The sequence below is a fragment of the Lates calcarifer genome, unplaced genomic scaffold (genome assembly GCF_001640805.2).
Source record: "Lates calcarifer isolate ASB-BC8 unplaced genomic scaffold, TLL_Latcal_v3 _unitig_5489_quiver_634, whole genome shotgun sequence".
In the NCBI taxonomy this organism is placed as follows: Eukaryota; Metazoa; Chordata; class Actinopteri; family Centropomidae; genus Lates; species Lates calcarifer.
The window spans coordinates 105,589-241,445 of NW_026117558.1; the positions used below are offsets into that span (position 1 = coordinate 105,589).

Genomic DNA, 135,857 nt, shown 5'->3' on the forward strand with positions numbered 1-135,857 from the left:
TCCATTGTCATTTCCATACCCTCTCCTGTAGTCGACATATCAGCAAAACCAGTTGCTTGGTAGTTTGGCAGTTTCCGGATGGATGGAATGTCAGACTAGCAAGCAAAGAATGCTAACTTCGTTAGCTAGTTACGGTGGGAGTCAACAGAAAAAGTGACGAAAAACAACGCAAAAATGGGTCAAAGTTTCAACTGCGTTTCCCCCAAGCGATACTCAAACGTGATAAGAACTATTTACGTTATTTCCGTTAAGGCGAGCAAATTCAAGCTTCAACAGCTTCAACAGCACAAAACAAAACGTCTTACAGTGGCGCCATCTTGCGCGCGACCCCTTGTCGATTATCTATCAAAGCTGCTTATTGTTCCGAGACTGGAAACATCAACAATAAAGAACAAATATTGACGTCAGAGGTGACACTGTAAAAAAAAAAAAAAAAAAAAAAAATCAATATTATAACACACAAACGTCAGTGAACAGAAACAAACTTTATTTGATCCAAAAATAGAAACATTTTCAGCAGAAATATATATTACACTTTAAAAATATTCACCATGACTCCACAGTAATACACTGTACTACAGAGTACTACAGAGTACTGCAGTGTCTGTGAAGTGAGTGTGTGTAAAAATAACAATACAAATACCTGTGACCTGTTAGGGGGCCATGCCCCCTAATAGGTCACATGACATCATCCACACTGTAAAAAAAAAGGTAAAATATTAAATATTCCAGAGAATTCACATTTTAAACAGCTTACACTGTAAAAAAAAAAAACTAAAAAAACTAAAAAACAAACATCAAATACACTGCAAAAAAAAGATAAAACCTGCTACATTAAACCACCTGACTGATGAGGTCACCATGGTAACGTGGTGGTTAGCAGGCATGCTAGCAGCTCATGTTTATTTGGCCTTTAGTCAGCTGACAGGAAGTGATGTCACACCTCACACGTCCAGGCCCTGTCGTGTCAGGAAGTCTTCAAGTGCGCTCAGTCTCTCCACCAGCATCACGTCCAGGTCTGCCTCATCATCACCGCTGCCATGGCAATGTCGCCGAGCTGCTGCCCGCTTCCTGGGAACCATGGCAACAGGAAGCCCCGCCCCTGCAACAAGATGAAAAAAAAAAATCAGTTCTTTAAAACTACAACACTACTCCCACCACTGACAAAGTTTCCAGCATACCTTGCGGCCTCTTCCTCTTCCTGGGCTGAGTGAAGTCAGGGAACAGCAGCAGCCTGCGCCTCCTCTGCTGGCCAATCAGAAGCAACGCCCCATCCTTCTCTCGTGGCTCCTCAAAGATCGTCTCCAGACTCCTGCAGGATGACCGCAAGGCATGCTGGGAGATGTAGTTTGGGATTTACACGGTTTCTGTCTGCGCTCTTACTGTGGGATTTGTAGTTCTTACCTGTTAGTAGTGGGGGATTTGTAGTTCTTGTTGGTGTAAATCTCCTCCAGACTGAAATCCTTCTTTTTTAACCTGAGAAATTGAACATATGATGTTTTCATTCTATTCTGATTTTCTATTTTAATAATAATGACTTTTTTATGTTTTATTTCATCGCCTTTATCCCTTGTGTCTTGACCTTTTGACCCTTGGCAGTCCCATCGGTGTGAGCGATGTTTCCCGTGGTGACGCCCGGCGGATTCGAATCTGTGACACTCGTTTACCGCGCTGAGCAGAAAAACATCAAAAACAAAGGAGAGAAAAAATAATAGAGTTCAAAAATTCTGTATTATTCAGACAAACATTTAAAGAAATGTCTGACAACAAATAAAGATAAAACAAACAGGTAAAAAAGTAAAAACTAACATTGAAAGTATTTTAAAAATGCATTAAAAATTTTACAATTTAAAAATGAAAAAATAAGAAGCTCCACCTCTCCCTTTGTGCTGAGAAACTCAGAGCTGTCTGCTGATTGGCTGGTAGGGAATGGAGCAGACAGTCCATTGGCCGAACATGGGGGGAGGGGCAGGGACCGTCGTCGGGGTAGGTTGAGGCTCCGAGCGCTGCGATTGGCTCGCTGCTTGTGCTGTCGCCGGGAGGAAAAAGTTGGGCTGCAACACAGTAAATATTTCATCACTTCCTGTTTTTACAACAGAGGACATTTAAAAAAAAAAACAACTTCAGATTCACAATTAAACTTAAGCATCTCTTCAAATTACCTTGGTGCAGGTGTTCGCACATAACTGCAAAAACAGAAATATGACTAATTTAATTAATGTACAAAAAAATTACATTAAACCAACTTTATTAAACCTTCTGCTTAATCATACCAAATTTATAATTTATTAAGAAGCAAATTTCAAAAATAAATGTTCCTCGTGAATAATAACGAGGGTTAATTTGAGACCAACCAGTGGTCGCTGCTCAGACTGGGCGGGGCCGTCCAGTCCTTCAGGAGCCTCAGAGGACTCACACATGCTCCGCCCCTCGATGACTCAGACAGTGTCTCCATGGCAACTGCCGACAGCCGTAGCATGGGCGCGGGGCTAAATGAAGATGAGGAGGAGGAGGAGTGGAGCCACAGATGGAAAACACTGTGATTGGAGGATAGGGAGAGGGGAGGGGTGAAGTTAGAGAAACGCCATTCGCTGGATGAGACACTAAGAGCCTCTGATTGGCTGCAGCTCTGAACTCCCTGAGCTGACTGGAGAAGGTGCAAGCCATCATGGGAAGAAGCACCGGAGACGCTGGGAGGATAAAAAGAAGAAAACTTTATTCAATTTATGATTTAAATAAAAATCTATTTCACAATTAAAATATAAATGAACCTCATTTACTGTGATAATTAATATTATTATACATTTAATCATTATTATTAATCCTCCTCTCTCTCTCTCTCTCTCTCTCTCTCTCTCTCTCTCTCTCTACCCCCTTCTCTCCTTCGCTTTATTGTCATGACGTTTGACATAAAACATGTTGCCAAAGCATAAAATGACATATGAACATTAGAACATCAGTAAACACAACGATAAGTATATACAATAAGATAATAATAAAGAATGAGATAAGAAATAACGAAACAAACAAAACAAAACAACAAAAAAAAACAAGAAAACAAAATAAAATTACCCATATACATGTGTATGTATATACATAAAGACATATAGAATCCCTACATTAAACTGTGTCTCTGTGTGACGTGCTGTGACAGACTCTCCTCTTCTATCACAGAGCTTTCTTCTCCTAGAAGGATTCAATCTGTTCATCTTTTGGGATGGAAGCAAAGTTTGGGATTTTTTGTCTAAATGTGGTGAATTCATTTTCTCTCATTTCTTTATATTTTGGGCAACTTGTGAGAAAATGAATTTCTGTTTCAGTTTCACCTGTTTTACAATGTGAACAAATTCTGTTTGATCTTTGGAACCATTGTCTTTTTTGGTGTCTGGTTTCAATTGTGAGTTTATGGTCACTAAGTCTGTATTTAGTTATTGTTTGTCTTTTTATAGGATGTTTTATTTGGCTTAAATATTGGGCTAATTGGAATTCTCTGTCTAGTAAATTATAGCATTCTAATTTATTAATTGATTGGATTTCTGTTTTCCACTGTTTGGAATATCGGAGTTTATTATCTTTATCTATTTTTACTTTCTAGTTTTACTTGTGAATTTGGAGTTCTTCTCATAGTGTCACCTTTATATAGAAATGTTATTTTCTCATTTGTTCCATTCCAGGTAATGTGATCTGGGTTCATACAGCTTCATTGTTCTAAGAATGATCTGTGATGATATGAATCTGTGTCTGATTCTATCAGATGGTTCCCTAAATGTGATTGTTCTTTTTTTAATTTTAATTAAGAGGGGGAACTGGCCCAGCTCTGCTCTGTAGCCGTGGTTAGGACAGTTTCTGTGGACTCTCAGTATGTTTCTACAGAACTCAAGATGAACCTTTTCAACTGGGTTTGAGTCCCATTGCTCCTGTTTGATCAGTGAGCCCCAAACTTCACTTCCATATAGAAGAATTGGCTCAATAACACTTTGGAAAATTCTCTCTCTCTCTGTCTCTGTCTCTCTCTCTTTCTCCCTCCCTCCCTCACCTGTGGAGCAGCAGGGGGCCTCTGTATCCATTCTGCCTGACGACGACACTGACGGCCTTCTCTGATTGGCTGGTTCCTCCCTCCTCTCTTCTCCTGTGTTTCCTCTGGTTGAAGTTGTGCAGAGTGAGCGGCGCCTCCTTTTCCTCTGCTCCTCCTCCTCCTCCTCTGAAGGAGACAGCCATCTGTCCAATAAACCTCCCTCCCTCCTCTTCTTCTTCATCTTCTCTGTTTTCTGCAACAATAAGAAACTCTTCTCCTTTGTTCTTCCTCCTCCTCTTCCTCCCTTTCACCTCCTCCTCCTCCTCACCCCTGCTCCTCCCCGTTTTCTGGTCTGATTGGCTGTAACAGTAGGGAGGAGGAGGTGCGGACGAGTCCTCACTGTCTGATGAAGATGATGAAGAGGAGTAAGCAACAGGTGGGATGTGGGCGGGGCTACAGGAGGAGGAGGAGGAGGAGGAGAAGGCAGCTGAAGCTAAAGAAGAAACAACACAGGAAGTAGAAAAGTTTGATCAGTGTTTTGGATCAATTATAACAAATAAATTTACATCTACTGTGATCAATAATAATAACTAATCCAGACTAACTAATATGAATGTTATGAGGATAAAATAATCCTGTTGATCTGTTGGATGAAATCTTTTCTCTCGTAAGTTTAGAAAAAAAGACAAAGATTGTTTACGATAAACTGTTTGATGTTTTATTGACTCACTTAATCAACAAAGAAATAACTTATCAGTCAATTATCTGATCAATATGAAATCAATCGTCAATCTGTTGTACAGTACTGTGCACAGGTTTCAGGCAGTAAAGGTAAAGTGAGGATGCGCCCCCCACCCACCCCCCCAGTGTCGCTCCTCCTGTCTGGTGGAGGTAACAGACACAACTCACCAGGAGAACAGGCTGCTCCTCCTTCTCCTCTCTGTCCACTCCCCATTTTCTTCCTCCTCTTCCTCCTGCTCCTCCTCTCCAGAGATGTCAGACGATGACCGAGAGAAGCCAGAGCTCCTCGAAGGAGGCGCCGCACCTCCAACCGGTGAGCTGAGAGGAGGCGAGGCAGGAGGGAGGAGCAGGGGCAACAGGGGGGGGGAGGAGGAGGAGGAGGAGGCGCAGAAAAAGGAACTGAGGCAAGAGGAGTTACAGAGGGAGGAGGAACAGGAGGAGGTTGAGGAATGAGTGATGGAGGGAGGTGAGCTGAGGAGGAGGAGAGAGGAGAAGTATGAGGAGGAGTAAAACAGGCTGGAGGAGGAAGAGATGAAGAGACACAAGATGCATGAGGAGGTGGAGAAGGAGAAATGAGACAACAGGAGTGATAATAGGGGAGAGGAGGAGGAGCAGGAGACGAGGAAGGAGGTGAAGGACGGAGGCATGGAGGGACAGGAGAAGAGGTGGAGAGAGAGAGAGGAGAACCAGAGGGAGGAGCAAGATGGGTGGCGGCAGGAGGAGCAGAGGAGGAAGAAGATGAGGGAGGAAGAGGAGGAGAAAGAAGAAAATGAGGTAGAGGAGGAGGTGGATGGATGGAGGGAACAGAGGAGAGAGGAGAAGAGAAAGGAAAGGAGGGGACGGACCTGGGATGAGGAGGGCAGAGAGGAGGAAGAGGAGGAGGGGACAACAAGGAAGGAGGCGAAGGATGGAGGGATGGAGAGACAAAGGGAGAGGTGTAAGGAGGAGAAACAGTGGGAAGGGTGGAGGTAAGAGGAGTAGAAGGAGAAGAAGATGAGGGAGGAGGAGGAGTAGAAGGAGCTACAGGAGGAGGAGGCGGTGAAATAAATGGAGCAGAGGAGCTAGATGGAGGAGACAAATATGACGGAGGAGAAGAAGAAGGGAGTGGCATGTGACGAGGAAGAGGAGGAGGAATTAATGGAGGAAAGGAGGAAGTGGAGACAGAGGGAGGAGGAGGTGAAGAAGAGGAGGAGCTCCAATGAGGCGGAGGAGGAGAGGAAACTCCTGCAGGAGGAGAAACAACAGTTAGTACTCTCTCTCTTTACCTCTACATGTAAACATAAGATCTCTCGCCCAAATATAAAAACAATATCTAAATATTTGAATTCTAAACTGATGAAACCTGTTTGTGTCTCCATGACGTCATCACCCTCATCGGCCAATGGGAGAACATGAGGCGAGAGCGGGCGAGAGAACATGGTGGTGACTGAGAGAGAGAGAGGCTATAAATTAAGAAATAAAATTTTATATACCGTCTGTATTAATGGTGTGTATATATATTTATATGTAAATACCATGGAACCAGGAAATAACAGAAGTTAAATAATAATACATTAATATTACAATCAAAATTAGATAAATAATTTATTATAATTTATTTTCCAAACTTCTTGTGTTCTCAGGAAACTTCTTAACTTCCTGAGTCAAATCATTTCCAATCACATCAACGACAACAAAATAATAAAAACATTTCTTCAGCTAAATGACGTCAGTATATTCAAAATAAAAGAATCTTAGGAGAAGTTGCAACTCTCACTACCTCTCGCGAGATTTCACTAACTCCGGCTGGAAAAATCCTAGGAATTTTCGTGTAAATCAGCGTATTTCAGTTCATTAGTCAGGTGATTAACTCGTGATTTTGACGGTTTTCTGTCGTCACAGTGGGCTTCTGTGTGACGTAACACGAAGGGAAACTTAGAGAAAGCGGGAATGTTGCGGGTCGATTTGAGGATAAAACGGGATTTGGGGGAAATAAAAGGAAAGTGATCGAGCTAGCTGCGGCTAGCTGCTGTTAGCAGGTCTTACTGGGGGTGAAACCTTTAAACCAGGACAAACCAGGACATTTTAACGGTTCATTTTACCTTTTTCAAGCCCAGTGGGTCCTTAGTCTCCGTTAAATCCTCTTGTCTCTCATTTTAGGTGGTTTACCGGCAGGAAAATACCGAATCTGGCCGGTATTTCCAGAGGAATCGGTGCCCGTTATCGCATCAAACCGGCGTCAAGCTAACGGAAGTCACATGAACTTCCAGTGGGAGTGTCAAAGCAAAAGCTCCTAAGCGGCAGGAATGAAACATTTCAAATTAAAACACAATAGAAATAAAGCTACATAGCTTCCGTAGAAATGGGTTTTTCAAAGTAAAAGCACAAAACTCAAATGAGGAAAGAAAAGTGACAAAGACTATTTCTGTCTGTTTTTTTGTCGGTCAATCAATCAATTAATCAATTGATCAATCAGAGTATTTATCAGTTTAATTCAGAGGTGCTTTATCAGCGTGAAAGAAAAAAATAATGTCAAAGCATCAATATACAGAGACCATGATTTATATCTGTGACTGGTCTGACTGGTGTTTGGAAAGTCGATCAATCAATCAATGAATCTCTCCTTCCTCAGGTGAAGCACTGACATGTGATCAGAGTGTTGATACAGCAAGGCATCGTCCAATCAGAGAGCAGCTCTTATCTGTACCTGACCTCTGATCAGTTTGGACTTTGGTTGAAGCTCAGTCACTGAACAGACTCGTCTCAGGATCTTTGATTTTCTTACTCGAGATGATTTTCCTGCGTCTTCTTCTCGCTGTTCTTGTGTCCCTCCTTGCACCCTTCGCTCCGGCCAACGGCGGCCATGTCCTGGTGTTTCCGGGTGAGTACAGCCATTGGTTGAACATGCGGAGCATCGTGGAGGAGCTGGTGAAGAGGAACCACTCCGTCACCATCTTAGTTTCCGACGCGTCGCCGTCTGTCAACTACAACGACAGCAGAGACGCCGCCAAGTTCAACTTCCTGGTTTTCAAGGTGACGTCAGGTGTTAACTGATGAAGGTTAATGAGTTTATCTCTGATATAACCTGATATAACCTCCAACAACAACAGATCAATAACGACTCCGTGTCACCAGCTCTCTGTAGATGGTCTCATGAGGAAGAAGCTCTGACCTCTACCTAATCAATATTTAAGGATCTAGACCTGATGAAGCCTTTTCAGATGAGAAACGTCATCAAGAATCTAAAACAAGTTGTTTCCTTCAGCTCTGAAGTCGACTCTGACCTGAACGACTGAGAACTTTCTGCTCTGTTTGTTTCAGGTTCCGTTCAGCAGGTCTGAGTTTCACGGACTCACTGAGGAGTTTATTCACTTCTCCATGTATGAGTCTCACGAGTCATCTCTGCTGCAGAAGTTCTTCAGGACCTGGGATTGGCTGCGGCGCTCCGCTGACTTTGGGATCAAACAGTGTGACGCCATGTTGAAGAACAAGCAGCTGATGGTGACACTGCGCGCCACTGCGTTTGACGCTGTCCTGCTCGACCCGATGGTGATGTGTGGCGATCTGGTGGCCGACGCGCTGCGCCTGCCGCTTGTCGTCTCTCTGCGCTTCTCGTTCGGTGGCGTCCTGGAGCGACACTGTGGCCACGCACCCGCGCCACCGTCATTCGTCCCCGCTGCTCCGCTGCCCTACAGCGACCGCATGACATTTGTGGAGAGGCTGATTAACGTGGTGACGTACGTCTCGGCGTCAGTGATGTCAGAGCTGTTCTGGAGGCTGACGCTGGATAAATACTACAGTGAGGTCAAAGGTCAGCAGGAGGGGGGTGTTGATTTGTGAATTAGTTGTGAATGAAAAAAAGAAAAACTTTTATTTTGATGTTCATTGGACCCTACTGACCTGTCCTTCAAATTAAAAGCCTCACTGTTCTGTTTCCTGTGTGGACAGGAAGTCCCAGCAGCGTTTGTGAGACTCTGGGAAATGCAGACATCTGGCTCATCAGAACTTTCTGGGACATTGAGACGCCCCGACCGACCCCGCCCAACTTCAGGTACGTGGGTGGTCTGCACTGCAAACCGGCCAATCAGCTGCCAGATGACATGGAGGCGTTTGTGCAGAGTTCAGGCGACGCAGGTGTCGTGGTGGTTTCCTTCGGCTCCATGGTAACCAACCTGATGCCAGAACGAGCTGATGTCATCGCTGCCGCCTTCGGACGAATCCCGCAGAAGGTCAGAGGCTCCACCCACTCAGAAAAACATGCGTTCAGGGACATCAGGAAATCTCAGTGTTCCACAGCTCTGATTGTCACCAGGTGTACGTTCGTTTTTAACGTAGAGTCTGATGAAGGCATGTGTTCTCGCCTGGTTGTACTTCCTGTTGAAAGAACTTCCTGTTTGTGGTCAGGTAATCTGGAGGTACCGCGGAGAAACTCCTAAGACGTTGGCGACAAACACGAAGCTTTACGATTGGATTCCTCAGAACGACCTGCTGGGTAAAAACTCACCTGTCTTTTAATAAAAGCCAGAGTGAAACACTGTTCCACCGATAGATCAGCTCAATTAGTATCTATGGATATTGATCTGTTGATGTTTACTGTAAAATATTTCAGAGTCAACAGACGTCTTCAGAAGTATTTGTTCATCTTCACATGAGATCCTTTCACAATAAAAGCCCTGTTTCCTTTCTGTGAGGTCACCTGAAGACCAGAGCGTTTGTGACTCACGGCGGCACGAACGGTTTGTACGAGGCCGTGTATCACGGTGTGCCGCTGGTCGGAGTTCCGCTGTTCGCCGATCAGCCTGATAACCTCGCCCGTCTGAGCCGCCGCGGCGCCGCCATCATCCCTGGACTTCAACCGTCTGACGGCAGACGAGCTGACAGAGGCGCTGCACGCCGTCATCAACGAGCCCAGGTGAGGGCGATGTCACAGGAAACTGAACTTTCAGTTTAAAATTTACCATTTTGTTTATCTGAATTAAAATTCTCCTGTTTCAGATGTTTTCTTTTATGAACACAATTTGTCTTTCCTTTTACAATAAAAGCCCCACACTTCCTGTTGAACCAACTTCTCGTACACTCAAACTTGGAATTGTTTGTAGTTTCTGTCTTTCACAATAAAAGCATTCTAACACGCAGCAGTTAGACACTAGTGTGACCTCTTGTTTTTTCCCATGATGCTCAGTTACAGGTCCAGCATTCAGCGTCTCTCTGCGCTGCACCGCGACCAGCCAGCGGCGCCGCTGAGCACCGCCGTCTTCTGGGTGGAGTTTGTGATGCGACACGGCGGAGCGCAACACCTGCGGCTGGCGTCACATGACCTAAACTGGTTCCAGTACCACAGCGTGGACTCTTCCGCCGCCCTGCTGGTCGTCATAACGACCGCCGCTGCCCTCTGCTGGGCGGGCGTCCGCCGTCTCCTGCGACGCTGCAGCCAAGGAGGAAGAGAAAAGAACGACTGAAGACTTTTAGTCAACAGAGTTAGAATGTCGCGTTTTAACGAAGGATTTTCTCTAATTTATCGAGTCAGCATTAAATCTGTTCTAAAGATTCAACAGAAACTATTTTTACAGTTTTATTCAGATAAGAGTTGTTAAAGTTGCTTTCATATGCACTGCAGTAATCAGATTACTTTCAAACTGTCACTGATAAAAATGTCAGGACAGGGGACGAGGTGAGCTCTGACATCAGCTTCAGCTGATTAAAATAAATCTGACTCACATTAGATTTTCTTTCGACTTTTTATTTTCTTTGTTTCCATCAGAAATAATAAAGTCTGAATTCTAAAACGTGTCGTGATGTTTTTAGACTCTTTATTAATGTTGTTTGAAGTGTCGTCCCCCCCGCACACAAACCTCTAATCTACACAGCTGTTTTATTCTTGGAAACTTTATTTGTACATAAATCCAAACATTAAAGAAAAAAAACAACAAATCAGATGAAAATCTGAACCGAAAAAACAGTCGATTTCAGGCTTTTGTACAAAAACGAGCACAGGTGCCGTTTCCTCTGTTCACAAACAGGAAACAAAGTTTTCTGTTAGACCGAACACAGATCAGTTCAACCTGCCACTGATCAATAAACAACGTCTGTGATCAGGGGAGGTTTGGTCATCACAGTAACAACCAATCAGAGAGAAGGAAAAACAAACAGGAAGTAGATTTATGTGGCGACTCCTCAGAGGGCCCCGACCCTCATGTTGAAACCTCCGCACTAAAACACTGAAAAACATCGAACACAGATGTTTCATTTAAATCACATGTTTAATGTGAGCAGCAGAAACAAACGGAGCCATGTGACCGGCGTGTGCCTGGAAGGAAATGATGTCACAGGATCATCAAAATAAGAGTTTTGACCAAAAATCACCAGATGTTTGGTTTTTTATTTTATTCACATAAAAGTTGATGATGTCATCACGGAGCTCATTTCGTATTCATAATTTTCAAGAAAAAACAGGAACCCATCAAAATAAAAGCCCCGCAGGCTGACAGGCTGTGACATCATCAGATCACCTGCGATACCGCCCCCTCTCTTTGTCCCTCTCTCTCTCTCTGTCTCTGTCCCTCGCTCGCTCTCTCTCTCTCTCGCGGCGGGGTCCGCCTCGTTCCCGCTCACGCTGCCGCTCGCGCTCACGGCGGCTGCTCACCACGGCCTGCGTCCGCCGCAGGAAGTCGTCCACACGCATGTCGTAGTCGTGCTGCATGATGGGAAAAAAAAAGACACGAGAGATGACATCAGACCGTCAATAGACCATCAACAGACCGTCAAGTCAATAAAATCTACCTGCAGTAGAAACAGCAGAGTGACAGTAGAAACAGCAGAGTGACAATAGAAGCAGTAGAAACAGTACAGACAGTAGAAACAGCAGTGACAGTAGAACTGACCGGGCTGGACGTGAAGGCACGGTGTTGCGGCGCTCTCTGCTTGTCTCTGAAGCGAGGGGGCGGAGCCTCATGTGGTGGAAGGGCCGGGTGGTGGTGGTGGTGGTAAGCCTGGTGGGGGGGTGGAGGGGGGTGGCTGTGGTGGTAATAGGGGGGGTGATGGGGGGGTGGCTGCTCCACACCGGGGTACGCCGCCTGATGACAAGTACATGACATCATTAGAGTCTGTCATCAATAAGCTGATTGATCAGGAAACAGGATCAATAACAGAGACGTACCAGAGTCTGCCAGGGAGCAGGAGGACCGACGCTGTGGTGGTAGTCCCTCATGTAGTCGTTATAGGACTGAGGCAGGAAACACAGGTAAACACAGATGAACACACCTGATGCTAACTGGCTAACACTGATTACAGGACTGAAACAGGCTCTGCTGGATAAACCAAAGCTAAGCTAACATGCTAACATGTCTGGGACTCACCCCGTTGAGAAACACGTCTCGTCTGACGCTGGAGAAACGTCTGAAAACAGAAAACACTGTTAAGACCACTTCGTCAATAAAGTTATTTAATGTTAAAACCACTTTGTTAATAAAGTTATTTTCTGTCGTTTTAACTTTTAACTTTAAATTTCTTCGGATTCATCTTCGAATCACTGATTTCTCTGAATCATGTTTTACTGATGAACGCTGCCGTAGCTCCACCCACTCTGGGTGACCTGTGTCAGGTGGGCGATGAGGTGTCTCACCTGTCCACTGGCTGGTTGCGGAGGTCCTGGATAAACCCTGAAAATAAAATAAATTCTACTGTTACATTTTAGTTGCTCTGAGCAGCAGACGACGAGTCTGAAGGAAAATGAGCAGAATCCAGTCGACACAAAAAATTACAACAAAAAACTCATCAGAAGAAAATAAAAGCTGAAAAACGAGACGTTAAAACCTTCAAACAAAAATGATTAAATTTTCCTCCTAACACAAACTGAGCTGATGAGTTTATACAAACGTTAAGAACAGACTGAGCTTTTATTTTGAAATAAACTGAAGACTGAACGACCTGCTCGCTGGTTGAAGTCAGGTGGACCGTCGGCTCGCGGCCGCTTCCTGCCGTGGAGATCGTACTCTTCAGGTCGACGCCTACGTAAACAAGTCGACAAGTAAGATACACACATGCACACAAATACATACATACATACATACATACACACACACACACACACACACACACACACTAATACACTGTAAAAAAAAAAAAAAAAAAACCTCACTCAGCTCAAACACAACCAGGAAAAAAGTTTTAAATCTCCAACAATAAAAAGAGTTCTGAGCCAGGGACGTCTACAGTACAGGTGAGGAGGTGTCTACAGGTGAAGGAGTCTACAGGTGAGGGACGTCTACAGGTGAAGGACGTCTACAGGTGAAGGGACGTCTACAGGTGAAGGACGTCTACAGGTGAAGGAGTCTACAGGTGAAGGAGTCTACAGGTGAGGAGTTGTCTACAGGTGAAGGAGTCTACAGGTGAAGGAGGTGTCTACAGGTGAAGGAGTCTACAGGTGAGGAGGTGTCTACAGGTGAAGGAGTCTACAGGTGAAGGACGTCTACAGGTGAAGGAGTCTACAGGTGAGGACGTCTACAGGTGAAGGAGTCTACAGGTGAAGGAGGTCTACAGGTGAAGGAGTCTACAGGTGAGGGACGTCTACAGGTGAAGGAGTCTACAGGTGAGGAGTGTCTACAGGTGAAGGAGTCTACAGGTGAGGAGTTGTCTACAGGTGAAGGAGTCTACAGGTGAAGGAGGTGTCTACAGGTGAAGGAGTCTACAGGTGAGGAGGTGTCTACAGGTGAAGGAGTCTACAGGTGAAGGAGGTGTCTACAGGTGAAGGAGGAGTCTACAGGTGAAGGAGTCTACAGGTGAAGGAGTCTACAGGTGAAGGGAGGAGTCTACAGGTGAAGGAGTCTACAGGTGAAGGAGGAGTCTACAGGTGAAGGAGGTGTCTACAGGTGAGAAGCAAAGTTTAAATTTAACATGAATTTTAACATCTGTTTTCATCTAAACCAGATTAATCTGTTACCGACTTCAATTAGTCCCGTTCGAGTCCTTCTGTTATCTACTAGTGTTAATGTTTCCAAACAAAGTATTTAAAAAATCTGAACACAGTCTCTGAAGGTCAGGGGTCAGAGGTCAGGGGACCAGAGGTCATATTCAGATCTAACTAACCACCGTCTGTTTGATGGACAGAAACACTTTGACAGATTGAGCTTCATTCACACAACAATAAAAAACAAAGAAGAAAAAGGCTGTGAAGTAAACAACATACCGCTTCTGTTGTTTATGTGGGAGGGGCTGATTGTTTGTCAACAACACTTTCATTATAAAAAACAGTTTTTCTCCTCATCAGTCCATCTTAAAGGCTTTTTTAAAAACCCTCTTATTTTGAAAGGGTGGAGGGGGGGTGATGATGATGATGATGATGGTGGTGCAGTCCTGTCAATCAAATCACAAAGCCCCGCCCACTTTCATCCCAGCCCCGCCCCCTCCAGCAACAGTCCTCAAACAGAAACGACAAAATTTTCTCTCGTCTTTCTGTCGCTCCGTCCGTTCTGGATTCTCTCTCTCTTTTATTTTCCTCCTCCTCCTCCTCCTCCTCCTGCTGCTGCTGCTGCTCTTCTCCTCACACACACCTTTATATTCAGTTCGTCAGAGCGACACACACACACCAACAAATATCAAGTTTGTCGTTAACAAACATCAGTCCTGATTCAGTGTGTGTGTGTGTGTGTGCAGGGGGAGGAGGGGAGGGGAAGGGGGGGTAATATAACTGTCCTTTCATGGGGGGGGGGGGGGGGGTCAGTCCAAAAGGATTTTATTTTTTAAGTCCATTTTTTCCTTTAACTTTACCTTATCTGAACCAGTGAAGAGGCCCCGCCCCCTCTGACATCATATCACACCCTCATTGGATACAGTCCAGAGGCCCCGCCCCCTCTGACATCACATCACACCCTCTCATTGGAACAGTCCAGAGGCCCCGCCCCCTCTGTAATTACATCACACCCTCTCATTGGATACAGTCCAGAGGCCCTGCCTCTGGCTCCACCCCTCACCCCCCCTTCCCAGACCAGAATCAGTCCACTGGCAGCTCAGTCCCTCACTCTCTCTCTTTCTCTCTCTGTTAGTCCTACCTCGCTCAACCCTCCCCCACCCCCCACCCCCCTCAGTCAGTCTGGCCAATGACGCTCGTCCTTTCTGCTTTTATTGTGAAAGGGCCAGCCACAGTCCAGCTAACGGCCAAATATTTAGACTTTAAACTTCCAAAGATACTCCTGCAAAGAAAAAGAGCTTCAACATTCAGCAACAACAGAATTTAGAGAATTTAACTTCAGCTAAGATTTAAATTAAATAGAAAGAACAAAATAAATTTAACTGAAATTATGTATTAAAAAGACAAAATAAGAAGTGAATCAAATTAAGATGTTGCTCAATTGAAACTAAAATTAAAAACAAGGCTTTAAAATAAACCGTTGAGTCCTGAACCGTTAACGAGCATCAACGCCGACGTTTTAACTTCCTGCCTGACTGAACAGCGACGCAGAGCAAGGTGTCGCTCCGCTGGAAACTCCAAACTGGAAAAACCATAACAACCACCACTGAACCAGCAACGCTATCATGGGATAGCTAGCCCCCGGCTAACGGCGGTGGCCGTCTCCGTCGTCCGGCGGCGGGTGGTGCTGTAGTCGCAGCAGGAGAAGAAGAACAGGAAGCGGGAGGAGGAGCTTGGTGATTGGCTAACCTTCCCGGTTCACGCTGCGGCGGTCGGCCTCTGGGCCGCGGCTCCGATGGCGTCCGACGCTTGTGACGAACGCGGCGAGCCACCTGGTGGACGTCCACGCTCTCATCCAAGGGGAACAGGGTGCAAAGCTGAGCACCAACGTCTGGCTGGATTTCCTGAAAGAGACAAGACGAGTTCACACCAAAACAAACTCCGAGATCGAACACAGGAGAGGAAACTGAGAGCTCACCTGTCCATCACGTCCGATCTTCACAGGCTTGTGTTCGTTCCAGGGGTTGGACAGGTGAGCCGTCTTCGTGAAGGGAAGCTCCCTCCTGAGGAAACAACAGCTACAGATCAGAGACACGCTCACCTCAGCTAACACAGTTCAACTTCTCTGAGTCTCTCCTGTTTTCCAGATTCTGCAGATCTGAGTCCAAAAACTATTCAGTCATTCTACTGCTTCACTGTGACGAGGGACAGAAGAGGAAATGCCTGCAGTATAAGTTAAAGAAAAGTAAAGTTTAACATCACTGAGTGCTAACGTTAGCCAACTAACTTAGCTAACATTAGCACCTGCTGGTAAAAGCAGGTCCCCGTGATATCAGCTCTGGGTTTTACAGGGTGTTTCTTGCTATGAGCCACATCTTCATGTTTCAGTTGTCAGTTGTTTTCTGTGCTGCTCAGAAACAGTGAAAATAGTTAGACAGCTTTATTCACCTTAGCTAGGCGAGGATAGTTAGCATAATGTTGGTTTCTAGCTACTAAAAAGTGCCAAGTTAAGGCAAATGTAGCTGGTCGTAGCTAACTATGTTTGCCCCGCTAGTGAGAAGTGAGAACAGACAGGACTTATATCAGGGAGACCTGCTTTTACCAGCAGGTGCTAATGTTTGCTAGGTTAGCTGGCTAACGTTAGCACTCAGTGATGTTAAACTTTATTTTTCTTTAACTTAAGCTGCAGTTGCTTCCTCTTCCTCATCACATGTGAAGCAAGAGATTGACTCGAGATTGATTTGCAGCATCTGGAAACAGGATTTTAGTCAGTAGTGGCACACCCCCCCACCCCCCCGGTGGTGTGGTGGTGTTTACCTGCAGAGCCAGTCGATCTTAAAGACTCCACCCAGCATCTTGGCATTCATGCCAGCAGGAAGAACCCAGTGGATGGGAGATCCTCCGTGATGAGACTCTGACGCCAGACGAGCGAAACCTGCAGACGGAGGACAAACTTTAAGACACAAGGAGAAAAAAATCTTTTGATCAATAATTGATCGATCGTTTCTGAACCTTGGAATTTGCCGCTCTCTCTGACGGAGAAGACGAGGACGACGCTCCGAGCCGATCTGAAAGCTGCGTTCAGCTTCTTCTCATTGACAGGTAGCGTCGACCACACACCCTGAAACATCACACCTCATCAGACATTCAAAAAAAACCACCTTCATCTCAGGTGTTTGAGTCAGAGTGTGGTGCTGACAGAGCAGCGGCAGGTGGAGCTCTGAGGTGTAAACAACAACAACAGATAACTCCATGTGAACCAACCTTGGCTTTAGCCAGAGAAACATTCTCATGGTTGTTGCTCTTGATGAGGAAGAAGCGAGCGTCTCGCAGGATGTACCGCAGCTTACTGGTAGGATCTGGCATTCAGACAGGAAGTAATCTGATTACTTTACAAGAACCTCAGTACTCATCGTCTCAGTTGATTTAAGGTGAATAAAGATGACCGCCTTACTCTCCATCCCTTTACGAACGGCTCGGACCGACGACGACAACTTTTCCTGCTTCTTCTCTGAACCTTTCAAAATAAAAGTAAAACAGGAAATGGTTTTAATGTGACTTATTCTGACAGGAACACAGGAAACAGTTTGAACTGTCGTTCAGTGTCGTTTTGTTGTTGTCATGGTTACCGGAGGCCTCGGAGCCGGAGCCCGAGCGAGCCGTCTCGCCGTCATCAGAGAAGCTGACGGAGGAGGCAGAGCGCGAGTCGCCGGCCTCGCTCCGAGTGTCATAGTCGTTCCCTTCGCCACCGCCGCGGCGCTCATACTCCTCATCCTCCTCATCCTCCTCCTCCTCGTCCTTCTCTCCTTCCTCCTCCTCCTCCTCCTCGTCCTCCTCCTCCATGCCCTCCTCCTCGTCCTCCTCGTCCTCCTCCTGATCCTCCTCTTCCTCCTCCTCTACATGGGAGGCAGCAGGGGAGGAGCTTCCCGACCCCTGCTCCGACCCGTACTCAGCCGCCTCTTCCTCTGATTGGTTGTCCTCCTCGTGGGGGGAGGGGCTTGCCCGCCGTTCATCACGCCGCAGCTTCTGAGGACAAACAGGAAATGACTGTGATTGGCTGTGTGCTGTGTGTGCTGTGTGTACTGTGTGTACTGTGTGTAGTAGTAGTAGTACAGGTACCTGGCTCAGACCGTCCAGGACTCTCTGGGAGTCTCGCCGCCGTGTGTCCTCTCCTCCACGGCTCCTGGTCGCCTCTCGGGCCCCTCGCCGCCCCTTTCGCTCCTCGTAGTATTCATGGCGGTACCCACCGGCGGCATGTCGGCCGCGGGGGCTCGACGCCGTCCTCTTAGAGGAGGAGGAAAGAGGCGGGCCCTGGGCTCTCTTATTGGCTGAGGACGACCTGGAGGGGGCGTGGCCTGATGAAGGGCGGAGCCTCTTCAGATCATGGCTGTCAGAGCGCTCGCACTTCCTCTTTGTTCCTGTCAGACACAGAGCAGGGGTCAGAGGTCACAGAGGACTACTCTCAGGTACTGGAGTAACTAGAGTACTGATGGGAGTATCTGTAGTAGTGGTAGTAATCGGCATCAGCCTTTTTTTTTTTTTTTAATCCAACAACCGATAAGAAATCGATTTAAAACTCTGATGCAGCCGTGCCTCTCTGTCTGCAGTCACTACGCTGTCTCCAGCATTGTCCCGCCCACAGCACCATCTGATTGGTTACACACAGAGCAACGGCAACAGCCAATCAGCAGTGAAAGCTGTGCATGCACAGTGCTCACACACATGGCGGAGAGGAGAAAAAGTTTTGCCGGGTGGAGAAGCTTCGAGCTAAGAGATGCTGCTGAGCCTGAGAGCTCCCTGCACTTTCTGTTAGAATTTTAAAACAAAGATGTTTATTGTCTAAGATAAAAAAACCTTTAACATGTTGCAAATCTGAAAAGCTCTTTAATAAACATATGCTTAAAAACATTTAAACAAAGTTAAGTGTTGGAGTTTGTATTATTCAAAATTTTGACACCAATATTTTCACTTTTACTGCAAATTAATATCAGCTCCAAATATCGGTATCGGCCCTGAAAAAACCATATCAGTCTATCTCTAGTAGTAATAGAGGTAGTAGAAGCAGTTTGAAGTTGAACGCCTCCTGAAGTCGGAGCAACACCACTAACCCTGACATCAGAATCCAAGATGGCTGCTCCTCACATCAACAGCAGTGAACTCTCTGCTAATGTTCCTGTTTATAGCAGCTCAGTCTCATTAGTTTACATGAAGTCAGTCAGACACAGAGAACTGTTCAGGTTTTATCTGTGGACATGTTGCTACGCTGTTTGTAGAGCGTTGTTAGCAACTGTTGCTAACAACAGCTAATCTGAGATACGATCTGAATCAGTTCACCTTCATGGTTTAATGTTCCAGGTTTAAAGTGTTAGTATTAAACTCGAACGTGAACAGCTGAGCTGTTCTTCAGGAGCAGATCTGTGAGCGTCAACTCAAATACATGAAACACAGCATTGGATGTGTTACAGTATCAGCAGTATTAGTAGTATCAGTAGTATTAGTAGCAGTAGTAGTATCAGCAGTAGTGGTGTAATAATAGTAGTAGTATCAGCAGTAGTAGCAGCAGTATTAGTAGTATCAGTAGCAGTAGTTGTAGTATCAGCAGCAGTATCAGCAGTATTAGTAGTATCAGTATCAGTAGCAGTAGCAGTAGTAGTAGCAGTAGTAGTACCCTTCTTGTCGGTCAGCTCTCTCTCGGTCTCGGGGTTGTACAGCTCGTCGTCCTGGTCTGGAGCTTCAGTCAACAGATCCTCCAACACGTTCAGTTCTCCATCTGAAACCATGACATCATCAACTGTAAAAACTTTATTTAAACTGAACCAGTGACACTAACAGCCAATCAGAGAAGACTTGGCATATACTGATGTTTTTAGTTCTTAATAAAAAACATAATCAGAGATTATTGATCATTTATCACCTGTTCAATCAGTAATTTTCTTTATAAAGCAGCTGGACAGACAGAGATGTTACAGCAGCTGGAAACAGTCAATATTAAAATAAATTATTGATTATTGGAGCAGCTGCTGATCAGCTGATTGATGATTATTAGAGGAGTTCATCTGCCACTGATTCTGTCCTGATCATTATTATTTCATCTATTATTACTATTGATAAACTAACTGATAAATGACCTCTGATTTTACCTAATCAATTGGCAAACAGATCAACAGACTGTGCTGAGTCTGATCTGAGAACCTGAACATTTCAAACATAAAACTATTAACTGAAGATAAAAGTGACGCATCATCATTTTAACCGAGGATGATCAATAAAACCGAATTCTCTGCTTCCTATTCCTATGTTAAGATGTGTTCATCAGCCAATCACAGCCCGGATTAATCAGACCACATCACGGATCGATAACAGTCGGCGTCTGGTCAGAGGTGATGAAACGTGTTTGTAAAAACCGAGTGAAGCCACAGAATCATCGGATTACTAAGCGGAGTCTGGTTCACAGAGCGGGGAGGGTTAGCATGCAGCAGCCATGATGACTGAGGCAGAGGACCCGTCAGCTGATCACTAACTAACCTGTTAACTAGTCTCCCGTCACTAACTGACGTCATCAGCCACAAGTCATTCATGGACTTATCGATTATTGATCCGCAGGTGAACGGACCCGAGAATCAACAGAACAAAGATAGCGCAAATGCTAACGCTAACGCTAACAGCATAACTGCGGCTAACAAAGCGACCTGCTCGCGCCCCACCTTTGTCTTCGCGTCGGTCGGCCGCCATCACCGCCGCTGTGACGTGCACCTGCCTCGCGCTCAGGTGACTTCAGGTGAACCGGGTTTTAGTTTAAATTTAAAGACGAAACAGGAAGAAAACCGAGTCGGAGCAGCAGAAGGAGCAAATGGCGGACACGGTGTGTTGTTGAAGCTGCTTCTTCTTCTTCTGCTCAAAAACAGCTTCTGGATGAAACAGCGCCACCTGCCGGAATCTTCCGGGTTTATTTACACCGTGACCTGTTATTTTCCGTTACCAGACATTAACCTGCAGGTGATAAAAATCTGTTTTTGTTTTTTCATCACATGGAAAGATTCAAATCTTCAGTTCTAATGTTTGAAACGTTAAAGTTTCTTCAGACTGAACAAAGACTCCAACAGTTTCTGATCTTTAATTAAAATCTTTAGTTAAAATCAACAAGAAGACTTTGTCGACAGGAAACAGATTCAAAAACTTTTCAAAACCTTTCAAGGTTCAGAGACGTTTTCTGTGTCAATAAAGTTACAGAGAAAAAAACAGAAACAGATGAAAATCAAACATCAACATTTATTAAAATACAAAACTCAGAGAGTGTGTGTGAGTGTGAGAGAGTGTGAGTGTGTGTGTGTGTGTGTGTGTGAGTGAATGAGAGAGTGTATGTGTGTGTGTGTGTGAGTGTGTGTGAGAGTGAGAGAGTGTGTGTGTGAGTGTGTGTGTGTGTCACAGCAGTGCGCTCTTTGTGTACGACAGCAGACACAGTGATTGGTTGAACGATGCTCGTAGCTCCGCCCACCCTGCCTCCAGCCGGGCAGAGAGGCGGAGCAACGCTGCCATGGCAACAGAGTCCTGCGACAGGGAGAAGAGGTGGAGCTGAAAAACAAAAAGAAGGCGCTGATGAACAGGAAGCTGAGCACAGACTTTCACAATAAAAGACTGGAACGTGTGAGTTGTGACTCGCTGCGCTCTGATTGGCTGACCTTCAGGAAGAGTGCCAGGTAGGCGTGAGCCAGGTCAAAGTCCCGCCCACTGGCCAGCATGCTGTCAATCATCTGAATGAAGGCGAGCAGGAGGCTGCTGGCTCCGCCCCCCTCTGATGTCAGACAGGTGAGCTCGACAGAGAGCGCAGACGGCCCACAATCCTTTAGGAGACGCAGCGGGCGATCGACTGCACGAAGAGAGAGAACCTGAAGCTGAAGGTCTGATCAATATTTACATTAATCAATAACAAATAATCACTGATTAAAGAGAAACTCAGACTCACATGATCCAGATTCTAGAGCTGATTCCAGAGCTAAACTGAACTCTGACCTCTGAGACAAGGAGCCCCACCTGAGGAGGTGAGACTGAGGAGGAGGAGGAGAGAGAGGGAGGAGGAGAGGAGAGGGAGGAGGAGAGAGAGGAGGAGGAGAGAGGAGGAGGAGGAGGAGGAGGAGAGAGAAGGAGGAGGAGGAGATTATTCAGTTAATATTTTTACAGATGAGATGTCGTTCTGTTGAAACAGGGTTAGAAATAAAACAAAAAGAAGAAGAAGAGGAGGAGGAGATCAGTCAGGTGAGGTCAGTCAGGTGTACCTGTGTTTCCTGTTCGGTTGCTGTGGGTGCAGTGAATCGCGGTGTGAGTCCAGGAACTGTTGGCAGGAAGAACGGAGCAGCAGCTGGAGCCACAGGGGGCGCTACAGGTTTATTCTTCCTCTACACACACAGAAACAACAGGTGTTACTGTCACACCTGAGCATACCCGAGGATCTGACTCATCAGAAATACATTGTCTGAACAAACAGGTAAACAAAGTAAAAACTGATTCTCTGTGAAAAGTTCTTTAAATTTAAACCTGCAGTCTTTATAAAGCAGGGCAGCTGCATTAGCATTAGCATCAGCATTAGCTGAGATAAGCCACAGGAAGTGGACAGAAATAAACAGTTTTATAATAAAGTAAATAATCATTGTCCTGGATCAGCTCATAATAACATAAAATGTAATTTATATTATATATATGTATTTTCTATTGTTCTGACCATAAATATAAAAAACAAACTTTGTAAACTAATAAATCAACAATGTAAACAGCAGGCAGACACACTGGTGTAAAGTGTGTCCTGAGTTTAAATAAAGTTTGATTTGTAGTTAAAGCTCAGTGACGCTCTGCCTGTAGAGGGCAGCACTGCTCCTCCTCCACAGGAAACACTCAGGTGAGTCATGTCACACCTTGATGTCGTCCAGGTGAAGCAGACTTTTCCATCGAGACTCTGGCAACAGCGACAGCGTCACAAGCTCCACCCCCAGCTGATCAGCTGACTGATACACGTCATCCACCTCCTCTGATGTCACTTCCTGTTCTGATTCATCCGCTGTGACCCCCGGCAGCGTCTCCACAGCTGGTTGGTAGTCAGCCGGGAGGGGGCGGAGCCCCACCGGCCCACACAGGCTCTTATTGGTCCTGAGGAAGGAGAGGTGCACTGTGATTGGCTGCTGCAGCAGGTCAGCTGATCAGTGATGTCACAATAACGTTAAAAAAAAATCTGAATTATTCTGAAAATTAGAAGGTCAAAGGTCAACACAGGACGATCTGATTGGCTAAATGTCAGACATGATAAACTCTGATAGGTTCAGACCAGAGATAAACGCCCAGACTGTCGACGTGAGCCGTCGCCAGGAAGTCTCCCGTCGGTGACATTGACACGCCCACTGGTGCCATGGCAACGAGGAAACAGTCAACAAGGCTGAGAAGAAGAAGAAGATTAAGATTGATGGATGATGTTCGTAAAACAAAGAGAGAAGATCAGGAACATTTACTTAAGTTTTCACAGTTGTGTAATTAACAGTGGACCGTTCCATTCTCACCATCCAGAGGGGAGATCCCAGGTACGTATGGTGCAGTCCATCGCTGCGGTAACCAGCCAGCGTCCATCAGGGCTGAATGTCTGAGGAAACATGGCATCATCATCGTCTCTGATTATAGTGCTAATATTATAACTGTAAACTGTTAGCAGAGGAATTAGCAGCAGTGAGGTGTCTGTTAGCATTGTTAGCAGGTTGTTGGTTGTGTCTTGAGCCCACCATGTCATTTATGTTGCCATGGTGACCTGCAAACTTCCTGACCACCCGTCTGGTTTCTATGTCGACCACCAGCAGTGTGAAGTCATCCAATGATAATGCTAGCATCCCGCTAACATTAAAGAAAGAGGAAACATGGTTAGCTAACGGTCTCTGTGTAGTATCACGATAGCTGCTAGCTATCTGTCTCTGTGTAGCATCATGCTAGCTGCTAGCTACCTGTCTCTGTGTAGCATCATGCTAGCTGGTGCAGCATTTAGCTTCAGTTGTTCTTCCTGTTTCCTGGTCTTGAAGCGCCAGAATCTGAGCAGCGAATCAGAGCCAGCAGTGAGGGTCAGCTGGTTCAGGGTATCCGTGGCGACGCCTCGCACCACCCCTCTGTGAGCTGGAGCAGAGGGGCGGAGTCAGTGACACAGACATACAGAATGGACCAATCACAGACTGACAGAAACAGGTGAGTGCACCTTTCTCATCATCGCCATAGCAACCGCGGTGCAGGCCTGACTGCAGGTTGTAGACATCGACCCGTCCACACGACGACCCAATCACTGCAAAGTTACCACAGGAAGTGATGTCGACGGCCTGGACACAGGAAGTGAGTAACCAATCAGAAATCAGACTCAAGACAATGACAAACCTCATTGATCTAAACACAGTGTAATGATGGCGTTACCGTGGCGATGGCATCCCTGTGAGGGGAGGGCGGCTGCAGGTGGTGAGCTCCCATGGTGCACCTCTGGTAGTTCCACGTTGTGGTTGCTAGGCGACCACGGTGACACGCAACAATGCTGTCCCAGTCTGACTGACGGGCGGCAGCTGTCAATCAACAGAGAGAGAACATGGCTGTTAGCCGCTCCTTAAATCACACGATTTCTCTATGGAGTTCTGAGTGGGTGACAGTGTGAGAGCACCCACTGGAGGAGAACGCAGTGATGGCAGGAAGACGCAGTGCCTCGTAGGACAGACCCTTCTTCTTCTTCTGCTCTTTCTTCTTGTTGATGGAGCCTGGACACAGAACAAATTCTCATTGGTCATCTCCATGGAAACCACAGTACTTTAAAATGGCAGTTTTTTGAACAGAGTTTGGTTGGAGGACTGAACCAACCGTGACCCAGGTTCTTGTTGAAACGTTCGTGGACGGTGGAGAAAGACTGTAATGTCCCATCCTGACCTGCAGGGAGCAGAACACACACCTGTTACTTCACTGAAGGAAAACATGAAAACAGACACCACAGCTGTTTGTTTACCTGCACTGAGGACGTTTTTCCCGTCGTTGCCATGGTGACGGATGGCGGTGGGTGGGGCGCTGTGACCCTGACGACACCGCAGCAGTCTGGCTCCACCCCCTTCCTGGTCAAATATCCACACCTGAAAAAAAAATTCCTGATTGTTGTTGTTGACGTTTCCCTCCATTAAAATAAACACACATAAATCACTGATGTTTGTTTGTTTGACCTTGATGGCGTTGTCGGCTCCGTTGGTGACTAATAGCGGCTCTCCGTGCAGGAAGGTTGCTGCGGCAACGGCCGTGTTGTGGGCGTGTCTCTGCTGAGCGGCCAGCTGACGGCGCTCCAGATCCCAGAATGCAATGTGGCCCCTGAGGACTGCCGGACGCCACGATGGGGGGTCCATCTGAGGGGGGATCAGATTGATTACTGATTAACTGATGATGAACTGAATGATTGATCAATGACTCAGATCAGATTCTGATCACAGAGAAAAGTAAAGATCCTGGTTCAGATCAGTCCAGACCAGCAGACCTGGGTCAGGTGTCAGGGGTCAAGGGTCACCGCAGAGACGACCACCTATACCTGTTCTGAAAGCGAGCGAGCTGATTGGTCCCCAGTCCTGCATGAAGCTCATCAGTGTCTCGTCCAATCGGATGTTGTGGATGATGATGCGGCCCATTGCCGTACCGATGCCGACCACGTCCACCGCGGGACTCTGGGAGATGAAGTTTATATTAATCAACAAACAATCAAAGAGTGTCAATAACTTATATTATAAATGGTTTTTCAAAATAAAAGCACTTCATAAATGAAATTATGCATCTCTGCCCCAGGGCATTATGGGACAGTGACTGACCTGCTGCAGAGCGGTGACTCCTGCCGACCAGCCGGGAAATGTGAACAACAACTTACTGAGGAGGAAAAACAACAACCACCTGTTTAAACAACACCTGTTCACACCTGTTCATAACGGCACCTGTACCTGTCTCACCTGGTCTTGATGTTCCAGAGCTGCAGTGCACCCTGGGAGCTTCCCAGCAGCACCTTGTTCAGGTAAGTGCTGGGGTGCATCATGGCTGACACGTCAAAGGTGTTGGGGTCAAACTGCAGCCGCAGGTAGATGTCTGACAGAGAGCGAGGCATTATGGGTGAGAGGACAGGTAAAATGAAGACACAGGTGAGTGTACCTGAAGCCCCGCCCCCTCTGCTCACCCCCGCCTTGGACGTCCCAAACGATGACATCACCGCTGCTGTCTGCTGACAGCAGCTGATCACCCAGAGGAAGCAGCAGACGCACTTCCTGTTTGTGACCATGGTAACGCATCACCACCTGTATGGAGGACAAACAGTGACACAACATTCTCATTATTCCAGAATTTATCTTTCTATTCTTTTATTGTTTTTTATTCTTTGACATTTTTCAGATTCTATAGATATTATATTAATATCAAGTCGAAGATCAAAAAAAGATTCTGAAAATAAATTAGAACATTTATTTATTATTATTATACCATAAAAAAACACATTTTAAGAGCAATTATTAAAAACAGAAGAAAAAGTATCTGAAATATCAAAAGTCAGAAAATAAAAATGAAAAACATGAAGAACACTTTGTATTGATAGTAAGATTAAACATTTTTTTAGTTTAGTTTGTTTGGTTTCTAAATTTAAACAAAATGTTTATTGGAACAAAAAATTAAAATCTGTAAAATTTCAATTTAAAAAATGTGAATAAATGAATTAAATTCAACTAAAATAAGTGTGTAAATAAAAGTATTAATTAATTAAAATATTGTTTTAAATAAAGTTTTTTCGTACCTCTTTGTTCCGGGCGAAGGCGCTGACATCTCGACCGGCGGCAGCGAACACCAACATCCTGTCCGCCGCTATACAAGTGATGTCATCTGACAGGCTGTTACCTAGGCAACCACATCACGACATCTCATGACAGCAGCCAATCAGAGTGCAGAACTGTGACGTCAGTTTAAAAATATTGAAAATACTCACTGATAGAAACGATCCCCAACCTGTTCACCTGAAATCAATCAATACATCAATAAATCAATACACTGATCAGCTCCGACTCGTCACAAACAAACAACAACACTTTTCAGACACAGGAAGCTCCAAGGAACTGATCAGCTGTTTCTGATCAATATCTAAACCAATCAGCTGTGATCAGATCTGGTCCAGGTCCGACTCCTTATGTGGACTCACTTTGTTTATCTTCATCACATGTGGTTTCATTTTCCCATCATGCTCTGGGGTCTGAACCTGCAGCTCATCAGATGATCTCTGATTACCTGATCAGACCTGATCAATACAGAGCTGCCTGGATCCATTTAGACTCAGACGTGACCCGGACCCACCTAGACCTGTTCATTTAGAATCAGCAGAACTCTTCAACTGTGTGAAGAGAAAATCACCATGAAGATCTATCAGTCAGTCTGTGATCATTCAGTGGGAGAAACTCTCTCTGTGGACAAAGACTGGAACAAAACCATTCACTGATCTATAAAAACATCTATTGATCTTTATTGGAAACTCTGTTCCTGTCAGGATCCTGCAGAAATGATGACCACAGTTTTCCAGTCATCTGATTGGTCAGTAGTTTGATCTGATCCTCTGAAGTGAACCTGGAGCAGGTTAGCCGTTCACCATCAGTTACCATGGAGATTTACCGCCATAACAAGTGAACCACCGTCATCAGACTGAAGTTACCATGGTAACCACTGATGCTGCTTCATGGAACAGAGCACTGGACTTACCTGGACTCAGCTCATGTTGACCTGAACACAGCTGCGGTGAGTTGTGACGTCAGAGGCTACAGGAGCCGTCAGGGGTCAAAGTGTTTGTAAACTTTTCATTTAAACATAAAGTTTTATTGATTCTGTCTCTGTGTGTAAATAAAGTTATCGTTTCTTACGTTGTACGTGTGGAGGCTTTTACCGACCGCCGTCACCAGGTAAAACTCCCGGTGCTTCTGATGGTACCGGAGCGCGTGTGGCACATGGTTGGAGTACAGACCCAGGACCCGGAACCCGGAGAACAAAGAGCTGCCGCCCGCGAGACTCCCGCCACCCGCCATGTCCGGAACCAGAACTGTACCGGAGAAAACCCGAAAGAGACCGAATCAAGAGGCAGACCGGAGACACAGCGCTGAACGGAGAGACAACACATGGAGGAGGGCCGAGGAACTGAGTCCAACCGGAAACAAGCGGCTACAACACGAAGGTTCCGCTTTGAGGAAACGTTTGTCCCTTCTTCTTAACTTTTCCGCTACCAGTCGGTCCGGGGTCTGGATCCGGAACCAGGATCTGAGACTCTGACATTAATAATGAAGAGAAACATTTTTTTAAAAAAACACAACAACGAAAGAAAAAACAGAAACACGTCCAGTGTGCGGACGATCTGTTCCGACTGGAAACAAGTGATTCGAGCAGAAACTTCACTCTTTCGTTTTTATTTCAGCAGAAAAACAAACTTTATTTTTCCACAGTGCAGTTTCAACACGAGACAAAAACACGACGTGAACAGATTTCTCCTGAAAAACAAAAACACTTTGAATAAACTTTCTTCTCTCACAGCGCGTCTTTTTATCCATTTATTTTGAAAAACCGACTCCAGCTTCAGGTTTTAACTGATTTATTTATTCTTCATTCATTTTGAATATTGATCACAAATAATTTAGTCTAAATCTACAGCTTTAATTCATTTTTACAACTTTGTACAAATAAACAATTTAAACAGCAGCTGGAGACTCACCTGGACTGCAGGTGACCAATCAGCTGTCAGCAGTTAGACACAAAACAAAGGTTCATGACGTCATGCTGGGACAGGAAATGACGCAGTGTTTCCACGGCGACAGGAAAAAACCTACACTCTACGTCCTGCTGCACACAGCTGTTACTATAGCAACAGGCTCAGAGACAGAGTGAGTGTTTCCAACGAGCAGGAGAATCCGTTTTTATTCAACTAACGACCTGCAGAGGAGTCACAGGTGGTTGCTATGGTGTTTTTATGGACTCACAGATGACTTGTGACTCTGGAGAAAACAGATTTACAGAAAAGCTGAGCTGCTCCTGTACAGGTGTCAATGGTCACATGATCACCTCCTGTTCTGCAGCTCGTCATCACCCCAACTTCTCCTCCCCCTCTCCTCCTCCTCCTCCTCCTCCTCCTCCTCCTCCACTTCCACTTCCACTTCCACTTCCTCTCCCTCTCCTCTCCTCTCCTCTCCTCCTCCTCCTCCTCTCCTCCTCCTCCCCCCTGACATTTGTTTACTTTATTTACATTTGGACTTTTGGACAAATAAAAACATTTTCTGTTTCCTGTTCATCAGACAACCTCGTCTCTGACCTCTGTGGGAAGTGATACTGTGTTTCCGTGGTAACGCCTCTAGCTGTGCTTGGCGTCCAGCAGCAGCAGCCTCAGCAGAGTCCTGGCGCCGGCAAGCAGCGCTCCGTGCAGAGCGTACTGCGCCACCAGAGCTCCAAATCCCCGGTAGAAGCCGGCCACGCCCTCTTTGCGGCGGATGGCGTGGAGGCAGTCGGAGAAGCCGTCGTACTGCGTGTTGACGGGCAGGACCAGCGGGCTGCCGCCGTTGCCTGTGACCACGGCGCCATCGGTGGCGTCGATGATGGTGCGCGTGCCCTGCAGGCCGAGGCGGTGCAGCGCCGTCTCCAGAGGAAACACCACCACGTCGGCCACCAGAGAGCCCGCCCACGCCGCCGCCAGCTCGGGGAAGTAGGCGTCCAGCGGGTTGGACGGCTCCGCCCGCTGCTTCCTGCCTCGCTGGTGCAGCCACAGCACCGCCCGCTGCACGGAGGCGGTAACAGCGTAGCGCAGGATGGCGTGCAGCGCGGCGGGAAGCAGTAGGGAGCCGAGAGGAAGCAGGCGGCGGCTGTGAGGAGCGCCGACGCCCAACAACCGAGCCAGACCCTCACGGACGCAGTCCAGCAGCCCGGAGGATGCCTCGTCACGGACGATCTCACTCTGAGGAGCAGACAGGACACGGTTACTGCCGCCATCTTTGTCTCTGCACGACGGCCAATCAGGTCAGGTCAGGGTCAACGGCCGTCTGAACTTTGACCGCTGTGGCTCTGTCACTGAGCGGCCATCACGCAGAGACTCAGCTGGTTAATAATGAGCTTCATTATATATAGATATATAATCAATAATCAATAATCAACCTGGACGGTCTCGATGAGGCTCGCACAGTAAAATGGAAGAGCCACCACAGCTGTTAACCTGCGGGCGAGACACACACACACACACACAGTGGAGAGAGAGAGAGAGAGAGAGAGAGAGAGAGAGAGAGAAATGTCAGATGACCTCCCCCGCTCTCTTTACATCAGTAGAAGAAGACAGAGGTGATCAGAATTAATCAGTAGAAGAAGTGAACTGACCCTTTCAGCAGTAAATGTCCAGCCAACTGTTTCCAGCTCCACCTGTGAGGAAGCTCCCTGCGCGCGCATCCGCGCGCACGCACACACACACACACACACACACACACAGAGAGAGACACAGACACTCGGTTACTCTACTGTTTCACTGCAGTAGCAGTTACAGTATCAGTGGTGGTGTGTGGTTACCGTGGTAATGGCGTGAACTCGCTGATGATGCCTTCAGCTCCCAGCGTGACGCCGTGAACGATGAAGGTGCTGCCCATCCCCTTCCACAGAGCCTTCGGACCCTGATCAACACATTATTAATTATTGATCAGTCTGGTGAAGTTTATTGATCAGTCTGATATCACCTGAGCAGCAGGTTGTTCATGGCCTCTCCTCAGGTGAGTTCTTACCTGAGCCTTGGTGATGGAGTACATGACAGCAACAGCGCTGAACGGAGTCAGGTGGTAACAGCGGGCGTGGTAGTTCACCTGGGGTCAAAGGTCAAACAGAGAGGATCAGTGTTGATCAGTGATGTCACTGGGTGTGTGTGTGTGTGTGTGTGTGTGTGTGTCTGTGTGTGTGTGGTGGTGAACAGACCTGACACTGTCTGCGGAGGACGATACAGGGATGAGCCAGGACGTTCTCTGTGAACAGACTGAACACACACACGTTATTAACAGCTTTTATTCTGAAAATCCCGTTTCCTTTGAGCTCACCTGAGCTCTGACTGACACGTGTATATTTGATTATAAAAACAACAGTAAGAATGTGATCACCTACCTCACCAGGCCGATTCCAAACCCAGCGAATCGATTCAGCTGCTCTGAAACAAACAAACAAACAAACAAACATCTGGTTTGATTTGATTTCACTTATTAACAGTTTATTATTTTAATCAGTGAGAGACTGAAGAGGATTATTAAGATCCAAACAAATGAATCTACATTATGACACAAAAAACAGAAACATTGAAGTAAAGAAATTTAAATGTACCCAGACACAACTGTGATTATTGATCAGGTTTGATTAAACTGTTATTACTGACTAATCATTAATTTACATTAAATGATCAATTACATCAACAAGCAAAGCAGTGAAATAACATGACTTATTTGCTCACTGGCTAACATTTAGCCTGCTAATTAACAGTCTGCTAACTAACAAACAGATGACCTCCTGTTGTTATTTTGTCATTAGCCTACAAGCTAACTATCAGATAGCAGTGTATCTTACTAGTGTTTATTTTTACTAACATATGATTAGCCCGCAGGCTAACACATTAGCTGTTATTCACTGTTCCTGTTGTCGTGTTAGCCTGCTAACTAACTAACAATTAACCTGCTAACTAATAAACAACTAGCCTGCAAATAAACAATAAGCCTGCTAACTAACAAACAGTTAGCCTGCTGTATATTGTTCCTAATCTTTCTTTAGCCTACAAGCTAACTATCAGCTAACTGATAGTTAGAGTTTAGTCCTTTAGCGTGCTGCTGTATGATTAGCCCGCAGGCTACTTAGCCGGACACATTAGCTTCCTTTCAGTTTTCCCTGTTGTGGCGGGCTAACACTACAACAGGGAAAACTGACCGCTAGCTAACCCTCCTCCGCCCTCCACCGACCTACCGGCGGGCGGTACGCCGGGCTGCGGAGCGTCCCAGCCGGCTGCGGCTCCGGGACCTCCGTGCTCTCCCAGCGACTCGTCGTACTGCGGTGTCCGCTCTCCGGGGTGCAGGTTGCGGCTTCCGGGGATGTCCGGCGGCGTGGTGACCCAGTGGTGGTGCTGCAGCTCCGCGGGGGCTCCTGCGCTCCTGACCGGGTATCCGGCCCCATACAGTGGGTCGTCGCGGCCGCGGTAGCCGAGCCCGTCGAAGCTGTCCGGCCGCCTGGAGGCCATCAGAGGGTCGGTGCGGGGACAAACAGCGGGAGGACCGTGACTGAAAGCCAGTTAACGGCTGAGAGTGGCAGACATCAAACGGACACAAGTCCCGGTAAAATAACGGGAGAAACGGTTTAAAGGAGGGAGGGTCGTCCCCGGGTGATTTGACCCGCAACAAACAACATCCACCTGTCACCTGCCACCCGGAAGTTCTTGCTTCTGACTTCCGGCAAACTGCATGTGTGAGGCTCAATACCGCCCCTACCGTCTGACAGCCGAACCAAGTTTAAATAAAACCTTTCCTGTAGAATCCATTTTACTAAATATATGAAGGAGACTAAATCTGAGACAGACATTTATCTAATGTCAAACAGAGAAGTTTGACAGAGTCAACAGATTTATCAGACTCCATTTTGTTAAAACTTTCAACTTTCATTTAGTTTGACTTGTTTATGCCATAATGCTTATAAGAGCAGTTGTTGTTTTTTTACAGTGTAGCACATGAATATGTTTTCTTTTTCTTGTGTGTTTCAAACTGAACTTTATTGCTTCACTTCCTCTGAACAGACAAGCTGACAGTTTCTTCATAAACTTTATTCTGTTTTTTATGATTCCAGCATTTGACACAACAATTAAAACATTTTCAGACACTTTAATATTCTGCTATAAGTTTCCTTCACAGACAATTTTCATCATGTTTTAATCATAAAGCCTCAAATTCATTTTTCACCCACAGGGACGAGAGGATTCACACTGAGAGGAAATCTGAAGCTTGAATCTGAAGCTTGAATCTGTCACACAAAGACAAAAAACCACAGACACCACTGCTGTTGTGTCTCAACCGTCCAGTAACTGACCTGTCCCTGCTCTCATTGGTCCGTTCAGTAAACCCCGCCCTCCTCTCAGTGTGAATCAATTTATTAAAAAAAAAAAATCACAATATATCACAACATGAATGACTTTGAGCAGAGACAAAGGAGAATCTACATCAGGAGTTTTGACTTGTTGCATTTTTTTGGTCGTTCCTGACGATTCATCCTGAGTTCGGCTGAAATGAGCTTCAATCGACAACAACTGAGAAAAAGATTAAAGTTTTCAAGTTGTGGTGAAGTGAAAGCAGCAGAGCCTCCAGGCTGACGACAGCAGCACCTACAGATCAGAAACTGGCCTCCAGTCAGTAGTACATCGTACGTCAGGACGTCTCCACTCGTCGGCCACATTAAGGCAACAGGTGTCGAGTTTAAGGCCGATGGTGGCCCAGGAGGAACAAGAAACGTGTTAATAACAAACTAAACCTAATCATTTATAACTCATTATGAAATATAAGCTGGGACTCGTGTTATTTAAAAAGGAAACTGGTGAATGATCAGACATAAAAAAAAGATGTGCTGAACAAAAAATTATTTAAAAAATATTTGAAAGAAAACAGTGTAAATGGCCACAAACAAAAAAAATGTTCATTTTCAGTTTAGAAAAACCAAAGCTGATGGTTTTTTCTTTAACAAGAAGAGAAATTAATCTAAATGTAAAAGTTTGTCCTAAATGTAAACTGCCTGATTAATTAAACTTTTATGTGAAAAAAAACAAACAAATCAGATTTTTTTTATTAACTTTTGTAAAAATATTGAAGTTCTGATGTTTTTAAAGTAAAAGTTTGGATAATTGATTCTGAACTGATTCTGATTTTCTTTAAATTTAATTCTGTCAGCTGATAAAGATTAAAGAAGTGGGTCACGGATTCATGTCGATGATTTTATAACGAAAAAAGAAAATTTTCAACAACAAAAAGCAAAAACATCAAAAAATGTAATTTTTGATGTTTTTTTTTTTTTACAACTTCAGCTAACAAATACTTCTGTAAAACATTGATTCCCTAATAAATTAGACTCTAAATAAACAAACAGCTATTTAAATACTGTTATAATTAGTGGATCTTCTAATGAGCTGTTAACTATGCTAACAAAAAAAAAAGTATATAAGCTATGAACGCTAACTTTTTGGCTAGCAGCAGCTAGCGCTAATTTTCCAGTTGTAATGGCACAAAAAAAGGAAATTTAAAGACAGATCGAATGATCTGGCCAATCAGAAGCTTCTGAGGTGATCCGAGCTCTGACTGGTCGGCTCATCCACCATCAGGTGTTCACACACAAAAAATCTGGCTAAAAACATAACAATAAGTGATCATCGTTTTCTGTAAAATGAGGATCCTTAGTCATTAAATATATTTGTTAGTGTGCATGCTAACCTATAAAGAGTTGTTACCATGGTTACTAAGTAACATTTGTAAAATAGTGTCGCATTTTATGAACTAAGTGAATTTGCCACTAACATTCTGGTGGTTTGTAGTTCCATTAGCGCGTTAGCTACTGTGCTAATGCACAGTGAATGTAATGTTAGCATTTTCTTGATTGTAATCAGCAGAAATTAAACTTCCTGACGCAATGCTAATTAGCATGTCAGCTAATGGCAGTGCTCAGTGATGTCAACGACCACTGCTTTCCTCCAGCTGAACAGGAAGTAGCCCATGCCGGCGCCGGCTGCCACAGCAATGCACAAGTAACCGTTGTAGGTCATGAAGACAAGCATCAGGAAGTAGCTGACGACCACCTGGATGATGTGCAACAGGGTCTGCAGGAAGTGGGCAGGGCTTAACATCCGCTGTCTAAGAGGAGAAGAGGGGGTTAGCATTCCTGATATTCATTCATCTTCACCAGTTAGTTCTGATGCTAATCTTTTCTGATAGTGATACTGTAGTGTTAAAACTAACTCAAACCCCCTAACCCTAGCTTTAACCCACTATTAGCTTTAGCATGTCAAATTTCACATTAGCATTTTGCATTGTTAGCATGTGTAGCACCAATCACAGAATTTTCATATTATATTATATATTTTGTTATGATTGATGCTAGCATTAGTCTCACATTAGCACTATTTTTGGCATAATTAGCTTGTGCAAAATCAGATTAAGAGCTATATGTTTATTGAGAACACTAAAATGAGGACTTTTGGTTAAATGAATGTAGCATTGGCAGCAGTGTTAGCACTGGCACATTTGTATTGATATTTAAATACTATAGTTAGCTTCATCATTCCATTTCATTTTATTGTTTTCATTAGCATCGCTGCTAGAATGACACATTTACATTTAGGAAAATGTCATATAAAAGTTAGCATGGTTAGTATTAGCATTAGCATTTATCCTCTTATGATTTTAAATATTTTTTTAATTTTTTGATTTGTCATTAGTGTTATCATTACTGTTAGCATTAGTGTCAGTATTAGCATTGGTTTTAACATAGTTAGCTAATACAGATTAGATAACTGTGAAAACAGCAGAGCGCCACCTGGGGGACGCTGCACCACAACACAAGAAAGAGAAGCAGGAAGCCCACAGGTCTGTACGACGCTGACTCAATTTATTTCTCATTTATTTCAAATGAAACTAGAAAATAAGTTTAAAATTCTTCTGGTGAGAAGTGCAGCAACAAGTCGACATACGGAAGGAAAACATGTAAAAAATATTAATCATTTTTTAAATTCAAACAAATCTTAACATAAAATATAAAGAACAAACTAAGAAATAACAAAACTTAAAAAAAATTATATAAAATGTCTAAAACCAAAGTTAAAAAATACAAAAGAAATATAAATGGTGAATACAAATATATAGATACAACCTAATAAAACCTTTTTTCTCTTTGTTTTCAGTCCAGAGGGTTTCAGCATCACACAGAAACATTTCCTGTTTGTTCTGACGATGATTCATAAAGATTATTCAAGATGCTGTGATCAGATCATCACAGATTCAGTCTGATCAGTCTAATCACAGCAGCTCAGACAGGTCACCAGAACCAAAACCAGGACCAGACCTCCTACAGTTACCTGACAGAGAGTCCTGAGAGGCGGGACTTTCTCCCAGCAGGAGGCTCCACCTCCTCCAAACACTGACTGTCAATCACTGAGCTGACATGAACACAAGACGTTACTGATGATCACGTGACCGATCACATGACTGCGGCATCAGATTATCTGTGATTCAGTTATTTTCATCAATAAAATGACTGAGGCTGAAATAATTAAAGATTTGTTGGCAATAACTTTAACACAGTTTGTTTTTATGGTTTTAAAAAACGCAGAAACGTTGTTTTCGAACTTTATTTATTCTGTTTGTCTCTGATGTAAATTAACTTTTTTGTTCAGCTGTTTTCATCTGCAATCAAATGTTTCAGTTTTATGAAAAGAAGAATGTTTAAAATATAAATATATTCTTCATTAACAGTAATAATTATTATTCATTTTATTAGAAAGGCAGGGCAGTTTTTATTCATTATCAATTCAGAATTTTTTCAAATATACTTTTATATTGTTTTACTATTTGAATTGTGACTTTATTCAGTTATTTGTTATAATTTGTCTCCTATGCTTGAATATTGAACTTTAATGACGTTTATGATTGTTATGTCATTTTGTTGTTAGCATTAGCATTAGCGACCTACCCAACAGTCTTGTGCGTCTCCATCAGCACCGTCCCATCAGCCCCGGGGAGTGGCATCGAATTGTAGCGGACGTTGACCTGACTGCGACGCAGCAACACCTCCCGGCCGATCTTTAATCCTTCGTACAGGACAGCCAATAGGAAAACACCGATACACGCCCCGACCATCTCTGATTGGAGAAAATGAAGAAGGGGGCAGGGTCAGTGTCAGAGACAGAATGAATGGGGGAAAAAAAAAACATAATAAATAAAAAAAATTAAAAACAACAGAAACACAAAAACATAAAAAAAGAAAAAGATGAAAATAAAAAAAACAAGAAATGCGTAAAAATACATTTAATACATAAAATTAAAAAAAATACATATTTTAAAAACTACATCATCAAAAAATATATAATTATGTAAAGAAAATGGGAACAGAGAGCGAGGGACATATGAAATGTCCCTTCCCTCGCTCTGTAGTTTGACCTCTGACCTCCAGGTGAGTTGATGAGCAGTCCAGTGAACAGCAGCTCCACGTTGCTGTAGCCAAAGTAAAAGGTCATCACCTAGGCAACAACAGCAGGGTTAGCATGTTAGCTCTATACGGCTATATGAGCATGCTAACACTGTGGTGCTATCAGTATGTTAGCATGAAGTAGCATGTATCTGAGACGTGCCCTGCCCTCACCATCCCGCCATGTCCTCCATGGTTCCCATCATGCCCTCCTCCTCCTCCTCCTCCTCCTCCTCCTCCCCCATGGCCGTGTCCGCTGGTGGTGGGCGGAGCCATGGTGTGGTGGTGGTGGTGGGCGTGGTCCATCTCCATGGAGCTGTGGTTCATGTGGTCCAGGACTGATCCAGAACAAAAACACAGTTTTAAATAAAGTTATTTAAGTTAAATAACTACAGTTCCCATGATGCTCTGGGAGAAGCAGCTGAACTCTCTGTGAGGATTCTGAAAGAAGTTCTGCAGTCTCTGTTTCCTCTGAGCTTTTATTCTAAAAGGACGTCAGAGATCATGAGTGTGTTCGACAGCGCTGACCTGATGCATGCTGGATATAAAACAAAGCATGTCTGTCACCCTGTCACGTGACTGTACAACCTGGCGGAGTGAGACACCTGCAGTCTTCTGTCCAGCTTTGCGACCACAGAGCTTCGTCCTGATTGGCTCAAAGCTTCACTGACATCATGACGTGCAGCAGGTTTTTATTCAGATCAGTTCTGTGCTGTGGTTGATGTCAGTTCTCTGACAGGTTTCACATCTGTGACCAGACAGAAGCTGTTCATCATCTCAGTTTGTTATTGGAGAAGTAAAGACCTGACAGGTCAGATTTTATCCTTCATGTTCACCGCTCATCCTACACCTGAACACACCATACACCTGAACACATCCTACACCTGAACCCACCATACACCTGAACGCATCCTACACCTGAACGCATCCTACACCTGAACGCATCCTACACCTGAACGCATCACCCTGGATGTTTCCTACTTTTGTTTTCGTTCTGTTTTTCTGCCTAAATGTTCAGCCCAGCAGGTGTGTGTCTGAGTAACCATAGTGAAGGCTGACAACAGTCGGACGTGTTGAGGGTCAGACTTAAATAAAAACCAGAGAACAGCTGAGCAGGTCTGATTTCTCTGATGATTTCTCTGAGGTGTGCCAGCAGCTGCTCACCTTCACCAGGTGATGTCACACTGGATCAGGTATTTAATGATCAGGTTCAGACCTGAGAACAGCTCTGTACTTTAACCTCAGAGTGAACGATAACGACCGACTGACTTATTATCAGTTATTAACTCACACACACACACACACACAGAGTTAATGTCATCATTATTATTAACATTAAAGTCAGTCTTACCTCTCTCTCTCCCCCTCTCTCTCCTCAGTCACAGTGATGCTCACTTGTCCACAGACAGACACGGACTGCACACTGATGACATCACAGCAGAGCCGTAACCACAGTAACGGTGTGACATCACTGAACAGATGCCCCGCTGTAATCTGATTGGCTGCTGGGCCCCGAGGCTACAGGAGGCAAGAAGAGCCAATCAGAACACAGCGAGCGTTCTGTCTGCTGTTGGCCAATTAGATCACAGCGTGGTTAAGGGTAACAGGAAGGTCAGCGGTCGCCATCGGCAACAGTTACCTCCTATTTGTGTGTGGACAAGTCAGCATCCACTCTGAGTTAATGACATTAACTCTCTCTCTCTGTTCTCATTCAAATAAACTTTATCAGGCAGCACCAATCAGCACTGACAGGAGGAGGAGTCTGTTACCAAGGTAACCATCAGAACATTCTGATTGGCTCAGATAAAAATTTACCTGTGGAGATCAAGGGAGAGCGAGGGGCGATCAAGTAATGAGACACTGAAACGCAGAGAGAGAGAGAGAGAGAGTTTAACAGCCAATAAAAACAGATAACACCACCAGCTTCAGCCAATCAGACACTGACATGATCCTCAGACAGCCAATCAGCTGTGAGGAGGTTCCTGACAGCCAATGAAAAGCTGAGGATGGATTGAACCCTCTGAACTCTCACCTGTCCACACACCTGTTCACACACCTCAGTTAGCTGATCCGGACAGGTGACAGGTGTTATCAGTGTTTATATCAGAGGCCTCCTCACCTGCTCAGACACTCTGAAGTCATTATCAGTGATCAATACACCTGAAAGCTTCATTATCACCTTAAACCAGGTGAACATCAGAGAGAAGCCGATCACTGATCAATTGATTGATGAGACTGACTCATGCAGCTGAAACCGCTGATCGAATTGATGATTGATAATCATATATAGATGATCAATTGAGGATGTTCTCTTCAGTTTCAGATAAAACTGATTATTGATCAGCTGATCAATCCAAACATTTGAAAACACCACTTCATTTTCTAACATTTCACAAACTGATCAATCAATAAAACACTGATCAGACTGATTTTAACTGTTTAATAACTGTAAACCAGTGAGAGGTCAAAGGTCAGAGGTGCTGCTGGAGTTCATTATTGATCCAGTTTGTGATCAGTGATTTTAGACAACTGATCAATACTGCAGCTGTGACCTTTGACCCCGAGCTCAGTCACACGATCAGTTGTGGAGTTTTATCATTTCAGGAAACTGAAACTTTTCTACGAGAATCCATAACTGATCAGTTTCCTCCTGCTGATCAATATGATCAATACCATCTGATCAAACCATCGTCAGACTCAGTGATAGACAACATGCTGCTGAGTTGACAGGAAGTGATGTCACGTGTCATCTGCGTGTCACCTTTAGACCACAGGTAAGTTTTACAGCTGATTATTGATTAACTACTGATTATTTATCAGTTAAACTACGTGACTCTGCCTCTGTTTCATTCACCTGATCAGAACATTAGGAACATTAACGAGCTGCAGTTTTCATGTTTGTGGGTCAGGGATGAATTCAGATCAATACTCAATAATCACGTTTGTGTGAACCTGGTGGTTTTGTCAGACGTGAGGAGTCAGTGACGTCAGATGTTGTTGTACCTGTCACCTGTGACGTGTTGTTCTAACCTGTGTGGTATTTACCTGTACAGAGTCAGGTGTGTTTGGCTCTGAGCTCAGTCTTTGTTCTGGACCGGTTCTGCTCCTCTGTCACTTTAATCCTCAGTTATTTCATTAACAAGGAAAATCAAACCTTTCCCACGGTCTTCACTCACGGAACCAGACTCCATATGAAAACCTGCTGAGTTTAAGTCGCCTTGCTTGTGGGCACGCGGCGGCCTGCAGCGCACGAGCTCCCCTGTAAATCGCTCACCAACCAGATCTCCCTTTAAATCTCATCAACTTCTTCCAGTGCAGCAGACGGAGACGGCGGCGGAGATGAACGTAAACCGGGTCTTAACAGGTGACGGTTTACCTGAATAACGGAACTGCAGGTGACATATGAGCCGAATTTACTACAGGACTCGTCCTGTTCTGAAACTACCACAGGTTCGAACCGCACACCTGCCTGTTTCTGGCCACGTGCAGGAAAACCTTAAACTGTAACATTTTTTTAAGGAGTTTTGTATGGTAACACTGGTGTGCTGGTGTGTAGCAGCAGAGGTCACTGACACGGTTACACACACAAACTGAGCTCACCTGTAAATGTCCCGGGTTTCTTCTTTCTTTTTCTTCTCGTCTGTTCCGGCTTCGAAACACGGAGAGAAAAAAGTCACGAGAAATAAAACAGAAGAAGAAAAGAAAGAAGAAGAAGAAGAAAGTTGCTTCTCCTCCTCCTCACCGTCTGCCTCTGCTCCTCCGCCAACACTTCCCTGAACCTGCGTCATGACATCAGCACGCACGGCACTGAGGAGGAGCTTCGAGGTCTGGGCCAATCAGGAGGCGAGTTGTGAGAGAATGGGCGGGGCCTGGTCGGAGCCACGTAAGCGAGGTTTGTCTGTGAGAAGCACGTGATGAGAGTCACGTGAGGCTGACCTGGGATCAGAGAGAGGCTCAGATTAAAAATGGAGGAGTTTCTGGTTTATTTCTCTCCCCTTGTGAGGAGGCAGTGACGTCAGGTGTTGTTGTAATGACTGTAATGACTGACTTACTGTTACTGACTGACTGTTCTGACTGTTACTGTCTGTTACTGACTGTTACTGACTGACTGTTACTGTCTGTTACTGTTACTGACTGACTTACTGTTACTGACTGACTGTTACTGTATGACTGTTCTGTTACTGTCTGACTGTTACTGTTACTGACTGACTGTTCTGACTGTTACTGTCTGTTACTGACTGTTACTGACTGACTGTTACTGTCTGTTACTGTTACTGACTGACTGTTCTGACTGTTACTGTCTGACTGTTACTGTCTGACTGTTACTGTATGACTGTTCTGTTACTGTCTGACTGTTACTGTTACTGACTGACTGTTCTGACTGTTACTGTACTGTCTGACTGTTGTTACTGACTGACTGTTCTGACTGTTACTGACTGTTCTGACTGTTACTGTCTGACTGTTACTGTATGACTGTTCTGTTACTGACTGACTGTTACTGACTGTTCTTACTGTTACTGTCTGACTGTTTTAACTGTTACTGACTGTTCTGTTACTGACTGACTGTTACTGTATGACTGTTACTGACTGTTACTGTATGACTGTTCTGTTACTGACTGACTTTTACTGATTGTTCTGTTACTGACTGTACTGACTGTTACTGACTGTCTGTTACTGACTGTACTGTTGCTGACTGTTAGTGAGGGGGCGGAGCTGTTTCTCTGACCCTGTGTTGTCGCTCTGATGGACAGATGAGAACATGTGACCTGACTCAGACTGACACTGACTTACCTGAGGATCAACCTGCTGCTGTGATGACTGTTGTTCCTGTTGTGAGGGTCATGTGACTCTGACAGAGAGAAAGGAACAACAGATCCTGGACTCATGAAGACCTGGACTGTCAGGGTCCAGGTGTTTTACCTGAACACACCTGTTTCTTCACAGACTATGATCCTCAGGGTCTCAGGCCCTGGACTGATGGAGGAAACGACCGCAGCTCCACGTCCACAACAACATCATCACTAAGGGAGGTGATCTCTGACCTCTGAACCCGAACACATCTGCACCTGAACCTCTGCTCTGTTCTACCTGATGGAGACCTAGGTGGAGTCAGACAGGTTTCATTTCATCATTTCAACTTTAAATTTCAGCCAATCACAGAGCAGCATCACACAGTTTCAGCCAATCAACAGTCACTTTAATATTTTTCATCACCATCACTTCACAAACATCAACAGGAAGTCACATGGTCACACTAGAAACAACAAAAAATGGAATTTGATGAGAATTTCAAAATAAAAGCCTCCACTTATTCCAGCCAATCAGAATCAACTGATTACATTTAGTTTAATTCTCCTGACACCTGATTGGCTGATTCTCTCACCTGAGAAAGATAAGACTTTCATTTTGTTAAGTTCAGGAAAGAGTTAAAGATTTAACAAAAACAGAGTTTTATTTCTGATATATAAATATCTGGTAAACATCGACACAGTAACACCAACATGTATTTATGTTCTCTGTACGGAGCAGGAAAACAGCAGGAAGTCACCTTCAAAATAAAACGTTCTGATATTTATTCTGTGCTGAGGAAAACTGAAACTGAACTGAGAAGGTTTCAGCTCTGATCGAAGCTAACGAAGCTAATGATGCTAACACCTGCGTCTCCTCTGTTTGCCCCGCCCCCCTCCGGTCTCCACCTGCCCGCCGCTGAGTCGTGGCCCCGCCCCCTCAGCCAGCCACGCGGTAGTTGGCGTGAAACTCGGGCTGGATGTCGCAGACGCGTCGCAGCAGCTCGCCCAGCACCGCCTCCCGGTTACCACGGTAACTGTTCTGGATCCGACCCATCCGCTCCGCCGTGTCCCGGTCCACCTCCACCGCGCTGTTACCATGGGAACCGAGGGCCTGGGGGGGGGGGGGTAAAATGGTTATTAAAAACTTTGATCTTCACTGGAGAAAGAAATGAATAAAATAATATAAAGTCAGATGAAGAATAAAAGGAGCTCGTACAGCCGCTTCTTTGGTCTTAAACTCCTTCTCTCTCTGCAGACGATACTGTTCAATCTCAGCCTGAGCTTCTTCCTTCGCCTGCTTCAGACGACGGTTCTTACCTGGGGAGGGACAGAGGAGGGGGGGGGGTTATTTACACTGGACAAGAGATCGAACTGTCACAAACAATCAGGTTAAAACAAACAGGTCCATGAAACAATGAAGAGGCTGACAGCTTCTGTCTGATCTGATTCAATCATCTGTTTCTGAGTCTGTCACATGACCAGGTCACATGACCTGACTCATTTAAACCATCAGAGACCGAAAATAACTGAATGATTCATTTAAAACTAAAAATAACCTGAACACATTCAGCAGTAGAGTTCAGTTAGCTTTAATAACGGAGTCAAATGAACCACAGACTAACAAACAACACTTCATTCAACTACCAAACTCCATTCAGATTTCTGCTGTTTTTCACGGCTGTGTCGGCTCCTGCTCTGTAGCTACAGTTGTTTTAAACCTCCTCTTCACCTCAGAAACATTTATCATCAGCAGTGAAAACTACGTCCTGTTACCTGAACAGGTGAGGGTAGGACACCTGTCTGTGAGCCGAACTGAAACCAGGAAGTGAGAGATTCTGAAACCGGCTCCGGTTTGATTCTGATCTGAATAAAAATTAAACAGCGGCTGAAAATCTGTAAAATCTGTGATTTTCTGACTGAGGTTCAGTCTGTGTCACCGCCGCTCCTCAGACTCTCTCCGGTTTGTACCTCCTCCTCCTGCATCTGCTCATCTTCTCGTCTCGTCTCTTTTAAACTCACTCTTATTATTCACGGACACACCGGGACAGTCTCCGGTATCAGCCGTTAACAGCCGTTAACAGCCGCGGTGAGCTGCTAACGGGCTAACGGGCCGCTGCGGGCTCTCAGGCCGTCTGTCCTACTCACGTTTGCGGGCCTCCGCCACCTTCTCGGCCGCTCTCTTCTCGGCCTGTAGCAGCTGCTGGATGCCCTGAGACTGGCTCGCCATGGCAGAAAGAGGAGCTGCGGACAGCGGCGCTGGAACGGAGAAACAAACCGGAGAAATTCACCGAGACGAAGGTCGACGGAGGAAACGACTTCTCCTGTGACCGCAGTCAGCTGATGTCACGTCACTCTGCAGAGCCGTCATGTGATTTTGTCACGAGTAGGGGAGGGGCGGGGGCGGGGTGTGTGGAGGGGTCTGTTAAAAAAACTTTATTTATAAACACAGACAGTGACTGACAACATTAAAGATGATTAAAGACTCACTGTCAGAGTAATGATTACTGATTAGTCTCTGCTGCTGGAGACACAGTTTCTGATCAATAAGATAAAAAAATAAAATAAAAGTCTGCGCTGAACATCCGATCCATCCGGAAGTGACGTTTCCGCAGCGCTGAGTCAGCTGAACCAGACCGGAAGCAAAACAGAGCGCAGTGAGCAGGCGCAGCAGCAGCCTGAGCTCGTGCTGCTGAGGAAAAAAAACTTTATTTCACTTTAATGAAATGTTTATTTTTTATTCTTGTTTTCCCGGGAAACCGAAGTGACACAGTTACGTCACCGGACAGGTGAACAACAGCTACGAGAGACAGCGGAGCGCGAGACCTGCTCTTGTCTGCTGAACCCGGAAGTCCTGGAGTGAAGGTCTGAGTTTAACTTCAGATATAAAGTTGAATGAATTTTCTCTCCGCCGAGGTTTGATCTTCAGGACTGAACCAGACCGAGACCGACTCAGAATAAAACCTGAAATATTTTCTATTTTATAGAAACTCAGCAGAGAGGGTTGAATTCACCTGTGCAGGTAAAAGACTCAGACATGAAGAAATGTAAGCAGCTCCAGTTCAGAGGAAAACCTTCAGAGGTCAGAGGTCAAACATGATCAGGGGTCAGATGATGGGACAAACATTTTTATTGATACTGGTTCATAGTGAGATGAAAGAAAACAGAGAGAAGAAGATATTAAGACTCAACAACACAGGATTATAAAACTCAGGATTATAAAACTCAGGATTATAAATCACAGGAAACAGATTGACAGCTCAGAAAATAAAAGTTTTAATAATAAAAGTCATTTAATTCAGGAGATTTTCTTTAAAACGACTCAGGAAACGAGTTTCATGACATCCTGTGTCTCAGAGAGAGTGATCTGACCGAGGTAATAGATTACTGCAGCAGGGGGCAGTAACTCACCAGTTACTTCAATAAACACCAGCAAAGAAGAAGGAGGTCAGACCTCATACAACAAACAAACAAACAAAGTGTTTGTCTTGTTTCTGTCGAAGCAGCTTCACAAGTTCAAACTAAAAACTTCAGTTTCTCTTTGTTTCAGTGTCGAGACAGTTTCACCTCTGACATCAGGCGATTGATTATTGACAGATTTTCAGTAAAATTAAATTACAGGAAATAATGCAACCAAACTGTAGAGGAGCTTCTGTTCCAGTATTGATCAGTGATTGATCAGTGATTGATCAGTGATTGATCTCTGGTTAAATCTTTTCCGTCCTCAGCTTAGGTGAATCTTCGTCGTCATGGTGATGAAGAGGAGTCGGGTGTTGGCGGTGCTGGTGGGCGGAGTCTTCTGCGTGGCAGTGATGTCACTGTACCGCATGCTGGAGCTGATGCAGGGGGCGGAGCTGCAGCAGGGGCGGGGACACACCTGCAGGACAGATGGATGAGGTGAAGCTCTGAGGTTACATCATGTTTGTTTTCTTTGTCGGTTTAACAGTAACCAATGAAAACGTCTGTGCAGGATTTGTCCCGCCTCCAGGAGAAGATTGACAGGTTGGAGCGTCTCCTCAGCGATAACAACCGTCTGGTCGCTACGCTGCGGGACTCTCTGGTCAACCGCAAAGCATCGTGGGAAACAGGAAGGAGAGGGGCCAACGTGAGCTCAGACACACTGTCTGGCTGCCGATTGGTCGAAGAGATGAAGGACGGAACTGATGGTGTTCAGGTTAGCTTAGCATGCTAACAGCCGTGTTACAGAAGTCTACAGAAGGTTTAAGTTGTTCAAAGTGTTTTTTAATATTTCAGAGCTCAGGAAGTTTTCAGTTCAATTCAGTTTTATTTATATATCATATCACAACAAAAGTCATCTCAAGGCACTTTTCATATAAAGTCAGGTCTAGACTGTACTCTTTAAAATAGGTATTTACAGAGAGAGACCCAACAAATCCACCATGAGCAGCACTAGGTGACAGTGGCAAGGAAAAACTTCCTTTTAAGAGGCAGAAACCTCGAGCAGAACCAGACTCAGGGTGGGCGGCCATCTGCCTCGACCGGTTGGGTTGGGGGTGGGGGGTGGTGGGTAGAGAATAGCGAGAGAAGAACATAGCATAACATAGGTTCCATATAAAATGTAAGGTGTAATACAGCAGTAGTAATGATAGTAGTGATAATTAAAGTATTAACTGCTAACACAGCAATACAACTAATAGCAGTGTAAGTAATTTCTAATTCTAGCAGCAGGTGTTGAGTGGAGTTGTAGGAGCAGCAGGAGACTTGTCATCACAGATCAGACTCTACAGCTCCAGAGGAAGAAATACCTGCAGAAAGAGACAGAAGAGGAGAGAGAGACGGAAGAGCACAATACTACAGGAAAGAGGAGGATACTGAGTTAGTAACATGTAACATGGGATATGAATCCATATTGATGGAGAGAGAGAGAGAGAGAGAGAGAGAAGCTCAGTGCATCGTGGGAGATCTCCCAGCAGTCTGGGCCTATAGCAGCATAACTAAGGGATGGTTCAAGCCTGAGTCCAACCCTAACTATAAGCTTTATCAAAGAGGAAAGTTTGAAGCCGACTCTTAAAGGTACAGAGGGTGTTTCTGCCTCCTGGACCCAAACTGGGAGAAGGTTCCACAGTAGAGGAGCCTGATAACTGAAGGCTCTGCCTCCCATTCTACTCTTGGAAACTCTGGGAACCACCAGTAAACCAGCATTTTGGGAGCGCAGAGTCCTGGTGGGATTGTAGGGGACTATGAGATCTTTAAGGTAAGATGGAGCCTGACCATTAAGGGCTTTGAACGTGAGGAGGAGGATAAAACATGAAGTGAAGTGAAAATGTTTTTGTTCTGTAGAAACAAACCTGAAGTTTAAATCAGTTTAATGAATGAATGAAGTTTAAACGTCAGAGTGAAGCTGAGTCTGTTTCTCCTTCAGCTGCTCCATGTTTACGACCTCCTGACCTTTGATAACCCCGACGGCGGCGCCTGGAAACAGGGATTTGAAATCCGTTACCAAGAAAACGAGTGGGACGAGACGCCGCTGGAACTTTTTCTGGTTCCACACTCGCACAACGACCCTGGTCAGAGACAACAACACAACAACAACACAACAACAATAACAACAACAACAACAAAAACACAATAAATCTGTAGATCTGAATGAAGCATTTAAATCATCGTGTGTGTGTGTGTGTGTCTGTGTCTGTGTCTGTGTGTGTGTTGCAGGTTGGTTGAAGACCTTCAACAGTTACTATCAGGACCAAACCAAACACATCCTGAACAACATGTTGATCAAACTGAGTGAAGATCACAGGTGAAGGAGTTAAAGGAGCAGTCTGATGTTTAGTCTGCTGTTATTGATTATTGGTTATTGATCAGACCTGATCGGTGCTGTGTGTCCTCTGCGTCAGGAGGAAGATGATTTGGGCAGAGATCAGTTATTTCTCTAAATGGTGGAACGACATCGACGAGCAGAAGAGAGAGATGGTCAAACGGTAATGTCACACCAACATCAGCTCACTGTTGTTTCTTTGTTTGTTTGTTTGTTTGTTTATCTGCAGATTATTTTCTCTGAAGCTGAAACATCAAATGTTAATAATAGAATGTTTGTCTTTTATTTTGGCGGTGTCCAGGCTGGTGGGGGCAGGGCAGCTGGAGCTGGTGACGGGCGGCTGGGTGATGCCGGACGAAGCAAACTCTCATTACTTCGCTCTGTTGGATCAGCTGATGGAGGGACACCAGTGGCTGCAGAAACACCTGGGTTCGTCCTCCTTAAGGAGTGTTCGCTATCTAACAAGTGTTTGCTCTCTAACGAGTGTTTGCTCTCTAACGAGGCTTCATTCTTTAACGAGTTCCTGTCTGTGAGCAGGTGTGAGGCCGAGCAGCGGCTGGGCCGTGGATCCGTTTGGCCACTCCCCCTCTATGACCTACCTGCTGAAGGGGGCGGGGCTTAACAACATGGTCATCCAACGAGTTCACTACGCCGTCAAAAAACACTTTGCACGGCAACAGACGCTGGAGTTTCTATGGCGACAGAGCTGGGGTGAGTGTGGGGGGGGCGAGACAGAGAATATTCCTCAGGTGTTTCTCCTGCTGTTTCTTTAACCCCGCCCACTTCCTGTGTCAGACTCCTCCCCCCGCAGTGACATCACGTGTCACATGATGCCCTTCTACAGCTACGATGTGCCGCACACGTGCGGTCCGAACCCGGCGGTCTGTTGTCAGTTTCGACTTCCACCGCCTGCCGGGGGGGCGGGTCTTCTGTCCGTGGAGGATACCGCCACAGCCAATCACAGAGCAGAACGTCCGGGAGCGGTAGGCGGGGGGCGGGGCCAACGATCACTATAAAAATATGATTTCACTTCACTTTAATTTTAATATTAAAAATAATTGAAACTTTCAGAGAGTTTAAAGTTAAAACTGTTGATTTTTAAATGGAGTTTTGAATCATTTCAGACGAGACGTGATCAGGTGTGTATGATTATATTATTGTTATTGATCCCTGTATTGATCTGTTATTGATCTCTCAGAGCCCTCCTCCTGTTGGATCAGTACCGTCAGAAGTCTCGTCTCTTTCGTTCTCCGGTTCTTCTCGTTCCTCTCGGTGACGACTTCAGGTTCACCGAATCGAGCGAGTGGGACGCTCAGTTCAGAAACTACCAGAAACTGTTTGACTACTTCGAGCAGCACCCAGAGCTCCACATCAAGGTGAGCACCTGACTCACTTGGGAGTGGGCGGGGCCTGATCAGTGTCCCATCAGCTGACGGTTCCTCAGGTGGAAATGAGATAATCATTATTGATTATTGATTATTGATCGGTCTGAGCTGATTTATTGTCTCGGTCGTCTCCTTTATGTTTTCAGGCTCGGTTTGGGACTCTGTCAGATTACTTTGAGGCTCTTCATCGGCGTCTGAACGCCACAGGAACGACTCTGCCGACACTGCGCGGCGACTTCTTCACCTACGCCGACCGTGACGATCATTACTGGAGCGGGTTCTTCACCTCCAGACCGTTTTACAAACGTCTCGACAGAGCGCTGGAGTCCACGCTCAGGTACGGTCATGGTCATGACTGAGAATAGAACTAAATTCTTTAAGTTTGTGTTTTCAGTGTTTTTTATTTTAGATTTGTTTTGTTTCTTCATGTTTTTATTGTTTCCTGTGAATATTTTATCATGATCTCTTTATTCACAGTTTATTTAGTTACGACTGTTTTAATTCTCTCTCTGACAGAGCGACAGAAATCCTCTTCAGCCTGACGCTCGCTGACATGCGTCGTTTCCGTGGCGACGGTCGTCTGGTCGCAGATTTTCCTGGTCACGAACACTTCCGGCGTCTGACGGAAGCGAGGCGGAACCTGGCGCTGTTCCAGCACCACGACGCCGTCACCGGCACCGCCCGCGACCCCGTGGTGGTCGACTACGGCACCAGGTGGCTACTTCCTGTTAGCACACTAGCATGTTAGCATGTAGCTGTTGTCAGGGGTTAAGAAAAGAAGCTCTTCTGACAGTTTAATGTCGGGTTTGTTAAATATGCTATACTTAGCACATTAGCATCTTAGCTTAAATCAAGGCTAAAACAGAAACAGAGATAACAGGTCAGTGTTAGCACCTGGATCTGCTACGTCTTTAGCATTAGCATGTTTTTGTCTCATTTCTTCCTCCATGCTCCTCCAAGGACGGCGTCATCACCAGCGACAGTAACAGGTACCGCCTCGTTTAGTGTGAGCTGTTAGCATTTAGCACTAGCCTCCCATCATACCCATTCATTTAGCATTAGCATCTAACCTTAGTTCCCCATCACTCCCATTTGTACTGTTACATTGTGTTTTACAGTGTAGTCTGTCACTGCTTGATGTTGGAGATTTTTTAAATAAACTTTTTACAGCGCAGAGAATAAATTGATCAGAAATGGATCAAATAAAAAATCGAACACTGAAAATCAAATGAACACATGAAAAATCAAATCTGAGCAGAAACAAAATGAACGTTTGAACTGAACTGAGTTTGTTTTACAGGTTGTTTCACTCCATCCTGAACCTGCGCCAGGTGCTGCAGAGCTCCGCCCACTGGCTGCTCCTATTGGACAAAAGCCAGTACCACCACGACCAATCGAAACCCTTCCTGCAAATGGTGACTTCTGACCCCATCCGATGTTTTTATTTTGTACTTTAAGACATTTAAAATATTTATAAAATATAAAAACATCTCTGAATGGAGGATGTGATGTTTGTTCAGGACGATGTGATGTCAGCTCAGGACGCTCTGCCCCAGAAGACGCCACTCGTGCTCAGTGATGCACCCAGGTAAGGGGCGGGGCTTAGAGAGGGAGGAGGCGGGGCCAACATAGAACTTGTTCTTCAGGCTCAAATAAAACCTGAAATGAAATATTTAACGTTCATCGTCATTTCGTGACAAACGTTGTTTTTCAGGTCGTTGATCATCTTTAACCCGACAGAACAGCTACGAACATCTGTCATCAGCGTCGTCATCGATTCTCCGGACGCTCGTGTCATTGAAGCAGAAACAGGTCGACCAATGACTGCGCAGATCTCAGCGGTGTGGGCGGAGCCAAGCCGAGCGTCTGCAGATTCTTTCCAGGTGAGAACAGATCAGGAACTGATTTATTTCATGTCCAGTTTTAGTCTGTGTTTAATTTTACCTTGTGTGTTTTCCAGCTCTCCTTCGTCGCTGAACTTCCTCCTCTGTCACTCGCTGTGTATCATGTGACCAAAGCGCCGGCTGGCTCCGCCCACCGGGCACAGTATACCTTCCATCGCCACGGCAACCCGCCGACCGTCCGCTCTGAACACTTCCAGGTGTCCAGCCCCCAAGGGCCTGAGGCCGACGCCCCTCTGTCGCTTAGCAACAAGCACGTCCAAATATGGAGCTCCCAGGAAACCGGTCTCCTGCAGGTCAGACTTTCAAATTAAAAGTCTTTCACTGTTCTTACGTGGATTTATTACAGTTTGATTATAAATTAGAAAAATTTATTTAATCTTGTTTTGAAAGTTTTGAAAACTTTTTATTTGTTTTATTTTGAAATTCAGAAGCTCCGTCTGCAGTCCGGTCTGGTCCGTCAGGTCCAGGTCCAGTTCCTGTGGTATGGGACCAGGAGCGGAGTGAACCGGGACAAGAGCGGGGCCTACCTGTTCCTGCCAGGGGAGGAGGGAGCCCAGGTAAGACCAGGACCAGGACTCAGACCAGGATCAGGACTCCGACCAGGACTCAGACTAGGACTCAGATCAGGACTGATCATCTGTTCTCCTCTCTTTGACACCCCAGCTCTACTCGTCCTCAGAGCCCCCCCTGATTAGGGTCTCCAGAGGTCCCGTCTTCTCTGACATCACTTCCTGTTTCCGTCACTTCACTCACACGCTCCGCCTCCTCCACCTGGACGGTAACGACTCATTAAACTCGTCCTGGGTTCTGTCTCTCGGGCCGATGGTGTTCTGAGTGTGCTCAGTACGTGTCTCCTGTCTCTTCCCGCCCCAGGGCATGCTGGGAGGTCCCTGGAGATTTCCAACATGGTGGACATCAGGTCAGAGGTCAACCGCGAGCTCGCTATGCGACTCGTCAGCAACGTCGCCAACGGCAACCGTTTCTACTCTGACCTCAATGGTTTCCAGGTCAGTGCTGTTTCACCTGTCCAATCAGAGCTGCATGTGACTGTGTATTGACGGCGTATTGATGATTGATCGGTGACAGATGCAGCAGCGGCGGACTCTGGAGAAGCTCCCCCTGCAGGCCAACTTCTACCCGATGACGTCGGCGTCGTTCCTCCAGGACTCGTCGTCTCGTCTGTCGCTGCTATCAGCTCAGAGTCAGGCCGTCGCTTCGCTCAGACCAGGTGAGCGCCGCCGCCGACACCTGCTCTGTCACACGTCGTCATGGAAACTGTTCTCTACCCATTAATGACAAGATGAATAATTTAAACCTGTGAAACTGATAAATGAACCGATCAATATCAGGACCAGTTAGAGTCAGTGTGAGTCGCACTCGTTAATAACGACTCAGTGATTCCTAACGAATCTTTACTAACGAGTCTGTTGAGTGTTTCTGTGGGAGTAGCCTCTGTGATCATGTGACCACAGGTGTGAGAAACACTCATCGAACATCACATGATGAGATCAGTCAGAAACCGTATGGTTTGACCTCTGACCTTTGACCTTTAACCCCTGACCTGTGCAGGTGAGTTGGAGGTTGGTATTGGACCGGCGGCTGCAGCAGGATGATAACCGCGGCCTCGGTCAGGGCGTCACCGACAACAAGCTGACGGCGAGTCTGTACCACCTGCTGCTGGAGGACAGGAGGGGCGGGGCTCAGGTGACGGGTGGGGCCCAGGTGGGGGGGCGGGGTCAGACAGAGCCAGGCTTTAACTTTCACCTGTTGATACAAACTCACTTTACTTCAACTTTAACTTTTTACAGTGTGAAGCTACATGAAGAATTTTTCACAATAAAAGTCCTGCAGCTTTTCCTTTATTACATGCTTAATGTGAAAAGCATCAGGTTTTATTTTGTCTATTTTCTCCTGACAGGAAGTGGGAGGAGCCTCGGTTGAACACCTGTCGTTGCTCGCTCACCTGACCTCGCTCTCTCTCTGCCACCCGCCAATCACCATGGTCGCCCCTAGTGACAGCCAGCTGCCAAAGCTCCGCCCCTTCCGTCCGCTCCGTTCGTCGCTGCCGTGCGATGTTCACCTGCTGAACCTGAGGACGCTGGAGGACGCACAGGTGAGATACCTGGAAACTCCTGGAACATACGTTCAGTTTTCCATGAATCCGTGTTTCACAGAGATGCATTCTGGGACGTCTGGTTGTTTCTGTTTGTAAACAGGAAGCAGAAAGTCCGTCACAGGAAGTGGCTCTCCTCCTCCACAGGAAGGGCTTTGACTGTAGCTCCGCCCCCGAGCCGATGCCTCAGTGCACGTGGAGCGTGCACGAGGAGGTCTGATTTATTTTATTTGATCTTCAGTCTTTTATTCAGTTTCTGTTCTGACGATTGTTTCTGTGTTCGCAGGTGAATCTGGACGATCTCTTCTCTCCTCTTCAGTTTCGCTCTGTTCGTCGCTCAGGTCTCACTCTGCTGCGTGAACACGACGAGCCGGAGTCGGCCCGGCAACAGCAACCGCGCATCACTCGCCTTCGACCAATGGAAATCAGCGCTTACCGCGTGGAGATCGACTGACAGACACAAGAACAAATGAAACCTAAACCACTGAAAGTAATTCTACTGTAGGGAGGATCAATAAATTATATATATTTTTAATATAAAAATGTGGAAATAAGAATGAAAATAATGAAATTAGCTGCTCAGAGTCAAACTGAGGCTCTGCAGCTGAAACTTTAAATTATTAAATTAGACACTTCACAAAAATAAAATAAAATAACCAATGAAAACAGGAAAAACAATAAAATACGTCAGAGAGAAATTATTTAAAAACTTTATAAAATATAAAATGGTGAAGTGGGTGAAGCAGGATAATCAGGGTCAGAGGTCAACAACGTGACCACATTTACACACAGCTGCAATAATTAATCGATTTTTCAGGATCAGTTCATTTTTCTGTCAAATTCTCAGAAAATTTAAAATGTGAATATTTTCTTCAGTTTGAAGACGACTCAACATTTTCTGACAAAATCAAACGACAAATCGATTAATGACGATTGAAAAAAAAGAATCATTATTTTTCCACTGTTTGTCTTCCGTAGACACTGACAGGTAACAGTTCTGCCTAAAGGTCAAAGGTCACAGACAGAAATAAATGTATTTATTAAATGAAGAATAAAAACACTGAAATTTAACCTGTTTCGACAGGTGACGTTGCTACGGCAACAAAAAGGGACCAATCGAGTCGTGAGCTCGGTGAATGAGTTTAAATTAATGTGTGTTTGTTTCCATGGAAACTGTCAATCACAGTTTGTGTCTGGATTCCTGTTACTGCTGTTTCTCTGTTTTAGACACGACTGTGGAATTGTGGGTAAACGTGTGATATTGAATTGTATTGATAATGTGTTATTGATGATTGATATCTGACACTGGAGGTTTTTATTCAATGTGTTTGTGTTAAATCTCTGCTCGTATCCACTGGTTTAAATAATTTTCTGTTTTTACTGTGAAAGGGAAATTTTCTGGGAAACTTCTGATTTTTTTTTAATTAAGAAAATTCTTTATATTTTCTATGAACAGAATTTTTGCTGAAACTTAGATATTTTAAATGTAAGCACAAATAAAAATATTTTACTTGTTAAAATACAAAAATGGATTTTTTCTATTTCATTTTTGGTTGTAACAGAAAATTAAATTATAATTATTATAATAATTATTGTTACTTCTACCTAAGCTCCGTCCCACAGGTGGAAGAACCAATCGATATTGGGACAACGACTGAGAGGCTGACTGCTGGACGGGGGTTGACTAAACACCATCAGTCCCCCCCCACACCACCACCAAGAAAAGAAAAGAAAAAGAAAAAGAAAAAAATTCCATTTTCACTTTCAGTTATTTTAATTTGTTTTTTTCTCACAGTCAAGCAGCAGAATCATCAAGTGTTGAATATTATCGATTTGAATAATCCCTTAAATGGGGGGGGGGGGGGGGTTAGTGTCCTGAAAGACAATATAATGCGACAGGCTGTTGTAATTGTAGACTACAGAATTAACGTGCGCTCTTCATCTGAGAGATACGGTGCACGCCCCTTTAATGAACACGCACTAACTCTGATTAAGTTAACACCGACTCAACTGACCCACATCTGAACCACCATCGTACCGTTTAACACAGATCGAGGCAGTCAGGGTTTGTCAACCCCGACTTTACCTGAGAACCTGAGTTGAACCAGAGGAGGTTCAGCTCTCTTTGTAGGACAGAGCTCAGGACTCAGGACTCAGGACTGAAACTCCCTGTGACCTGTGAAGAGTCTCACACCTGAACCTGGACCTGCTCATGCTGCTGCTGGGGGATTTCCCATGATGCACTGAGCTCCTGTTGTTCCTGTGTCTCTGCAGCTTCACTCAGTTTTAATGCAGCAGTGTAACGTGCTGTTTGTTGTTATTATTAAATAACTCCTGTGAGCAGCTTCTGCTACGCTGAACACAAACAGGAGGCTTTTCATCGGCTGTGGTTTCCTTTTCCTCCTCGCTGAGTTCATCGCTCCTGCTTGACCTCCTCTTTCTCCTCCTCCTGCTCCTCCTCCTCCTCCTCCTGTCTGAACTGCGTCCGTAGAGTTTAACGCTCGTCGTCACGTGATTTCTCAGAAACAGAAGTGAAAGCAGTGAAGGAGTAAGCTGTCGACTGCAGACGGTTTGAACGCTGAAGACTCAACACAAACAGGTGAGATTATAATAATGATAATAATAACGGTAATAATTATCATTGTTATTATTATAATAATAACGTCCTGAGAGTGTTGGAGGTGATGGAGACAGGACATCTTGTCTGTCTTCTTGTTGCTGGAATCAGTTTCTCTGTGTCGCAGTCTCTTCGTCTCAGTCCGTCCTCTCCACAGTCTCTGTCAGAACCAGTTCAGGTCTGTCTCAGTCTCCATCCTGGACTTCTTTAGGCCTCTGGTAGAAACAGGTGTTTGTGGTTCATGGATCTGGTCAAGGTCAGGTCTGTGATCCAGCTCCTTCAGAAACACTCTCACTGTTCGACAGATGGTTTGGATCCTGGTCCTGGTTCAGTCTTGTTCGGTCTGGTTCGGTCTGGTTGAACAGGTGAGAAGCAGCTCCTCTTCATCATCGTGTGAAAGGTCCATAAGTGTTTGAGCAGTGAGGATGGTGGTGGTCCTGGTCTGATCCACTCCAGTTTCTATGGATCAGGTCTGGGTCTTTCCACCTGAGGAGGGTCTGCTTTAATCCTGGTTTGGTCCTGACCTGAGCCTGGACCGGGTCCCTGACCCTGGTCCAGACTCTGTGGATCCAGACTACAGGATGTGATGAGCTGTGTTTTCTCTCTCTCCTCCACAGGCTGATCTGAACATCAGAGTCTGCAGAGGAAACCTCAGTCTCAGTCTGGACCAGACCTGAACAACATGGCCTCAACATTAAGAAGATAGAGCAAATAGCTGCCTCCTGATCCGTCTGAGTTAATGAACACACTGAGTAAACTGGCAGCTTCATTCATCAGACAGTTTGACCACAGTGAAGACAGGATGAAACAGATTGTTAGAGAGTTGAAGGAAATCACTGAGAGAGTGAGAAAGATGCAGAAGACAACAGACACAGTCAGAACAACAGGAGCTGTTGGAGGAGGAGTAGTACTCACAGTTGGGCTCCTTGCAGCTCCATTCACTGGAGGGCTGAGCTCAGGAGCAGCAGCAGGAGCAGTAGGTGGAGTTGGTACTGTTGCTGCTGCAAATATAACAAAAAAGATGAAAGAGGATGGAAGTTTAAAGACAGTAGAAAAAGAATGGGGCTGGCAGAAATCAGCTGAAGTTCAGACTGACAGACCTGAAGGAGTTTCAGATTATTCTGACACGAGTGTCTGGACTACGAAAACTCAGCCAAGGAGTTCTGGAGGTAGTTTTAACAGGGATTGCCTTCATAGGTAATCTGTTAACGCTCCTTGTGGCTGTGTTCAGAGTCACTGCGACCCCCGAGGAGGATAAAAAGTTAACAGACTATCATCCAGTCAGCTGATCAGTGTGAAAAAGTCACTGATGAGTTTTATAAGATGAAGACAGAGCTGAGAAAGTTCACAAGACAGTAGAAACAGTAAAATTCAGCGTCGTGTTCCCCTCTGGTGTCTCCTGTCGTCCTGGATGTAGCTTCCTGCTCCTGCTGCTCCTCCCGGACTCTGAGAGACTCTGTCAGCTTCATGTTCTTCATCAGGTCTTCATCCTCTGAGTCCTTCTTCTGTCTGTTAGCTCCTGACTCCTGTTAGCTTCGACGTTTCGACTGATGTTTTCAACACGGACGACAACAAACACACAGTTTGTTCCTGGTTGTAACTAATGAAGATCAGATGTTAAGACTGGTTTCTACAGAGATCAGATCAGTGAAAGGTTCACGGACCTGAACACACCGAGTCTCTGAGGAACATCTGGAAATACTTTGATCATTTCAGGAAATTAAACCTGTTTTTTCTTTGTTTCAGTGAAATGTTTCTCTGTGTTCACTCCTTGATATTTACTCTCATTTATTCAGCAGCTTTGATCAAACCTTCTGATCTAATGTACAGTTTCATAGTTTCACTGAACTGTTTTTATTTTCTTGCTACAGAGACTGAACCTCACTGGACAATGTTAATAAATCACATTTAATTCTGACTGTTTGTTCATCACCTGTTCATTTACCTGCTCATGAGGTGAAGATAAACATCTGTCCATCATTTAGGACAGGTGTGATCAGTGTGTTTTCTCTCCTCCTCTGTGGATCCATGTTCTGAACATACAGTCTGATGGTCCTGCAGATTCTGGACCAGGATTCTCCATCAACATCTGATCCTCTTACCTCTCTTACCCATCCTTTACCTGTGAATCACCTGTCCACTCTGGTCTCAGGCCCTAACCCTTTATAACAGCAGATGAGCTGGTCTGTTGAGGTTTGTTGATGAACAGCTTCTACAAACAGAATTAATGATGGAGACATTTTTAATTTACATGATAATAAACATGATAATTATGATTATTATTTCAGAACTGTGATGTGAACACTGCAGGTGTTTGTGCAGAAGGAAAAAGTTTTCACTTTCACTCTGGAACATTGTGTGGAAATGTGTGAAAGACCAACACATGGTGAATCCAAACATTTACTACTGTGAAATATTTTTGAGTTCCTGTGTTTTGAATGCAGTGTTTAATTTTGAGGGAAATCTGAGGCGTTTTGTGTGTAGAGTTCAGAAAAAATCATCTTAGTGACAGCAGAGGTAAAACACCGTAAACATATCAGATTAAACATGTCGGATTAAAGTCGTTAATCTGAGTCCTGCGCTGCAGGTTTTCAGATTTGAAGAAAACAACAGCGCCCTCTGATGGACAGAGTCGTTTCCTGCCGCTGAGAGTTGACATCAGATTATTATTGATTTACACAGTTACACTTCATCTCCAGCAGGTGGCGGTAACACGCCTCCTGTCATAAACGGAAGAAGAAGGAGAAGAAGAGGAGGAGGAGGAGGAGGAGGAGGTCTCTGTGTAGAGGTTCTGGCCGAACATTAACATGGAGACAGTAAATTAATTTTTTAGTAAAACCTCTCAGAAAGAAGAAGAAGAAGAAGAAGAAGACGGAGCAAATAGCAGGAAGGAAGGAAGGAAGTGACGCTCAGGTGTAGACACAGTCCAGAGTCACCTGTCCGGAACTTGCAGACTTCTTCATGACTGCGAACGTGAGTCTGAAGTTTCTGTGTTTTAACTTCTCTGACACTAAACTCTCCTTATATTTCTGTAACGCTGATCTCAGGACGGAGGGAAACTCACCAGACTCCACTGACATTCCTCCTTAAATTAACGGCCGCTCAGCCAGTGAACGAACGGGACACACCGTCCGTCTGAGTCATATAAACGGTGAAAGGATTTATAACAGCATGTGTGTTGATGAGTAAAAGTGACGCCGAATAGAAGAGACACCACGTCTTTACAGAATGAATCACTTCTTTCTTTCTGTGAAGTGAAGGATGTTGTCGTTCAGGAGGGAAAGTTGAAGTTTTCCAGACGGAGTTCTGCAGGGACCTCATGGCCGCACAGTCGGACAGAGGGCAGAAACACATTAAACACGGTGAATCCCTCGTGAGGAGCACGAGGAGGTAGATCACCCCCGCCCCAAATCAGACCAGCAGAGATCTCTGTTACTGAGACTCCTCTACTCTACTACTGTCTCCTCAGTCTCTGTGGTCCTGGTTCTGGTCCTGGTCCATGTCAGACCTGCTGGACCTGTCTGATCCAGACTCTTCTCTCCATCTTTAATCAGTTTCCTGTCTGAGTCTTTAGAACAATAACGTTTTTTTTTAACGGTCATCTGACAGTTCAAAGATGGCAGACAGGTCAGTGTGACCTCTGACCTCTGTCCGTCCTCAGGTGTTGGTGTTGTTCTTCGCTCAGAGCAGAGAACTGACCGGACTGAAGCAGGAGGAGGTCGCTGCCGTGCCGACACCAATCAGCAGCCAGGACCTGTGGAGACTGTTGCTACGGCGACACCCCAGGTACCAGGGACACACACTGATGCTGTCAACAACAACAACAACAACAACACCAACACCAACACAACTCTCTCTGTGGTGTGTGTGTGGTGTGTGTGTGTGTGTGTGTGTTCAGACTTTCCGTCCTCCAGGACCAGGTGGTGTTGGCGGTGCGTCAGCAGTACGTTGCCATCGGCGACCAGGTGGTAACCCTGGGAGACGGGGACGAGGTGGCCGTGGTGCCGCCGCTCAGCGGAGGATAACACACAAACACACACACACACACACAGAGAGAGAGAGAGACGGTGAGCGGCCGAGTTCAACCAATCACAGATCAGTACAGGTGATGTCACACACACCTGAGTCAGAGGACCAATCAGATCATCTGATGATTGTTGTTTTCAGAGATGTCAGAGGAGCCGAGAGACGTCTTCAGGCTGAGCCGTGATTGGCTGTCTGTACAGGAAGCGGTGGACGCCGTCAACAGCACTTCCTGTGGAGCTGTCTCCGTGTTTATAGGTTAATGATTCATCGTCTGTCTCTCTGTCTGTCTGACTGTCTGTCTGTCTGACTGACTCTCTCTCTCTCTCTCTCTGTGTCTGTGTCTGTGTCTCTGTCTCTGTCTCTGTCTCTCTGTCTGTCTGACTGACTCTCTCTCTCTCTCTGTGTCTGTGTCTGTGTCTCTGTCTGTCTGTCTGTCTGTAGGTACAACCCGTGAGGACCAGGTGGGCAGCAGGAAGGTGATTGGTCTGGAGTATGAGGCGTACGAGTCCATGGCCCAATCAGAGTTCACCAAGCTGTGTGCTGACATCAGAGAGCGATGGCCGACCGTGATGCACGTCTGCGTCCACCACAGGCTGGGGTGAGCCGCCGCCGCCACTGCTGCGTTCAGGACACGTGGGAAATGACAAACTCCATCATCATCAGTTTATAACAACTGAGTCCAGAGGAACCACAGCAACATGTTTATATAGAGTCAGAGATGATGAAGAGAAACAGGCTCAGGTTTTGATTATTGATTGATCAGGGAAAACTGGATTCAATTATTTAACTGTGTGTGAAGGGGGTGTGTCTGAATACTTTCTGAACGCTCTGTAAGTGAAACCTGTGCTGTCAGAGGGAGGAGCTCAGGTGACCTGAAGGTGGAGGTCAAACTCACCTGTGGATTTCTTCCCTCAGGTGGGTGAAGGTGGGCGAGGCCAGTGTTGTCATGGCGATCTCGTCTCCTCACCGTGGTGACGGCCAGCAGGCGATCCAGCACTGCATCGAGCAGCTGAAGGCCAACGTCCCCATCTGGAAGAAGGTGAGAGCGACTCACGTCCTGGTTATTGACGAGTCATCGTGATTGGTTATTGATCGTGTGACTCTGATTGACAGGAGGTTTACGACACGCAGGAGGCGAGCTGGAAGGAGAACTTGGAGTGTCGCTGGTCTGCTCACAGACAGGAAACACCAATAATCAATCAGCAATAAAGGTCATCAATGACACTGAACTTATTGATCTGTGTCTGTTATTCTCTAATGAGCAATAATCAATAGCTGCAGTTTAAACCCGACTCAGCGGGAGACACCTGAGCTGTTTACAATGACATCATCACAGGAGGAAGATCTGATTGGTCGACGTTCAGCTGGTGTTTTTACTGTCCTGACGTTTCACCTGTCAGCCAATCACTGAGGAGATACTGAGTTAAATCATGAAGGGGGGGGGTGATGTCATCATGGTGTCATCATGACCTCTGACCTCCAGGTCCAGTGTAGTGGACCTGTTCTGGTCTCAGACTCTGTTGATGTGGAAACTGATCAGTGTTTCTGTGACTCACCTGTGTGGGCGGAGCTCAGCAGGTAACTGAAGGTTTTATTATTCATCAGATAAAACTGTTAATCACAGGTCTGATTAATGTTAAACTATTAAAGACTCACTGACTAAACACAGCGTCATCAGCTGCTGCTCACTGAGCATAAACTTTATTTATATTCATCTGAAGTGATTATAAACTTTATTTATATTCATCTGAAGTGATTATAAACTTTATTTATTCAGTTCGTTTTAAACCACGTGACAAAGTAAAACATCAGATAAAACAATAAAATATTAAATTCGCAGTTAAATGAAACAGGGTATTGAATATTAAACAGATTAGAAAGTTTAAATAAAACTGGACTGACGTTAATAACAGAAGCTTTTATTTTCACCGGAAATGTTCATACACGTGTTTTTTTTAAGCCTTTATTTTGAAGGTGGCCGGATGTGGTCCTCTCCGTTGCTGCCGTCTCGTGCCGCCGCTCCCCCGGTTGGTCAGCTGACCGTCGGCAGGTCTGCTGACTGTCAAACCCCTGAAGCTCGCACCGTGACCCGGACACCAGCATCACCAGGCCGAGCCCGGTCTCTGTGTCCCCGTTACCGGAACCCCTGACCCGGATCGGTTCCTGACCCGCCCCGCTGTCAGCCGGAGGCCCCAAACCAAGCCGAGCTCGTCGCACTCGGAGCCGGACCCTCTCCCTCTGCTCCCCCTGTCGGTGCCGCTCCGAGGCCGGTCAGCTGGCCGAGTCTACACCGGGCCTGTGTGACCCCCAGCCGGCCTCAGCCCCGGCGGTGCCCGCTGACCGCCATGGCCCTGCTGGACCTCGCCATGCAGGGACTCGCCGTGTTCGGCTTCATCCTGTTCTTCGTCCTGTGGCTCATGCACTTCATGTCCATCATTTACGTGTAAGTGAGCAGCTAACGGAGGCTAACGGAGGCTAACGGCTAGGCTAACAGCTAGCGGAGTGACGCCTCTGTTTCCTGCCTTTATCTCTGGGATTTATCCAATGGTGTTTTTCACTTTCAGGATGAAATATAAAAATAAATCAAGCGGGGCTTCTCAGCGGGTTTCTGGGTGTGTGACAGCCGGTAAACCCTCCGTGTCTGAACGGTTCGCTGTTGGGCGTTTTCCTGGTTAACCGCTAGCCGCTTAGCTTCGCCAGTTAATTCCGTTCACTCGGGCTCCGTGTAACTTCTGGGAAACTACATTAATAATAACGCAATGAATTCAGCTTTTATGCCGCTGTGACCGTTTGTAGCGAAACTGAATGAGTTTATTTATATTAGTTTACAGATATGAGTCGGTTCCGTCACGTTTTGTTATAGTTAGCCTCACAAATTTCCTGCTTCCACTGGTTACACCGAATTACGTTTAAAAATCTGACGATTTAATAATATTGTGCTCAGCGGCCGTTAATGTCGCACTGTTGAAAACAACAAATGTATTGTTAAAGTGTTTTTAGTTGCTCTTTAATTCGGTATTAGTCCAAATTACCTAAACGTAGGTAATCTTTAAAACGTTAAGGTTTTGAATGAATCTCAGGGTTGATTTCCAGGATGCTTCCATCAGCTCTACAGCTGTTTACTTTTTCTGGAATGAGGGGAAATGTTTGTTGGGTTGTTTGTTGTAAACCGTGTGTTTGTCACTGATGTAGTTGATTTTCTGTGGTGAGTAGATTTAATTGTGTCCATCATGACAGCAGTTTAAATCCGGGAGGTTTTGTAATGGAGTTCTGGTGAAAGGTTATTGGGTAACTCGGGTTTTTCCAGGATCTCTTTCCTCATTAGTTCCATAGGTGTGACTCTGTTAAAGGATTCAGAATGTTTTTACATTTCGACACAGGTGGTCTGATTTATGAACTACACTTCATGGAAGGTCCTGAAAGGTCATTGAATTCTGGGGTCACTGTGATTTGAATGCAGGTCTTTGTATTTGGTCCATTTTTATTCATTTTCCCAAATACCCAACATGTCCAGGCGTTAGAACATGATTATGGAACTCCTTACAACTTAAACAGATTATAGAATTTTCAGAATTATCCAGGACTTTTAAGAATCCTCCAGATCTTTCCATGAATGCAGATTTTCTACAACTCCTTTAGTCTGTTGGTGAAAACATGTAAAGACCCTTTGACGAACAGATGAAAATACAGCAGATTTAACTCCGACATGTGTCAGAGGAGAAGGTGAAATTATTACAGTTTATATTTATAACATCTGAGTGTGTTCAGGTTCAGATGACTTCACTTTAATCTGAAGTCTGATTTAATTCTCTCATGTTCTCATTAAGAACCCGTCCGTCATTAACCATGAGTCAGAGTTCAGTCTCCGGTTTCAGGAGCTGATGACACATGTTTTATTTTCTGTTTATATCACAGTGTTATGACTCAGCGGGGTGCTGACCTTTGACCTCTGTGTCTCTGTGTTTCAGGCGTCTCCACCTCCATAAGAAGAGATCAGAGGTCAAACAGTCCTTTGTGCAGCTGGTGGGAGTTTCTCTGCTGAAGCCGCTGAAGGGCGTCGACCCGAACCTGATCTCCAACCTGGAGACGTTTTTTACACTGGATTACCCCAAGGTGACTCTTACCCCCCCCGCTTATTACCCCTTATTCCCATCCACCTGCCTCTAACTGCCCCTGACCACCTCCTGACTCCCCTCTCAGAGCTCCTGCTCTGTCCTCAGGTTGTTGATGTTTGTTTTTCAGTACGAGATCCTGCTCTGCGTCCAGGATCAGGACGATCCAGCTGTCGATGTCTGTAAGAAGCTGCTGGGCAAATATCCGAACGTAGACGCTCGATTATTCATTGGTGAGAAACAATCGCCTGTTCCTCATCCTGTCACGTGTTCCGGTAGAAACTCACCTGGTCCAGTCTGCCTTTCGTTAGCAGCTAGCATTAGCATGTGTCCTTCTCTGGTTCTTAGGGGGGAAGAAAGTTGGAATCAACCCCAAGATCAACAACCTGATGCCAGGCTACGAAGGAGCTAAATACGGCCTGGTGTGGATCTGTGACAGTGGCATCAGAGGTGCAGCGCTAAGCTACATTCACTGTTTTTAGCTGTTCATCATCACTGCTAATGCTAACTGTGTGTGTGTGTGTGTGTGTGTATGTGTGTGTGGCAGTGAAACCCGACACCCTGACAGATTTAACCAATCAGATGACAGAGAAGGTGGGATTGGTCCATGGGTTGCCGTATGTTGCCGACCGTCAAGGCTTCGCTGCCACACTGGAGCAGGTAAGGCTAACATGCTAACACCATGAAAACCTTCAGCAACCAGATACTGATGCTAAGTTGCGTCTAACTGTGTTTATAGATGTTATTTAGCACTAGCATCTGAAGCTAATATGACTCATGTTTGTTAGCGCTGATGTTGCGATCACATATTCCTTTATTTCTAAGCTCGCTAACGAGCAGTTCAGCGCTAAGATAAGTTCCTGACAGAGTCACATCCTTAATCTTATCACTAGCCAACAGCTAATGCTAACCTCTGTGCTAACGTGATGGTAGTAGATGTTTTTTATGGGTTTACCGACGCTAACAGATGCTAACCTGTCTGCAGGTGTACTTCGGGACGTCCCACCCCCGCTCCTACATCTCGGCCAACGTGACGGGGATAAAGTGTGTGACAGGAATGTCGTGTCTGATGAGGAAGGACGTGTTGGATCAGGCCGGAGGGCTGGTCGCCTTCGCTCAGTACATCGCTGAAGATTACTTCATGGCTAAAGCCATCGCTGACAGGTTAGCGTGTTAGCATGTTAGCATTAGCACTAGCACCTGGCAGCTGTTTCTGTGTTAAGCTGATGATTTGTTTGCTTTCCTTCAGAGGCTGGAAGTTCTCCATGGCAACACAGGTGGCGCTGCAGAATTCTGGGTCGTACTCCATCGGACAGTTTCAGTCCCGCATGATCAGGTGACTCACAACTCTTCATCTGATTGGCTCTTTATTTTCAGTAGTCTTATCTTGACCGTTTCTTCTGATTTGTCTGACAGTGGTTTAAATAAAGTTTTATAGTTAAACTCCGGTCGACTGTGGACGTGTGAGAGTTGTTGTTAATAAAGTTGTGTTTGTGTTGTCAGGTGGACCAAGCTGAGGATCAACATGCTTCCTGGCACAGTGCTGGAGCCCGTCTCTGAGTGCTTCCTGGCCAGCCTCATCATTGGCTGGGCCGCTCATCACGTGTTCAGGTACACAGCCAATCAGAGAGCAGGACACTGAGCCGACGGGTCTCATCAGAATTAACAAGAGGAGTGTTTGATGTATTCACCTGAACTGTGCAGGGTGTGTTTGTTCGTTCTGGTCTGGTTCTGTAGAGGTCTCTGTCTCATGGTCTCTGGATGAACGGCTCTTAAAGGACAGGTAAACTGAATTTAGCTCTGGTTCTGTCCAGAGACCCGGTCCAGGTCTCCTCCAGTCCAGATCAGAACCAGTTGATCAGTGATAGTGTGATTGATGGAGGATCAAACCATTAAACTTAGTGTGGAGTTAGATTCTTGATGGACAGTGAGTCGCTCTGATTCTCTGCTCAGGTGTCAGGTAAGTTCTACCTGCTGAACAGGTTCGAAACCGACGGACGGTCGATCGCCTTCATCAGACCTGGAGCTCTGCGTCGGCTCAGGTTGATGACGTAGACGACTTTTAATTGGTCAGAACCAGTCACATGACAAAGTTCAGCTCAGCTGCTTTAAACAGGTGTCAGACCAGAGTCCAGTGGAAACTGGTCTGTGGATCCTCGGGGTCTGAACCTGGTCAGGAGAAACTGATCTTTGACTTTTAAAGACACGACTCTGATGATCATGATCGACTCTCAGGAGCTAATCAATGAGTTATTGATCAATAAATCAGGTTTATATTATTAGAACAACATGAGATTTACCATCAAGAACTTCATGTCTTTAATCGGTGTGTTGACGTCCTGACGGGGTCATGTGATGAGAATGTGTCACCTGACCTGTGACCTGTGTGTTGCAGGTGGGACATGATGGTGTTCTTCATGTGTCACTGTCTGGCCTGGTTCATTTCTGACTACATCCAACTCACCGGAGTTCAGGTACTTGCTCCTCTAAACCACATGCTTTTACTTTGAAAGGACTGTTTTAAACACTGACTAACAGTGTGTTTTTACGTCCTGGTTGACATCACGGCATGCAGGGCGGGGCTCTGTGCTTCTCGAAGCTGGACTTCGCCGTGGCCTGGTTCATCAGGGAGTCGATGGCGGTTCAGATCTTCCTGTCGGCGCTGTGGGACCCGACCATCAGCTGGAGGACGGGTCGGTACCGGCTGCGCTGCGGCGGCACCGCCGAGGAGATCCTTGACGTGTAGTCACCACAGCAACAGGCCACACCTTCACACACCCCCCCACCCTCAGCAGGGAGGAGGAGGAAGAGACTGATGTTTGTGTTTTTTATGAGAAGAAACTGAAGTGTGTGTGTGTGTGTGTGTGTGTGTGTGTGTGTGTGTGTGTTTTTAACTATTTATGTTCCTTTTGGTGCTAAAATTAAATGACGCCAGAACAAGCCAATGAGAGCGCAGGAAGGAGGAAAAACAAAAAAACATAAAGAAGAAAAAAAAGTGACGCTTCGCACTGATTCTGATCTCTGATTGGACGAGGAGAGGAAACCATCAGCCAATGAAGAGAGAGGAGGTGAAATACTCTCTCCTGATTGGCTGATTTTTCTGTTCTTACTTTGTCAGCTTCAACAAGTTTTTTTTTTTTTTTTTTTTTTTATGGAGGCAAATAACAACCAGAATAATTTGAACAGAGTGAAAAACAATCAGGAAGAGTTTGTTCTGTCAAAGTATTTTACTTTGAAATCCATCTGTCTGCAACACGGTCAGAAAGTCAGGTTCAGATAAAACACTGAAATACGTTTCCATCCACTGGCTTTGATTCACGTGATGATGTTAACGACCTCCTCTTCTTCTGTGGTGGTTTAATGGCAGCAGATCAGCTTGCCCAGTTCATCAGCTTCATTTAGAAACTGTTGAAACTCTTTTTCTTTTCAGAATAAAGTCGTTAACGTTCACACACTAAATTTAATCAGCACAATTTGATCCAAAGTGAAATTTCACCGATTTTTCAGAACCTGAAAAATCCTGATGAAAATCAGGTCTGAATCCAAACAGATGATTTTCAAATTAAAAGTCAAATTCCAGCAGGTCTTCAGTTTCCTCTCAGTCTCTGATTATTACAGATGTTATTTGCTTCCATGGTTTTAAGTAGTTTTTGCTAAAAAAGAAAAAATACGGCATAATTTTGCATTAATTGGTTTTTGGTCAAAAAACCAAAAACAAGCTGAAAATCTGTGAAGTGGAGAAAAAAACCTGAGCTGGTTTGACCTGGTTCTGAAGGTTGTCACAACCCGGCTCAGAAGCCATGACAAGAGGAGGGAAGACCACACATAAGTTCTAACTAAAACACATTTATTTAACATAATTGAAAAGGAAACTAACATTAAGACAAACAGAATACAACCAAAACCAAACAGAGTGGAAAAAACCAGAGGGCAGAGAGACTGGCCAATTTATATAGTGCAGCCAGACCAGGTGAGCTGAATCTGCCTGACGACCAAACTCCGCCCAAGAGTCTCAGGAGGAATTACTGACAGGGTCGTCACAAGGTTCAGTCCGGCTGTGGTAGACTCTGCAGAATTCAGGTCCGAGTCCTGAGTTCAGTTCCTCCAGCTCTTTGGTCTAAAACGTGAAAAGCAGCTTCAGGTTTTTCTGTTTGAGTTTCTGTTTAATTCAGTGTCAATGTGAAAAATGTTGATTTGTGCAGCTTTAAGGTTAAAAAACTAATGTGAAAACAATCAGCCAATGAGAAGAGAGAGACACTGACCAATGTCTCTGTTCAGCTGATTTTGTCTTGGAAAAAACAAACGCCATTTTACAGAAAAACACGTCATTCACTAAAGATTAAAAAATACCTTTGTTTTTGTAAAATACAAAACCGGTCTCATCAAAGAAAAAAAGAAATTTATCACCAAAAAACAAACTAAACAAACAAAGAATTGCAAGATCTTGATCATGGTAAAATATCTCGTACTTATAATTAACTGTTATTTAGATTGTTATTTAGTTTTTACAAAATTTGCATAATTACTAAAAAAAGACGTCATAGTGACAAATTTGTTACAGAATCGTTATTGTGTTCATTAAAAAGGTCTTATAATTACGTGATCTTTATTTCATCCATATTGTTACTGGATTATTACAGTGATTATAAAAAGAATGTTGCGACGTCTTTATTTCATAATTACAAAATCAGTTTCTCCTAATATCTCCTAACTGATGAAAACGATATTTCTTCTTTAGTGAACGACGTCTGTAGCTTCTGACGTCAAAGTGAATAAAAACAAAACATCGTAAACAGCACAGAAAACAAGCAGTGAGAAAAAAAAACTGACCAATGAGATCAGAGAATCTTTGTTGATTCAAGAATCAAATTAGTTTTTATAGTTTTTGTTTTTTTGTTTTTCGGGGGGGTTCAATTTTCACCCCTCCCCCGACAAAAAAAAAAAAAAAGACATAAACAGGATCCAGCACTGAATGAATTATTCCAGTATTCTGACGTTTAATGGTCACGACATTTCATGTGATTCACAAACATCGGACCAAAACTAAAACCTGTCGTCTGTTTAAGAAAAAAAGGAGAAAATTCACATTTTTGAAAGTTTTTGTTTCGCAGTTTGAGTCAAACACTGTACTGTGTGTGTGTGTGTGTGTGTGTGTGTGTGGACGATCGCGAGTGTTTTCTAAGCCGTGTTGTTTCACTGTTAGCCGTTAGCTGTTAGCGTAGCCACAGGCGGTTTGGTTGATGACGTCAGCTGAGTCGGACGAACCCCTGACGCCGTCATCCAATAGGATCAGTAGGATTCTTATTTGTTAATTGTTGTTGTTTTTTTAAAGTGACAGTCCCGTGGCCTGCGGAGCGACCAGACCACAGCCAAGGACTGTGTCAACACAGGAACAATAAAGTTTTATCCTTTCAAAAATTTACTTTAATTTGTAGGAGTTGTTTGTTGCTTCCTGATTGGCTGAGAGGAGAGACAGCAGACGGCCACTGGTTGTCAGATGATTTATTTATTCAGTGATTCATGCTACAACTTCCTGTCACACTTTCAGAATAAATAAAAATTAAACAATTTTTTTTCTCTCATTGAGCACAGATAAAAGCCCCCCCATCATGCATTGGTTCAATATTAAAAATATTTCATGTAATAATAACAATAATAGTCCCACCTGCTCCCACAATGCACCACAAGTACTTTACATTCATTAGCATGAAAAAACAAATGATACATTCAGGTGTAAAAACAGACTTCGGTCCAGTCAGTTTACAGTTAACCAACGAAAACAAACTTGAAGTTTCAAGTGAATTTTAAGTGAATTTGGAGACAAAACCAAATTTTAATAACAAACTAAATATGACTTTAAACTTTCAGATGCTTCAAACTGTTTCTAGAAAATATATTTTCAATAATTTCAGACACTTTAAAGATTCAGTTTCATGTAACTTGTTTGACATATAACATTTAAAATGTGTTTTCAGAATGTTTAATTTAAGCCAATCAGAAGAGTTTATTTCAACATCAGTTAATTGATCATGTGACTTCGGTTTTGATTGACACAAAACTTGGAGGGTGTGGTTTGATGAGTGGGTGTGGTTAATGTACGGTTACATTAATGTTTAATTTGATGAAATCTCGACACGTTTAGCCCTGAAACAGGATGTGATGTCACAGTTCTGAAACAAAAATCTGACCTTGTTAAAAAAAACTTGAACTTCATATGAAACAAATATCGTAGTGAAAACATCAACATTTAAATAACGATACATTAAAAGTATTATGTTTACAAGAATCAACAACTTAAAGATACAAAAAAGAAAAATTGGGAAAGCCATCAAACAGGAAGTGATGTCATAATGAGAAAATGAGTTGGTCCAATTAAAAGGCACACAAACTTTGGCTTGGTTTGACCCTGCCCCCGACTTTTCTCAACTCATTGTAAACAACAAATTTAAGAATAAAAAGATTTAAACTGTGCTGTTGTAAAATCATTGCGTTTTTTTCTCACTAAAGAAAATTTAAGTAAAATTTTTTTTCTTTAAATGTAACAAAAAAAATTACCAAAAAAATTATTGTAACACAAACTGTCCTTTTCCAGCTAAACTGACAAACCAAAAACTGAAACCTAAAACAACAAAGACTCAGCCACCACCTCACTCTCACTCTCTAAACGACTGAAATCAGCAGGAGGGTCAGAGGTCAGAGGTCAGAGGTCAGAAGGCAAACTGGGAATCGGCAGCTTCCTGTTTTTTCTGGCTTGTTTCCTGTTTAAAGAAAATCACCAACATCACGAATCCAAACAAAAACTAAAACCTGTTTGTTTCTTAAACGGCAAAGAAAAAGTAACATAAAAAATCAAAGAGCTGAATTTGAATTAAATATATTTTAATAGAAAAAAAGAGGGTGGGGCATTTGAGGATCAACCAATCACAGCTCAGTATGATACACACACACACACACACACACACACACACACACTTATATATACACACACATATATATAAATACACACACGCAAGTACGACAGGTGGGCAGGACGCCGAAAGCATTACCTATTTCATGTTGTACAGTATAAATACATTCATGATTAAAAAAACCCTCCCAAAAATGTATACCAACAATAAAATGTTTAACAAAAAATATTTTTAACTAAGTGAAAAAATCCTACAAAAAAATCGTCATCAGATCAACACGACCCGCCACTGAAACTCCACCCGACCACCACATAAAAAACCAAAGACCAGAAGAATAATTCAGAAAAATAAGGCACAGAAGAAGGTTTGTTGAGATCGTAACCAGCAAAACTCTAAAAACAATAGCAATAATAATAATAATAATACTAATGATCATTTCAACCAGAGAGCAGTGTGAAGCGCCGATGGAAAGGCACATCACTGAAAATTCAAAAATAACATGGAAGTTTGAGTAAATCAGCAGAACTGAAAAAAATTTAAACGTTTAACAATAAAATTAAAAAAACCTGTAACGATTTTAACGAAAAACAGAAAAAATAATAAAAAGACAAATTATTTCATTTTGCTTTTTGCTGAAAGTTACAGTGAAACTAAATAAATAACTTCAATAATTACAGTTTACAAGACCATTAAATCCATGCTGAGTAACTCTGAATATAAAATAAACAACAAAACAAATGGAAAGTTTAATCTTTCCATTATTTTGGGATTTTAAGAAAAGGCAGGTTTTATTTTGAAAATTCTCTTTTTGACTTAAAAAAGAAAATTTTTCCTGATTTTTTTTTCTGCATCACATTAATTTAACATTTAGACAAAAACAGTTCAACTCACATTGGCTCCTCATTGGATTCCACTACCCACAATGCATTGCTACTCAGTTCTTAGTCTGCTCAGGAATGTGCTCTGTAACCGCTGTAACCATAGCGACGGCCCCTCGCAGTGACATCATCTGTCACCGTGATGTCAAAGTGTTTGTAGGCACAGATCATTGGTGAGTCGGGGCTCTCCCATTGGTCCGTTTGTTTCCACCACGGGCCAATCAGAATACCTGAAGTCTGACCAAAGGTCAAAGGTCAGGAGAGAAGTTGAAGCGAAAATGGTTGAAATGTCCACAGAGTGTGTGACATCAGAGGGTCAGAGGTCGAGCTATCTGACTGTTAGCATCTGTGTTAATTAGCTATTAGCATGTTAGCCTTCACCTTTAGTCTCTGGGCTAATTAGTGTTTACGATGTTTAGAGTAAATGTTTAACTTTTTCTTCTGACTCATATTTTAATATCTCATATTTTTTTAACTTGACATGTAATTACGATATTTCCATCGACTGGATGAAAATATCGTAATTCCCGATGTCTCTGACTCAGATTTACAACCCAGGTTCTTCTTTGTGTGTAATTACATTATGAACGTTACGCTGTGAACAAATTAGCTAACGGGCTACTAGCTAACTAAACTCGAGGCTAACAGGCTAATGACTCGTCGTTATGCTAAGTCCTGTCAGAGTTACTGTGATCACACGTCACAGATCAAGTCGACAAGTTATTACAACAAAAATCTCTAAGTTCAGGTCAGCTGACCTGCTTCAAATGTATCTGTGGGGAGTCCTGGGGTCAAAGGTCAGATGGTGGACTTGGACTCAGAGACTCAGATGGTGGACTTGGACTCAGAGACTCAGATGGTGGACTTGGAGAAGGAGACCCGGAGGTGCTGGTTGTGGTCCAGCTGGTGGTCGTGCAGAGCGATCAGAGCCTCGATGGCCTCCTCCACCGACGCCAGCTGCATCAGAGCCATCTTCCTGTCCTTCCTGTGAAACAGCCGAGTTTAACGATCAATCACACTGATTGATGACGGTTCTGATTGACCGATGAGCTGGTTACTGTTGTTACTCACTGGAAAAACTTGAAAGGCTTTGACTGTGAATCCACTGGAGGAGAATAAATCCTTCAACACCTCCTCACTGACCGAGGAGCTAGGACACAAAGAGGCAAGGAGGTGAGGAAGGACAAAACATTGCATCCTAACTAACACTGAGAAATTTACCACATTGAAAAACTGACTTTAAACTAAAGGTGGAAACAAACAGGTTTTCAGTCAAGTCGAGTGAATCTTACGGGATGTTGGAGAGGTGCAGCGTCGCTGACGGAGGGAAAATGTTGTTAAAATTTTTGGACCCGGGTTTTTTGAAGCGGTGGAGGGCGGAGCCTGAGAAGTCCCGGGTCAGTGCCTGCTCCTCCTGCCCCGCCCCCCCCGCGAGGCAACTGCACCACCGGGTGTTTGGACAGCGTCACCCGGATCACGTTACCGTGGAGACGCTGTCCGTTCAGGTGACTCATCGCTGTCGGAGGAAAAAACAAACAGTTTCTGAAATGAAATATATCAAGATTTCCAGGTTAAATTTATCATCATAAAATAAACTGAAGGTTTGAAGTGAGAGAGTAAATGTGAGACCGAGTTGAGCCTGAGTGGCGTCGCTCATCTGAACCAGAGCGTTTTCCTTCTTGTTGAAGAGGATTTTCACTCTCTGAACGTCCCCGTAAACACCTGCAAACACAACACACTTTAGACTGCAGAAGTATCATCCTGACTGAATCTGAATCTTTCTGTCTTCATGTCTCAGTTTTCCTCTGCAGGAGAATAAATCAATCGTCTTTAATCCGTGAAGATGAAAGTGTTTCTGTTTCTTACCGAACAGGATGAAGAGGCAGTGAGGAGAGACGCTCTACAGAAACAAACAGAATCAATAAAGTTATCTGGGAGCGCAGCGCTCTGATTGGCTGTAGTGTGAGTGTGTGACCTCTGACCTCTGGGTTCAGGTTGGACACCAGCAGCACTGAGTGGACAGCAGGGGGCGCCACCTGCAGCGAGACGCGAGGAGGAGACACCAACGAACCGGGGACGGCCGCCATCGACAGACCTGAGGATGGGAACCCAGAAAACTTTATTTCCAACAAACAGTAAAACTTTATTTACAACAGGTTCGTGTTGACAGTCGACGTCTCACCTGTGTGTTGGTGGAAGGTTGGAGGGAAAGCTGCTGCTCCGTACGGAGGGAGGGCCACACCTGTAACACACACACACACCTAAGGGTCAGAGGGGAGGTTCAACCTGGAAGCAGCTGAACACCTGGTTCCACTGAGTGTCTGAGTGTTTCCTCCGTTAGCGTTAGCGCAGTTAGCTGGTCTCACCAAAGGCGGCGGCGGGCTCCAGCTCTCCGGTCGGCAGGTCGGCTCTGGTGAAGTCTCGGCTCTTGTCGTTGTTGTATTTGACGTTGAGCGCGCTCAGTTTGGAGAAGTCGATCCTGAGCGTGCAGCAGCCATTATAGATGTTCTGACCGTCCGAGAGACTGAAACACAGGAGCACAGAGCTGACGTCTGATTGGACCACAGCCTCTGACATCATGTTACATCTGTGTGTGTGTGTGTGTGTGTGTGTGTGTGTGTGTGTGTGTGTGTGTGTGTGAGCGTGCACGTGACTCACAGCCTTGGCGTGCTGAGCGTGCACGGCGTCACTGAACTGCAGCAGAGCCTGGAACTGGTTGTTTCTGGTGAAGGTGATGATCTTCAACACGGAGCCGAACTTACTGAAGATCTGAGACACAAACACAACAACAACAACAAACAGTAAACAACAACAACAACAAACAGTAAACAATGTAAACAGTACACAGCCAGTGACCAACCTGCTGCAGAACCTCCAGAGTCACAGGGTAAAATAAATTCTCTACGATGATCCTCAGGACTGGACTCTGACCCGGGGCTAAGCCCCGCCCTTCCCCTCCTGACGCCATGCTCCCAGAATGCACTGCTGCTGCACTGATAGCCTGCAGCGCCGCCTGAGCTCTCTGCCAACAAACAAACAACATGACAGCCCCTCACCTCCTTTAAACCTCCCGTTTCTTTCTTTAATTGTAAACAGACGGTGTGGGCGTGGCCTGACCCTCGGCTCCTCACCTGATTGGTCAGATTGTCAGTCTTGAGCTCACGGTGGGTGGAGTACTGGATGAAGATTGGCTGGTTCCTGACGGTGGGCGTGGCCGAGGTGTAGTAGTTCACCATGGTAACAGCCGCTTCCTCCGACGCCATCTCTAAAAACGCCTGACAGGATAAAACAACCAGGAAGTAAATGAATAAAAGCCGGAGGACAAACAGTCACATTCACCTGACCACCTGCTCTGATTACATTTTTACTCGAGTACTCTGAGCCTCTGTTCCTGTGAACATCACTCACCTGGTTCTTGGTCTTCAGCGTGATCAGTTTACTAACTCGGCCGAAGGGAAGCGCCAGAGCGAGCACTTCCTGTTCAGAGACGTCGGCGGGAAGCTGACGCAGGTGAAGGACCCGAGACGGGACGCACTGAGCACGCTCAGAAACACACAGCCTATCAGTGCCATCCACTGCGGACACACACAGGTAAACACGTCAGGTGTGAGTCACATGACTCTGTGAGGTCTCAGGTGGAGGGAGGTCTCACCTGTGGACAGGTTGGAGGTGCTCATGTTCGCAGAACAGCAGAGAGACAACGTAAACACTGGTTCCTGAAACAGATCAATCAATCAGTCAATCAGGAAGAGTCGAGGAGCTGAAGTCATTTTATTGTTTGATAAAAAAACAAAGTAAAAAAATTAAAGTCGTAAATAAAAACTGGACATAATTAATTCTTAAAGATAAACTCCATTATCAGTTAAACTATTGATTACATTATTGATCAACAGATGATCTGTCTGTCATGGTTTTCAATAATCCAAGGTGACAAGATTCAGTTTACTGCTGCTGTTGATCAATCAATACAGCAGAACAATTATTAGCAGCAGTTCTGATAATCGATTGATCGTTTCAGTGGTTTTTTAAACAGATAATGAATGAGACATGTTTTCACAGACCAGACGATTAGAAAACAATCAGCAGATTAATCGATAATGAAAACAATGTGTTTATTGTGAAATAAAACAGAAATATCAGAGGCTGATTAATGATCAGTTTTCTTCTGATCGATTGATCAAACTGTCGTTTTTCACTCAGGAAACTTAAAATGGCCGTTTCAGTGTTTTGTCTTTTTCTTCATTAACATCGCGATAATTAAACTGCGCGGATGTTCGATTAATCGAGGCTCGTCAGAAACATGAACACGTGACCGGTCAGCTGAAACACGTCATCACGTTTCAAACCAAAACACAAACAAATTCACAGAAAATGAAAATAATCCACGGCAGCTCCTCGGTCTGCTCTGAACGGGAACACGCAGTTATCGCGGGATCTCAGCCGATCAAACCCCGCCGTTCAACCGTCCGTTTGCTCGCGACTTTCAACCAAAACAAAACCCGAAAAACCGAAACGCGAGCGACAAACGGCGCGCGAGGAGCGAGACACCGGGACGCAGAGGGGCTCCTGTGGCGGGAAGATGTTTCCGTAAACAAGAAAACAACAACAAACGGACGGGAGGGTTGACGCCAGAGGCTCGCGCAGGTGCGGTTCAATCACCAAGGAAACGCGAGGGAGGAAGGAAGGAAAAACGGCGGCGGGCGCGTGCGGGCAAGGTTCGGGAGGTTCCCTCGCGCTCACCCGTCCATGGTCCGCAAGGAGGAAGAGGAGGAAGAAGAGGAAGAGGAGGAGGAAGAGTTGTTTTGGTCCGCGAGCCTCTCGCTCCGCAACCAGGCAGCGGAGAACAACGAGCTCACTTCCCGTTTGCTGACGTCACGGGAGAACATGGCGGCTCGCGGACACGCCTCAGATCAGACCGATCGATAATGATCGATAAATTCATGTGTATAATGCGAGACTCGTGTTTAAACTCTGATTGTTTTCCAGTGATAAAAATGTCATTAAAGGTTATGTTGTTTATTCAGTGTAATAAACAATAAACAAACAAAATCAGTAAATATCCACCAAGAAAATAAAAGACACTAACGACACTTTTCAGATCTGATGATATTAATGTGACTGATAGAATCACCTATTGAACAGTAAAATATAACAATACGCTGAGTAAAAATCATTCACTCGTATTATTAAAGGATGGAAATATTCCCTGTTACTGTTACATTACTATATTATTACTGAATTATTATTAATATCACTGATCAGCAGCGTCACGTTCAGCAGGGATTAACCCTAACACAGTAACTAACTCTATCAGTAAATAAATAAACAAAAGAGAGATTACATGAGTAACTCATACAGATTATATCAACATTTATTACAGTAATAAACAGTGATATCAGTGAGATCCCAGGTTTTTTTTGTTACTGAGTGATGGACAGAAATGACGGTTTAATCTGTTTACAATTAAAAATACATCACGAAATGAAGGGGTCTGAATACTTTCTGTGTTATACACACGACACATAAACAACACAACTGTGACATATACATAACAAATATACAACAACAACACTACTTTATTATAATATTATTATTATTATAATATACATTCTGTGTCTCCGGTGATGAGGTTTTTTCAGAGTTTAACATCTCATTGATCCGTGTGAATCTTTGCCTGCAGACCGGAAGTAGCCGTGGAGCTGATCCGTAACATCCGGTTGGCTCAAAGATCTTGAAGTGGGTGAAAGGTGGAGAAGACGACGGGCTGTCATTCTTCAGACACGGACACTAACTCACCTCACCTGGTTATTTTCACCTGAAAGCGACGATGCTGCAGAACACAGGGTGAGTGCACGAGCCCGTCTGCTCCGTGAATGTTCTCCACATTCAGAACTCCGTCAGAAAACACCGCAAAACAACGGCCGGGTTTAACACAGGCGCCTCAGTGAAGCTGAGTTTCAGTGACTGTAGTAAGTTTACAGTCAGGTTTCAGTGACTGTAGTAAGTTTAGTTTGAGACTTTACTGAAGCCGAACGGAGAAGTGAATCTCTCTTATCCGGAAACTTCATGTAGGTCTGTCCTGGTCCCTCTGACTGTTGATCTTTGAGCAAGGCAGTTTAAAGCTGAAGGTTTTTTCTTCAGAGTTTGGTAACACCTACACTCATTATCTAACAGCTGTTGTTGAGCTCCTACACACGTCTGAATAAGATTCTGAGTTCACTCTAAGAGAAGAACAGACTATGTTAATGAATCAAACTCATTTTATAAAGAGCCGAACCGGGCAGTTCACCTCCCTGATCCAAACACTGGACCGAGTTGGGTTCTGATCCCTTTTCCCCGTGACCTTTGAGCAACTCATTTTAGAAGTATTGTTGTTTGTATAGAGTTTGGTAACAGCAGCCCTGACGCTCCAGCATCTCGGTGTTAAAACCTACAGTCAGGATTCAGTGTGAAATAAAACCCGTTTTATTGACTTCTGTAGAACAACTCAGGTTCTGTTGAAGTGATGCGGACCGTGTGGTTCGGTTTAAATTATCAGGTGTTTAAGGAGAGTAAGTGAAAGCGTTTCTTTGACAATATTTCTGAAATAAAACGTTAATGTTTCATTTAATAAAACCGTTGTTAAACTGGACCGGTAATATATCTTCAAAATAAAAGCCCACAATTTTATCATCTATGTGAAGGCTTTTATATTGAAAAGTAAACAGGAAGCGGGATGTTTTCTAAATTTTATCGAACAAAAATAATTTCCATTTATACGATAGTAATAAAAAGTATAATTTAACCTAAATAAAACAAAACAGAGTATAAATAAAGAATAAATATCAAACTGTATTTCTGGCATTTAAAATTTAATCGTTTAGATTTTCTTTGTTTGAAAATGAAAATAAAAGAGAGACAGATGATCTTTTTACAGATTCAGCATATTTGAATAAACAAAATATCTATGATGAAATAAAATCTAAAAATATATAAAAACATCTTTAACAGACAGATTCATGTTGATGTTGAAAATGTCAAAGAAAATCTTTCAGCTGAAAAAAACTTTCCTCCAGTTTTTACAAAGTATTTTTCCACCTGTCATATTTCTTCCGTTCACTGAAGATGAACTGTAACTTCAACATTTTATTATTTAGTTTCTGTTTGTTTTTCAGAAAGTCTGAGTTTTTCTCTCTGATCGAAGCAGAAACATGACACACACAGTTTTACCACAAAACCAGTTTTTCATCAAACAGAAGCTGAAGTCGACAAACATTTAACATTTAAATGGAATATTTAATGTCTGAACGCAGACAAACGTTACCTGGAACATTACTGATTGGTGCTGTTCATTTATTCACTTTATGAAACGTGTTCATCAGATACACAGCTTCAGTTACAGTTACACTGAAACAGAGTGAGAATATTTACAGACAGGTTTTAGTCAGAAACCGTCCAATGTTAGCTGTGGTATTTTTCTGAGTTTCAGGAAGTTAGCGGGCTGCACGCTCTTCATCACCGGAGCGAGTCGAGGGATCGGTAAAGCCATCGCGCTGAAAGCCGCCAGAGACGGAGCCAACGTCGTCATCGCCGCCAAGACGTCCGAGCCCCACCCCAAACTACCAGGGACCATCTACACTGCTGCTCAGGAGGGTGAGGAGCTAACAGGCTAACTGCTAACACACACACTGCAACCAGCAAGGATTAATCCGCCAGTGAAAGTAGTCCCTAGACCAAAAGTACCTATGTTTTAATTAAAAATTAATCAAAAGTGTCTGTGAGGAGGCAAATCCACCAACAGAAAGAAGTGAAACACAGAACAGAGTTCTATCTGATAACAATAACAGGAAACATGTGTTAACGCTCAGTCAAAAAGAGAAATAAAAACTAACCTGTTCTTCATGTGATTATGACACAGGTGTGTGTTACCTGAGATTTATGTGTGTGTGTGTGTGTGTGTGTGTGTGTGTTGCAGTGGAGGCGGCGGGAGGGAAGGCGTTACCATGTGTGGTCGACATCAGAGATGAGAAGCAGATCGGAGAAGCTGTTCAGAAAGCCGTGGACACGTTCGGAGGTTCAGGACTTTCTCAGCTCACCTGAGCTCAGTCAGATTCTGTGTCTTTAATCACCTGGTACAACAGGTGAGGAGGTGGTGACATCATCTCAGGTGTTGTGTGTGATTGGCAGGTATCGACATCCTGGTGAACAACGCCAGCGCCATCAGTCTGACAGGAACTCTGGAGACGCCAATGAAGAAGGTGGATCTGATGCTGGGGATCAACCTGAGAGGAACTTACCTGACGTATGAACACACCTGAGACTGAACACACACACACACACACACCTGAGACTGAACACACCTGAGATGATCTTCAGTTAACGAGCTTCAGTTAACGAGCGTCTGTGTGTCTCAGGTCGAAGCTGGTCATCCCTCACCTGCTGAAGAGTCGTAGTCCTCACATCCTGAACCTGTCGCCGCCGCTCAACCTGAACCCCGTCTGGTTCAAGAACCACACAGGTAACCATAGCAACCAGCCGACCAGGTGTCCCAAGTCTCACCTGTGCAGCTCTGACCCGTCTGTTCTGATTTTCAGCATACACGATGGCGAAGTACGGCATGTCCATGTGCGTCCTGGGAATGGCCGAAGAGTTCAGAGGTCAAATTGCGGTCAACGCCCTCTGGCCCAGAACTGGTCGGTGGCTAACTGTTAGCATGCTAACACTCTCCTCGTAGCATAAACTAGCATGCTAACCCTGCTCTAACCTGTGTGTTGTTGCCGTAGCGATCCAGACAGCAGCCATGGACATGCTGGGCGGGGACGGTGTCGGCAAACAGTGTCGTACAGCGGACATCATGGCGGACGCCGCGTACGTCATCCTGTCGCAGCCGAAGGACTACACGGGTCACTTCCTGGTGGACGAGGACCTCCTGAGACAGCAGGGGGTCCAAGACTTCGATCAGTACGCCGTCCAACCAGGTGAGCTAATGCTAACGCAGTCACAGCCACGCCCACACGCTGCGGTCATGTGGCGCTCATGGTGGTCTCTGATTGGTCGACAGGTCACCCCCTGCTGCCGGACTTCTTCCTGGACGAAGCTCCAGAGACTCTGGTCCAACAGATGGAGAAACACGGTAAAAACTACACATACTACAAGTACTGTCAGTAGTACTGTAGTACCACTGGTACTGGTTCTACCAGTTTATTTAATTATTGATTAAAGTGATTAGAAATGATCAGATCTTGTGTCCTGGTTGCCAGGGGCGACGCCAGCCTTCAAACCACCAGCAGCATCATCGGCCTCGTCCCCCTCCAGCGGACCAATAGAGAGCACGTTTGACGTCATCAGAGGCGTCATCAATGAAGACGTCGTCAAGTCGACACAGGGCATTTATCAGTTCGACCTGTCAGGTAATGACAGGAGAGTCTGTGTGTCCATATAAGGAGATCCTGTGGGCGTGTCCTGAACCTGTTTGTGTCCATCAGGAGATCATGGCGGTGTTTGGTTCCTGGACCTGAAGAGCGGCTCCGGCAGCGCGGGTCAGGGCGAGCCGCCGGTCAAAGCTGATGTCGTCATGACGATGGACTCCAACGACTTCAGCAAGATGTTCTCAGGTGAGCCGTTGCCATGGTAACCGTTTAAGAGAAACACACAGAGCTGCTGTTACCGTAGTGACAGTGTCGGCGTGTTGTCACCGTAGTAACGGGCGTGTTGTTTCAGGTAAGCTGAAGCCGACGATGGCCTTCATGACGGGGAAGCTGCGGATCAAAGGTGACATGACGCTCGCCATCAAACTGGAGAAACTGATGAGCCGCATGAACAAGGCCAAACTGTGAGGCTGAAGCCCCGCCCACCGCTCCTCTCAGGCCCCGCCCCCTCGCCACAGCTGTACACGATGCCTTAAAAAAATCTAAACACAGTAATGTTAATAATGTCGATAACCACATTAATAAAACCTTCATTAATAAAACCTTCATTAATAAAACGGTTTGTGGTTTAATGATCACTGCTGCTGTTTGTTGTCATGACGACCAGACTGATCATCAACAGGTGAGTCTCAGGTGTTTTCATCTAAACAGGAAACAGATTTAACCCAGCTGAGGCTGATTGAGGAGGAGGGTTACTCCACCTCCCTCGGCCTCCTCCAGCTAACTCCCTCACCTCCTCCTGCTCAGGTTGCAGCCTGGTGCATGCTGGGATGCAGCCTGAGCAGATGGGTGTAGATTATCAGTGAGGTGTTTTCGACATGCGGCCTCCACCTGCCTGACCTCCACAGAAATGTGGAAACTAAATATTTACAGATGGAGACGACGTTTCTACGTCTGATTCCAGTCGGAGTGAATCTGTCGACAGGACTCCATCAGCGGTGAGTAATACTACATCTACTCAGCAGTACTGCAGTACTGACTCCATCACCTGGTCATTATGAAGGTTCAGGTCTTCTGTCTGTCTGTGGTCTGTTGAACTGACTGAACGACTGATGAAACCTCCTCCTGTCTGACTGGAGGTTGTCCACGGTTCTCTCTAGCTGTGAGGAAATCAAAAGAAGGATTTTATTTGTAAAAACTAAATAAAATCACTTCCAGGTTTCCCGAGGTCCTTCTCGTCAGTGTCAGAGCTGATGTACTTTGTTACCATGGTGATGTTCACTGCATCAGCACAGCATGCTGCCGTGAACAATGCGCAGGTAAACTGACTTCCTGAGGTGATTCAGAGGTAAAGTGACTCCAGCCTCCGTCCTGACTCTCTGTCGTTCTCCTGAGCAGCTGGATTATTTCGGCTGGATGCCGAACGCTCCGCTGGGTCTGATGCGTCCTCCTCTGGCCTGCAGGGGGCGCTGCAGTGAGCACAGTCTGCAGTTTTCCTGACGTGAACTCCACCATGCACGGCCTCGCCACTGTCTACCTGCTCAGCAAGAAACCCGCAGACTTCATACGAACAGACACTGTAACATCAGAGGAATGAATCAGTTTATTTGTTCTTAGTTGGATAAACTCAGAAAGTTAAAGCTGCATTTAATGTATTTTCACTGTTTCAAGTTTCAGTTTAAATATTTTACATCAGCGTTCAGATCAAATTCAGATTCAGACATCAGATAATCTGATAATCACTGTCACTGAGTGAATCTGTGGATGGAGACTGTAGGGATGAAGCTCTTCAGAGCAGATCAGGGAGGGTAAGATCAGTCTGAACACACCTCACACCACAGGACAATCTGATCAGGCTGATTATCTTGTAGTCTTGGTTAGGTCTTATGATACATCCGTGGTCCTGGGCTCACCTGTTGGGTTTACCTGTTGATTTCCCCGCAGCAGGACGATACTGGTTCAGTCAGAGCTCTGACCTGAGGCTGCTCTGAATGTTAATACACATTAAGCTGATATCATCCAGACAGTCTCTGACTGACAGGTAAACATGTTTCTGTCAGGTTCTTCTCGGCGGAGCAGCATTTCACCCAGAGCGTTCCCGTGGAGACGGTGGCTCGTTTCCGCAGCGACCTGAAACGTCTGAGCTGTGACATCAGAACGAGGAATGTTGACCTGAAGCTGCCGTACGTTTACCTGGACCCCGCCTCCGTGGAGGACAGCGTCACATGCTAACATTGTGCAGGAGTTAGCTTAGCATCTGTAGCCTCTGAGTTATTTATCTTTTAAACTAAATGTAATCAGATAAAAATATTTGACCAGTTGATGTGATGATGAACTGCTCAGTTATTTATCTTGTATGAAGTGATTCTATTGGTTGTAACTTTTGAATAAGATAATGCTTTATTAGTCCCACAATGGGGAAATTTACAATGAATGTGTTTTTATTTTCCTGTTTGTTTCCAGTGGTGGAGGAAATATTTAGATCCTTTGCCTCATTTTAGATGCTCATGTCTCCTCACTCTGTGGTAAAGGTGGAGACAGTTTGAACTGTTTTTATATATAGTTATAAGGAGAGATGTTTCTCTGTTCTCAGCCTCATTTGATTTCAGGTTGTAGCTTAATATTCACTTTAAAGAAGGTAGAATTGTCCATTAGACAAAGATCTGACTGAGGGACTCTTTACACAACATTATTAGATTGTAAATCATCAGGTTTCTATAAAATCATAATGTTTATTTATTAAATGAATGAATAAAAAAATCATACAGCATCTCAAATATTAATTTTATTTTTGTTTCTGGCATCATAGAAACCACAGCAACTAATTTATTATTTGTCAGACTGAATGAAACGAGTTTTTCTGTTTTGTTGTGGTCTCTGAGTCTCTGACTTCCTCCTGTCACTGAAGCCTCTTTATGCACAGTCACGGACTGAAAACTACATTTACACCATCACATCACATCACACTCTCTTTGGAATGGTGCCGCCGGAAGTCATGTGGCCAGATGCCATGCCATGGATGTTCGTCAAAATACGTTTTTTATTACATTGTTTGCCCCCCACCCTCCCCCCAAAGCAGTGGTTCAACTTCCGGTTCTAATTATCCAATCAGCAACAGGCTGCAGGTGTCAGCAGCGCTCTTCAACCTCAGGTGCGGCGGCGTACTCCAGCAGCTTCCAGCCGATTCTCGGTCATTCCCGGCGGGCAGAGAGAAGCGGAGCGGAGCGGACTGGACTATGTCGGCGACTCCCGGACAGATGATGATGGCCTGGGTTTGGGTCTGTTTGGTGACTTTAGCCCGGCTCAACACGGCGGAGGACCCGCATCGGGACGTGGACGAAGGTTTGGCCGCCCTGCAGGCACTATTCTCGGCTTCTGAGCCGCCGGTGGAGAGCGGGAGCGGCGGAGGATTCTTCCCGGTGCCGGTGTGGAAGTTTGTGAAAGGTAAAATTAACTTCTTTAATAGGAGACTTAACACTGTTTTTAAAATATAGAAATGCCAAATTAGCTTAACTGGGAGTCTCAGAGTTCGCGCCATTTCTTCCTTTTCTTTCTTTCTTCCGCCTAAAATCCAAAATGGCGTCAGTTTAAATTTAAACAACAGAAGCTCAGTTGGCTGGTTTTTAATTTACTCCTCTTTTAATGTAGAATTGTATTTGTCGGAGTGTCTCAGAGGTGAGTTTAGTTAATGTGGTTTATGATCTTTGATTGAATTTGTCTTGAGTATTTTGATAATCTCATGCTCTTAAACTGTTATGAAACAGGTGAAAGTCTCCTGCTGAACTGAAATGATTTACAGACATTGAAAAACTCTGGTGCATAAATAATTTAAATTTGTATCCTGTTAATGATTTCAATCAGAAGCCATGTGTTACTGAAGCTTTGCAGTTTAATTTCATGTTTGTGTGTAAACATTACAGTGAATCAGTGTCTGACTCTGTCATTGTCCTCAGTGAGTCTTCTGTGTGGATTTGGTTTCTGTTGTTTCAGAACCTGGTGATGGCACAGAACCATCAGATTTCGGTCGGCCACAGTTTCGCTGCAGCGACCAATTGCTGTCTGTTCGCTTCTCACTCATCCGACACTCTGACCTGCGTCTGCAAGGTGAGTTTGATTCGTCCACCTGCTGCAGCTGCTGTTAGTTTGTTTTTCTAAAATGATTTGCTTTAATAGAACTGGCCTGTGTAAATCAGTTTTGTCCTGTTACAGATGGAAGGAGGTTGTTGTCGTTGCCAGACCGGTGTCATGGTTCTGTGCGAACCTTTGGACCATGGTTGCTGCTGAAGCTTCCTTACACCAGCTGCCACATGTCATTATGGGTAAAATGTTTGTTTTAATTACTGGGAAAATAAAACCTTTCTGGGAACAACTTCAATCAGTTGTACAGTGATGTATGAATACATGATTTTAGTTTGAGTCTTGACCAAAGTACAAAGTGATTCTCATGGTACAAGATTTAAATTTCTTCCTCAGAACAGCAGTGGGTTGGATTATTTTACTTTTTAGTTTTTTCTAGTTTTTAAAGAGGAATATTAAAAATTTCACACCAGCCTCAGCAGTTTAGATACAGGATACTGAAACTGTCCTTACTTTAAAATAAGCTACTTAGACACACAGGCACTTATGATATCCTATTTTCAATAAACTCTGAGCAGATTCTTTAGCACCAGTTTGAAACCTCCCAGTCTGTGTATGGTGTTGAGACTTCCTGCCATCTACTCCACAGATTAAAGGTTCCTTCCTTTTAAAACCTGGTTCTGTTGCCTGATGAGTTTTTCTCTCTCCAGGTTTCTAATGGGACGTGGTTTCACCAGTTGAAACTACATTACTTTGACCACCTGCTGCAGGCGAAGGTGACCGGTGTGGCTTCCTGCGAGAACCCAGCGACATTGCTGCATCTGGAGCCGCCGCTGGTGACCTGCAGAATGGCCGACGTCATGGTGAAACTGCCTCCAGGATCCAGACTGATGAGGGTAAAAGCTCTGGGTAAAGATGGCGTGGTTGGGAGGGCGCTAACAGCAAAGACCTCCAGTGCAGTGTTGGTGCAGATACCAGGACCAGTGGACATGGTAAGGACAGGTCTAACACACAGTCCTGTTTGTGGAAGTTTGAGATGAGTGCTAACAACTGAATGTTTTGCAGGATTCCATCTTTGAGATAATTTATGTTGACTCAGTTGGGGAATTGTCCACGATGCTTGCGGCTTGTCTCAAGGCAAAGACACGGAGTGGGCAGGTTCCTCACCCACGAGCTCGGGAAGAACCCGACCTGTGGGAGCTCTGGGACTTTGAGGAGATTCCTCTGGAACCGTACGCTCCAGGACCGACAGAGACGCTGGCCACGACTGAGTCAACGGAAGCGACTGAGTCAACAGAGGCGACGGATCCTCCAACAACCAGTAACGACAGTATCACCACCAGTAACATGGGTGACCTATGCTGATGCAGACATCTTTGAGTTGTGGGGATTCGGTGAAATTCCCAGTGGGCCATATACTGGTGACACAATTGCAACAACTACTCTGACCACGCCAACCACCTCATCCACTACTGCCTCAGCAACCAGCATTGATGTGACCACTCTGAGTGCCACCACAACTACCAGCGGCATCACCAGGTGACTGGTCTCATTCAGGCACTGAGTAGATCCATGGGACAAACCAGTGATCAGATGAATTTCCTCAGTTAAACAAAGTGACATGTTTTTGGAATCGAAGATTAAAAATCGCAGCTCAGTGTTAAAGTTAAGAAGCTCAAATTGATTTAGTCCTCAACTAATCTGTTAGTTCCTAGTAAGACCAAAATTGTCCAACTTGCACTTTATTTTATTTTTAAGAATAAAGATTTAAAGGACCTAAACTTGTCCACACGTTTATCTTCAGTAGGGCTTATTACTGTACCAGTGTCTGGGTTCAGATGGCTGCTGCTCTTTAAGGTTTTTGTTATGTGAAGCACTTTCAGTTGCCTTGTTGAAATATGCCAAACAAATAAACTTGTCTTGCTCTACCACAACCAGCGCAACCACGACCACTGAGGCCCCAACTACAACCATCACCACGACGACCACTGAGGCCCCAACTACCACGACGACCACTGAGGCCCCAACTACAACCATCACCACGACGACCACTGAGGCCCCAACTACAACCAGTGCCACCACCGAGCCCAACTACAACAGTGCACCACGAGGCCCCAACTACAACCAGTGCCACCACCGACACCCCGACTACAACTGCTGCCCCAACGACAACCAGCGCTGCCACTACAAGTGATGCCCCAACTACGACCAGCGCTATGACCTCAACCAGCAGCAGCAATGCGATGACCAGCCCCCCCTAGAAAATTGATGCCACCCCCCCCCCCCTCACTGTCTTGTTTGAAATAAAGGTGAAGTCTTTTTCTGTAACTTGTGAAGTGTTTGATGTCCAGAATCCCCAGGTTACAGCTGCATTAGTTGAATTTGGCCACTAGAGGGCAGTAAACCATGAAGACTGAACCATCTGTTAGATACATGTGTCCAGGTGTGATGGTTAGTTAGTATCCACAGTATTTACATGTACATGATTATTCAGACCAACATTTTGGATTCCTGTGACTGTCAGTGGTGGAAGAAGTAATCAGATACTTTACATCAGTAAAAGTACAACACAATGCCACAAACACACTTAACAGATGGAGGCAGTGGTATTCCAGCAGCTCCTGTGTTCTGCTCTGTAAAACTTTTTTGTCAGTGGAGTCTGGTAGCGATAGGTTTGTGGTTAAACAAAGGGTTAATTTATATAAATACTGCTGAAAACAGACTTTTGTCTGCAGACTTCAGAAATGTCAAACACCTCATTAATTATAATTAATGAGGTAAATAATAATAAATTCTTCACCGTATGGCTGGACATGAGGTTATACTCTCTGCTCATCGCAGTTAATGATTATGTCCACTAGAGGGAAACCTAATCCAGCCTAGCACAGGAGATCAGTCCAGAGTGAGTCAGCTTTAGTCCTGTTTTTAGGATCACTAGAACCTTTATTAAATCACTGATCTGTGTCCAGAGGATCCTGTAATGTGACAGTCGCAGTTTAATCAGACTTGAGGACTGGAGCTGTGATCCTGTCAGGAACTCAGACAGAAACAACCTTTTATTCAAAGTCTAGTTCCAGTGGGAAAAATCTGTCTGAGCATAAATTCTGTTTCTCTTTAATTTACTGTCTGAAAACACAACAGTGTTTGCAGTCTCTGTGTGGTCCAGAGAGGGTGCTGTTACAATTCTATATCAGCTCATTCTGTTGCCTCAGTTTATTAACTCAACTTATTTCAAATTAAAAATATCAACAGTTACTAATGTTTTTTCTTTCTTTCTGAACCTTTGGTGTTTCTGTGTCAGATCATCAAACTGTGTTAACTTATATTCACCTGGTCACATGGAAATTACCTGTCAGATAAATCTACATTAATCTGTCACAGACTGAGGTGTTCAACAGGAAACTCTTTATTCTGGACACAGATCATTTCTGAGATAATTGAACGTGTTTAACTTGTTAAATGTTTCAGTAATGTTGATATTTAAATAACTCTGTTGTGTTTTACCTGCAGGAGGCTTTACTGCTCACTGAGGATACCTGACAAGGTAGGACTGTTACCTGTATTCAAACAAGCTTTATTAGTAGAATGTTACAGGTATGACCAAAGCTAAATGACATCGATCACAAAACACACACAACATTAACATCATTACAAAAACAAACAGGAAACAGTTTACTATCAGTGATTATTGTTGATGAGTTCTGATGTGAGACTGAGGGGAAGGTGAGTACAGGTCATTCAGTCTGTGATCGTTAAATGTTGAGACTTGCTGCTTTCACTTGCAGCTTGTATTTTCATGTTTTCCTGTCAAAGACTTGTACAATGTTTTAATTGTTAAAGTTATCAGAACACTGAGGCTGTGCAACGCAAAGATAAAAGATTCAAGATGAGTTCAGCATCAACAGTGCGTAAACTTTCACCTACAACTGTTAGCTACATGTGTCAGGTGTTAGCAAGGGTCAGTTAGCTGCATGTGTCCAGGTGTTAGTGAGGGTCAGTTAGCTGCACGAGTTCAGGTGTTAGCGAGGGTCAGTTAGCTGCATGAGGTGGATGGACCGCACAAACTCATGTAACGTTCAATGACACTGAACTAACCTTAATGTAGGTTAAAGAGCCAATATTTAAATGTGGAGAGAGGATTTAAACATATTACAGCTCAGTTGTTTCCCATTAACAGTAAAGATTAGAATTTATTTCTTTCTCTCCATGTTTGAGTGAGACTCAGAGCAAACAGTCTGGATTTAAACTGTATGAAGTTAAAGCTCATTTATCCCATCATTGAATCATCAGTGTCACAGATATTTGGATCAATGTTAATCCGTTGACTTCTACAAGGCTCAATATCACCAACAAACTCTGTAAATAGATCTCTCATCTGTGCATCATTAATGCACAGTGCTCCTCCACCTCTCTCCATGGCCTGTTATTATCTGTAGCTACACACTACTTGGAGTGATCATTTTTATCCTCCCAGGCACCAAAGTCAGTTATCTTTATAGATTTAACATTGATCAGGGTGAGGTACAGATCTCCAGCTGCAACAACAACAATGAGAGCATGTTTCAGAGCCTGATCATCATCAGTGATCTGTGAGTCAACACGTGTCTGAACTGTTATTTTCAGCGTGCCTCAGGTTATCAGATGATTGATGGTTACAATCAAATAAAATCACAGGGTGATCAGAGAAAAACAGAAGTGAGAAGATTTCTGTACGAAAACCACAGGAAACCATCGAGTGAACAGTGCTCGTCTGTATGATGACTATTAAAACAGAGAAACAGAGATGAAATATATCTCTAATAGAAGATCTAATAGATAGGGAGTGAGAGAGGTCAGTACAGATCTGCAGTAATCACAGGAAGAGGAGGAGCTCAGATTAAGATCTGACTCTTCAACAGACAGGACTCAGTGATCTAAGATGGAAGAAGCTCCTACCTGCTGGTGTAGTAATTTTAATCTGTGTGATCTGAGAACAAGAACAGAGTGGTCAGTGTGATGTTAAATGAAATCAGCATTAAAGACAAACAGGAGTCTCAGGTTCACTGAATGAATCAGGGTTTACTGTCCCAGCTTCAGTGTGGACTCAGGTGTTCATCATGGCCGCCTCACCTGCTCTGTGTTCCTGCATTCATCACATGATCAGAGCAGCTGCTCGAATAGAGACTGATGATGGGGCCAGTTTGTCTCCGCCTCGAGCGTCAGTTCTGTTGTGCTGAAGTTTCAGCTGTTCTCTGCAGTGCATCATGGGACGTTTCTCTCAGCTCCTCTGGGGACAGAATCTCTAAACTGCCACTGATTGATTTAATTTGATGGTTAAAAACAGATAATGCTGCACAAATCAATAAAACCTGAAGGACTGATTTCCATCGTGAACCCTCTACAAACAGAAAACATATAATAACAGAATAAACGGCAGGCGGCGAGCAGCTGCTTCATTTCTTTAAGGCCATTTGAAATGACTTCTGTGGCAGATTGTTCCTCTGTTATCGAATCGATGAGGTTTGACATTTATTGTGCTGCCAATGACAAATCAGATATTCTTCTGGATCCATGTTTTAAACTAGTTTATCAGTAATTTAAGTTACATGTTAGTTTTTCCCACCATCATCAGTGAAACAAGAATAAATACCTTCATGTTTGTTATAATCCTCTGGTCTGTGACGTCATCAGAACCTGAACAACAACATGTTCAACAGAAAAACATCTCGTACATTCCTGACCTCCTGATCTGTCCTCTACCTGTCAGCTCAGGTGCTTGTTGTTGTTTATTCACCTGCCTCCATGTTTTTCTTCAGAAACAAACCTGTTCCTCATAGTTTCACTTCAGTTCTGCTTAACTCTCTAACCTCCTGTTTTTTCAATCTTTACCTTTGTCATGTTTCCTCTGTGAATCTCTCTGTGACCTCGTTAAGGACAGTGATCTAATCAAACTTATTAATGATCAACAGTAATCAATCACTGATATATGAGAAGCTGTAGTTCAGATCATTTTCTATTCAACCTGTTTGTGTTTGATGTTCAGAGACAGTGATGAACAGACCTCCTCATTATTTACTGAGTATCTGCTCAGTCCAGAAATGACACTGACTAATAACTGGACTGTGATGACCTCCATCGTCCTTGTGGTTCAGATTCTCTACGTTCAGAGCAGAGACACCAACACTGATTATTAATAATCAGGAGATAAACAAAAACAAGCAAACAAACAAAAAGTGCAGCAGAAAGTTACCTGTGAAAATATTATTAAATTAATCAAATATCTGCATCAGTCGACACACACACACTCACACACACACTCTCACACTCACACACACACACACACACACACACACTCACACACACACACACACACACTCTCACACTCACACACACACACACACACACTCACACACACACACACACACTCACACTCACACTCACACACACACACACACACACACACACTCACACTCACACTCACACTCACACTCACACACACACACACACACACACACACTCTCTCGCACAGCTCTGCAGGAGCAGCAGGCTGGAAACTTTACAACTTTATAATGACCAGACCAGGAAACTGACTGTGATGGAGGCAGAGACCTGAAGAGGACAGAGGAGAGAGGATGGAGGACAGAGGACAGAAGACAGAGGACAGAGGACGAGGATAGAGGACAGAGGACAGAGGACAGAGGACAGAGGACGAGGATAGAGGACAGAGGATGGAGGACAGAGGATGGAGGATGGAGGATAGAGGATAGAGGATAGAGGATAGAGGACGGGGACAGAGGAGAGAGGACGGGGACAGAGGAGAGAGGAAAGAGGACAGAGGATAGAGGATGGAGGATGGAGGATAGAGGATAGAGGATAGAGGATAGAGGACAGAGGATAGAGGACAGGGACAGAGGATAGAGGACGGGGACAGAGGAGAGAGGAAAGAGGACAGAGGATAGAGCACAGAGGAGAGAGGATAGAGGAAAGGACAGAGGAGGAGGACAGAGTATGGAGGAAAGGACAGAGGAGGAGGACAGAGGACAGGGGAGGCTGTTTTCTGTGGGTCTGGTCAGACTGAGCAGGAATGTGGTCGAACAGGAACCAGACCTTTAATCTTTGATGTTCAGGTGAAGGATGTTTCCAGAGAAGCGTCGGTGGATTCAACAGGAAGTGATCTGCTCTGACCTGATATTTACACAGAGCTGATGAAACCTTCAGGATCTGAATAAAATCTGATCTGAAGGTTAGAATTTAAAATAAGGTTTGTGTTCTGAGTCTGGATCAGACCAGGATCCAGAGTCAGGTTCATTAAATTCAGTGAGAGAAATATAAATCTACAGCTCATCAACTCTGTCCAACAAGGAAACCAGCTGAGTGACAGGGTGAGTGTGACTGAGTGAATATGACAGTGTGAGTGTGACGAGTGAGTGTGACTGAGTGAGTGTGACTGAGTGAGTGTGACAGAGTGAATGTGACAGGGTGAGTGTGACAGGGTGAGTGTGACAGGTGAGGAGCAGCTCTGATCCAGTCTGACGGGACTGAAGCAGGAAACTCTGAGTTTCCAGTGAAGTGAAGTGAAGTTTGGCCTCAGGCAGTTTGTTCATATAAAAGACGTGAAGCAGAGAATCAGCCTCATTTATCCTGACTGGACGTTAGAGGACGTTAGAGGACGTTAGAGGACTTCACAGAGGTAAGATACGAGTGTTATCAGGTCAGAGTAATGTAGATTATTGGTTGTAATCACTGATGGACTCATGGATTCATCAGGTTAATGTGAAGTTAATTTAAACACAGAGGTTGTTGTGCTGTTGTGTTGTTGTGTTGTGTTGTTGTTGTTGTTGTGTGTTGTGTTGTTGTTGTGTTGTGTGTTGTGTGTTGTTGTTTGTGTGTTTGTGTTGTGTTGTGTGTTGTTGTTTGTTGTTGTTGTGTTGTTGTTGTGTTGTTGTGTTGTGTTGTGTTGTGTTGTTGTATTGTGTTGTGTTGTTGTTGTGTTTCCAGATGTTTGCAGCTGAAGCCAAAGCTGTGGTTAAGAACCTGGGAGCTCATGGAGACCTGATCTCTAATGAAAACTTAGACCAGAAGATGGATCTGCTGACTCTGGTCCGAGTCAGAGAGGGAAGGTTCTGGTCCGTCCCCAAATACAGGACCATGAACTACACACTGCCTGAGCTGATGGAGGAGACGGAGGAGTTCTGTCCAGGTGAGTTACCTGACGGACGGACAGACAGACAGACAGGTTACAGACAGACAGACTGTCAGACAGACAGACCTGTGTTTCTGTCTCTCCAGACTTCACTGAGGAGCTGCTGGTTCAGGACTTCGTCTCTAACGTGGAGACCAGCGGCAGCGGCAGAGCAGGTGGAGGAGACGGAGACATGGGTGAAGCTAACGTCTCTGCTAACACAGACACTGTGGATGGAGCCGCTGCTCCTGTTAGCATGATGACAAAGAAAGCTAACGTTAAGACAGTGAGGAGTAAATTCAGCGGCAGGTACGAGTCTCTGTTTCCTGTCCACGGCGTCTCTGTGGTGGTGCGTTCAAGGACCTCTGTGTCTGTCTCTCAGGAAGATAAAGAAGGACAGTGTGGACGAGCTGGGCCTGAAGGACACAGACAAACTGACCTTTGTTTATCAGACCGTCTACAACACCGGCCCTGTCAGACTCATCAGGAAGGCCAAGGTGGACGGATCCATCTCCGCCTCCTGTAAGAAGATGCTGAACCTGCTGGTGAAGGTGAGTGAGTGGACAGGTGAGACACACCTGTGTCTGTTTGTCCTGACTCTGGTCCTGGTCCTGGTCCTGACCCTGGTCCTGTGTGTGTGATCAGGGCAGCAGGAAGGAGGAGACAAGCTTCACTGTTCCAGAGAAATCGACCTTCGCTTTCAGTCTGATGGAGATCAAGCTACAGGAGGAGACGCTGAGTGAGTGTGTGTGTGTGTGTGTGTGTGTGTGTGTGTGTGTGTGTGTGTGTGTGTGTGTGTGTGAGTGTGTGTATCACTGACAGTAACCTCTCTCTCTCTCTCTCTCTCTCTCTGTAGAAATCTCCTGTGAGCCGTGGACTCACAAACACTCTGCTCTGGGTGAGTCCTGCTCCTGTTGTTGTTCTAACATCACAACCACAGACTGAGACACGTCAGAGTTAAACACTGATCACAGTTCATGGAGAGAGAGAGAGAGTGTGTGTGTGTGTCAGTAGATCAGCTGTTCTCACGTTAACATCTGTCCTCAGATCTGCTGAACAGTGACGACGTCAACACTGACTCTACTCTGACTCTGCAACAGGTGAAAGAAGGTACGTCTGACTTTACCTGAGTCCTAACAGACCCTCAGTCCTCTGTGTCAGACAGGATGAATAACAGAGGTTTAAATCCACCTCCTCCTCCTCCTCCTCATCTCTCTCCTCTTCCTGTGTCTCCTTCTCCTCCTCCTCCTGCCTCCTCCTGTCTCCTGCCTCCTCCCTCTGCCTCCTCCTGTGTCTCTTCCCTGCCTCCTCCTCCTCCTGCCTCCTCCTAGCTCCTCCTCCTCCTCCTCCTCCTCCTCCTCCTCCTCCTCCTCCCTCGTCTCCTCTTCCTGTGTCTCCTCCTCCTCCTGCAGGGTTACAGATGAAGGAGGCAGCCCTCCAGCCTCTGTCTGATCTTCCTCCATCCACAGCTGCTGATGTGTTGAAGTCTCTCAGGAAGCTGCTGGAGGACGGAGACGCTCTGTCTCTGCTGGAGACCACGGTAAGATCCACATCAGCCAGAGACCAGGTCTCTGTTGTGTGTTAATTCATTCACATCACACCTCCTCCTCTCCTCCTCCTCCTCCTCCTCTCCTCCTCCTCAGTTGGATCAGTACAGTAGAGGAGTCTCTGTCCGTCCTCAGTCTCAGTCCGTCTCCTCCTTCATGGATCTCCTCGATGAGTCTGGATCCTCCTCAGGACTGAAAGATGCTCTTCACCTGTTCATCAGCGCCATGGACAGTAAGTCCCCTGACCCAGACCCAGTCCCAGATCCAGACCCTGACCCTGATCCTGAACCTGATCCTGATCCTGACCCAGACCCTGATCCTGACCCAGACCCTGACTCTGAACCTGACCCTGATCCTGACCCTGATGCTGAACCTGACCCAGACCCTGATCCTGTTCTCAGACTCAGCTGAGGTTGATCCTGATCCACAGACTGAAGGATCACAGTCTTTGGTCCAGCAGCAGTCTTCTTGTCTGGACTCTGGTCTCCTGATGATGTCTCTCTCTGTGCAGCTCTCCCAGATGGAGTACCGGTCCTCCTGACCTCCTGTAGTCCTGAGACACTGAGAGTCCTCAACCAGCTGGTTTGTCCATTCACTACATCTACATCCTCCTGATCCTCCTCCTTAATCTGATCTCAGAACAGGATCCTCTGACCCAGACTCTGATGGTCTGTGGCTGATCAGTTTATTCAGGATGAGGAAGATGTTTTAAATTTCTGAGCTCAGAGCTTCAGAGAAGAACTAACTCAGTTTGATCTCCTCAGTTCAGTTTGATGATGAAACGTCAGCAGCTTCTCTCGTCCACCATGTTTCTGACGTCAGTCACTGTCTCTGCAGGTGGATGGACTGAAGGAGGGAGGCCTGAAGGAGGGAGGTCTGAAGGAGGGAGGTCTGAAGGAGGGAGGACTGAAGGAGGGAGGACTGAAGGAGGGAGGCCTGACCAGACTCCCACAGTCCCTCCCCCCCTCCCTGCAGGAGGAGGGGGAGCTCCGCTGGGCGGCAGAGCTCCTGTGTTCGACCAGTCAGACGCTGAGAGAGCTGAGCGAGCAGTGGGAGAGACCGGAGCTCCCTCCTGGAGTCCTGCTGGAGGTCCTGTGTCTGGTCCTCCGAGGACTCAGCATCCTGCAGCCCGGAGCAGAGTCACAGTAATCTATTACTGTCAGTATCACAGACTCACTCTCAAACCAGTTTTACCTGCAGAGACAGATGAATGTTTTTTTATAATCAGGTTATTTTTGAAATTGTGATTTTTATGAGCTTTTTCTCAGATGAATTGTTTCCACTGTTTCCACAATCTCTGACTCCCTCTAGTGGTCACTATAGAAATCATCACCAACAGACTTCATCACATTCTTCATGATTCACTAATTAAACTTCAGAATAAAGTCAACCTCTTTCAGTAACAAATAATTAACCAGTGAGGATTCTGGTAAAACTGATTTAATGAAGCAGAGATTTTATTAATTGATTAATTTATAATTAAAAAATCTGCATCAAGCAGAATATCATATGAAGTCAACAACATTTACTGATTGATGAAGTAAATAAGTTTGATCATCTGGTTCCAAACCAATGTTCTGCTAGGAAACCTCTGGTCATTCATCTGGATGTTACTTTGACACTAACTACCACCTAAACATTGTAGACCAAGCACACACCCCAAGGCAGCAGAGAACTCTTCCAGCAAAAACTGCTCAGAAATGTCTTGGGGAACATGACAAAGAGCCCAATATGTTGACGTGGCCTGAGGTTTCGCAGCAGAACATTGGACTGTAACCAGGTGATCGATGTTGTTCACCTGTCAGTGATTTAATGTTGTGGCTGATCAGTGTTTATGGTATTCACTAGAAATACATCTTATTAAAAACATAAATAGAAAAAAATGTTCCAACTATTCTGTTTAAGCTTTATAATGCAGTTATAATACAACAAATATTTTGAAATCAAATCAAAGACCATTAGATTTCATGACAGTCGGGTGTGAACGTTGGATTCAGCTCCAACACAGCAGAATATTTCTACTCTGAGTTCAGTAACATCCTCTGTCCAAACTGATTCTAATGAGAAAACACTTTTAAACTGATAATGTTTAACTTCATTGTTCCACACTGCCTTCATCAATGACATGAACCAGTTTACTGACACGTCTGTCAATAAACTATGTATTGTTCTAACAAGCAACAAGGATATACGTCTAGTTTCAGAAGTCTGCTGAGTATTGTAGATCATGTTTGTTCCTGTTCAGTTCAGCTGATCAGCTACTATGTGAGTCACTGAGGACACCTGCAAACAGACATACACAGTGTCTTGGTTATGAATCTTATCCAGGTTTTGATCACACTCAGGAAATGATTGGTTGAATAAGCTTAGACCTCAGACACACTCAGATACCTCAGACATACACTTTAAGGAACTGAGTGAGTGTCTTTAGTTTTGTTCATAAGTGTCTTATTAATACAGTAACTCTAATAAGCATCATGTTTTGTTTTATAGAAAGATATTTAACACTTAAAAGATGGATTAAGGGTGGAAAAATGTGTTTTGATAAGTCAGAGAGACAGGTTTTCCATCCTCATTGGAAAATGTACTGAATTAGAGAAGTTACTGCAAGGATCCACATGTGACAACATCCGGTTTTCAAAATAAGGTGCTAAAATATAGTATATACCAAATACATGTATGGGACTAAAATTAATTAGAATATATTCACTGTAAGTATAAAATGTGTTACCGGTATCCCTTTCAAATAAAAAAAGCCCTCTGGCATGTGAGAGAAATTTCCTGACTCTTGCTTGTTGGAAAATGCTTCTTACTTTTTAGAATGTAGTCATATTTGTTTTGAACTACAATCGATCATTCTTTGTCAGAAATTATGTTCAGTGTCAGTACTCGCAAATTCTCTGCACAAACCATGACTTTACATACATTTATTCATATTTTATATGTTACATGGTGAACCAGCTGGTCGTCTTTTAACAATAACATAGAAACACCAGAAGCAACTTGAAAACAAAAAAACAGTACGCAGTTTGGTTTTTTAACTCTGTAGCTTTTATTTTTACACAAACCATCAATTTGATTATTGAATTGCAGATTTGTTTTGGATTCTGACAGGTAGTTTCATTTTGAATCTGGTCCCAGATTTAATGAGGCCAAAGTGTCTGTCTGGTTAATGTTCACTCTGCACATTGTGTCAAGTTTTTAGGTAGGATGAAATAGAATAGCTGGCTATTATTAAGGTGTAAAAGTCTGTAAACTCCAGCTGTGATTTTAGTCTTAATTTCACCCACATGCTTCATTTTCAAGTCAGAGTTGCACTCCAAGCTGTATCTGCTTCCCTTAGAAATAAAAAGAACAGTCATCAGTTGAATAATTGAGGTGCACTGATGTTCAAATCTGAACCCAAACAGTTTACACAAGTGAATCTTAAAAAATTCAAATTGAATAAAATGCTATCAAACCTAAGCCCTATGGTTGCATAGCAGATATTTACACAATAATACATGTTAGAGAAATCTTACACATTATATTGTTTTTAACTTGTTAACAAGAGAAACACTGTATTCATCAATGTAAACTGGATATTCTTTAATGATTCATGGCTGCACAAAACCCTGTACACACTCAAAGAAAATTACACTGATTCAGTTTCAGTAAACATCTCACCAGATCTAAAAATTACACATAATTAACACTTGTTTTACGTTTAACTATTTGTTTCCAACATTTCTGTCTCATCAGACACCACCACCATCAAACAGGTGTTCTGGACAAACTGAAAATATACAAAACACCAGAATATGTTCACTGGCAATGTTTTTCAGCATCCACTGCCAGTGATTTTTAAGTGTTGTATTTTGATTGTACATATATTACTAATGTTTGGTAACTGAAGCATTTAGCCAAATTAGTGATGCTTTGGCACCAGCTGTTGGCATTAGATGTAGATCATGTGCTGCAGATTTGTTCATTACAAACATGAGTATTATGGAGTTTAAACCTCAGTATTGCTTCTGTTGTTTTTGTTTCCTTTGAATATTTTACAGATTCTTTCATAAGTGTACTGTGCTCCGGTCCTGATCATTTCATCTAGTCGATGCGTCTTCTCCTCCAGTTTCTGGACCTTCTCTGTGTCTCCTTTCTCCTTCATCTTCTCAATCAGGAAGTCATAGTGGACATAAGTTGACAGTGAATCCACATTCAGGGCGATCTGATTAAGTCTGTCAACATGCTCATAGGCCTCCTCAAGCTACGTGCTTTGTCGTCTTCCAGGTTTTCCATCTCTTTTTGAAGATTTTCCAAAAGACTCGCTGCCTTCACAGTTTCAGCTTTATTCCTTTCATACTTCTCTTTCACATCTGTCAGGGTTTTCTTGACTTTTCTTGTCTTGCTGACATAGATCCAGTCTTTTTTTACATGAGCTGAGGCAAGACACTTCTTGGTACAAACAGTGCAGTGGCCTTTTTTCATCACCTCACAGTGTTCAGGTCTCCAGGCCACTGTACATCCAGGATAGTGACAGTTTTCTTTACAGAATGTACAACAGACAGCTGCTTCAAAAAAAAACAACCCCTACATCCCACCATCAGTAGTTTCTTTCTCTTTGTAGAACTCATCAACTTCTACAGTGAACTCTTTGTTCAACTTCATCTGTTGTTCATATTTCTTCAGTGCACTCTGTGTCTGCTCGATCTCTCTGTGTTTCAGTTCGATCAAGTTGATTCTGTCTTGCAGGTTTTGGATGCAGGCTGTCAGTCTGATTCGCTCTCTCAGAACTTCCAGTGTTTCCTGCAGTTTTTGAGGTCCTAATTTTCCCAGAAACTCTGTAAACTGACTCATTCCTCTCATTGATCGAGTCCGGTCGTCACTCAGTCGACATTCACTTGCTTTCACCACCAGACCCACTGCATCAATTTCATGAACTCCCTTTTTTGAGCGGAACAAGTCAAATAATCTTTGAGTGACAATAACATCACGCCCTACTTCTTTGGTGTGTCCATATCCAGGAGTATCGATGATGGTCAGAGAGTAGGGCAGAGTTTTACCTTTAAAGTCAAAGATCTCGTACACGATCACATCTGATGTCTGACTTTCTGACTGACTTCTCTTCTCTTCCTCTACGATCTGAAACCAGATGTCGTCTTCAAACTTCACTCCCATGCTGTAGTTGAGCAGAGTGTTGATCAGAGTAGATTTTTCTGCTCCTGTTTCACCAACAAGTAAGATGGTTTTGTTGACCTTGTTTGGATTTTTTTCACCAAAGGTTACTCTTCTTAGAGTCCCAATGTTGTCTGTCTTTGTTATCAGTCTGTAGCGGGCAGGAGATTCCTTTTGGATCTCATCACATTTCAAGATGATGTCCTTGAATTTTGATGAGGTTTGAGTGTTCCTGTAGTAAATAAGAATATATTAGTTTAAGTTTTGTAAGTGTTGTTTCTAGTAGGGCACAGACATTTTGGCAGGTGCTCAAGTGAAAAAAGGGCAGACCTCTCATCATTATTTAATAAAAGTTATGCAGTACAGCCCAGTTACATACAGTAGCTTTATTTGCTCACATATTTATTTATTTCAGTACCCATCAACTCATTAGATGTTTGCTAGTCAACAGTCAATTCACACAGAGATGATGATCTGTAGCATTCACTGTTTCTGCATTTATCACAAAGACAAGAGGTTAGTTCTATACTGTTGACAAAATGCTATTATTAAAATAAAGTAGCTTCGTGTCTCTTGTAGAATGTCCAGACTACTTTATATAGTTATAATAAATTGTGCGCCTGTAACAAGATTTCAATAAGACTTTGGTGGATCCATCAGCTGTGACTTCTACCTTTACTTCTACTGTCCATGAGGTATGCACTTCCTTTCTACTGTTTTTAATAATGCCTGTTGTGACTGCAGGGTTCATTGAGTTCAGTGTTTAAAAACCAGGAGGAGTACAGTGAGGCCAGAGAGGCTGAGTGGACTGGTTATGTTTTACAGTGAGAATGAACTAGTAGAGAAGTTGGGTTTAGAACAGATTCACAGAGTGACAGACAGGTGTGTACAACAAATGACTGTTTGAAAATCACTGTACAGGTGAGAGCATCGACAGCTACTGCACTGCCTAGCAACATATGATTTTGTCTGTGTTTGTTTCGCTGCAGCTGTAGAATTTATGTTGTTTATATGTGTTTATATGGGTGTGTAAACAGTGGACAAATCACATTTACTTGTGACATGTAACAGATCAGTTAATGTTTCTGACATCCAAACATGATTTATTTGTGTATAAACCATTGATAGAAACAAAAATCTTAGAAATCAGTGTGGTATACGAGGTATGGCTATTAAAAACCAGACTAATGCTGTTATACAAATTTACTGAAGAGAAACATTTCAGTGTCTTTCTCCTTCAACGTCCTCTTCTTCTGCATCAACACACAGCGCTGCATTCAGGTCCTCCACTGATCAAAGTGCAGCAGGTCTTCTTCAGACAGTCGTCTCAGAACCTCTGAAAGTCACATGGTGCTGGATCAGGTGAACAGGGAGGGTGATCAAACACTGACTTGTTTTTGGGCCAGAAACTGTTTTACAGATGGACAGCACAGTGTGAGCTGGAGTGTTGTCACACACTTTAGGTCCAAATTTTCATGCAGAATCTGCTTAACTGTGTCTTTATCAGTGGAGACCAGTTCTGGCTCTCATTCTTTTACTGAGTCAATGATCATTTCCAACGATTTGTTCAATCTGTTGAATGTTTTCAGAAGTTCTTGATGTATATGAACGCTCATAATGTCTCTAGTCTTAGACATCATCTCTGCCTTCACTAAATCTTTTGTGCCATTCAAACACATGTGCATGTGATGTGCCGTGTTCCCCATTCAATGTGCAAAAAGATTCAGCTGCTGTTTGGTTCAGTTGCTGAACTTTGAAACTAATCATTTTCAGACGCCTCAGCTACAACACACACACTTCAATCAGTAACAGTGAACAGTGAACTAACTAACTAACTGTGAACTAAAGACGTCCCTTATTGGAAACTTACAGCAGTTGTGTATGAATACCCAACCTTTAATATATAACACTCAGTGTGACTGTGAACCACGTGGTTTCATCCTCATAAGCTCAGTCTCATTATTTAATAGCCATACCTCGTAGTTCTGAAATTACATGACCGTTAGACACAGAACAAATTAGATAAATATCATCATCCATCGTCATCGTCCATCAGTTGTATATTTGTATCATTCATGAGAGCAGCGCTGTGAGATCCTTAGAGGGGCTTAATCCTCTTTTTCTCTCACCCTAAGACTTGACAAGTATGTTCTTGGCTCCTTGTTACTTTAATAGTCGATTTCTGACCTCATGTGAAATGGATCTTTATCAACCTACTTGAGGAATACATCGATGTGTAATACACGTCATTTCCTATTGCCAGTAGGTGGTGCTATGAGTATGGCTGAATGTTGGAGTGTAGATGTGATCGGGCCAAGACTCTTATCAAACAGGTGAAATTTGGGAAAGACTGAACACAGTCCAATTCACAGGGTGCTGGAATGGAGGCCTGACTGACTGTTGAAAACTGGCAGTGGAACAGGCAGCCAACTCTGTGTAGACTTGGAGAAGGGTTATAACCATGTCTCCCAGGGGTGCTGTGGCAGTGTGGGCTACTGAGGCTGTTGCTACAAGCCATCCAGCCCTTGTATAACCAAAATGAACGCCGTGCTGTTGTAATTTTCAAACATGTTTTCAATGGATGTTGGATTCCACAAAGGTTGTCTCTTGTCTCTGGTTGGAACTCTGAGTTTGACATATCCATATGATATTTTGTGGTTCTGGTAAGTGTTGCATTTACTGCCTGTTGACACAGTCAGACATTTCATACTTGTAAATGAAGCTTCCCCACCTGAGTATACCAATGCACATGTTGCTCGGGCTACGAAAAAAGGTGAAGGCGTCGCTTTAATTTATAAATCTTTCTTTGGTCTAACCTCAGCTCTTAATATCTCTTCTAACTCCTTTGAAGCTGTAGTATTGAAACCTTCTCCAGTAGCTTCAGATCTCCATCACCAGGGAAATAGACTCCAACCACTCCACCTTGTGGTACTTTACAGACCACCTGGTCCCTACTCACAGTTTTTAGATGAATTTGGAAATTTTTTATCATGTCTTGTCTTGATGCAACTTTAGCCTTTCCCCCTAAAATTGTTTCAAATGTATCTTCCACCAGACACATAGGTCCCACAACTTTAACTGTTCTTAGTGAGCAATTACCAGAGGTCCTGGCCCCTTTTACGACAGCAATTGGTTCTGTTGATAACTGTACCAGGGATTTAAATACAACCTTGTCTAGTCTCCTTGATTCAGTTGCACCTCTCACCACTAAAATTAAACAGCCAAAGAGGTCCACACCCTGGTTCACAGACGACACACGTGCTCTGAAGCAGGCCTGTAGGAAATTGGAGCACAAATGGCGCAATCCAAATCAGAAGCTCTGTATCTCCAGTGGCACCAGGTGTTCTGGAATATAAACGTGCACTGTCTACTGCCAGAACAGCATATTTCTCAAACTTAATCAATAGCAATAAACATAATCCTAGATTTCTTTTTGACACTGTAGCTAAACTCACTAAAAAGCAGCAGGCTCCTAGCTGCTCACCCTTTACTGTTTGTGAGTTTCAGAATTTTTTCTGCAGTAAAATTGATGAGATTAGATTAAAAATCAGTTAATTTTCTCCGGCATCTGCTGCAGAACCAGTTGTGCATCATACTGAGTCTCAGAGAGTTTCTGCTCTGATGAATTTCGACACTGTATGTCTTGATTCATTATCTAAGCTGGTACTAGCTTCTCTCCAAAGATCTCTGGCCAGTCTTGGGCCCTGCAGTGCTGAATATTGTGAATCTATCGTTTGCGACTGGCACTGTTCCTTCTAGGTTCAAAACAGCTGTGGTTAAACCTTTACTTAAGAAACCACACCTTGATCCTGGGTCTTTAGGTGACTATTGGCCTGTTTCAAATCTTCCATTCTTCTCTAAAATACTAGAAAAACTTGTGTCTCAGCAGCTTTCAGCTCACTTAGCTGATAATAATCTTTTGAATCTTTTCAGTCTGCCTTCAGGGCCTTTCACTCTACTGAAACAGCACTTGCTAAAGTAGTAAATGATCTGCTACTCTCTTTGGATTCAGATTTCACCTCTCTGCTCCTCTTACAGATGATTTTCATTTTGTCCTGGTATCAAATCACCAAACTAGACAGATCAGAGAATTCAAAGAGGACGTACTTTGTTTTTCATATGACTGTGTCTGTGTGTGAGATGATACTGCATTATGTTCTATTAGTAACTACGATTAATTTAACATCACGTCTCCTGTTGGACTCTTGTAAATGCTTAGAAAGCCAAAGAGTGATATTTGTATCATGAACAGGAGACCATCAATATATTGTTTATTAATGATAATAACTGCTCATTTCTCCTGGAGTTATTTATTATTGGGGATAATTAAAAGATGAAACATTAGAAAATGACCAGCTAGCACTGAAACTACATGATAAATGATTAAAACACATCACATTAATAGAATCATCCTTATTTGTCTGTTTCAGATGTAATTTAAACTTTCTTTCATTACAGGTGAATGAATCTGTGACTGATATTTTTTCATCCAGACACCATCGCACCTGTTTATCACCACAGCTCTCTCCAGCAGGCATCACCATGTGAGTAACAACCATTACAACCATGAGGTTTAACTACAGATCTGATGACACAGAAATATTAGTTAAAAATGTAAACATTCTAGATAATAAAAATTGTGTTGTCTGAGAAGTAAACACATTACTGTTTGATCATATTACACTGTAGATGAATGTAATTTCAAACTCCAGCACACTTCAGTCAGCTGCAACATTTTGGACTTTTCAGATCAGAAAGTGTCATATGATTTAAATATTAACTGTTTAACAGGAAGCAATTAATTAGTGGTGTATAAAGTAAGGATTAAATTCTGCAAATGTGCATTTACTCTACTCCACATTCTCTATTTTTCTGCAGGTTCAGTCGCATTTTTCAAAGGAACAGTAACACTTCCGAAAAATACAAGGACATCATCTCTAAAAGTTCTCTGATCAGTTCAGGATCTCCTGCTCTCTACCAGCTGAGACCAAAGAAAGAGAAGATTGGAACTCTGACCAGAATGACTGTTGGAGAAAGAAATCTGAACAAGACAAACAAAACCATCTTACTTGTTGGTGAAACAGGAACAGGAAAATCTGCTCTGATCAACACTCTGATCAACTACAGCATGGGAGTGAAGTTTGAAGACAACATCTGGTTTGAGATCGTAGAGGAAGAGAAGAGAAGTCAGTCAGAAAGTCAGACACCAGATGTGATCGTGTACAAGATCTTTGGTTTTGAAGATCTAACTCTGCCCTACTCTCTGACCATCATCGATACTCCTGGATATGGAGACACCAGAGGAATCGAACATGACGTCATCGTCAGTCAAAGGTTGTTGGACCTGTTCCGCTCAGAGACAGGTAGGGGAATGAGTCAGTTTACAGACTTTATGGAAAAATCTGGACCTCAGAAACTGATGAAAACAGTTGAAGTGTTGATTCACGAATCAGACTGCCAGCCTGCATCAACAACCTGCAAGACAGAATCAAGTTGATTGAACTGAAACAGACAGAAACCAAACAGGTTCAAGAAGCTCTGAAGAAACATGAACAAGAGATGAAGAAGAATGAAGAAGAAATGTTGAAACATGAGAAAGAGAAGAGGGAGTGTGAAAGAAAGATGAGGACATCTAAAGAAGAGATGAAAAATGATGAGAAGTTCACTGCAGAAGTTGATGAGGTCCACATAGAAAAAGAAAAACTCAGTGGTGGGATGTGGGGCTTAATGTTTTATGAAGGAGCTGTCACCTGTAAAGTCTGCAAAGAGATGAAAGAGAAGTATGAAAAGAATAAAGCTGAAAGTGAGAAGAAGTTGAGCCTCTTGGAAAATCTGGAAAAGGAAATGAAAGACCTGACAGCAGAGAAGACTCGGTGGTTTGAAGAGTCCTACCAACATGTTGTCAGTCTGGAGCAGATCGCCCTGAATGTGGATTCAGTGTCCACTCATGTCCACTTGGACGTCCTGATTAAGAAGATGAAGGAGAAAGGAGACTCAGAGAAGGTCCAGAAACTGGAGGAGATGAGGAAGAGACTGGATGAAGGAACCAGTGCTGTGCTGCAGTTTATGCATGGTAAACTGGCAGCTGGTAAACCAGTTAAAGAAACCTTTCATTGGTCGACGCTCTTTAAACATCAAAATGTAATTTCATGATAATTTTATTAAGTGTAATATTCATATACTATGCAGGATTTCTTGCTTCCTGTTTGTAAAGACACCATTCAAAGTTGGCTTCTCTTCCTTGCTCAATGATCAAACTCTCTCCCTAGATGAAATCACTAAAGCGCTCCACTGTATGCCTAATAGTAGACCACCTGAACCAGACCCAGCAGACTTTTACAAACAATTTTGGCCTCTTCTCTCACCACTGTTCTCTAATGTAATATCTGAAATTCACCAAAATAAAAACCCTACCCCACTAAATGAATACTACATCTTACATATCCCAAAGCTAAACAAGGATCTTACCAACTGCTCCATTTATCATTTATCCCAGATCATTAATTCATACAGACACAAAAATAATAAGTAAAGCACTGTCAATCAGACTGGAATCTGTAATGTCATTATTAATACACATAGTCTAAACCGGCTGCGTCGGGGGAGACACTCCTCAGAAAACACCCAGATTATTTAAGATAAGATAAAATAGAACTTTATTAATCCCGAAGGAAATTGTTGTGCCAGACATAGCTCCAATAAACAGTAAAAAGCAAAGCCGTTAAATAAACGTGAAGAAATAAAGAATACAATAAAATAGGATAAATAAAAATATAAAGTATATGCATCAGTATTTATACTTAGACGGACTTTATTGATCCCTTTGGGATGACTCCCTCGGGGAAATTACGTTTCCAGCAGCAAATACAGACAGATTTACACACTATATAACAACAGATTTAACAAACGGATTTAACAAACATTGTCAGCGGAATAGTAATGTTGCACATCATAACAGTAACAGTAGTGTAGTTAGCAGATGTTCTTCCTGCAGAAGGGGAGGAGTTATAGAGTTTTACATTATGAACCCCTCATCCTAACTTCAATCAGTCCACTGATCAGCAGTTATAATAGGGTGTCTGGCTACTCCATCAACTGGAACAAAATCTGAGATTCTATCTATAAGAAAATGGAATGCTGTGGCCGGGGACCCTTTCTCCAAACAAAAAGTTAATTCTGTTAAATACCTTGGAATCCACATCTTCTCAAATCTAAATGAATTATTCAAACTACATCCCCCTGGAAAAAGAAATAAAATACATCCTAGAAAGATTGAGGAACAAATTACCATTATCATTAATCGCTGGAATCGCCACTGTTAGGATGAACATCCTTTCAAAAATAAACTCTCTTTTTCATGGCCCCTATCAGCCCACCCCTACGCTGGGTCTCCTCTCTCAATAGCATAGTCACCAAATTCTACTTGAAAAAAAACAAAAAAACAAAACACAAATAAAATGATCTACCCTCCAAAATAGAAAATATGGAGGGCTTGGCACTCCAAACTTCCATTTCTACTTCATCTCACATCAGTTACTGTACATCTCTCACTGGACAAATGACATCAAATCACCATGGCTAGAAATTGAAAATAATTTAACTCAAGAATGAAACATCAAATACCTCCCATTTATAGAAAAAACTCATACCTGCTACACAAATAATACCACTTTAACTGCCTGGTGGAATTCCAGCAAACTTCTAAATCACCACTTCTCACCATGCTCTCACAGCCCTCTGTGGAACAACCCAATGTTTTTAATCAATAAGAAACCCATTGCCTTCTCAGCCTGGATTGAGGGAAGAGTCACTAGCCTGCCTTTCAATACATTCATTTAAGAGACCAGATACTCAAACTCCTGGCATGCAACAACTGTACAGTATTAATTCCTCTGGACAAATGGACTACAGACACAAATAACCTTCCAACAGATTTCATCTTGCAAGACATATGCAATAATATAATCTTCAGCACCTGTAACTCCAAAACTCTAGTTCATACATTGATTTTTCCCTTCTTTTTAGAAAAATACCATAAGACCAAAATACTCCATTGCCACTAAACACCCTGTGATGAAAATGTTACTCAAGTAAAGGTACAGAGGTCTTATAGGTAAAATGAATTCTCAATACAGGAAAATGACCACTGCTGGGGTTATATTACTGATCATTTTACTGGGTTGTAATTATTGTTGTGCTGATTTATAAGCCGTAATTGTATTTGTAATTTCTTGTTGTAGCTGGTTGAGCTGATTTAACTATTGTATACACTGAAAAGTTGTTGTATGTTTATGGAAATGCATTTTAGTTTAACGACAGATGTTAGATGTAGTGGAGTAAAGAGTAGAGTAGAAGTTAGTATAAAATAAAAATACCCAAGTACCTACAATTTGTATTTGAGTAAATGCACTCTGCTACATTGTATAGACTGTTGCACAGACTTCAGTAATCTGATTACAGTCAGATCTCTGTAGTAATCTGATTACAGTCAGCTCTCTGCAGTAATCTGAGAAATCTGGTTTTCCAGCTACATTTCAGCTGCGGAACAAAGTTTTCTTGCTCATATATGAGGATAATTACCTTTCTAATAATCTTCAACATGTACAGGACAAAGACTTCAAACAGGGACAGATACAGTAAGTCTTCATTACTCTGACTGATGTGTCCTCATGTTTAAAATGGCTCCACCCAAAGTCTGAAACTAAGAGTCTGAATAAGTCAGATTCCAGGACATTTAAAATAATGAATCCATGTTTCGAAAATAGATCAGGGACAGAAATGTGATCACTGACCTGCTGCATGTAGAACAAGCCTGGTTTGTTGAGAGCATATAAACACACTGACTGATGAACACACAGCTCACTGTCTCCCAGGACTAAACATCAGACTCTTACAGCAGCCTTCAACACTCACTGTAACAACTGTCAGTTAAAGCTGGTGAAATACAGTCGAAAGCTCCACAACAAGGGAGTAAGTGGAGCTTGAGTTGAGCTTGTTTTTGTCAGACTGAACCATCAAGTACAGCAGGTGTGTAGAAGTACTCAGTGTACTGTGTTAATATGCAGAGTGTAACTAACAGTTCTGCTGTTAAATGGAGTGAGGACGTCCCCTGGTGTTTAATGTTCAGTACAACAGTGTGTGACAGCAGCCCCCTCCCTCCCTGATATCACAGTCAGACTGTGTTGTACATTTATTTCTGTGTTTTCTGTGTTAGTTGAATGTAGTTCTAATGTTTTCAGTGGATACGAGGCTGTGATTGATTCTGATGTTCTTCATGTTGACATAGTCTCAGTAAACTGTAACAAGAAAAGTATAAACCTTGTTTTCTTCATTTATATAAATGTAGATCAGTTAATGAAAATACAGCATGAAATATGTTGGTTATCCATAATAATGTTAATGTACAAACACTAACCACGTACAGTATAAACTGCTGCATTATTATCACTAACCCAATAATCAGAATTTCCCTGACAGTTTTTGAGAGTGTTATATAAAATTTTTCCAGTGTCGACAAAGAATCTTTAAATAAATAAAGTTTTATTTCTGTCTTTACCACAAAGAGTCTGGCTGCCTGTTTCTGCTTTATCTGACTGATGATCAGTTCCAGAGTCATTTTAGAGATATAATCTATAAATAAAAATTAACGTCTTTATGTTTTTATGTGAAAATCCAAAGGAGTGGTGGAGACTTTTTTCCAGCCCTGAGTTCTGTCTGTAGGCTTCCTCACAAACTGTTGTCTGAGATGCAAAATCCAGAACAAAAAATTAACTTCTCTGAATTTAAAGCTTCAATTTAAGAACTAAAGGAGACTAAAGGAATAAATACAGTAATTGGTCTAAAATCGACCAATGACAACACACATACACATTATCATATGTAATTTCTGTGGACATTACATAGACTCCTGTTCTAATCCTAACCTTAACCACTGACCCAAAAATCAGCTTCTTCCAACTGAGGACACGACTTTAGTCCCCAGTTAGTCTTTAGTCTGAACTATGTCCCCAGAAGTGGCCTATGATAGTCATGTTAAAGGTGATAAAAACAGCATCAGTGGAACATTGTTGCTGATTAAACTGTGTTGTTCTATTCCAAACGTTGGTTCTGGTTCTAACAGCTGATCCAGTCCAAAGACTTTGATCCAGAGACTTTGTAGTAAAGTTGACACATGATGGACTTTAAAGCAGAACAGAGCTGCAGCTTCATCTGCTGATTGTTCTCCACATTATTCATTCATTCATCCTTTGGTCTGGAAAAGGTCAGAACATGAAGCTGAGAGTTTTTCTTCTCTGATGTGATGTTCAGTGTGAAGCAGGAGCCATTTTCAGGTGTGTGTTTGTATTTTATATCTCCGACCAGCAGGTGGAGCTGCCTGGCTCTAAGGCTGACTGAGACAGAGCTGCACCTGGGAAGTAATCAGGTTCAGACTGTGTTGGTGCTTTGTGTTAGAAGCTCAGACTGTGCTTCTCTGCTCTCTGAGGAACATTTGAGATGAATTTGAACAGAGAAGGAAACAAGCAAAGATGCAGCAGCAAGGTGAGCTGCATTAAAGTGTAGAAGAAATCTGAAAGTTTGAAGTGTGACTGTTGGTGAAAATGTCCAGTTAGTGGAGCTGGGAGAGGAACTGGGATTCTTTTTTACTCCTGATGCAGAACAGCTCCTCCAAAGAATATTTGGTTATTATGATCAGGACTGATGTCAGTTAAAAATAAACTCAGTGGAAAATAATATTAATGTTTAATATTATGACAGTTTTTTGATGCTGATGTTTTTGTCCTCTGATGACCTCAGTATTACTTTGTAAAAGACAAACACTAGAGTTCAACTCTTCATGTCCATCAGTTGTAGGTGAAGGAAAACTGAATTATCAAAATTATATGTGTGACTATGATCCATCTGGCATTGTTTGAGGGAACCATCTGTAGAATAATCACTATAAATGCCTGTAGGAAAACTGAGACTCCAACAGAGTGGATGGTGCAATGGCTACAGCAAACTCCACTTCCTCACTGCCCTGCCCAAAACTTAACATGTGACTCCATCAGTGTGTTTCCTGAGGAAGCACGAGGTCGGTCTCACTTCCTTTACAAAATAAACATGTTTCCCTGCATCGGGAAACGTGTTTCCGTGCATCACATATACCCCTGACATTTAATGACATAACAGTAGATAATTTAATTTAAAATCCATCAAAGACATTATAGATAACATAATAATAACAAACAATAATAACAAAAGTAAGCAGGTTACAAGCTCCTAGTAATGAGGTAACAAGAACTTTTAAGGTGTGTTTTAATTCCTTCAGAAAGAACCAACATATGAAAAGAACAAACAATCAAAATCATTTTCATTCCTGAGATTTTGATTGATTGTTCTGACATTGGCCATGTGTCCATGAGAGCTGATTTTCTAGAACTGGCCATTTGACATTTGAGCTGATTGTCAATTTTCTTGGTGTGCTAATAGTTTGTCTGGGCTTAGAGAGGATTCCTATTGTACATTTCCTGTCTGGATTATGGATTCTGGTCATTATTTAAAGTGTCCTTACTTTAATCTAATTCTGTCAGTTAAAGGTGGAGACAGAAGCTTAGTTCAGGTGGAGGCTGATCCACAGTGACTGTAGCTGCTGCATTAGATGGTCCAGGTCAGGAGAGGACATGATGTCTTCTTTCTTGGTTTCACTTCATCATCAGCTGCAGTTTAAGATGCACAGACCTTTGTCTTGGTGGAACTCTGAGGTTACACCTCCATTGCTCTGTTACCTGATGTTCTGTTTATTTAAACTGATCAGCTGATTTCAGTTGATCAGGTGTTTCTGTGTTTTTGTAGCTACTGAACAATTTACTGACATCAGTATGTAGAGTTTCATTTCTGTATTTCTTCATCTGCAACATGTATTTTTTTATCGTTTGGTGTTTTAGGGTGGAGGAGGCTGCTGAGAGAGTTTCTCTGAAATCATGTGAGCACAGAGAGTCCGTCCTCTCTGATATAAAACCTGTGAACACTGACTCCTCTCTGCTCTTCTGCCTCCTCAGCATCACAGAGCTTCCTGAAGACAACAACACAGGTAAGATCACTGACAGAGGGATGATGGGAAACTTTCACATGTCAGGAGATAAAGATTTAAATGCAGCAGGAAATGATTCCTGTGACTGAATTGAACTATTTAATAACTGTATTTATACTGTATACTTTCTCATAGGTTAGTGTTTAAAGTGAAAGCTTTCAGACAGATTTGAATAATTCTCTAATAATGAACAAACTGAACATTTCTCTCATTGTTTAAAACCAAAGATGTCAGTGTTTTTTTTTCCTTCTGATCATTTCCCAAATCCTCCTTCTATTTTTAACTGACTTTGCTGACGCTGCTGGTTTGACTTGGCTTAAAATCAGCTGAGACTGGACACAGAGCTGGAAACAGAGAAACTAAAGGAGCAGAAATCACTGACAGGACACTTTAATCTTCATCAATAGAAATACAGTGTGAGCAAACGACTGACTTTATAATCACGTGTTGTTACTGAGCTGCCACACAACATGTTACAGTAACAGGACTGTTTACTACCAGCTCTGATCACTGTCTGTTATCTCAACTGTTTGTGAGATTCATTCAGAGTAAAAATGGATCATTAGGTGAATGAAGCTGTGATTAATGTTTTCTGATGTTTTTCAATCTTTTCCAGACACCATCTGTTTGACCCTCTCAGCTCTCTGTATCAGGCGTCACCATGGCAACACAGTGAGTAACATTAACACAGTTAAAACAGATAAAGTCATGAGGTGTGAAGAAAACACTGATGAGAAATATGTCATTTAATCTTCTAAGTGTTAAAGCTCAGACCTCTGATGAACAGTTTACACTCCAACATCTTCAGTGTAGCTCACAGGTCACAGGTGGCTGATGAACAGAGTGAAGTGTGTGTTTGTTGTTGCTAATATTAGTTTATGTTTTTTAAAGGTAACAAGAAACATGATTTTAACATGGTTTAATCTGTTTCCTGAGATATACAAGGCTCCTTATATGGATATTAAGAGAGTTTGAAAAACCACCCATCCATTTAAAGATTAAATATGTATTGAGAATATTCTTTACTTTTTCTTCAGGATCATTAACATCTCATCCAAATACAAGGACATCATCTCCAAATGTTCTCTGATCAGTTCAGGATCTCCTGCTCTCTACCAGCTGAGACCAAAGAAAGAGGAGATTGGAACTCTGACCAGAATGACTGTTGGAGAAAGAAATCCTGAAAAGAAAAACAAAACCATCTTACTTGTTGGTGAAACAGGAACAGGAAAATCGGCTCTGATCAACACTCTGATCAACTACAGCATGGGAGTGAAGTTTGAAGACGACATCTGGTTTCAGATCGTAGAGGATGAGAAGAGAAGTCAGTCAGAAAGTCAGACATCAGATGTGATCGTGTACGAGATCTTTGGTTTTGAAGATCAAACTCTGCCCTACTCTCTGACCATCATCGATACTCCTGGATATGGAGACACCAGAGGAATCGAACACGACGTCATCGTCAGTCAAAGGTTGTTGGACCTGTTCAGCTCAGATGATGGAGTTCAAGAAATGAATGCAGTGGGTCTGGTGATGAAGGCGAGTGATAATCGACTGAGTGACCGACTGAGGTACGTCTTTGATTCAGTGGTTTCTCTGTTTGGAAAAAATGTGGAGAAGAACATTGTAGCTCTCATCACACACTCAGATGGAATGACGCCTGAAAATGCTCTTGAAGCTCTTGAAGCTGCAAAAATGAAATGTGCCAAAGATGAGGAGAAGCAGCCTGTTCACTTCCTGTTTAATAATTGTCAGAGCACAGAGAGAACACAGAGAAATAAGAGGCCTTTAGGGAATGCATGGGACGTTACAGAGGAAGAAATGGGTAAATTCACAGACTTTCTGGAAAAATCTAGACCTCAAAAGATGATGGTAACAGTTGAAGTGTTGAATGAGCGATTCAGACTGGCAGCCTGCATCAACAACCTGCAAGGGAGAATCGAGTTGATCGAACTAAAACAGACAGAAATCAAACAGGTTCAAGAAGCTCTGAAGAAACATGAACATGAGATGAAGAATAATGAAGAGTTCACTGTAGAAGTTGATGAGGTCTACAAAGATAAAGAACCCATCAGAGGTGGGGGTTGGTTGTGGTTCTTTCTTGAAGGAGCCACCTGCTGTACAGTCTGTGAAGAGACCTGTCACCATCCATGCACAGTGGCCCCAAAACCTAAAGACTGTAAGGTGATAAAAGATGGCCGCTGCATTGTTTGTACCAACAAGTGTCCTGTTTCAGGTCATGTGAAAGAAAACTGGAGGTTTGTGAACAAGACAAGGAAAGTTCAGAAGACACAACAAGACATGAAAGAGAAGTATGAAGAGAATAAAGCTGAAAGTGAGAAGAAGTCAAGCTTCTTGGAAAATCTGGAAATGGAAATGAAAGACCTGACAGCAGAGAAGATTCGGCTCCTTGAAGAGTCCTACCAACATGTTTTCAATCTGGATCAGATCGCCCTGAATGTTAACTCACCATCTACTCATGTCCACTTGGACTTCCTGATTGAGAAGATGAAGGAGAAAGGAGACACAGAGAAGGTCCAGAAACTGGAGGAGATGAAAAGTCAAAGGGATAAAAGAGTCCCTACAGTGCTACAGGTCGTGTATGCTAAAATTATAGCAGCTGGGAGAAAAACAAAAGATGTATGTTTCTTGTCTGATAGTTCTTCTAATTGGACAGGTGTGTAGGCAGCAAAGTCTTCACTGCTCATACAAATATTCAAACATCACAAAACTTAATTCAATACAGATCTATTAATTGTGATGTTGAGTTAAATGTAATCACCTTTTGATCTGAAACCTGAGGTTTCATTTATCAACTGTTCTCACAGTTTTCTACTTAAACCACATGGACGTACTCATAGAATCCAGTTCATCACTTTCTTGTGTTTTCTTTGTGCATTTGAAATCTCTCCTGACCAACGAACAAACTCCAAGAGTTAAACAGGTACAATCACAGACAAACCAACACCTAAATTATAGACACACAAACCAACTCTACTATCTAATAATGAATATATTATAAGCTGTTGTTCCTGAGGACACACAAAAAGTATAGCAGGTGTGTAGAAGTACAGCAGGTGTGTAAAAGTACTCAGTGTACTGTGTTAATATGCAGAGTGTACTGGGACCCAGCTAACAGCTCTGCTGTTAAATGGAGTGAGGACGCCCCCTGGTGTTTAATGTTCAGTACAACAGTGTGTGACAGCAGCCCCCTCCCTCCCTGATATCACAGTCAGACTGTGTTGGACATTTATTTCTCTGTGTTTTCTCAGTGTTGGTTGAATGTTGTTCTAATGTTTTCAGAAAACAAGTAACATTAATATTATTTTCTTCATTTACATGAATGTAAATCAACAAGCATAAGTATATTCTGAAATAAATTGGACATAGATGTTAATGTACAAAAACTAACCACATACAAAATAAACTGCTGCATTATAATCAACAGAATTCCCCTGACAGTTTTTAATAGTGTTATGTTATATAAAAAAATATTTGATAAATAATATAAAACTATTTCCAATGTTAACAATGAATCTAAACTCTAATAAAATCTTATTTCTGTCTTTACCACAAAGAGCTCTATTGATTGATTGTTTTATAGAAAAGATTTCTAATGATTTATGATTTAATTTCTGTAATTAGCTGTAGTTCCTGACTTTGGCCACTAGAGGGCAGTGAATACTGGTGATTTTACACCAACAAAACACAGATATGTCTCAACTGTGTACAGGCTTTTACAATATTGACCTGTTGATGTTTCTCTGTCGCCTTCCTGCTTCCTGCTCCAGGATGATTTTCAGAGCAGAAATACTCTGATCCTTTACTTGAGTAAAAGTAACAGTAGTGAAATATCAGATACTCTATTACCAGTCAGAGGCCTGAGGTGAAAATATTGTTTAAAGAGTCAGAGCTCAGCGAGAAAATGGCTCCTGGTTTTGTTGTAGTCCTGCTGTTATTTTCTATATGACTGGATTATTAACACTGGTGTAGCTGCTCCAGGTGGAGCATCACAGGTAATAACACAAAAACATAATGAGTATTTCTATTCTTAATACTCTGTAATTATACTTAAAGTACACACTAACTAACTGTAGTTGAGGTGAAGGCTGATCCACAGTGACTGTAGCTGCTGCATCAGATGGTCCAGGGTCCAGGAGAGGACATGATGTCTTCTTTCTTGGTTTTCACTTTCTCCATCATCAGCTGCAGTTTAAGATGCACAGACCTTTGTCTTAGTGGGAACTCTGAGGTTACACCTCTGTTACAGCTAATCTGATGCGATTGACTGTGGTTTAAAAAGTATGTAACAGAAACTCTGTCTGACACAGTGACTGTGCTATTAACTACTTTACTGAAATATTTTGTGGAAGGTCAGAGACAAACTGATGCCTCATCAGAGATACAGTAACTCTCTGTTTCAAACCCTGTGACTCTGTCCTGCTCTAAATTCTGGTGAGGATCCTGAACAGGGTGTGTTATAGTGAAAATAATGTGACCACAGAGAGTCCATCCCTTCTGCTGACCGACTGTAAAACCTGTGAACACTGACTCCTCTCTGCTCTTCTGCCTCCTCAGCATCACAGAGCTTCCTGAAGACAACGACACAGGTAAGATCACTGACAGAGGGATGATGGGATACTTTCACATGTCAAACTGGACATTTCTCTCATTTAAAAACATATGTGTCCATGTTTAGTGGACTCTCCTTCCTGTCACACAGCTGCTGGTTTGACTTGGTTTAAAATCAAAGACTGGACACACAGAGCTGGATACAGAGAAACTGCTCTAAACTGACAGGACACATAAGAATCAGCAAAATGACATATTCATTTCTTAAAGAACAGAGAGCAGACATTAGAGAAATATTATTCATGACATATAAGGGCAGAGGTTACATTGGATTATATTAGTAACTATGATTAATCCAACATCACGTCTCCTGTTGGACACTGATCTGTATCATGAACAGATACAGATGATATCATGAGCTGCTCATTTCCCCTGGAGTTATTTATTATTGGGGATAATTAAAAGATGAAACATTAGAAAATGACCAGCTAGCACTGAAACTACATGATAAATGATTAAAACACATCACATTAATAGAATCATCCTTATTTGTCTGTTTCAGATGTAATTTAAACTTTCTTTCATTACAGGTGAATGAATCTGTGACTGATATTTTCTCATCCAGACACCATCGCACCTGTTTATCACCACAGCTCTCTCCAGCAGGCATCACCATGTGAGTAACAACCATTACAACCATGAGGTTTAACTACAGATCTGATGACACAGAAATATGTTACTGTGTCATATTTTATATGATTGATAATTATAATTTAGCAATATATGTAAATGCTGTTCAATTAAGTTTAATTTTATTTTTAATCGCAACATACATTATGGTTTGAGTTCAGAAGGAAAAAATTACAGGTCATCCACATCTTTATGTCTTTAAGACATGTCTGAAGTTTGAACATCTGATTAGTCTGATTTAAATACAGTGGGGTGTCATCTGCATAGAAGTATAAATGTATGTAGTTTCTCCTGATGACTCTAGAAGCACATGTCAGGTTAAAAGTATCAGTCAGCACTAGAACCTTGTGAAGTTACAATAAGTTAAAGTCACAGTGGTAGTAAAATGTGATATGAATATTATGCATTTCAAAAGTTGGACTCTGTTTTTGTTTTTCAATTAGAAGAACTATAAATGTTTTAAATCTTTTCCATCTTAGAATTTTTTTTAAAAAAATGCCATTAGTTTATGATTCAATTGTAAGTGTGAAATTGAATAACATTATTCTATTTTTAGATCTGCAAATGTCCATTCTCTCTGTTCTCAATTCTCCACTTTTCTGCAGGTTCAGTCGCATTTTTCAAAGGAACATTAACACTACAGAAAAATACAAAGACATCATCTCTAAAAGTTCTCTGATCAGTTCAGGATCTCCTGCTCTCTACCAGCTGAGACCAAAGAAAGAGAAGATTGGAAATCTGACCAGGATGACTGTTGGTGAACAAAATCCTGAAAAGAAAAACAAAACCATCTTATTTGTTGGTGAAACAGGAGCAGGGAAATCTACTCTGGTTAATGCTCTGTTCAACTGCAGCATGGGAGTGAAGTTTGAAGACAACATCTGGTTTGAGATCGTAGAGAAGGAAGAGAGAAGTCAGTATGAAAGTCAGACATCAGATGTGATCGTGTACGAGATCTTTGACTTTAAAGAAAAAACTCTGCCCTACTCTCTGACCATCATCGATACTCCTGGATATGGAGACACCACAGGGAATGAAAAGGATGCTGCAGTCAGTCAAAGGTTATTTGACTTGTTCAGCTCAGATGATGGAGTTCATGAAATTATTGCAGTGGGTCTGGTGATGAAGGCGAGTGAGAATCGACTGAGTGACCGACTGAGGTACGTCTTTGATTCAGTGGTTTCTCTGTTTGGAAAAGACCTGGAGAAGAACATCATAGCTCTCATCACACACTCAGATGGAAGAAAACCTGAAAATGTTCTTCAGGCTCTTCATGCAGCAAACATAAAATGTGCTAAAAATGAGAGGAAGCAGCCTCTGTACTTCCTGTTTGATAACCAACAGAGCAAACAGCGAAAACAGGAAACTGATATGGTTTTAAAGAATGCATGGAAAGTGACAGGTAGGGGAATGAGTCAGTTTACAGACTTTCTGGAAAAATCTGGACCTCAGAAACTGATGACAACAGTTGAAGTGTTGAATTCACGAATCAGACTGACAGCCTGCATCAACAACCTGCAAGACAGAATCAAGTTGATTGAACTGAAACAGACAGAGATCACACAAACTCAAGAAGCTCTGAAAAAACATGAACAAGAGATGAAGAAGAATGAAGAATTCACTGTAGAATTTGAGGAGGTCTTCAAAGATAAAGAAACTATTGATGGTGGGAAGTGGTGGCTGGTGTTTTTCAAAGGAGCTATTACCTGTAAAGTCTGTGAAGAGAACTGTCACTATCCATGCACGATGGTCCCAAGTCCTGAGAAATGTGTGGTGGTGAAAGGAGGCCACTGCACTGTTTGTACTAGGAAATGTCCTGCATCAGATCATGTGAAAGAAGAGAAGCTCTATGTCAACAAGACCAGGAGAGTTCGGAGGATTGTAAAAGAAATGAAAGAGAAGTATGAAAAGAATAAAGCTGAAAGTGAGAAGAAGTCGAGCCTCTTGGAAAATCTGGAAAAGGAAATGAAAGACCTGACAGCAGAGAAGACTCGGTGGCTTGAAGAGTCCTACCAACATGTTGTCAGACTGGAGCAGATCGCCCTGAATGTGGATTCAGTGTCCACTCATGTCCACTTGGACTTCCTGATTGAGAAGATGAAGGAGAAAGGAGACACAGAGAAGGTCCAGAAACTGGAGGAGATGAGGAAGAGAGTGGATGAAGGAACCAGAGCAGGACTGAGGTACATGTTTGGAAAACTGGCAGCTGGTAAACCAGTTAAAGAAACAGTGAAGTAGGTGAAGAACCTCATTCTGACCTTTCATTGGTCGATGCTCTTCATCAAAACATCACTAAAATAAAATAGTTAAGTATAATGTTAATTTAATAACTACATTACTAAAAAGACATGTGCAATGGTAGATGAAAAATTCAGATCCTTCCTTCATATTACATGTTTGACTAAAAGTAACGATACCAAAACATCAAAATACTTTATTACCAGTAAATGTTCTGCAGTGAAACTGTTACTTAAGTAAAATTACTCAAGTCTTACAAGTAAAATGAGTTTTCAGTTGAGGAAAATGGCCTCTGCTGGTGTCATATTATTAATCATGTTACTGGATTATTTTTCCTGTTGTTATGTATTAGCAGCATTTTCCTGTTGTAGCTGGGATGGAGCTGATATTAATTACTTCATACACTGTCAGGTAGTCGTATGTTACATATGAAAATACATTTTATCTTGGTTCTTTAGTTTAAATTCCATATGTTTTATGTTTGTCAAATTTTACTTTGGATGTCAGATAAATGTAGCAACTAGTAGAGCAGAAGCTTAAAGAAGCAAAAAACGTAAATACTCCAGTAAAGTACACGTACATCCGGTTTGTACTTACACTTAAATACTTTCCATTAGTGAAAATTAAACCTTTTAAATTTAAAGTGGGTATCTCTGTGAAACCTTTCTACTTAGTGATGATTGTTGCATCAGTGTGTTCACATGGACTTCAGTAATCTGATTACAGTCAGCTCTCTGTAGTAATCTGATTACAGTAAATTTTCTGCAGTAATCTGATTACATTCAGCTCTCTGCAGTAATCTGATTACAGTCAGATCTCTGTAGTAATCTGATTACAGTCAGCTCTCTGCAGTAATCTGAGAAATCTGGTTTTCCAGCTACATTTCAGCTGCAGGAACAAAGTTTTCTTGCTCATATATGAGGATAATTACCTTTCTAATAATCTTCAACATGTACAGGACAAAGACTTCAAACAGGGACAGATACAGTAAGTCTTCATTACTCTGACTGATGTGTCCTCATGTTTAAAATGGCTCCACCCAAAGTCTGAAACTAAGAGTCTGAATAAGTCAGATTCCAGGACATTTAAAATAATGAATCCATGTTTCGAAAATAGATCAGGGACAGAAATGTGATCACTGACCTGCTGCATGTAGAACAAGCCTGGTTTGTTGAGAGCATATAAACACACTGACTGATGAACACACAGCTCACTGTCTCCCAGGACTAAACATCAGACTCTTACAGCAGCCTTCAACACTCACTGTAACAACTGTCAGTTAAAGCTGGTGAAATACAGTCGAAAGCTCCACAACAAGGGAGTAAGTGGAGCTTGAGTTGAGCTTGTTTTTGTCAGACTGAACCATCAAGTACAGCAGGTGTGTAGAAGTACTCAGTGTACTGTGTTAATATGCAGAGTGTAACTAACAGTTCTGCTGTTAAATGGAGTGAGGACGTCCCCTGGTGTTTAATGTTCAGTACAACAGTGTGTGACAGCAGCCCCCTCCCTCCCTGATATCACAGTCAGACTGTGTTGTACATTTATTTCTGTGTTTTCTGTGTTAGTTGAATGTTCTTCTAATGTTTTCAGTGGATACGAGGCTGTGATTGATTCTGATGTTCTTCATGTTGACACAGTCTCAGTAAACTGTAACAAGAAAAGTATAAACCTTGTTTTCTTCATTTATACAAATGTATATCAGCTAATGAAAATACATTAGGAATAAATTGGTTAACATGTTTTCCATAATAATGTTAATGTACAGAAACTAACCACATACAGTATAAACTCCTGCATTATAATCACTAACCTAATAATCAGAATCTGGTAGTTTTTGACAGAGTTATGTTATATTTAAAAATTCAAACTATTTCCAATGTCAACAATAAACCTTTAAATAAATAAAGTTTAATTTCTTTGTTTACCACAAAGAGTCTGGCTGCCCGTTGCTGCTTTATCTTTGATGATTAGTTTCAGTGTTGTTCTGTCCGTAGGTTTCCTCACAAACTGTTGCCTGAGATGTAAAATCCAGAGTAAAAAACAGAACTGAATGTAAAGCTTTAATGTGAGAACTGAAGGATCATTCAACAATAAGAGAAAATAAAAATGTCAAACTAGAATTGATGTAGCAGCAATTTCTGAGTCTGACCACTAGAGGGCAGCGAATACTGGTGATTTTACACCAATGACAAACACACATTGTCATAGATCGTTCTGGGGACATTACATAGTCTCCTGTTCTAACCCTAACCTTAACCACTGACCCAAAAATCAGCTTCTTCCAACTGAGGACACGACTTTAGTCCCCAGTTAGTCTTTAGGCTGAACTTTGTGTGAGTTTACAAACAGCAGCAGATTTACCATCAGTCAGTTTTATCATTCATCACTGTTCAACATCACACTGTCTCAGTGTTTTCTGTTCTGTCAGATTCATTTCCTCAGTAAACACATCATTTTAAACGTTCCCCTGAGTCTTTCAGAATAAAAGCGTTTGAATGTGAAGGCAGTAGGGGACTTTTATTGTGAAGTCTTCAGTTTGACCTCAGCACTTCCTCCTGCAAACCTCGGCTGTGTTCAGTGTCTGATCCTCGGCTCAGTCTGATGTTTCTGAAACTATAACGTGTTGTTGGAGCTGATGAGGTTTTTACTGACAAACAGGAACATCACAGCCCCTGTCCACAGAGGAGCGAACAGCCAATCAGAGCAGAGAGCGGCCGGTCTCCATGGTAACCGCGGATCGTTTGGGGAAGGGCAGCCTCGGTGTCAAACTTCAGCTGAAGATAAAAACATTAACGTGTTTCTGTTTGAGGAGTCGGTGAGTTACTGATTACTAGTTACCGATTACTAGTTACTGATCGATCTCACTGATCATATCTGACGTTACTGATCAGAATGATCGACTTTAACATTGATCTGTTCGCGTTCTCTGTCGCCTTCCTGCTTCCTGCTCCAGGATGATTTTCAGAGCAGAAATACTCTGATCCTTTATCTGAGTAAAAGTAACAGTAGTGAAATATCAGATACTCTGTTACCAGTCAGTTTAAAGAGTTAGAGTCGGTGCTCAGAGAGAAAATGGCTCCTGGTTTTGTTGTAGACTGGATTATTAACAGGTGGATCATCACAGGTAATCAGACTGATCGATCAGCTGATTGATCAGTCCTGATAGTATAGTCATGTTAAAGGTGATAAAAACAGCATCAGTGGAACATTGTTGCTGATTAAACTGTGTTGTTCTATTCCAAACGTTGGTTCTGGTTCTAACAGCTGATCCAGTCCAAAGACTTTGATCCAGAGACTTTGTAGTAAAGTTGACACATGATGGACTTTAAAGCAGAACAGAGCTGCAGCTTCATCTGCTGATTGTTCTCCACATTATTCATTCATTCATCCTTTGGTCTGGAAAAGGTCAGAACATGAAGCTGAGAGTTTTTCTTCTCTGATGTGATGTTCAGTGTGAAGCAGGAGCCATTTTCAGGTGTGTGTTTGTATGTTATACCTCCGACCAGCAGGTGGCGCTGCCTGGCTCTAAGGTGACTGAGACAGAGCTGCACCTGGGAAGTAATCAGGTTCAGGTGTGTTGGTGCTTTGTGTTAGAAGCTCAGACTGTGCTTCTCTGCTCTCTGAGGAACATTTGAGATGAATTTGAACAGAACTGATGATGTCAGAGTGGCTGACGTGCTGACGTGCTGTGGTAAGCGTATTCTGGCACTTCCGGTTACCGGTGTTTGGTGACATTACATCTCTGACTCTATCACCAGTTTAATCTGCACATTCACAGTAACAGTAGTTGTTAAATCACCCTCAGCTCTCCACTTTCTGTGCTACTTTATCGATTCAATATTCTGCTACTGATTTAGCTGAATTCTCAGCCATGGCCAGTCTAGCATAGCTCCTGTTAGCATTCCCCCGGCAGTTCCCGAGCAGCAGAAAGCAGGCTGGCTGGGTGACTGTTCGTAAGGGCGTAGCCGTAAGCCCACTGCCGACCACCACCCAGTTCACGTTTGAAATAGATACTCCCTGCTCAGCGACACACCCGCTGAGGAGCCAACAAATCCCACTTAGCCTGGCAGGATAGTGTCAAAAGATATAAAAAGTCCTCTGTAATGCAAGAGGCACCTATTACTCATCATTAATAGAGGATAGTAAGAACAACCCCAGGTTTCTTTTCAGCACTGTAGCCAGGCTGACAGAGAGTCACAGCTCTATAGATCCACGCATCCCTGTAACCCTCAGTAGCAATGATTTTATGAACTTCTTTAATGATAAAATCTCTACCATTAGAGATAAAATTAATCACATCCTGCCTTCAGCTAGCACTGATTTATGTCAAAACACAGGATCCATAGACTCAACTGCAAAACCTAACCTTGACTCCTTTTCTCCCATCAACCTCCCCCAGCTCACATCAATTATTTCAGTATCTAAACCTTCAACTCGTCTCTTAGACCCCATCCCAACTAGGCTGGAAGCTCTGCCCTTAATTTGCAGCTCTGTATTAGACATGTTAAATCTGTCCTTGGTAACAGGTTATGTGCCACAGTCGTATAAAACAGCTGTAATCAAACCTCTTCTAAAAAAGCCCACTCTAGATCAGGAGTCAAAGTAGAAAGTGGCATCCAATGGAAACTGGAGTAAAGTAACAAACGTGTATGTACTTTGTGTGTGTGTGTGTGTGTGTGTGTGTGACAGATGGCAGGGACGTCGAGACACGATCGAGAGATGGCGATGAACGCCAAGCGTCAGCTGTCAGAGTGTCAGGACCCGGTGGAGAGGCTCAGACTGCAGTGTCTGGCCCGAGGATCGTCTGGGATCAAAGGTCTGGGCAGGTGAGCTCCTCGTACACCTGCTCAGAAACAGCTGATCATGTTTGGACATTAACATGTTGGACAGTTTGATTCCTGACCTCAGCAGACTCTGTGTCTCATTGTTCACAGGAAGTTTGTCATTAAACTGACAGGATCTTCTTTCTTCTTCAGTGGTGAAATGAGCTTCTATAAAAAACAAAGAGTTAAACTCTGTGTTTATCTATGAAGGGAACATGAAGGACTTTGGCTCTTTGTTCACTAAATGACACATTAAACTGTTTCCACAGACATTTTCATCTTCAGCTGCCTCATCATTATGGTCCTATGGAAATGACTGGAAATGGTTTGATTCTTAACTCTTGTTCGTCCTCAGAGACATTTTTGTTTGTTTCATCTTAGATTTTTCATTATCTTTGTTGTGTCAATGCAAAAGTCCAGTAGTATGCAGTTTATTAATTTATCTAAACTTTTTTAAAAATTCAGACATTAAAACATCAAATAATTCTACTTTATCAGACTCAGTCTGGAGTTCTGGATTCAGAACTGTAGTTTTTACTGTTTTCCACTAGATGGCACCATTTTCTCCTGTTTGACCTAGAGAACAAACACATGATGTTCTCCAGGTTTCACTCTGTTGTATTACAGAGCCTCTGTACACTGACACTGGAATCAAACTGTGGAACATGTTAATGTGCAAACACAGAAAATCAGATGAAAACACTGGAACAGAGATATCTGGCCTTAGAACAACCTGATCTGATCTGACGTGTTTGGGTGAAAAATTAAACTCTGATATTTTATTTATTTTTACTGGTGCTTTCTGCAATCGTTTATTTCAGATCTGATCAGGTCATTGATCCTGAGTCACTGATCCTTGCTGCTCCAGGTGGAGCTGGATTTAACTACGTCAGATGCAGTTAGATAGTTTAGGCCACTGGTTCCCAACTTAGGGGTCAGGCCCCTCCCAAAGGTCACTAGATAAATCTGTGGGGTCATCACATGATTCACGGGAGAGAAGAAGAAACAACGTTCTGATTCACTGATCTGGGTTCAGTTTCTGGACTTTTCTCTGATCTTTGATTTCAGTAAAATATTGATCACTGATCAGTTTCTGAAATGAAATGTGAGAACATTTAAAGAAGAAATGAGCTGAAAACAACTCTCACACTAAAACATGACAGGAGGACACAACTACACACCAAACCACTGGTTTAGGTTTGTCAGTGTTGATTTTTATGATTGATTTTTATGATTTTATTTTTATGAGATGATCACATGCATGATGCATGTTCAGAGGTCAGAGGTCAGAGTGAAACTGACAGCTGTTGTTCATGTTGGTGTGTGTGTACCTCAGGTCGTGTGTGCGTGATGGTTACGATGTGAGTTGTGAACTGAGGTCGGTGTTTTCCTGTGATATTGTGCTGCATTCGAACCTGTGGGGGTTAACGGCGGCTGCAGGATGTTGTGATGTGTTTGGGTTTATTGTCACATCGTTGTGTTGTTGTTGCTGATTCTGTGGTTTTGTTTGCTGATGTCGGGCTGTAGACTGCCGCTCTGCACGTACCCACACAGATCCTGTCAGCTCATTAATACTCCTACTTCAGGGCTAGGTAGTAACTGAGTACATTTATATCTGAGCTACTTGTACCTGATACAACTACTTTACTGTGTTACAGCTAGAGTTACGTTGGCTTTACAAATACATGTGATCAGGTTATTGAATATGATGCATTGTCACAGATTAAATACCTGATAATATGAAGTGGTTACCAGCTCCACCTCTTCCATCTGCAGCTATAAAATGTTGTTTACATGATATTGCATCAGTGATCGTAATAAAACCTGATGCATAAAACCAACAAGTCAGACTGAGACTCTGCAGCTTTATTAGCAGCTCTGTGGTGCTTGAAGCTAAATGCTAACGTGCTGATGTTTAGCAGTTGTGCTGATGTTTAGCAGTTTGTCATGTTTGCTTAGTTTATTATGTTAGCATGCTAACATTAGCAGTTAACACATTGACCACCTGAACTGTTGCTTCAGACATAACTGAAAAGACAAACACAAGAATAAACAAGTTACATCATAATGTTTCTTGCGTTTCTGACACAGTCTCAGATCAGCCTGTAAAAATAGCTCTGGTTCTACCAGCTGTTCTCAGAGAACTGTTAGTGTTGTAATGTAATGTCATGATGTGTTAATATCTTTGTCAGAACCTTTAAAATAATGGACGACAACAACAACCGCTCCCTAGACTTCAAGGAGTTTCTGAAGGGTTTAAACGACTACGGGATCCTGATCGAGAAAGAGGAAGCCACGGCTCTGTTTCAGCACTTTGACCGTGATGGGAATGGGACCATTGACTTTGATGAGTTTCTCATCACTCTGAGGGTAAATATATAGATCAGTTACTCTTCAGGTAACAGGGAACAGGTGTTGATTATCTCATGCATCTTCCATGATCTGGTCCCTGCAGCCTCCCATGTCTAAGGCCAGGAAGGAGGTGGTCATGCAGGCATTTCGGAAGCTGGATAAGACTGGTGACGGGGTGATCACTGTTGAAGACCTGAGGGGAGTTTATAATGCCAAGTACCACCCCAAGTACCAGAATGGAGAGTGGACAGAGGATCAAGTCTTCAGGACATTTCTGGACAGCTTCGACTCTCCATACGACAAAGATGGAAAGGTAGTGACTCATTGAGGTGTCAGACACACTGGTCTTTATCAGGTGGTTGAAGTGATAAGTTTCAGTCTGTGAATGTGTCAGTTTCTCACAGATCTGCTTCATCTGCTCACCTCACATCCACAGTTACATATATTTTCTGAAATATATGACAGTATATAACTACGAATAGACTGTCTGCTCATGCTGGTGTTACTCTCTGAAGGTGACCAAGGAAGAGTTTATGAATTATTATGCTGGTGTGAGTGCATCCATCGATACAGATGTCTACTTTATTGTGATGATGAGAAATGCCTGGAAACTCTGAGTTAGCGTCATTCTGGTAAACAAACTCAGCGTGCGGGTGGAGGGAAGAGGAGCACAGTTTTCTATCTCAGGCTATTTTCTATCTACAGCGAATCTCCTGACTATTCAATCTGGAAATATTCTGCACAGTATGTTGTGTGGTTATTTTAAAAATAAGACATGAATTTGTCAAAATGAAGATTTGGACACAAAGAACCACACAAGATATAAAGCTCAGTAGATAGTTTGGTGGTAGATTTCATCCTTCATGTTCATTCAATCACTTTAATGTGATCAACAAACTTTATCCTCTATAATTTCATTAGATGTGAATCATCCTTTTCAGTTTCTTGACTCAGACGTGTTCACACAGCTTCACTTGCTGTTTCCATCCAAACATCAAGATTTATTTTTCCTTTTTAAGACTTTTTCTATAAATTAGCAAATGTATCCTTACTTTCCTAGACTTTTTAGACTTTTTGAATTCCACTACATTATATTAAAAAGACTTATTAAAAAAACTAAATGATTTAGAAATATAAAAGTTGACACATGACACTTGCTGCTTCAGTAATAGTCAAATACAATAAATGTAAGAAAATATCTGTAGATGAATTTACAAATGAACAGCTACTAAATAATCAACTACACAGATACACAATCTTGCAATTTTCTTTCTTTATTAAAACAGGTGATTTTTTTTTTTTTTAAATTGTACATTAGTAAGTTAAGTAACACGACGGATATGTTTTTTTCTTTTGGTTAGAAATGTATTGTAATTGGTGAAGGCTGTTTGTCAGAGGCCTAGAAGTTCAGGTCAGTTTACAGAAAGATTTTGTGAACTCATTATTTTCTGTTTTTTCATTATTTTCATTTTAAATTTAGTTGGCCTTTGTGGCTTTCTGCCCAATTTAAATAGAAATTAAGAAAAAACTGAATAAGACAATGATGAAATGCTCTACTATGACATTTTTGACGCCTTATTATACTGACATTTTTTGACAATTTTTGACACCTTAGCATACTATATTTTTATGACATTTTTGATGTCTTACTATACTATGACTTTTTTTTTACCTTTTTTGACGCCTTATTATACTATGACATTTTTTGACAATTTTGACACCTTAGCATACTACGATATTTTTATGACATTTTTGATGTCTTACAATACTATGACATTTTTGACCATTTTTGACGCCTTATTATACTATGACATTTTTTGACATTTTTTGACAATTGTTGACACCTTAGCATACTACAATATTTTTATGACATTTTTGATGTCTTACTATACTATGACATTTTTTGACCATTTTTGATTCCTTATTATACTATGACATTTTTTGACAATTTTGACACCTTAGCATACTATGATACTTTTATGACATTTTTGATGTCTTACTATACTATGACATTTTTTGACGATTTTTGACACCTTAGCATACTATGATATTTTTATGACATTTTTGACGCCTTACTATACTATGACTTTTTTGGATGGTTTTTGATGCCTTATTATACTATGACATTTTTTGACAATTTTGACACCTTAGCATACTATGATACTTTTATGACATTTTTGAGGCCTTACTATACTATGACATTTTTTGACAATTTTTGACACCTTAGCATACTACGATATTTTTATGACATTTTTGATGTCTTACTATACTATGACATTTTTTGACCATTTTTGATGCCTTAGCATACTATGATATTTTTATGACATTTTTGACACCTTACTTTAATATGACTTTTTTTGACCATTTTTGACGCCTTATTATACTGACAATTTTTGACATTTTTTGACAATTTTTGACACCTTAGGATACTATGATATTTTTATGACATTTTTGATGTCTTACTATACTATGACATTTTTGACCATTTTTGACGCCTTATTATACTATGACATTTTTTGACATTTTTTGACAATTGTTGACACCTTAGCATACTACAATATTTTTATGACATTTTTGATGTCTTACTATACTATGACATTTTTTGACCATTTTTGATTCCTTATTATACTATGACATTTTTTGACAATTTTGACACCTTAGCATACTATGATACTTTTATGACATTTTTGATGTCTTACTATACTATGACATTTTTTGACGATTTTTGACACCTTAGCATACTATGATATTTTTATGACATTTTTGACGCCTTACTATACTATGACTTTTTTGGATGGTTTTTGATGCCTTATTATACTATGACATTTTTTGACAATTTTGACACCTTAGCATACTATGATACTTTTATGACATTTTTGAGGCCTTACTATACTATGACATTTTTTGACAATTTTTGACACCTTAGCATACTACGATATTTTTATGACATTTTTGATGTCTTACTATACTATGACATTTTTTGACCATTTTTGATGCCTTAGCATACTATGATATTTTTATGACATTTTTGACACCTTACTTTAATATGACTTTTTTTGACCATTTTTGACGCCTTATTATACTGACAATTTTTGACATTTTTTGACAATTTTTGACACCTTAGGATACTATGATATTTTTATGACATTTTTGATGTCTTACTATACTATGACATTTTTTGACAATTTTTGACACCTTAGCATACTACGATATTTTTATGACATTTTTGATGTCTTACTATACTATGACATTTTTTGACCATTTTTGATGCTTTAGCATACTATGATATTTTTGTGACATTTTTGATGTCTTACTATACTATGACATTTTTTGACCATTTTTGATGCCTTATTATACTATGACATTTTTTGACAATTTTGACACCTTAGCATACTATGATACTTTTTGACGTTTTTGACGCCTTACTATACTATGACATTTTTGGATGGTTTTTGATGCCTTAGCATACCATGATATTTTTATGACATTTTTGATGTCTTACTATACTATGACATTTTTTGACCATTTTTGATGCCTTAGCATACTATGATATTTTTATGACATTTTTGACACCTTACTTTAATATGACTTTTTTTGACCATTTTTGACGCCTTATTATACTGACAATTTTTGACATTTTTTGACAATTTTTGACACCTTAGCATACTACGATATTTTTATGACATTTTTGATGTCTTACTATACTATGACATTTTTTGACAAATGTTGACACCTTAGCATACTACGATATTTTTATGACATTTTTGATGTCTTACTATACTATGACATTTTTTGACCATTTTTGATGCCTTATTATACTATGACATTTTTTGACAATTTTGACACCTTAGCATACTATGATATTTTTATGACATTTTTGACGCCTTAGCATACTACGATATTTTTATGACATTTTTGATGTCTTACTATACTATGACATTTTTTGACCATTTTTGATGCCTTACTATACTATGACATTTTTTGACCATTTTTGATGCCTTAGCATACTATGATATTTTTATGACATTTTTGACACCTTACTTTACTATGACTTTTTTTGACCATTTTTGACGCCTTATTATACTGACATTTTTTGACAATTTTTGACACCTTAGCATACTATGATATTTTTATGACATTTTTGACGCCTTACTATACTATGACATTTTTGGATGGTTTTTGATGCCTTAGCATACCATGATGTTTTTATGACATTTTTGACACCTTATTATACTATGACATTTTTTGACAATTTTTGACACCTTAGCATACTATGATACTTTTATGATATTTTTGACGCCTTACTTTACTATGACTTTTTTTGACCATTTTTTGACAATTGTTGACACCTTAGCATACTATGATATTTTTATGACATTTTTGACGCCTTATTATACTATGACATTTTTTGACAATTGTTGACACCTTAGCATACTATGATATTTTTATGACATTTTTGACGCCTTACTATACTATGACTTTTTTTGACCATTTTTGACGCCTTATTATACTATGACATTTTTTGACAATTTTTGACACCTTAGCATACTATGATACTTTTATGATATTTTTGACGCCTTACTTTACTATGACATTTTTGGATGGTTTTTGATGCCTTAGCATACCATATTTTTATGACATTTTTGACACCTTAGCATACTATGATATTTTTATGACATTTTTGATGTCTTACTATACTATGACATTTTTTGACCATTTTTGATGCTTTAGCATACTACGATATTTTTATGACATTTTTGATGTCTTACTATACTATGATATTTTTATGACATTTTTGACACCTTACTTTAATGACTTTTTTTGACCATTTTTGACACCTTATTATACTGACATTTTTGACAATTTTTGACACCTTAGCATACTATGATATTTTTATGACATTTTTGATGTCTTACTATACTATGACATTTTTTGACAATTTTTGACACCTTAGCATACTATGATATTTTTATGACATTTTTGATGTCTTACTATACTATGACTTTTTTTGACCATTTTTGACGCCTTATTATACTATGACATTTTTGACATTTTTTGACAATTTTGACACTTAGCATACTATGATATTTTTGACATTTTGACGCCTTACTATACTATGACATTTTTGATGTTTTTGATGCTTAGCATACCATGATATTTTTATGACATTTTTGACACCTTATTATACTATGACATTTTTGACCATTTTTGATGCCTTATTATACTATGACATTTTTTGGACAATTTTGACACCTTAGCATACTATGATACTTTTTGACGTTTTTTGACGCCTTACTATACTATGACATTTTTGGATGGTTTTTGATGCCTTAGCATACCATGATATTTTTATGACATTTTTGATCCTTATTATACTATGACATTTTTTGACATTTTTGATGCCTTAGCATACTATGATACTTTTATGACATTTTTGACCCTTACTATACTATGACTTTTTTGATTTTTGATGCCTTGCATACAATGATATTTTTATGACATTTTTGACACCTTATTATACTATGACATTTTTTGACCATTTTTGATGCCTTATTATACTATGACATTTTTTGACAATTTTGACACCTTAGCATACTATGATATTTTTTATGACATTTTTTGACGCCTTACTATACTATGATTTTGATGGTTTTTGATGCCTTAGCATACCATGATATTTTTATGACATTTTTGACACCTTATTATACTATGACATTTTTTGACAATTGTTGACACCTTAGCATACTATGATATTTTTATGACATTTTTGATGTCTTACTATACTATGACATTTTTTGACCATTTTTGATGCCTTATTATACTATGACATTTTTTGACAATTTTTGACACCTTAGCATACTATGATACTTTTATGACATTTTTGACGCCTTACTATACTATGACATTTTTTGACCATTTTTTGACGCCTTAGCATACTATGATATTTTTATGACATTTTTGACACCTTACTTTACTATGACTTTCTTTGACAATTTTTGACGCCTTATTATACTGACATTTTTTGACAGTTTTTGACACCTTAGCATACTATGATATTTTTATGACATTTTTTGACGCCTTATTATACTATGACATTTTTTGACATTTTTTGACAATTGTTGACACCTTAGCATACTATGATATTTTTATGACATTTTTGATGTCTTATACTATGACATTTTTTGACAATTTTGACACCTTATTATACTGATATTTTTATGACATTTTTGACACCTTATTATACTATGACATTTTTTGACCATTTTTGATGCCTTAGCATACTATGATATTTTTATGACATTTTTGACACCTTATTATACTACGATATTTTTGTGACATTTTTGATGTCTTACTATACTATGACATTTTTTGACCATTTTTGACACCTTAGCATACAATGATATTTTTATGACATTTTTGACACCTTACTTTACTATGACTTTTTTTGACCATTTTTGACGCCTTACTATACTATGACATTTTTTGACCATTTTTGACGCCTTAGCATACTATGATATTTTATGACATTTTTGACACCTTACTTTACTATGACTTTCTTTGACAATTTTTTGACGCCTTATATATACTGACATTTTTTGACAGTTTTTGACACCTTAGCATACTATGATATTTTTATGACATTTTTGACGCCTTATTATACTATGACATTTTTTGACATTTTTTGACAATTGTTGACACCTTAGCATACTATGATATTTTTATGACATTTTTGATGTCTTACTATACTATGACATTTTTTGACAATTTTGACACCTTATTATACTGATATTTTTATGACATTTTTGACACCTTATTATACTATGACATTTTTTGACCATTTTTGATGCCTTAGCATACTATGATATTTTTATGACATTTTTGACACCTTATTATACTACGATATTTTTGTGACATTTTTGATGTCTTACTATACTATGACATTTTTTGACCATTTTTGATGCCTTAGCATACATGATATTTTTATGACATTTTTGACACCTTATTATACTATGACATTTTTTGACAATTTTTGACACCTTAGCATACTATGATGTTTTTATGACATTTTTTGACGCCTTACTTTACTATGACTTTTTTTGACCATTTTTGATGCCTTAGCATACTATGATATTTTTATGACCTTTTTTTACACCTTTGTATACTATGACTTTTTTTGACCATTTTTGATGTCTTACTATACTATGACTTTTTTGGATGGTTTTTGATGCCTTACTATACTATGAAATTTAGGGTTAGGGTTAGAGTTTTTATTAATTTCTGCAGTATAAGTTTTTATATAATTTATATTTGTTGAGAATCACTTCTTTCCAAAATGAAACTCTCCTCGGTGGCTTTATTTAACTTCTCATGATATTTATTTCATTTGGATGGAAACCAGCAGCTGTCTGATCCAACTGACTTTAATCATGTCCAATATTTTCACCTTTTAGTAAAACTGTTTTCACACTCTGAGCTTCATCAAGCTATGACTCAACAGTAAAGTTTTTCTTCTGATTGACAGGTGACCAAAGAGGAGTTCGTCAACTATTACTGTGGAGTCAGCGCTTCTGTTGAGAGTGACGTCTACTTTATCCTAATGATGAGAAACGCCTGGAAGCTCTGAATCAACACTCACAATCATGACTTCTACATGAATGCCACATTAACTATGCTAAAGGAACATAAGGATGCATTTATGATTACCATTATGATGTGTTAAGTTGATAAGATCTGTGGCTTTATCAGCAGCTAGTTTCTTTCCAGATTAATGTAGTATCATGTTTTGTTTTTTTTGGGTGATTTTGATCATTTTTTAAAAGTACAATGTTATCTTAAAGTATAATTCATTGCTTTGTAGAGTCAGTAAACCTGAGAAAACAGTATATTCAGTTCATATTTTTTAATTTTATTGTACAATGATATGCAACACGGTAGGCTTTGTTTCAATAAACACTGATTTAACAATGTATGTCTGGTATAATCAACCATTATCATAAAGTAGGTTCTTAATCCTGAGAAAATAAAGCAGAATACATTCTGTGTATTTATTGCAGCTGTTGTGGGTAGTGATGTTATATCTAATAAAGAGGCTAAGAACATCAGCATTTTGGGAGCATTTCAACATGATGTCTCCCCGCTGAAGTAAAGGCTGGACCGGGGAAGTTATGTGAAAGAAAAGGAATTGCCTGAGCCCTGACACTGTCAAAACACTTTTATGCCTGAATAAAAAATAAAGCACATCCCTCCCTCTTCCCCCATCTCAATTATGTCCCAGTCACACAAGCACTCCCTATAACTGTTGTGGATATACACACACACACTGTATATCTATATCTATATAAAGTAATATATATGAGGTTAGGGGTTAAAGTTGTACAGGTTAGGGTTGGGGTTAAACATGTAGAGGTTAGGGTTAGGGTTAAGATCATAGAGGTTAGGGTTAGGGGTTAAGATCATGGAGGTTAGGGTTAGGGTTAGAGTTGTAGAAGTTTAGGGTTAGGGTTGAGGTTATGGAGGTTAGGGTTAGGGTTAAAGTTGTAGAAGTTAGGGTTAGGGTTAAACATGTAGAGGTTAGGGTTAGGGTTAAGATCATAGAGGTTAGGGTTAGGGTTAAGATCATGGAGGTTAGGGTTAGGGTTAAAGTTGTAGAAGTTAGGGTTAGGGTTAAAGTTATACAGGTTAGGGTTAGGGTTAAACATGTAGAGGTTAGAGTTAGGATTAAAATCATAGAGGTTAGGGTTAAGATCATAGAGGTTAGGGTTAGGGTTAAGATCATGGAGGTTAGGGTTAGGGTTGTGTAGAAGTTAGGGTTAGGGTTAAAGTTATACAGGTTAGGGTTAGGGTGTAGAGGTTAGTTAGGGTTAAAATCATAGAGGTTAGGGTTAGGGTTAAGATCATAGGTTAGGGTTAGGGTTAAATAGAGGTTAGGGTTAGGGTTAAACATGTAGAGGTTAGGGTTAGGGTTAAGATCATAGAGGTTAGGGTTAGGGTTAGGAGGTTAGGGTTTAAGATCATGGAGGTTAGGGTTAGTTAAAGTTGTTAGAAGTTAGGGTTAGGGTTAAAGTTATACAGGTTAGGGTTAGGGTTAAACATGTAGAGGTTAGAGTTAGGGTTAAAATCATAGAGGTTAAGATCATAGAGGTTAGGGTTAGGGTTGAGGGTGTAGAGGCTAGGGTTAAGGTTAAGATCATGGAGGTTAGGGTTAGGGTTAAAGTTGTAGAAGTTAGGTTAGGGTTAAAGTTATACAGGTTAGGGTTAGGGTTAAACATGTAGAGGTTAGAGTTAGGGTTAAAATCATAGAGGTTAGGGTTAGGGTTAAGATCATGGAGGTTTAGGGTTAGGGTTAAAGTTGTAGAGGTTAGGGTTAGGGTTAAACATGTAGAGTTTAGGGTTAGGGTTAAAGTCGTTGAGGCTAGGGTTACTATACTAT

The 135,857-nt window shown here is 42.6% G+C and overlaps 18 protein-coding genes and 3 long non-coding RNA genes across 40 annotated transcripts; 13 read left to right on the top strand and 8 right to left on the bottom strand.

The window, feature by feature from the left end:
* Positions 1–466: 466 nt before the first annotated feature.
* Positions 467–7,023, bottom strand: wu:fi75a02 (SH3 and multiple ankyrin repeat domains protein 1). Of its 4 annotated transcripts, XM_018663124.2 has the most exons (12): positions 6,838–7,023; positions 6,099–6,182; positions 4,925–5,980; positions 4,037–4,508; positions 2,355–2,690; positions 2,163–2,186; positions 1,877–2,054; positions 1,583–1,671; positions 1,405–1,476; positions 1,182–1,312; positions 944–1,102; positions 467–697 (listed from the first exon to the last, which is right to left on the bottom strand). In XM_018663124.2, the coding sequence occupies exons 2-11, from the start codon at positions 6,172–6,174 to the stop codon at positions 945–947; spliced, it is 2,592 nt and encodes an 863-aa protein (XP_018518640.2). In that variant the 5' UTR covers positions 6,175–6,182; positions 6,838–7,023; the 3' UTR covers positions 467–697; position 944. The 4 variants fall into 4 exon arrangements, with proteins under 4 accessions (XP_018518640.2, XP_050924899.1, XP_050924900.1 ...); XM_051068942.1 differs by having other exon boundaries at positions 467–1,102; positions 6,838–7,020; XM_051068943.1 differs by having other exon boundaries at positions 467–1,102; positions 6,099–6,198; positions 6,838–7,020.
* Positions 7,024–7,209: 186 nt separating this feature from the next.
* Positions 7,210–10,526, top strand: LOC108874615 (UDP-glucuronosyltransferase 2A2-like). Its single transcript, XM_018663127.2, is given in 7 exon segments — positions 7,210–7,768; positions 8,057–8,546; positions 8,684–8,964; positions 9,140–9,227; positions 9,427–9,578; positions 9,580–9,647; positions 9,918–10,526. Coding segments are annotated over 7 exon segments (1,599 nt in total). The 5' UTR covers positions 7,210–7,525; the 3' UTR covers positions 10,195–10,526.
* A 2-nt stretch (positions 10,527–10,528) lies between these two features.
* On the bottom strand, positions 10,529–20,553 carry ythdc1 (YTH N6-methyladenosine RNA binding protein C1). Of its 2 annotated transcripts, none has more exons than XM_018663126.2 (16): positions 20,345–20,553; positions 19,309–19,410; positions 17,760–18,058; positions 17,270–17,663; positions 17,095–17,157; positions 16,905–16,999; positions 16,653–16,761; positions 16,458–16,575; positions 15,619–15,703; positions 15,390–15,544; positions 12,662–12,741; positions 12,357–12,393; positions 12,091–12,130; positions 11,892–11,957; positions 11,617–11,808; positions 10,529–11,429 (listed from the first exon to the last, which is right to left on the bottom strand). In XM_018663126.2, the coding sequence occupies exons 1-16, from the start codon at positions 20,370–20,372 to the stop codon at positions 11,241–11,243; spliced, it is 2,052 nt and encodes a 683-aa protein (XP_018518642.1). In that variant the 5' UTR covers positions 20,373–20,553; the 3' UTR covers positions 10,529–11,240. The 2 variants fall into 2 exon arrangements, with proteins under 2 accessions (XP_018518642.1, XP_018518641.1); XM_018663125.2 differs by having other exon boundaries at positions 17,270–17,666; positions 20,345–20,552.
* LOC127140944 (uncharacterized) lies at positions 12,737–13,913 on the top strand. 6 transcript variants are annotated; one of them, XR_007811463.1, is made up of 5 exons: positions 12,737–13,004; positions 13,040–13,200; positions 13,266–13,306; positions 13,340–13,512; positions 13,549–13,913. It is a non-coding gene; the product is annotated as an uncharacterized LOC127140944 (long non-coding RNA). The 6 variants fall into 6 exon arrangements; XR_007811462.1 differs by having other exon boundaries at positions 13,340–13,496; XR_007811466.1 differs by having other exon boundaries at positions 13,340–13,467; positions 13,539–13,913.
* A 336-nt stretch (positions 20,554–20,889) lies between the features above and the next one.
* Positions 20,890–27,861, bottom strand: wdr36 (WD repeat domain 36). Its single transcript, XM_018663128.2, is given in 23 exon segments — positions 20,890–21,212; positions 21,320–21,507; positions 21,604–21,685; positions 21,914–22,033; positions 22,547–22,778; positions 22,954–23,061; positions 23,183–23,262; positions 23,399–23,507; positions 23,615–23,780; positions 23,860–23,977; positions 24,069–24,211; positions 24,311–24,400; positions 24,501–24,566; positions 24,643–24,763; positions 24,851–24,994; positions 24,996–25,027; positions 25,207–25,339; positions 25,481–25,535; positions 25,616–25,748; positions 25,837–25,954; positions 26,443–26,543; positions 26,632–26,659; positions 27,551–27,861. Coding segments are annotated over 23 exon segments (2,679 nt in total). The 5' UTR covers positions 27,713–27,861; the 3' UTR covers positions 20,890–21,062.
* Positions 27,862–28,866: 1,005 nt separating this feature from the next.
* On the bottom strand, positions 28,867–32,129 carry slc25a46 (solute carrier family 25 member 46). The gene is made up of 8 exons (XM_018663143.2): positions 31,641–32,129; positions 30,798–30,840; positions 30,615–30,672; positions 30,428–30,505; positions 30,219–30,319; positions 30,033–30,089; positions 29,817–29,874; positions 28,867–29,619 (listed from the first exon to the last, which is right to left on the bottom strand). Exons 1-8 carry the CDS (start codon positions 31,909–31,911, stop codon positions 29,023–29,025), a joined length of 1,263 nt encoding a protein of 420 aa, XP_018518659.1. The 5' UTR covers positions 31,912–32,129; the 3' UTR covers positions 28,867–29,022.
* A 337-nt stretch (positions 32,130–32,466) lies between these two features.
* On the bottom strand, positions 32,467–40,678 carry slc31a1 (solute carrier family 31 member 1). 5 transcript variants are annotated; one of them, XM_051068946.1, is made up of 7 exons: positions 40,485–40,675; positions 38,700–38,744; positions 38,240–38,402; positions 37,059–37,222; positions 36,864–36,936; positions 36,390–36,558; positions 32,467–34,555 (listed from the first exon to the last, which is right to left on the bottom strand). In XM_051068946.1, exons 4-7 carry the CDS (start codon positions 37,209–37,211, stop codon positions 34,354–34,356), a joined length of 597 nt encoding a protein of 198 aa, XP_050924903.1. In that variant the 5' UTR covers positions 37,212–37,222; positions 38,240–38,402; positions 38,700–38,744; positions 40,485–40,675; the 3' UTR covers positions 32,467–34,353. The 5 variants fall into 5 exon arrangements, with proteins under 5 accessions (XP_050924903.1, XP_050924902.1, XP_018518662.1 ...); XM_051068945.1 differs by having other exon boundaries at positions 38,236–38,402; XM_018663146.2 differs by lacking the exon at positions 38,240–38,402.
* A 1,381-nt stretch (positions 40,679–42,059) lies between these two features.
* On the bottom strand, positions 42,060–44,037 carry atp6v1g1 (ATPase H+ transporting V1 subunit G1). Its single transcript, XM_018663141.2, has 3 exons — positions 43,820–44,037; positions 42,891–42,991; positions 42,060–42,785 (listed from the first exon to the last, which is right to left on the bottom strand). The coding sequence occupies exons 1-3, from the start codon at positions 43,899–43,901 to the stop codon at positions 42,612–42,614; spliced, it is 357 nt and encodes a 118-aa protein (XP_018518657.1). The 5' UTR covers positions 43,902–44,037; the 3' UTR covers positions 42,060–42,611.
* A 1,347-nt stretch (positions 44,038–45,384) lies between these two features.
* On the top strand, positions 45,385–54,380 carry man2a1 (mannosidase, alpha, class 2A, member 1). Its single transcript, XM_018663142.2, is given in 25 exon segments — positions 45,385–45,531; positions 45,533–45,568; positions 45,642–45,845; positions 47,055–47,199; positions 47,345–47,432; positions 47,530–47,613; positions 47,752–47,879; positions 47,988–48,161; positions 48,246–48,343; positions 48,345–48,433; positions 48,649–48,826; positions 48,982–49,172; positions 49,352–49,549; positions 50,136–50,250; positions 50,356–50,423; positions 50,550–50,718; positions 50,796–51,032; positions 51,168–51,296; positions 51,403–51,517; positions 51,613–51,746; positions 51,826–51,971; positions 52,314–52,443; positions 52,658–52,852; positions 52,956–53,066; positions 53,139–54,380. Coding segments are annotated over 25 exon segments (3,441 nt in total). The 5' UTR covers positions 45,385–45,420; the 3' UTR covers positions 53,307–54,380.
* A 357-nt stretch (positions 54,381–54,737) lies between these two features.
* Positions 54,738–56,534, top strand: LOC108874606 (uncharacterized). The gene is made up of 3 exons (XR_007811460.1): positions 54,738–55,451; positions 55,597–55,834; positions 56,087–56,534. It is a non-coding gene; the product is annotated as an uncharacterized LOC108874606 (long non-coding RNA).
* Positions 56,535–58,195: 1,661 nt separating this feature from the next.
* Positions 58,196–59,520, top strand: LOC127138938 (molybdopterin synthase sulfur carrier subunit). The gene is made up of 3 exons (XM_018663137.2): positions 58,196–58,442; positions 59,131–59,255; positions 59,368–59,520. Exons 1-3 carry the CDS (start codon positions 58,431–58,433, stop codon positions 59,492–59,494), a joined length of 264 nt encoding a protein of 87 aa, XP_018518653.1. The 5' UTR covers positions 58,196–58,430; the 3' UTR covers positions 59,495–59,520.
* A 118-nt stretch (positions 59,521–59,638) lies between these two features.
* Positions 59,639–60,724, top strand: LOC108874621 (molybdopterin synthase catalytic subunit). The gene is made up of 4 exons (XM_018663135.2): positions 59,639–59,750; positions 59,937–60,093; positions 60,411–60,534; positions 60,609–60,724. Exons 1-4 carry the CDS (start codon positions 59,639–59,641, stop codon positions 60,702–60,704), a joined length of 489 nt encoding a protein of 162 aa, XP_018518651.1. The 3' UTR covers positions 60,705–60,724.
* A 743-nt stretch (positions 60,725–61,467) lies between these two features.
* ugcg (UDP-glucose ceramide glucosyltransferase) lies at positions 61,468–69,029 on the top strand. The gene is made up of 10 exons (XM_018663130.2): positions 61,468–61,938; positions 63,464–63,608; positions 63,738–63,840; positions 63,956–64,057; positions 64,155–64,267; positions 64,593–64,771; positions 64,857–64,943; positions 65,111–65,218; positions 66,003–66,081; positions 66,183–69,029. Exons 1-10 carry the CDS (start codon positions 61,841–61,843, stop codon positions 66,351–66,353), a joined length of 1,185 nt encoding a protein of 394 aa, XP_018518646.1. The 5' UTR covers positions 61,468–61,840; the 3' UTR covers positions 66,354–69,029.
* LOC108874622 (polypyrimidine tract-binding protein 3) lies at positions 68,695–76,892 on the bottom strand. Its single transcript, XM_051068935.1, is given in 16 exon segments — positions 68,695–72,378; positions 72,465–72,478; positions 72,480–72,543; positions 72,686–72,822; positions 72,824–72,909; positions 73,023–73,115; positions 73,260–73,293; positions 73,376–73,488; positions 73,576–73,635; positions 73,760–74,162; positions 74,254–74,415; positions 74,525–74,668; positions 74,802–74,968; positions 75,046–75,109; positions 76,134–76,232; positions 76,235–76,892. Coding segments are annotated over 16 exon segments (1,818 nt in total). The 5' UTR covers positions 76,280–76,892; the 3' UTR covers positions 68,695–72,245.
* Positions 76,893–77,070: 178 nt separating this feature from the next.
* hsdl2 (hydroxysteroid dehydrogenase like 2) lies at positions 77,071–81,357 on the top strand. Of its 2 annotated transcripts, none has more exons than XM_018663132.2 (11): positions 77,071–77,237; positions 78,862–79,025; positions 79,348–79,446; positions 79,560–79,674; positions 79,787–79,890; positions 79,967–80,065; positions 80,156–80,350; positions 80,434–80,505; positions 80,633–80,782; positions 80,858–80,986; positions 81,093–81,357. In XM_018663132.2, exons 1-11 carry the CDS (start codon positions 77,221–77,223, stop codon positions 81,206–81,208), a joined length of 1,260 nt encoding a protein of 419 aa, XP_018518648.1. In that variant the 5' UTR covers positions 77,071–77,220; the 3' UTR covers positions 81,209–81,357. The 2 variants fall into 2 exon arrangements, with proteins under 2 accessions (XP_018518648.1, XP_018518647.1); XM_018663131.2 differs by having other exon boundaries at positions 77,101–77,237; positions 78,856–79,025.
* A 2,511-nt stretch (positions 81,358–83,868) lies between these two features.
* LOC108874599 (uncharacterized) lies at positions 83,869–86,892 on the top strand. 2 transcript variants are annotated; one of them, XM_051068934.1, is made up of 7 exons: positions 83,869–84,184; positions 84,731–84,844; positions 84,950–85,059; positions 85,528–85,809; positions 85,883–86,356; positions 86,622–86,674; positions 86,756–86,883. In XM_051068934.1, the coding sequence occupies exons 1-5, from the start codon at positions 83,977–83,979 to the stop codon at positions 86,180–86,182; spliced, it is 1,014 nt and encodes a 337-aa protein (XP_050924891.1). In that variant the 5' UTR covers positions 83,869–83,976; the 3' UTR covers positions 86,183–86,356; positions 86,622–86,674; positions 86,756–86,883. The 2 variants fall into 2 exon arrangements, with proteins under 2 accessions (XP_050924891.1, XP_018518619.2); XM_018663103.2 differs by lacking the exon at positions 86,622–86,674 and having other exon boundaries at positions 86,756–86,892.
* Positions 86,893–88,325: 1,433 nt separating this feature from the next.
* Positions 88,326–90,460, top strand: LOC127140943 (uncharacterized). Its single transcript, XR_007811459.1, has 2 exons — positions 88,326–88,361; positions 89,888–90,460. It is a non-coding gene; the product is annotated as an uncharacterized LOC127140943 (long non-coding RNA).
* A 1,737-nt stretch (positions 90,461–92,197) lies between these two features.
* On the top strand, positions 92,198–97,275 carry LOC108874600 (uncharacterized). Its single transcript, XM_018663104.2, has 11 exons — positions 92,198–92,486; positions 92,795–92,996; positions 93,086–93,287; positions 93,361–93,529; positions 93,624–93,717; positions 93,835–93,876; positions 94,026–94,088; positions 94,391–94,518; positions 94,622–94,757; positions 95,037–95,107; positions 95,363–97,275. Exons 2-11 carry the CDS (start codon positions 92,795–92,797, stop codon positions 95,672–95,674), a joined length of 1,419 nt encoding a protein of 472 aa, XP_018518620.2. The 5' UTR covers positions 92,198–92,486; the 3' UTR covers positions 95,675–97,275.
* A 277-nt stretch (positions 97,276–97,552) lies between these two features.
* Positions 97,553–102,145, bottom strand: LOC108874601 (uncharacterized). The gene is made up of 3 exons (XM_051068931.1): positions 102,081–102,145; positions 99,152–99,914; positions 97,553–98,774 (listed from the first exon to the last, which is right to left on the bottom strand). The coding sequence occupies exons 1-3, from the start codon at positions 102,143–102,145 to the stop codon at positions 98,520–98,522; spliced, it is 1,083 nt and encodes a 360-aa protein (XP_050924888.1). The 3' UTR covers positions 97,553–98,519.
* Positions 102,146–111,588: 9,443 nt separating this feature from the next.
* Positions 111,589–119,253, top strand: LOC108874629 (uncharacterized). 3 transcript variants are annotated; one of them, XR_007811458.1, is made up of 6 exons: positions 111,593–111,752; positions 112,369–112,424; positions 112,790–113,323; positions 116,331–116,362; positions 116,915–117,000; positions 117,620–118,164. XR_007811458.1 is itself a non-coding variant. In XM_051068932.1 (4 exons), exons 2-4 carry the CDS (start codon positions 112,414–112,416, stop codon positions 119,250–119,252), a joined length of 1,623 nt encoding a protein of 540 aa, XP_050924889.1. In that variant the 5' UTR covers positions 111,589–111,752; positions 112,369–112,413; the 3' UTR covers position 119,253. The 3 variants fall into 3 exon arrangements, 2 of the variants coding, with proteins under 2 accessions (XP_050924889.1, XP_018518665.1); XM_051068932.1 differs by lacking the exons at positions 116,331–116,362; positions 116,915–117,000; positions 117,620–118,164 and adding an exon at positions 118,175–119,253 and having other exon boundaries at positions 111,589–111,752; XM_018663149.2 differs by lacking the exons at positions 116,331–116,362; positions 116,915–117,000; positions 117,620–118,164 and having other exon boundaries at positions 111,595–111,752; positions 112,790–115,329.
* Positions 119,254–121,806: 2,553 nt separating this feature from the next.
* On the top strand, positions 121,807–134,396 carry LOC108874605 (calcyphosin-like protein). 3 transcript variants are annotated; one of them, XM_051068933.1, is made up of 6 exons: positions 121,807–122,067; positions 123,942–124,078; positions 126,268–126,445; positions 126,531–126,740; positions 126,943–127,059; positions 133,950–134,396. In XM_051068933.1, the coding sequence occupies exons 1-5, from the start codon at positions 121,888–121,890 to the stop codon at positions 127,042–127,044; spliced, it is 807 nt and encodes a 268-aa protein (XP_050924890.1). In that variant the 5' UTR covers positions 121,807–121,887; the 3' UTR covers positions 127,045–127,059; positions 133,950–134,396. The 3 variants fall into 3 exon arrangements, with proteins under 3 accessions (XP_050924890.1, XP_018518624.1, XP_018518627.1); XM_018663108.2 differs by lacking the exon at positions 126,943–127,059; XM_018663111.2 differs by lacking the exons at positions 121,807–122,067; positions 126,943–127,059 and adding an exon at positions 122,785–122,943 and having other exon boundaries at positions 123,942–124,068.
* The last annotated feature ends 1,461 nt before the right edge of the window (positions 134,397–135,857 follow it).

What these genes read in the sequence shown, in the direction of transcription:
- wu:fi75a02 (XM_018663124.2), bottom strand. Translation starts at nt 6,174, where the DNA reads ATGTTCTCTCGCCCGCTCTCGCCTCATGTTCTCCCATTGGCCGATGAG. An exon ending in CGTCATGGAGACACAAACAG is followed by an intron (nt 5,981 to 6,098) that starts GTTTCATCAGTT and finishes CTCCTCCTGCAG; the next exon opens with GAGTTTCCTCTCCTCCTCCG. An exon ending in AAATCCCCCACTACTAACAG is followed by an intron (nt 1,313 to 1,404) that starts GTAAGAACTACA and finishes GTCATCCTGCAG; the next exon opens with GAGTCTGGAGACGATCTTTG.
- ythdc1 (XM_018663125.2), bottom strand. Translation starts at nt 20,372, where the DNA reads ATGGCGGCCGACCGACGCGAAGACAAAG. An exon ending in CGTTCGTAAAGGGATGGAGA is followed by an intron (nt 17,000 to 17,094) that starts GTAAGGCGGTCA and finishes TCTGAATGCCAG; the next exon opens with ATCCTACCAGTAAGCTGCGG. An exon ending in AGAGAGCGGCAAATTCCAAG is followed by an intron (nt 16,576 to 16,652) that starts GTTCAGAAACGA and finishes CTCCGTCTGCAG; the next exon opens with GTTTCGCTCGTCTGGCGTCA.
- slc25a46 (XM_018663143.2), bottom strand. Translation starts at nt 31,911, where the DNA reads ATGGCCTCCAGGCGGCCGGACAGCTTCGACGGGCTCGGCTACCGCGGC. An exon ending in GCCCGGCGTACCGCCCGCCG is followed by an intron (nt 30,841 to 31,640) that starts GTAGGTCGGTGG and finishes TGTTTGTTTCAG; the next exon opens with AGCAGCTGAATCGATTCGCT. An exon ending in TTTGGAATCGGCCTGGTGAG is followed by an intron (nt 30,673 to 30,797) that starts GTAGGTGATCAC and finishes GTGTGTGTTCAG; the next exon opens with TCTGTTCACAGAGAACGTCC.
- slc31a1 (XM_018663146.2), bottom strand. Translation starts at nt 37,211, where the DNA reads ATGAACCACAGCTCCATGGAGATGGACCACGCCCACCACCACCACCAC. An exon ending in ATGGAGGACATGGCGGGATG is followed by an intron (nt 36,937 to 37,058) that starts GTGAGGGCAGGG and finishes GTTGTTGCCTAG; the next exon opens with GTGATGACCTTTTACTTTGG. An exon ending in GCTCATCAACTCACCTGGAG is followed by an intron (nt 36,559 to 36,863) that starts GTCAGAGGTCAA and finishes TTCTCCAATCAG; the next exon opens with AGATGGTCGGGGCGTGTATC.
- atp6v1g1 (XM_018663141.2), bottom strand. Translation starts at nt 43,901, where the DNA reads ATGGCGAGCCAGTCTCAGGGCATCCAGCAGCTGCTACAGGCCGAGAAG. An exon ending in GGTGGCGGAGGCCCGCAAAC is followed by an intron (nt 42,992 to 43,819) that starts GTGAGTAGGACA and finishes GTCCCTCCCCAG; the next exon opens with GTAAGAACCGTCGTCTGAAG. An exon ending in TTAAGACCAAAGAAGCGGCT is followed by an intron (nt 42,786 to 42,890) that starts GTACGAGCTCCT and finishes CCCCCCCCCCAG; the next exon opens with GCCCTCGGTTCCCATGGTAA.
- LOC127138938 (XM_018663137.2), top strand. An exon ending in TTGCTACGGCGACACCCCAG is followed by an intron (nt 59,256 to 59,367) that starts GTACCAGGGACA and finishes GTGTGTGTTCAG; the next exon opens with ACTTTCCGTCCTCCAGGACC.
- LOC108874621 (XM_018663135.2), top strand. Translation starts at nt 59,639, where the DNA reads ATGTCAGAGGAGCCGAGAGACGTCTTCAGGCTGAGCCGTGATTGGCTG. An exon ending in AGCTGTCTCCGTGTTTATAG is followed by an intron (nt 59,751 to 59,936) that starts GTTAATGATTCA and finishes GTCTGTCTGTAG; the next exon opens with GTACAACCCGTGAGGACCAG. An exon ending in ACGTCCCCATCTGGAAGAAG is followed by an intron (nt 60,535 to 60,608) that starts GTGAGAGCGACT and finishes TCTGATTGACAG; the next exon opens with GAGGTTTACGACACGCAGGA.
- ugcg (XM_018663130.2), top strand. Translation starts at nt 61,841, where the DNA reads ATGGCCCTGCTGGACCTCGCCATGCAGGGACTCGCCGTGTTCGGCTTC. An exon ending in CTGTGACAGTGGCATCAGAG is followed by an intron (nt 64,058 to 64,154) that starts GTGCAGCGCTAA and finishes TGTGTGTGGCAG; the next exon opens with TGAAACCCGACACCCTGACA. An exon ending in GCCGCTCATCACGTGTTCAG is followed by an intron (nt 65,219 to 66,002) that starts GTACACAGCCAA and finishes TGTGTGTTGCAG; the next exon opens with GTGGGACATGATGGTGTTCT.
- hsdl2 (XM_018663131.2), top strand. An exon ending in TCAGTACGCCGTCCAACCAG is followed by an intron (nt 80,351 to 80,433) that starts GTGAGCTAATGC and finishes ATTGGTCGACAG; the next exon opens with GTCACCCCCTGCTGCCGGAC. An exon ending in TTATCAGTTCGACCTGTCAG is followed by an intron (nt 80,783 to 80,857) that starts GTAATGACAGGA and finishes TGTGTCCATCAG; the next exon opens with GAGATCATGGCGGTGTTTGG.
- LOC108874599 (XM_018663103.2), top strand. Translation starts at nt 83,977, where the DNA reads ATGTCGGCGACTCCCGGACAGATGATGATGGCCTGGGTTTGGGTCTGT. An exon ending in CTCTGACCTGCGTCTGCAAG is followed by an intron (nt 84,845 to 84,949) that starts GTGAGTTTGATT and finishes GTCCTGTTACAG; the next exon opens with ATGGAAGGAGGTTGTTGTCG. An exon ending in GCTGCCACATGTCATTATGG is followed by an intron (nt 85,060 to 85,527) that starts GTAAAATGTTTG and finishes TTCTCTCTCCAG; the next exon opens with GTTTCTAATGGGACGTGGTT.
- LOC108874600 (XM_018663104.2), top strand. Translation starts at nt 92,795, where the DNA reads ATGTTTGCAGCTGAAGCCAAAGCTGTGGTTAAGAACCTGGGAGCTCAT. An exon ending in TCTGCAACAGGTGAAAGAAG is followed by an intron (nt 94,089 to 94,390) that starts GTACGTCTGACT and finishes CTCCTCCTGCAG; the next exon opens with GGTTACAGATGAAGGAGGCA. An exon ending in TGTCTCTGCTGGAGACCACG is followed by an intron (nt 94,519 to 94,621) that starts GTAAGATCCACA and finishes CCTCCTCCTCAG; the next exon opens with TTGGATCAGTACAGTAGAGG.
- LOC108874601 (XM_051068931.1), bottom strand. Translation starts at nt 102,145, where the DNA reads ATGGTTATAACCCTTCTCCAAGTCTACACAGAGTTGGCTGCCTGTTCC. An exon ending in TCCACTGCCAGTTTTCAACA is followed by an intron (nt 99,915 to 102,080) that starts GTCAGTCAGGCC and finishes TATTTACTACAG; the next exon opens with GAACACTCAAACCTCATCAA. An exon ending in AGTTGAACAAAGAGTTCACT is followed by an intron (nt 98,775 to 99,151) that starts GTAGAAGTTGAT and finishes CAAAGCACGTAG; the next exon opens with CTTGAGGAGGCCTATGAGCA.
- LOC108874605 (XM_051068933.1), top strand. Translation starts at nt 121,888, where the DNA reads ATGAGGTTTTTACTGACAAACAGGAACATCACAGCCCCTGTCCACAGA. An exon ending in TGTTTCTGTTTGAGGAGTCG is followed by an intron (nt 122,068 to 123,941) that starts GTGAGTTACTGA and finishes TGTGTGTGACAG; the next exon opens with ATGGCAGGGACGTCGAGACA. An exon ending in GGGATCAAAGGTCTGGGCAG is followed by an intron (nt 124,079 to 126,267) that starts GTGAGCTCCTCG and finishes TATCTTTGTCAG; the next exon opens with AACCTTTAAAATAATGGACG.